Here is a 144,179-nt window from a genome sequence, read left to right on the forward strand (position 1 = left end):
TAATACATCGAAATTAATAGATTTCAGATTTAGGGTAAATTTTTTTTTTTTGTCTTTTTCTTGCTTCCCCCAAGTTCTCTGCCTGTTACATGTCTGCTTTCTTAATTCAGGAAATGAATTTTCCTATTACGTTTTGCTCATACGACCCAGCAAAAGACTGGGCCAACGCCCACCAAGGACTGAATGGAACTCAGCGCTGCCCACGAGCAATCTCTGAAACTTGCGACGCCTGGGCCTTGCACGTGAGCTCTGGGTGCCCCTGACCTTGGCCACCGGGCTTCTGTGCGCATGCACAATGACGTCAGCCTCTGACCCGTGCACCGTTGCTTGGTTACAGCCATTCTGGGCTGAGAGATTCCAAACTGCCTACCTCGCTGCTGGGATATTGTGGCGACAGGGAGTTGGTTGCTCTAGAGTCTGCTGTTGGTTGGGCTCGGGAGAAAAAAAGCGTGAGAAGTGCCGAGGAGGTTCTGAAGCCCTTAGGCTTGGCCATGAAGAAGCTTTTTGGCTTCGGGCCTCCGAAGGTCAGGTCCCGCTCGGTTTTCAGAAAGAGACCACAGAGCGGTGATGTTGGCCGGCAGCCTGAGACTGGAGATGGCATCTCCTTGGAGTCCAGGTGCCGCATCCGAGGCAGAGACCTCCAAGAAATCCACAAAGCTGCCTACAGGGGCGACGTATCAGAAGTGCAGAGGCTTCTCTCGCTCCATCCAGAGACATTGAATGACAGAGACAGGAAGAAGAGGTGAGAAGGACTGCGAGGCCAGTGGCCACGGGCGGGCCCGGAGGAGGCTGGGGGGACCTGGGAGAGGGGCTCACCCGCCCGGCTCATCCAGGTGGAGCTCAGCCCTCCTGTCACCCAGGGCTGTGCTGGGTTCCCTCGCGGGTGGGACCTTACCTGGGGGCCACTGCCCAGGCCGACTTTGTGAGCACCAGGAACAAAATCTCAAGGACCCGTCACTCATAATTCCCCTTATAAAGCACTTTACTGACAATTTTAAAGAAATTTAACTAAATATCAATAATAGAGATGAAAAGAAGTATATACAGCATTTTAGTTTTGATGTGCACAGTTTGAGACCATATTGTTAAATACTATAGAAAAGTGCATAATGAGAAAACGAATACCCATAATAGAGCAACTTGTGGGCTAAAAGTTCAGCTAAAACCCAGTGTCCGTTTTACATCAGTGCACACCCAGGTATGTGTGGTGTCTATTGAGGGGCCTTAGAAGGGAAGCTTCCAGTGGCAGATGCTGTGGTCAGTCTAGGAACACTTGTTTTCTCACCGTCTGTGCTCTGCCTCTAGTTATGTTTTACATAAGCCGACTAAACTCGCAGGGTTTTAAAAGTTTTGGGCTGCACATGTAGTCTCTTTGATTGGAGTGATAAAATTAAGGATCATTTTGTATTTGGTACAGTAGACAAAGAATTGCCCTTCTAGGTGTCAACAGGCGCTCTATTGCCACAATTTCCTTACTAAGAGCTGAAAAGAGAGATAAATGATTGGAATATAGCAGAAAATGCCCAAACACCCTAATATATGTCAGATGCTAGAGCTGGATAGTGGTGACATTTCACGTTAGTAGAAAAGATGAATTCCTCGTGAATGATGGAGAAATACCTGTTAATTATTTGGGGGAAATTCGTTAGATTTTCATACCACAAAAATAAGTTCCAGATGTACTATAGATTAAAAATTATAAATATATGAAATGGGGAAAGTACCAGAAGAAAACAGAAATGCCTATTTATAGACTTTTTATGTTGGCAAAGACTTCAAAAGCAAGAGTTCAGAAGGTTGGTTGAGCAATATAAGAAATGAAAAGTCTCTGTATATCAGAAAATAATAAATTAAAAGAAAATGTACTTCCAAATTATGTACGGCATACGTATATCAGAGAAAAAGTGTATCTTTGTTTTATAGCGAAGTCTCTGAAAACAACAAAAAAAAAGCACTCGAATTTTGAATTGGACCAAGTTCTTTCTGTGTATCTTTCAGTGACCAATATTTAGTGTCCCAGGTAAAATAAAGGAATTAAAGTTGAAAGAAAAATGAAAAACCTTTTCCATCCTCAAAGGGTGAGAAAACGAAGAGCCATGGTATTTGTACTGCTGCTTCAAATTTAAGTTGCTTCTGACTTTTCAAACAGGCAGTTTGGTGATAAGTACCACATTTAAAAATGTATATTCCCTTTACCCATCAATTCCAAGTACTAAAATATCTTTATGAAATAATTAGATAAATCACATACAATTTGTTTTTCTCAGCACTGCTTACAATATCAATGTATTGTGAAGAACTCACATCAACGGATTTCGTAAATAAATTGCAGTGCATCCGTAGGATGGAATTACCTGAGACAGTTGAAGGTGGTATGGAAAATACGTACATGTGTACGTGCAAAGATGTACTTTGGTAGATCGGAAAAGGAGAAAAGCATTCCTTTGATTATACACACACACAGACTGTGATGTTATTTTAGCCAAAAATATGTGCAAACTTGATATCTGAGTATTTGTACTGTGACATTTTCCTTTTTAAAAAATCTGATGTCTACACTGAACATATACAGAAATTCTAGTAACAGTTTATTATTAATAAAGTAATCCCAGGTAATATTTCATTATTCCCAGAAATAAGAATCTTGTAAACAACTAAAATAGATTAAAACAATGTCTGTTTTCTACATTTTATTTTTGTTTTTTTAACGATTGGTATTTTCTGGCAACTTTTAGCCTCTTCAGAAGTAAAGGCAGTCTTTTTATCTGTGCCTGTAGAAGTTCATATATGTATAGTTGTAAATACACTTACTTTTTTTTTTATTATATAGAGCTTCATTACCTATAATATTAAATAATTTTTGATTAATCATTTTGGTTCTGTCTTTATGGAAATCAACAATAGCACATATAAGTGATCATTACTATTGCAGAAGTACCGCTTTACTATAAAAATTGTGTTTAAAAATATTGAACTCTCCAGCTCTAGTTATCCATTCTTCCAATCCATTCATTCATCAAATATACCCTGAATAACTGTGACGCAGCAGACACAGTCTACTCAGGACTCTCAGAATCTGTCTCTCAGGCCCTTTTCATCCTTAAAAACTTTATCTTGCCTAGAAGGAGCAAAATAAAAAATTGTAAATGAAAGTATTAGTACCTAATCTCAATTGAAGCTTTTCCTCCCTCATTTCAAACAAAAGGATTTCTACAGTTAGGACATTGTGAACAGTGACTAAACTTGCTGTTTAGCTAGTGTACAATAGTATTAAATATGAATATTGATCATTGGAAATCATCCGATTTTCATATAATCTATGAATCTAAACAGTCAATGAAATGAGCCATCCCTAGTCACTTGAATCCTGAGTCTCCTTTGGCTTCAAGTTTCTTGAAAATCAAAACAAGAATTACTTTGTGATTTTAGTCCTCTTTCCCCATGAGGTTCTTAAGAATGAACATTTACTTAGATGCCAACTTATGACGAGAACTGTGGAAGGTCTGGTGTGTTTCCATTATTTCACTTCACGTCGGGCACCACGGGAGGTAGGATGCCCGTTCTCGTAAGTACCAGTAAGAAATTATTTAAATGCTGCCAACTATACTTTCAAGGCGTTCTGAACTATACATTACCTTCCAGGGTGAGAGGTGTTAAAATATGAAAAAAGAAGCATCTTAGAACCAGTGCAGTGCAGTGTTCTTTCTTACTCCTTAAAATATGGCTGCAAAGTGGGTAGAATGATATCATTTTACTTAATTGAAATGTTGTCTTGTAAAGTAGTAGTGATGGTAATAGTTCTGATAATATTACCAAACAGTTATTGAGCTGTGTGTTTTGTGCTAGGAAGCTAAGTAAACACTTTGCATAGATTCCCATTTAAGCCAACAACAGTGTCCTGTGATGTTAACTACTGTTTTTATGCCCCTTTTGTTGATGAGGAAAGGGAGGCACACAAAGGCTAAGGGACAGCTAATAAGTGGTAGTTCAATTAGGAGCAAACCCGAGTTGAGCTGATTCCCCACGTCATGCTCTCTGTAGTCACACAGGCTGCTCTTTCATTAGTGTGGCGAGTAACAAGAGCTCGTGAATATTGTCCTTTGTGCAGAAGAAAACTCCATGTTGGGTTTGAAGGCATTGGAGTAGTGCGTCATGTTTACAATTGCGTGCAGAACTGCATGTTTGAGACAGTGCCCTGTAATGTCCTAAATGTCCTCTCACCCTTACAGGACTGCTCTCCATTTGGCCTGCGCCTTTGGCCATCCGGAAGTGGTGACTCTTCTAGCAGAGAAAAAATGCCAGATGAATTTCGGTGACAACAAAAACAGGACGGCTCTAATGAAGGTATGTGGTAGCCTGCTCTGTCAACAGGAGATGGATTTGATTTCAGTATTTAGAATAAGAATGAATGTATCTTAATTAACTATAACAAATGGTGGAAACTTGTGGAATGCTTACTTTGAATTCCCCAAATTTACCGTTTATTTAATGACGTAATCCTGACAGGCCGTGGAGTGCCAGGAAGAGCAGTGTGCAACAATCCTACTAAAACATGGAGCGGACCCAAATATGAAGGACTTCCGTAGCAACACGGCTCTCCACTACGCGGCCATGGGGCACAACACTGCGATAGCTGAACAGCTGCTGCAATACCAGGCAGATATGGAAGCAACCAATGAGGTATAGATCCACAGACTGTATTTACACAATACTTGTAATACATGTGTTTCAGCCACAAGCATTTTATTTCTAGTCGATATATACTGCATGCTGTACATCGGGCCCTGTCGCCATAGAATCAAGTCCAAAGCCAAGTCAGGCAGGGGAAATGGGGTGCCCACAGAAAGGGCCCAGCTCTGTCCTGTAACAGTCCTGTTACTGCATAGGAGTGGGTGCCAGGCTCAGAGCCCACCAAGGACTGAAGGCCTGGGGGAAGGGAAGTATGTGGGGGTGGCTGCTGCAGGGCAGGGCCTAGGAGATGGGTGCTCCTGGGGGTGGGTGGGTGGAGGAGTGGAACCTGGGTCCCGCTGGGGAGCTGGGGGTGTGCAGGTGGGGAGGGGAAGCAGCAGGACACAGGCCCTGAGCAGCCCAGGCCTCGGGGGTTCTGAAGATTGGGGCAAGAGGGCCAGTCACGTCTGGACATCCAGCAAGGGCATGCGCCTGTGCTCGTAGCCACTCTGCCAGCCACGGCCCCCTTGGGGTCTCCACCTCGGAGTGGGGCTCTTGCTCAGCCTCGTGGAGACGCTGGGCGGGTTGTAGGTGTACAGAGGGAGCAGGTGATGGGGACGCGTTCACCCCTTTTTGTTCCTGGACATACATCACGTCTGGCCACTGCCACCCAGCAGGAACGCCCTTGGTTGACACAGGAAAAGTCAATTTTACATCTTTGGAAGCTCAAGCGTTCCCTGAATGCAAACAGTTGGAACTTAATTTTCTGAAATTTCACTTTACATGATGATACCTCTAAAGTAGCAGTAGAGGGTACAGCTCTCCTTTATGCACTTACGACAAATTAGTTGTGAAAACACAACTGGTTACAGGCAACACTTCCTTTTTTAAGTGTTTTTTTCACGTTCGAGTTGTTTTCCAATTAAGGCAAAACAATGCAGGAAAGCAAAATTTGTCTTTGAAATCGGCATTACCTTAAAACTCCAACAAGCAAAGGCATTTTACAATGTCATAGAAATCTTCCTGCTGTTGACAAGTTGCTATTTATAAACAAGTGATTTATATAAAGCGATTTAGCTCTCATTGGCCAAAGCCTAAGAGGGAAAAAGGAAATGGAAAGGAAATAACAATCCGAAATATGCAGGGCAATTTGGAAATTTGACTTTTGAGGGGAAATAACAAGAAGAGGTTTTTCAAAAACTCATGGACATAGACAACTGTACAATATTTACCGGAGGGTAAAGGGGGGAGGGGTCGGAAGAAGAGAGAAAAGGGGGTCAAATATATGGTGATGGAAGGAGAACTGACTCTGATAGTGAACACACAATACAATACACAGATGATGTATTATAGAAATGACACTTGCAACCAACATAATTTTACTAACCAATGTCACCCCAATTAATTTAATTAATAAAATGAGGTTGTTGTTTTTTTATTTTAGTTTTCCTTCAGTTTATATGCTCAGTCAAGGTCCTCTTAAGTGTTGGGGGATAACAATCCTTACTTTGGGAGAGAGAGTCAGTGAGTTGTAAACTTCCCTGAGACCACAACGAGGAAGGCTCCGAATCCACCAGATTGCAGTGAACAGGTGGCAATTAAGTGGGAAACGAGGGAAGGACAGATAATTAAGTGACGTATCATCCTGTTCTGGCAGGAAGAGCCTCCTCGGTAAGAGTCTAAACTCTGCTGTGAAGTCTAGACGTCCCATGAGAAGTAAGGAGTTTAGCAATAAGGAAATCAAGTTGCATTTTGAGTTTATTAATCCCGTTGCCACTCCTACCCAGGAAATTAAGTGTGGTTTTCATAAGTGACATGCCTCTTCCACTTTTATTTGGCCTAATCCTCAATGTCAGAGGAAATTGGCGACATAGGCGAGAGAAGAGACCGAAGTGATCGTCTACTGGACGAGTTCTCGGCTAGACTTGTGCTGGCGAACCACACCCACCCTAGGAACTTTCAAAACATTTACAGCCACTTACAAGCTAGGCTCTTCCCTGAAGGTTTTGACTGAGTAAAGCTAATAAGGCCTGGACATGTGTCATTTAGAAAGACTTCCCTGAGATTCTGATACAACTCTTGGTTAAGAACTACTAGTGCAGCATATCAAATCGCAGATCTCAAATACTTAAGAAATCTCTGGAAGAGGTGGCGTATGAGAGGTGATTTTCCTTCGGCTCTCTCCTTCCCAACACTCTTCGCCTGACTTTTGAACTGTCTGTACCTCTGGGCTCGAGAAGTGGAAGGAAATATCAATGGCAGTATCTACTGGCTTAAAGAAGAACACGTTTTCCCTTTCAGCCATCAGTCATTCACTGGTGCTCAGGGATTCTTGAGAAATTTGCTGATGGGTGGTCCCCTGATGCGTTGAATCGGGCCCTTTAAGAATTTTGCATGTTTGTTTGTGCTCAGGTTGTGAGATCAACAAATGCTTACTGCAAGCAGGGTTTTCCTGCAGTAATAGGAAATTGTGAACCTACTTTTTTGCCTGTTGTTCTGTAAATCTCCAGTTTTCTTTGTTTTTTAATTAAATTTGTTGGGATGACAATGGTTATTGTATTTAAATAGGTTTCAAGTGTACATTTTTATAATGCGTCATCTATATGTCATATTATGTGTTCACCACCCAGAGTCAGTTCTCCTGCCTTCACCATATATTTGACTCTACTACTATCCCCGAACCCTCCTCTACTATCCACTGTCCCACCTCACCCTCTGGTAACCACGAAACTGTTGTCTGTGTCTATGAGTTTTGGTTCTTTGTCTTGTTCATCTGTTGCTTTCAGTTTCATATCTCACAAATGAGTGAAATCATATGGTCCCGACTTTTTTTTGTCTCATTTATGTCACATAGCATAATAATCTCATGATCTATCTGATCTGTGTTGCCCCAAATGGCAGCATTTCATTTTTCCATGGTAGAGTAATATTCCATTGTGTATACATACTACATCTTCTTTATCCAGTCATCTGTTGAAGGACAGTTCGGTTGTTTCCATTCCTTGGCCACCGTAAATGATGCTGCAATGATCCAAAGTGTGTGATAAACTCTCTCAGTATGTCTGTGACATTCATACAACCGTGGCATAATCACGATGGTAGGTTTAAAGATCAAATCCCATGAAGTTAGTACTAATACAGATGGGAAGTGTTACTAATGTAGTGTCAGGAGTCCTATAGTGTAATTATCCATTGGATTAACAATCTATAAAAAGTAAATAAAAATAGATAGTGCTTTGAATAAGAGTTGGAAAAATTCTTGAAGTGGGTATGAGTCTCAGTGACACTTGTATTGCATGTTGGGGCCCCATTTTTTAATGAAGCATATGATACTAAAAACCGGAAAGATTTTACGTGCAAATATTCGCATTAGACACAAGCATTTGGAAACAGCAAATATGAAATGCCAAATGGCTATAGACTAATTGTGGCTCCTAGATATTTACTTTCCCTACGTATGTTGAGTCAACATGGAAAGTTTTGGAGACTCATGAAGAAATAAGGATGTCAAGCTTCTCTTAAAGAATCCAGCCTGGTCCCCTTGACTCCCGACTACAGTTGGGTGTCCTGTGGCGAGGCTGTGCCTCTTTATGAGACATGTGTTCTCTAGTGTGCTGCTGTCCCCACCGGGGTTCTTCACTTATTTGGGTCACCTTCTTTGCCTCCGGAAGCACTGGAGTGTGCGATTCCTCTTTTACAGAATATTTTGATAAACATTTCAAGATTTTCAAGACATTCTATATTGGTTTATTATATGTATTTTATATTAATCTCCTTAGAATGATAGTGAGTTTTTCAAGCTGGAATTCCTAAGTTGTTTTTCTTTAAAAAAATAAAAATAAATTAAAAAGACCGTCTTTTTCATTATACGTCCTATAAATAATCATACCCATTGAAATGTCTTTAAGTCTTATGGGTATAATTGTAGATGTTACGCATATTCCAGACAGTATTCCACCTTCCTCCTCAACATAGTTCCTTAAACATGCAAGTGGTTTAGTCGCTTTCGTTATGCTAAAAATAATCCATGTAGATCAGTATTAAAACGTTAACTGAGAAGCCATGATATTTTATTTCTGATTTATATTTTGCGTGAGTTATACAATAATTTTAAATAGAAATTAAACTAGAACCAAAATAAAAACAGATTTTTTCAAAAAGTAGGTAGGCATTGGGGTCCCAAGATTATCATTGTAACTGAAATGCAATTTCATATTGAGTTTATCAACAGCTAAGATAAAAACTTATTGTCTCACAATTGGAGAAAACCCATGGACCATTTAGTGATAAGCAATCAAAGATCATTTGAAGCCTAACTCTTTTTAATTTAGAATCCATTTCCTTAGTGACCCTTTTGGAGCAGGAGAGCCTGAAGTTGACATTTGGGATACTGAGAACACTGATAGAAGAGAAGCAAGCAAGTTTGTATAAGCTGCAGAAAACCTTCACCTCTGTTGGAAAACTCTCCAAATTGTATCCCTAATATTCTATGATGTTTCAGACGTTAACGTTTGCCACAGAAAAGTATTGTCAGATCGGGATTAAGCAGCCTGAAACACTTCTTTAGTAATGGGCATATAGAGCACAGTTTTATAATACTTCTCAAACACAGGTGATCTTTCTGGAATCTTCCTACTGGGGCACAGTAAATGATTTCTGGTAAAGTACATATTCTTTGGAATACAATGTAACAAACACTACCCCAGAAATAGTTATTTAGGTTATCAATTCAATAAAACGACTTAAAGCATTTGTGTCTATGTTTTCGAGCTTGGAGATACAGGGGTGAAGAATAGCCCCTGCCCTCAGAAAGCTCCGGGTTCAGACGGGGAACGATAAAATAACTGCAGTCTAGTGTGATAGAGACTGTGATAGGAGCACAGATTCTTGGAACCAGGACTGTCAGTGTTTGAAGGGAGCTCTGGAGAGTGAGGTGAAGTTCATCTGTTGGAGAGGAAGGAGGAGGGTATTTTAAAGGGAAGAGCCGCAGATGACAGCACAGAGGGCTACTTTGTATTTACTTTCTCTAGTGTATGTTCAAGTTTAGAGGATCTTTTATGAGTTTTCAAATTCAATTTAGAACTATGTAGTTTTTTAAACTATAAATTGTTTTCTCTGTTTTACAGTTTGATTTTACACCACTTTTAGTTGCTGTGCATAAGAACAGCCAGAAAATGGTGGAATTTTTACTCGAGAGACATGCAAACATACATGCAGTTGATAAGTGGAAAAGGTACAGTTGTTTGTTCTTTTTTAAAAAAAACTTAGTATTGTTTTAGAGTGGTAACAGTCACTCAAGTCACAAAGATTAAATTAATAAGAAGACAATTATTCTATAATTACAAAGTTATCAATATCAGCACGTCATCATTTAGGAAGAAAAGCAATTATTCTGACTGGTGAACAGAAGAAGCATATCCTGCAGGATTCATATTCATTTATGATATCGACTGATGTCATTTGTCATTGTAGTTTTTGGTCACGTGGTATTATATTAGCTAAAGGGTTTTCACAGTAATGTTACTAGTTTTGTATAGTATGGACTCTAACTTAGTTTCTGATGCAATATTAGATTTAGTCTCTCTGACATTTTTTTTAACCTCTACTGTGTATTCAGTTTTCATTAAAAGATACACATTAAATGTAAATAGGAGTTGATTTGTTGTTCGGATGACTCTGCTTTACATTGTTTTCTTCAAGGAATGGTGATGTTGTAGGGTTTTCCCTAAGCGACTGTGAATTACTACTACCAGACAGTCCTCAGTTTTTATCCTTCTTCATTTCTAGTCTATTTTGATGTTGTTTGTTTTCTATTTTTAATTGGTATTTAACCGAATAAACTTTTTCTTTAATGAAGACAAGCCATGGATGGGTGATAAGAAAAGAGATGGGCTTTCAGTTCATTCAGGACTGGGTTCAATGCTCAGCTTTCCTACGTGTCACGTGTGTGACCATAGGAACGTTACTGTCATCACCACACATGTTTCCCGATGTGGAAACGAGGGAAATAATATCTCCTTCAAGGATGGTCGTGGGTCATGACCTGGCATGTGATTCAGTGCCCGGCACATGCTATGAGCACCATTAACTGAACGATGACAAAATTACTAGAATTATTACTAATATTATTGTTTTGAGCCTGCCAAGTAGCTTTAACTTACGTGACTTCTGGCTGACTTTGGATGCACCATATATAAGACTAGGAAGAAACAGGAATTCTTGATTGAAATCTTCACCTCCTTCAGATAAGTGACCTCAGCAGAGTTACTTGTCTATTAAAGAACTTTAAATTAGCAACTTCTAGGTGGTACCTAAGTGGGGCAAGAGGCTTTTTTGTTTGTGTGTTCTTTTGTTCCTTGATTGTAGCCTTGGACATAATTTAAAAGATGAACTCTTAAGCGTGTAAATGGTCGATTCTATACAGACAAGCAATATATTGAACTCAGTAAAGACTATCACTGGTGCTGTTTACATAACTTAAAGTTCCTAAGGGTGAAGTGATCTCTCTGTTATTTCAGAACGGCCCTCATACTTGCTGTAAAGTATGCATCCTCAAATACAGTCGTGCTTCTGCTTCAGGCAGGTGTTGATGTCTTTGCTCGAGATTGCATTGGATGGACTGCAGAAGACCATGGGATTATTAGAGGTTTTGAGGCGTAAGTGTTTACATTGAAATGCTAGTTATCACCAAACTGAGCTTCAAAACACTTTAACTGTTACTTCTTAGGTAACAGGTGAGACTTCATAACTGGGCTCAGGCAGTGGGGGAATGGCAGTGAGTTAGTAGACATCCTCAGCCAGAAACCAAACAACCGGTCAGACGTGTAAGACGTAGCAAAGGGACAGATTCCTTATCACACAACTTTGAAGACCTTTATCTTTAGGGATCCCAACGTTCTCCATTTCATCCCAAGCATAACCCCTGTGTGTCAGGTACCAATAATGTTTCTTCTCTGACTTTTCCAACTAGTTATTTGGGGGTGTAAAATGTACAGTTTAGCAGGAAATTCTCTACTTTATGGAGGCTATCGGCTGTGCTCCCCCCTTGAATTTTTCAAGAAGCCAAAGTGTTCCCTAAGGCCAAGGGGGACCATCCTCTTTCACAAGTCAGATGGAGAGGGAAGGAAGGTCATTCTGGTCATTCATTGGCTTCCATTGATTGTGTTGCTGCACGGTTGCTATAGAAACGGGTCCTGTGGTCATGACTACCTGTGCTCCCAGGTGCCCTTGCTGATCCCGAGTCCTCGGTGTTCATGGTTTCCCACACTTGGAATTCCAAGTGATGATATTTTTTACTCGACACACATGGGCTTGCTTACATTCTCAGCCCCTATTCCAGAGCACCAGCACCCTGTCGCGGGAGCTTGGACTTCTAGCTTTAGCCACACACACCCTTCCCCAACACTGAAAACCTATGCGGGGCCCACATCTCAGCCCAGACCTCGTGATGACTTACCCTTTTGAGTGTCTTGTTGTGTCCTCTGCTAGCACATGTTAGTTGCAACGTTCTGAGCTGTCAGAGAGGTGCCAGTAATGCTGCAGGAAAAGATCAGACTTTCCTTTCTCCTTTGTTACCAGATCTGTACCCCAAGGCCACTTGCTGTCCCATGGAGTATCTTTCCTTAGGTCCTGGAAGGTCCCATAACGCCTTTCCCAGAGTAGTAGGCACTAACTTGCCTGCGATTCCTTAGTTGAGATGAGGCTCAGTGATCTGTTTTCCAAAATAATGAAAATCTCTCAAGTGACTTGACTCTGCCTCAGGTTTCAGAATATTTAAAGTTGTGCCTGACATGGAAGCCAGTACACAGAAAGCTCTGGATCTAAAGGAGGTTACTTGGTGTTAGAATAGCTGCACCCCTTCCATGCCTCATGAGTGTGCATGTGTTATATCTTCCAAGTCAACTGCGGATGCCTAGGAAGGTTGGAAAGTTCTGATAGTTCAGAGTTTCAGGAGGTAAACATGAGACAGAAGTAGTCCAAGCCAGATCTAGGCTTCTATAAGTTTTCTGCCACTGGTGTGATTAGCTACGATAATAGGGGGCAATTATGTTATCTGACTTATTGAGGGAAAATATTTCTAAATGCATTTAATTACAAATTATATAATAGCTGAGATGTACTGAATTACAAACCACAAAGAAAGAGTAGCTAATAACCAAAATTGAAAACATTTTCTGTAAACTGCAACATTTGAATATTAGCTAGAACGTATGAAAAGCACACATTAGGTTTATTTGGAATTGCAAAATAATGTCAAATCTAAAGCTCAAAAAAACTTATTCCATTGGCTTACCATTTTGCTGTATTATCTGTTTGATCCTCTGACAACCTGTACAATAAGGCAGTGAGATGCTTGGTTTGTAGAGAGAACTCTGAGCCAAACAGCAGTGACGTCTCCGAAAATGGATCTTGTGGACTATGGAACTAGGATTTCTGAGTTCACGACACTTGCCCCTGCTAACTCTAACTAACTGACTGAGCTATACTGCCCTCAACATGACTGGTTCACCTTGCTTTTTTGTCTTCTTTAATCACATGCTTAAGAAAAATTTTGTACAACTTACCATGTTTTTTTTTGGTTTTTTTTAACTTAAATTTGTAGGGGTCACAATGATTAGCAAAATTACATAGGTTTCAAATGTACAATTCTTTAATATATTTTCTATACATCACATTGTGTTTTGACCACCCAGAGTCAGTTCTCCTTCTGTCACCATGTATTTGACCCCCTTTACCCTTTTCTACTATCCTCTCTTCCCCTTACTCTCATAACCACTGAACTGTTGTCTATGTCTATGAGTTTTTGTTTATTTGTTTGCCTTTAGAACTTACAAAAGTGAAGCGTATGGGATAATTCAAGTTTTATATTAACTCAGACATTACCTGAAATACTCTGAGAAATCCATGTTTTGATAAATGTTTTCGTGTCAGTATTAAGACAGTAATATTATCACCTCTTTTATACATAGCAACGCCAAACTAATTTCTGATTTTAAAAGAGAAACATGCAAAAAATCTTCTGACAAGAACAGTCGAGGTAAGACTCCTAATGGTGAAGTATTCTTTGTGGTCCTACCAGACATACAGTAAGACTCAGAAAGTTTTGCTATTGAAAGAGCTGTTAAAAAATGTGTATATTGCATGTATATTTTTTCTTTCTTAGTTAATGTTTTTCTTAATAGTCTAGCATTCAGAATTATTATAAAAGTTAATTGTAGGTAATTTAAAATCTGAGAGAGTATTGTGTGAAAAGAAACTCATTGATCTAGTCATGTCCTCTACAATTCCATATGATATTTTTGTCAATAAGAAAAACGATTTTTAAGTTACTATGTTGTATGTTTCTTGTATCATCACCTTGCAACAAGTTGGACTTGTTGTAAACATGAAAATTTGTTTAAATTTTCCAGCAAATGGATTACATGTAGTGAATGAATTCTTGTTACTACATAGTGGTTTGTCTCACCGTAATGTAACTCACACTGGGAGCTCCACAATACCTTCCTAGTCCCATAAACAAATGGCAAACAATAAGAACTGCAAAACTTAGCCAGTGTGAAGGAAGGGCAGTGAGACTGTTTTTGAAAGGTATCTCCTATTACAAGTCAGTAAAGCTGTGCCTTGTTGAGAAGCATGGTTATTTTCCATGTGGATATGCCACCAAGGTCTCACTATTATCACCTTTTTTCCTCATAAGTCAAAACAGAGTGAGACGTGTTGACCTCATTAGAAGAAGATGTTTTCTTCTGTTAGTTGGATAGTTGCCATGACAGTGTAATTTCTCTAGAACAAGATGCTCCGTAGCCATTAGTCAAAAGATAATCATAATAAATGTTCCCATAGCCTAACTTAGGACTCTAACAATTATAATAAAAGTACAGAAAAGTTTCACAATGACAAAAACGCTATTTACTCACTGGATGTGGCACCTTGTGCATTGTGCAATCTGAAATGTCCGAGGACCCCTTTAACTTAGTGGACCTCTATCAAAGCGCTTGTGTCGGTGGTTTTGCAAGTTATAGGAAACACACAGATGAAACGGAATTTGTCCTTATTGTGCCCCTAATACTTTAGAGCTGTCCCTGGTTTATTTCTTAGTTTCTTCAAACAGAATTTTCAAGGGCAATGTTTTCATTCATTTATTTATTTGCCTCTGCAGCCGTTTGCTATGTAACCTTCAGGTGTCTTTTAGGTACTAAGTGTCATTTTGATGTTGCAGAAGACAAGCGTTTTAAAACCACGTCCCTACCCTCCAAGAGCTTGTTCTTATCATTGTCATTTCTATTATTTACTGTACTTTACACAGTGCTTACTAGGTGCCAGGGCCCACTGAGAGCTCATCATTATCATTACTGTTTTTCATTGGGTGTGTAGTATGAGATCTGACATTTAAGTTCGAGAACTTGCCACCGTGCACTTACATTGGCAGCACTGTACAAACAGCTCAGTAAGGTTTCATAACCTTGGTATACCGGTGTCTCATAGTTGCGTTCGTGTAGATGTGTGGCAGTGTCTCGCTGAGTGGCACTCATTATTGTTGTTGCATGTTTTTGTGTGCATTGCGAGGCTGTCTGAGCTTGAATTAGAGCTATGACCAAACATTAAATTTCGTGCTACACTTGGCAAGAGTGGAAGTGAAATCAGGGATAGTATGTTAGTCCAGGTTCATGGAGATAATGTCATGAAGAAAACGGCCGTGTACAAATGGATTAAACATTTTTCTGAGGGGAAAGATTGTGTCACTGATGAAGAGACGTCACGGTGGCCAGTAACGACCAGAACTGAGGAAAGCATTGCAAAAATTCATCGAATTGTGAGTCAACATCATTGGCTGCCTGTGAGAAGCAGAGCAAACCCATTAAATGTTAGAAGAAAACAACCTCAACATTTGGCCCTCTATTCATGGCTGTTGCATGATGGCATTGCATCAGCTCACATGGCACCATCTGTGAGAGAGGTTTTAGCCAGTAAACAAATAACTGTATTGACACAACCACCCTACTCACCTGATCTGGCCCCCAATGACTTCCTTCTTTACCTGAAGATAAAGGAAATACTAAAAGGAACACATTTTGATGACATTCAGGATATCAAGGGTAATACGACAACAGCTCTGATGGCCATTCTAGGTAAAGAGTTCCAAAATTGCTTCACAGAGTAGACTAGGTGCTAGCGTTGGTGCAGAGCTTCCCAAGGGGTGTACTTCAAAGGTGACCATAGTGATCTTCAGCAGTGAGGTATGCAGCACTTTTTCTAGGATGAGTTCGTGAACCTAATTGTTCAGACCTCGTGGGCCAGACACTTGATGTCCATGATGACGATTTCGGTTATAAAAATCTGGGTAGGATTTAAGGGAAGTATGCAGCGTGAGTGGGAGTTGTCCAGATAAAGAGGCAGAAGGACCATGTTGGGCAGGGGAACCAATAACCAAGAGTACAGGTTTGGCAGAAGGAACTGCAGACATAGGCTAAGATACACAGTGAACTCTGCAGGATTTACGAGCAGTTCAGTTTTGATGCTATAAAAAGCGTGCTGTGGGAATGGTTGAGAAGGTGGTGAATACCTAGGTAAGGGAAGCTTAGGAAAGTCTTTAGTTCTAGAGAAAGGAGTAGCTCTTATCCTGCAGGCCTTGGGAAATATATCAGTTAGAATGTTTTAGCTGCAGGTAATAGGTGACCTAATTAGCAGTGGTTGCAACAGGAGGAACCAGGATGGTTTTGGTGGGTCTGTGATGCCATCAGGATCCCTGATGTTATCCCTGTTTCAGTTGTGAGGTCGTCAGTGTTTTGTTTAAGTCTCATTTGCCTGCTGGTTAATTAGCAATGGCTCCAAGCATCATATTCTCACATTACCATATCCAAAGTCTGAAGTACTGCGTTTCTGTAGGTGTTTCTATTGTCTTTTTATGTTTTATTAATATATAGTTGGCATACAACATTATACCAGTTCAGGTGTACAACATAGTGATTTGACATTGATATACCTTGCGAGGTGATCACCACAATATGTCTGTAAGCATCTATCACCCTTCAAAGTGACTGCAATATTATTGATATTTTCCCTGTGCTGTTAACTACATCCCTGTGGCTTAGATGTTTCATCACTGGCAGTTTGTACTTCTCTTTCACTTTCTTTTTCATTCATCGCTTCAACTCCCTCTCACCTGGGAACAATCAAGTTGCTTCATAGTAGCTATGGGTCTGTTTCTGGTTTGTTTGTTCTGCTTTTTTAGGTTCCACATATAAATGAGATGATAAGGTATTTGTCTTTCTCTGTCTTCTTTCACTTCACATAATACCTCTAAGAACTTCCATATTGTTACAAAGGGCAAGATTTCATCTTTTGTGGATGAGTTATTATTATATCAGTTATATTATGGATGAGTTAATTATTCTAATATCAGTTATAGTATTACTGTCCACACACACCCCACAGACACACATATCAAATCCTTTTCATCCATTCATCTCTCGAAGGTCACCTACGTTGCTTCCGTATCCTGGCTATTATATAGACTGCTGCAGCGAACATAGAGGTGCAGATATCTTTTCAAATTAGTGCTTTGGTTTTCTTTGGACAAATACCCAGAAGTAGAATTACAGGGTCTCATGGCAGTTCTAGTTTTAATTTTTTGAGGAATCTCCATACTGTTTCCCACAGTGAATATAACAATTTACAAATCCCAAAACAGTGCCGGCTCTGTTTTCCCTTTCCTCCACTTCCTTGCCGACATTTGTCATATGGGGCCATGTTGATGATAGCCACCTGACAGTTATGAGGTGGTGCTGCACTGTGGTTTTGATTTGCGTTTCCCTGATAATCAGTGATGTTCAGCTATGTGATTCTTTTAAATAGGAAGAAAACTGAGAGGCTGCCCGTAGATCCCTTAACATTTACAGGCTGGGGTACGGCACAGGCTGGTTCCCACACCAGTTAGTGGTAAAGCAGTCACTGATTAGCTCAGTATAATCATTTTTCTTTGTGGAGCTGGAGAGAGGCCATGTTCTTTGTGTATTGGCACAGGAAATATCCACACAGAGTTGTGGTTCTCCAGGGAGAATGAAGACGAAGAAATGGCAAGTGGGCAGGGACTCAGCAGTGGTTACTGCAGGGATCATGGGAGAGTTTTGAGCAGACGAGGAACAAGATGAGGTGGCATTCGGACACTCTGGTTGTGGTATAAAGCGGGGACCAGCAAGCTTATTCTGTAAAGGGCCTGATTTGAGGCCATATGGTCTCCGTCATACCTACTCAAATCTGCCATTATGGTGTGAAAGCAGTCGTGGGCCACGTGAATGGGCAAGACTGTGCTGCAGTAAAGCTTTACTTACAGAAGCTGATGGCAGGTTGCAGTTTGCTGGCCCCTCGCATAGAGGATAGATTGAAGAAAAGCGCCTAAAAATAACTGGCAGACAAAGGAAGCTTTTACTTCCTTGGACTAGTATCAGTCCACTGTGATGTTTTCACCCATCCATTATGAATGGAAAAAAAAAGTCAGGAAGGTTAATTTATTCAATTTAATATGTTGGTCTTTGCTGGCTTATGTCTTTCTCATTTGTTTTGCTGAAAAGAAATCCTGTTCATTTAGGAAGTAACAATAACAGGCGGTGGTGTTTCATTTTTTTCCCCAGCGAAAGCCATCTGCTCAGAGCCCCTGTTTGACTAGGGCAGTGGCTGTGGCAAAAGAAAGTAGAGCCTGGAGAGTGTTATGGTTAATACGGATTAGTGATGATTGCATGTAAAAAGTTAGTGGGGAGTGAGAAACTCAGATGATTCCTAGGTTTCCAGATTGTGCACTAGCATTTCAATGGGACATGAGAAGAGTGACTAGGACATTATCAGATGGAGAGAGAAGAGCAGCAGGTCAACAGGGAAGACACTTTTTTCTCTGAACGTTGAGTTTCCTGGTACATCCATGGGTAACTCATCCTCCATGTTGGATATCACTTTTTGTTCCATTTTTCACTTATTCTGTTAACCACTGCCTTTTCATACGAGTGCTGTGTTTTTAGTTTTATAAGAAATAAAGAAGCTTAGACACCAAAGGAACTCTATAATCAGTGCACATTATTATACTACAAGTGATAGTTATATGTTTTTCTGTAATTATCCCAGTGACTTGACCGATTCATAACTATTATAAAAACAGTTTTCTGCCTAGTTGCAGAAAATTGACAATGAGATCTCTCCATTTTCTCTCTAGGAACTGATTCAAGATGTTGCCATTAGGATGTTCTATTTTTTATTCTGATTAAAATAGGATGGTTGCTTGTTTTACAGTATTTTCTGACATCATTCCGTTTATCCCCTTTACGCCTTTATTCAAATATGTCCAGCTCTACAGGAATCTGCAAAAGAAGAATCAAGGAAAACAAATTTATCGACAGGTAATCTGCAAAATCTCCTTCTGACCTTAGTCATGCAGAAAACATCCACCCAAAGAATGAAAAATTCATATAATGCAATTTATTAGAGGTTCTTAACACCACAGTTAGGTTTGGTTATTCACTAGAGCACTTTACAGGCCTCATCCTGTAGTAGTGCTCACACCTGTGATTTATTACAGTGAAAGCAAAATCAGCAGAGAGAAAATGTGTATGTGACAGAGTCTGGAGCGAACCAGGTGCAAGTTTCCAAGACTCATGTCCTGTGCAGTTAGCAGGATGTGCTTAATTCCTCCACTGTGAAATTCTGGCACCACCCGTGTAATGCTGTCTAGTGGTACCACAGTCTCATGAGACTCAGTGCCTAATGCTTTCATGGCACGCCAGTCACATAGGCAGCGTCCCCCTAGCAAGTACCAACATTCCTGATTCCCAGAAGGAAAGCGAGTGTTCAGCATTAACCACCTTGTTTGTACAAGCAGTTCAGGCACCGTGAGCCACACTTAGTTAGGGAATGGCGGGAACCCTCCCCATATGCAGGTTTCCAGACACCAGCCAAGGGCCAGCCGTCCAAGTAGGACTTTCAAAGGATAGCAGTCAGGCCTGCTGTGTGAAATCTTTTCTGCACAACAGTTATAGGCCTGACTTAATTTTGGGTGTTGCTTAAAATATTAACAGCAAGTAATATGGTGACGCGCCTTGGTAATGGTTTCAGTTGTATCATCCATTAAAAATTGAAATGCTGGTTACTTTTTTGCCTTTTGGTGAGTATTTCACAGATCTTTGTACATACATTACTCTGGCAATAACCATGGCAATTATAATCTTTTTGTGTGATTAATGTTTCAGTATAGATTTTCAATAAAATCAGCATAATGCTTTCTGATTTAAAATTAGAATAAAAGTTGTCCTTTAAGTGTAGGGATGATTCCATTTTGATTCACTTGGCACTACATCTATACACCATGATACAGCGAGATGTTCATTCACATTTATCAGTTACTTTCTTGTGTAAGTATTCCAAACATGATTTGCTTTTTTTATGGAGTTTCATATGCTTCATTCAGTTGGGTGAATAATCATATTCTGATACTGGATCTTTATGTTCATTTTCAAGGTGACTGTGTTTTGAAAATAGCATTAATGTGTTCATATCTGCTAATAGCAGGTTCAGTAGAAAACTTTTTCTTTTTCTTTAATTAGTAAGCCTTCGTTATTAGAGCAGGTTTAGGTTCAGGGCAAAATTGAGTGGAGAGTACAGAAAGTCCCCTCAAAGCCCGTGTCCCTGTACACACAGAGCCTCCCTCACTGTTGACACCCTGCACCCGAGTGGTACTTTTACGATGATCGATGAACTGCACTGACTCAACATTACCACTCACAGCCCACACTTTACATTAGAGTTCACTCTTGCTGTTGTACAATCTGTGGGGTTTGACAAAAGTATAAGGACGTCTCCATCCTTCCAGTATCACACAGAATAGATTCACTCCTAGATACCCTCTGTGGCGTTTCCTCAGCCCTCTCCTCTCCCCAACCTCTGGAAACCACTTGTCTTTTTACTGCCTCTCTAGTTTTGCTTTTTTCTGAATATCGTATAGTTGGAATCATACAGTGGCCAACTTTTCGAATGTTTAAAAAATTAAAACTCCAGGGTCATTGAATGTAGTTATTCAAGATAACTTCTCTGTCTTTCGGGGGGTTTTTGTTTGGTTGCTCTTATTCACTGGCTGAGAATCTGGTGACATATGACTTACAAGCTAAAAAAACACGCTATCTATACACATTTGCCACTATGGGGAGGGCTGAGAAAAATGGCATCACACGCTGCTTGCTGCACAGCAATAACTCTTTGGACCTTCCTGCTCTATAAGGTAGGACAAGATAGACTCTCTAGCAATGGAGGGAACAATCTCAGAGGTTACACTTGATAAAACTGGAATCACAACGTCTTTCATACTTACCCTGCAATTGGAGAGATGGCGAGAAAGCATCTGTTTCCTGTGTTTGCCGCTGCAAAGTAGACTGCCTCTTGACTAAGCTGCTAATGACGGGGTGTTTCATCCTAAACTGAACACCCTTGACTGAAGAGCGGCACAAGCGGTACTGTGTACGAGCAAAACAAGTCTTCTAACTGCTCTTCATGACAGAAGTCCAGAAAAATCATGCTATTTAAATTTGCCCTTGTTAGTTTATGACAATAATTTTACTACTGATACCGTTTTCGTTCACTCTGATGGGTTTGGTTAGGATTACAATCATTGCAAGTAGCACTTGACTTGTAGCTATCCCATTTTTGCACATCCCGTTCTTTTTTCTTTCATTTGATATAAATATATACTTTCATGCACACATATATGTACCTGTATATGTGTGTTTATGTGTACGTATATATGAATACACACACACACACACACACACACACACACACACATATAGGAGAAGAAGTAGAAGTTCTTCATGTATTAATTTCCTACCAATCATATCATTAATATTCACTTTACTATAGTCTTCAGGGGTTGTCCCAAAGAAATATTTTCCATAACTTCAGTCTGATAGTTTTAAAGTTCTGTGTTTTTCTATTGTGAATTTACAATGTATTTGAATTTTTTCTTTAATAGTGGATGAGTGTTCTGAAGGAGACCCTTCAAGCAGGTAGGTTTTTATGGATTTTTCAAACTCACATGTTAACTGAGAGTGCAGAGAGAAGCGAGTAACCTTTACTGAGTGTTCTGCTCTGGGCGAGACCCTATACTATGTGCCTAACGTTGGTTGTCTCAGGTCCTCGGCACAGTAGCTGTGCACAGTAGCTGTGCACAGTAGCTGTGCTGTTCAGCCTAGTTTTTATTCATTAGACGAGTGTGGTTCCGGGACGTGTATTAATTGACTCCTGGTTCCATAGTTACCAAGTGGCTGACCTGTGATGTGACCTTCAGTCTGCTTGGCTTCCAAGTCCGTTCTCTTGTCCCTCAGCCTGTACTGAGAAGTGCCTGGGCTGGCGTGGATTCAAGGTTCAGGTGCAAGTCAGGTGGACTCAGAGAGTCCCGTTTAGTGATGTGTTAACGCTGATTTAGAAGTTTCCTACCAAGCCCAGTTAGCCCAAGCTCTTGTCTTAATGTACTTGACAATTTCAGCAGTCACGAGAGCCTTCTTTTTACCATCAGTGTTTAGGCCAGGTCTCAGTTAGCTGTGGCCACAGAACCACAGGCTGTACATAAGCAAGACCTAATCAGGCAAGTGTTTTCAGGTATAATGCGATGTATCTTCTTGGGACGAATCTTTGTTCTGTAAGTGAAGAACATCTACGTATAGACCATGTTGTGTTAATTCAGCACAAATTGAGAGGGTATTTCTAATTGATTTCTCTACTTACAGAATCCCCAGCCTTTGTTTCCCTTCTGGCTGATACCTTTCCCTTGTTCTAGGAAGTTTTTTTTTCTTTTTTTTCCTAAAGTCTTTCTTCCTTCTTCCATGAGTCTTCTTCATTTTATACTTTTTCTCTGCTGTTCTCAGGGGTTTTTGTTGTTGTTGATCTGTTGTTTTATTCCACTTCTGCTAGCTAAGTATTCTCCATTTTTCTAGACGGAATCAAAAGTACATAGAATTCCAGGGTTTTAACGAATGTTAGCAATTAATTATTCAAAACACCCAGCAGTTCTTCATTCTGCCATGAATGTTTTGGTCAAGTGGTTATTCACATGGAAAGTTTGAAACTCCAAGCGATTCTGTGACTTATTTGAGTACAGTGAGTGATGAAATGAGATTCAGTGTAGGTTTCTAAGCCCAGTACACGTCCTTCTTTATCATCCTTTAGGTGAGTGTTTTAATAATGGAAAGGTCTAGTGAATGCAGTGGAAGAGGATAAGACTGGAATTAGCAAGGGAATCCAAGTTTTAAAAGGAACAATACTGGTTGGGATAGGAATAAGGCTTTTAGAATAGAGATCAGATAAGGGAAAAGAGATGAGAATAGTAGGCTATGACAATTTAAAGAGATATTACAAGAAGGAAGGACAAAGGATGTTGGTAGTTTTCTGAAAAAGCAGATTAATAGAAGGTTTTCAAGGACATTCTGTACAGGTTGCTGCTTTTCTGTTTCTTGAATTGGAGGAACCAGCCTAATTTAAGAATTTATGAAAACATATTAAAGTATCTGAGCCCCTGGAAACATTCTCTTTATAGCAAATAAGAATGTGGTATCATCCACCTGAACCCCAACTTAGGGAGGTGGGCTTATGTCCCCTCGAGTCCTGAGGCACTGGAGATTGCCGAACTACATAGATCTATGGCCCAAGGCAGGTGTCTCGTCACCTCCACCTCTTTTCCCAACGCGCTGATGTCCTTCCCATATATATGGAGTGTTGGGCAGAGGGAGGACTGATTGTGAAAACAGTAATGGACTTGGGTAGGTGGTAACATGCCTGTGTTGGGCGTGGATGACTGAGGCTCCATTTAGCTTATTTTCCAGGAACAGGGAAATAGAGAACTCCTACTGTGGGTCATTTGAGCCCATTCTTGTTTCAGGAGTCTATGCCTTCGTAGGCTAAAATTTTCAAGGTTGGAGATTGCCAGGACGCTGTGAGGACAAGTGATCTGGGAGTGGGAAGGCTAAAAACATACATATTTGTTCTTGAACTTTTGTACGTGTAACTTGCAAACATTATAAACACTTCAGGGAACTCACCGTAGTGTTTTTGAGTGAAAAGAAGGAATGGGGTAAGTTTAGTAACTGCTTTCTATGTTAAAGAACCAAGATTGCTATTTTAGACTGACACAGATTAGTCCTTGAACCAGGGACAGACAATGGAGAAGGGACAGTGTATCTTTCTACCTTGATTTAGGTCATCGGTTTTGTCCCAGTTCAGGTTCCAGTAATATCAGCTATTAATTGGGTTTTCAATTCAGCCTCAGGACTTGTGGTGAAAGCAAAGTAATCTCAGGCATTGACAATAAATTGGCTGTCATTCTTTGTTATGGAAACTTAGAGTGTATCTTCATTAAATATTGCATGAGTTGGGAGTGGTAGAGGCAGAAATAGATAACTAATAGCTTGTCTAAAACAGAGTCCATATTTTAATTAAATCAAGCAAGAAACTTCATTTAATATGCAAATAGCTGACCTTTTACTTTTTTTGTTGGTTTTGTAAAGAAATGAACTCACTTATTTTTTTGTGTATCTTCACCCTAAAGTCTTACCCGCAAACCTGGCACTAATGATTCAACGTCTATATCAACTGATGGACTCTTCAGTGTTGATACCGAGGTAAAATGCTCCTTTGTGGAATTAACTTTTTTGCTCTGAATTTAGTTTTGTGTAGCACTTACTTGTAAAATTTAGTAGTGGTCCACCTATCATTGTTTTATGTTTGTAATGGAAAATTGGTCAGCGTGAACCATTTTATAACATGTGAGCATTTGAGGCTTTTTTTTTTTTAACTTTAGGAAGTATTGAACATGGGAGCTGTAAAAAAGAAGGGGCTGGGAAATATATAGTGATAGGACAATTATATTGGGAGGTATCCCACAGTGATGGAGATATGCAATTTGGTTACGTATTAGGATTCTTAATATATCTTTTACATTATTCCAACATGACTTTCATAATACTCGTGCCTAAATGAAATCTTTGATGGATTCAATTACATATTGTCATAGTCATGTAATCTTCCTGGTACCTTTCAGTTTTAAAACTATATAGCATATAACATACACTTCTTTTTTTGTTACACTTTGTATTTTGGTATCATATAGTTGTTGGGAGCCAGTGTTTTCTCTATTTTGTTTTCTTGTGCTTTTTAGTTATATTCAGTTGAAATTGAATAATATTTTGTATAAGTTTCAGGTATACTGGGTTCATAATTTAGGCTAAAATAATAGTAGAAATTGTGACAATTTAGAATTCAAGTCCTCTTTCTTAAACCCCATATTGTAAAGGGATTCCACTATGTTCTAAATCATTGCATTATGACTATATTTAAATGTCTTCCTCTAATTGAGGAGTACATGTTTTGCATAAAATAATAACCAATTTTAGAAGCAGACATTCTTAAGAACCATATAGTAATATACCAAATTTCAGAAATTTTTTTGTTTTTTAAATGTAAAGTTTTTCATTTATGTTAGAGTTGACATTGAATATTATGTCAGCTTCAGGTGTACAGCATAGTGGTTAGGCATTCATATAATGTATAAACTGGTACCCCGATTAATCTGGTATCCCTGACAGCATACTTAGTTATTACAATCTTATTTACTATATTCCTTGTACTGTAACTGACATGTTCATAACTATTTTATATCTGTCAATTTATACTCCTTAATCCTTTTACCTTTTCAAGCATTCCCCCAACAATCCTCGAACTGGGCAACGATCAGTTAGTTCTCTGCACTTATGAGTTTGTTTCTCTTTTCTATGTCAACTTTTTTTTTTAGATATCACAAATAAGTGAAATAATGTGATATTTGTCTTTCTCTGTCTGACTTATTTCACTTTGAATGATACCGTCTAGGTCCACGCACGTTGTCACAGCTTGTAAGATTCTATTCTTTGTTACAGCCAAGTAGTATGTTGTTGTATCTATGTACCACTTCTTCTTTATCCAAGACGATGGACACTTCGGTTGCTTCTTTATCTGGACTATTGAAAATAATGTGCCAAGGACCATACAGATGCACAGATGTTTTCAAATCAGTGTTTTGGATTTCTGTGGAGAAAAACCCAGAAGTGGGGCTGCTGTGCCACGTGGTAGTTCTATTTTCAAATTTTTGAGGAACTTCCATATTGTTTTCCATTGCGGCTGGCCGGGTTTGCAGTCTCACCAACAGTGCGCGGGGCTTCCCTTCACATCCTCAGCAACAGTTGTTGTTTGTTGATTTATTGATGATGGCGATTCTGACAGTTGTGAGGTGATAACTCATTGTGTTTTTAATTTGCATTGCTCTAATGATGAGTGGCACTGAGCATGTTTTCGTATGTCTCTTGGCTGTCTGTGTGACCTCTTTGGAGAAAAGTCTATTCAGGTACTTTTCTGATTTTTTAATTGCATTGTTTGTCTATTAAAGGTGTTGCATTTTATGAGTTCCTTACATGTTTTGGATGTCGACCCTTTATCAAATATATCGTTGGCAAATCTCTTCTCCATTCATCTGGTCGTGTTTTCATTTTGTGATGGTTTCCCTTGCTGTGCAAAAAAATTTAAGTTTGATGTCATATTTATGGGTCTTGTAGTTCTATCCATTCAGCCACCTTATGTCTTCACTGGAACATTTAACCTATTTACATTTAAATAATTATTTATAGGCATGTGATTATTGCCATTTTATTATTCATATTTCCTCTCCTCCTCTTCGTCCTCATCCTCTTCCTTCTCCTCCTCTTTCTGTTCTTCTTCTTCTTCTTCTTCTTCTTCTTCTTCTTCTTCTTCTTCTTCTTCTTCTTCTCCTCCTTCTTCCCCTTCCCCTTCCCTTTTTCGTCTCCTTCTCCTTCTCTTTCTACTTCTTCATCCCTCCTCCTCCTCCTCCTCCTCCTCCTCCTCCTCTTCCTCCTCCTTTTCCTCCTCCTCCTTCTTCATGTCACATTTCTTGTAATACTGGTTTGTTAGTGTTGAACTCCATCATCTTTTTCTCTGGAAAGTCTTTACCTCTCCATTGATTGTAAATGAGAGCCTAGCTGGATACAGTACTCTTAGTCGAAGATCATTGCTTTTCATCACTTTCAATATTTGCCAATCCCTTCTGGCCTGCAAATTTTCTGCTGAGAGATCAGCTGACAGTCTTATGGGAGCTCCATTGTACATGACTAACTACTTTTCTCTTGAAGGTTTTAATATCTTCTCTGTGTCCTTACCCTTTGGCATTTTAATTATAATATGTTTTCGTGTGGGCCTGTTTGGGTTCATTTTGTTTGGAACTCTTTGTGTTTCCTGCGCTTGTGTGTCTATTTCCTTCTCCAGGTCAGGAAAGTTTTCCATCATTGTGTAATCCAAAAGGTTTTCAATTCCTCTCTCTCTCTCTCTCTCTCTCTCTCTCTCTCTCTCTCTCTCTCTCGCTCTCTCTCTCTCTCTCTCTTCTCCTTTTGATAGTCTTACGAATGTTGTTATACTTGATATTGTCCCAGAGGTCCCTTAAAGTATTCTCTGTCTTTATTTATCTTTTACTTATATTCATTTTTTTTCTGTTCTGATTGGGTGTTTTCTGCTACCTTGTCTACCGAATCACTATTTGAACCTCTGCTTCACCAAATGTGGTGCTGATTCCATCTATAAATTATTCATTTCAGATACTGTATTCTTCATTGCAGACATTTTTTAATGATTTCTATGTCCTTTTTATGTTTCCTGTCTCTTCGTTGAAATTGTACTGAGTTTATCTATTCTTCTAATTTCATCGAGCATCCTTATAACTAGTATTTTGAACTCTGTTTCTGGTAGATTGCTTGTCTCCATTTGGTTTACTTCTTTTTCTAGTTTTATCCCATTCTTTCATTAGAGAAATGTTTCTTTCTCTCTTCTTTTTTCACTGCCTCTCTGTGTTTGTTTCTATGTATTATGTAGATCTGCTAATTCGCCTCCTCTTGGCAGCATTGGCTCATATAACAGGTGTTGTGTGGGGACCAGTGGTACAGTCTGGTCACCTTAGCCAGGTGCTCCAGAAGCTTGTGTGGGTGGTGTGTGCCCCCCTGTTGAACTTGAGCCTTGATTGCTCTTGGCACATCAGTGTGTGGAATCGACCCTCAGGACGACTGGCTGTGACTACAGTACATGAGCTGATGTATGTGGGCTGACCTCGCAGAGTGAGATCGGCTATAGCAGGGCTCTGGTGTCTGCTCAGTCCATTGCTTGGGCGTGTCATTTATGGAGCTAATTGGGTGTTGTTCTGGGGTTGCTGAAGCTGATCACCAGGTGTGTTGGATTTGGGGCCTCTTGGGAGGGGCTGTGGGGCAGGCCAAGTTCAGCTGCTGCTAGTGCCCAACTCAGAGCCACCTAATAGAAGCCACAAAGTGACCTACTCTTGGTAGCTGCCTTTGTGGGTTTGGAGGCACCGAGAAGCGCCTACGCTGTGACACAAGACAGGATGATGGATAGGATACCAGAAAGAAACGGAGGTCCTCAATATCATAAAGTGCAGCCTGAGTGACTGTCTTAAAACAGAATTGTGACGATGCAACACCTCTGCTTACTGAGTGACTCCCCACTACGTGAGGGTGAAATTCATAGGCTAGCATGACACGTGCCTTCTTTGATTTGGTTCTGAAACTGCAGTGGTATCTCCATCCAACTCTCAGTGTTCCAGGCTTACCCCATTCCTTTGCGGCCTCACTTGCAATATGTTCTTTCATCCTCAGGCTTTTGCTCGCGCTGCCCTTCTGGAATCCCCGTCACGCCTTCCCTCAGCACCTTGCATAACTGTCAAGATGCAGCCCTATCTTTGCCGCATCTGCTGAGCTTCCCTGGTGCAACTGACTGTTGTCTCTTGTGCCCTTACGATACCTGACTCATGTGGGCTGTTGAAGTGGAGAGCGGTACTTTTCTGCTCTTATTTTTTCATGTGTTATGTCATCTCTACTCGTACTAGCGTGTAGGACAGAAAGTCTCATTTATATTTCCAGCTTCCCCTGGGGCTGTGCCTATGATTTGATGGCTACAGTAGAGTCTTTTGTCTTGTCGATGGATGGACTGAGTGAGTGAGTGAACGAGTAAACGAATATGGTGTTTTCTGAAGTTGGGTTGTTTTTTCTTTTTCCTTCTTTTTTTTTTAATAGAAAGAAGCAACCAAACCGGCAACTGGAAAAGGAGAAAATGGTGTGGATCTTATTGAAAGTGCTCCACAAGAGCAAACAAGCAATGGTAATTTGACTTGTGCTGATGGAGCACAGCAGAATAATATGAGTGGTAATTTAGTGACTGTCTATGAATTCTTTCTAGCGTAAGTGCTGCTATAAACAAATCTAACATGTGTAGGTCCAAATGTGATATTTATTTCTTTTAAGCATTTTTTTTCTATCTTTTTTTCAAAAGTGTCCCCACTACTAACAACTGCTTCTTCTTGCAAATGCTTCAACCCCCTGAAATTCTTTTCTGCTATTACTTTTATGGAAATATTCATGACTGAATGTGTATTCAAAATGCATAGTAATATATGTTCACATTAATGTACCTGTGACTACATTTTATAGTTAGAAAGTCATCATTAGGATTAGGACAAGAGGAAGATGAAGAATCACCTTGGCATTCTGAGGTACTGTCTTTCACTATTCTTATTATTATCGTTATTATTTGAAATATCACCATTCTGTGATGTGAAAACGAAAAAGGTATGCTTTGACTTTACTTTCTCACCCCTACATTTCCCCATACACACCAATTTGTATGGTTTCGCCTGTAATTATTAAACTGGCTATGTGTAATATAATGAGACAGCGTAGTACAATTCTGCTAACTTGCAAGTTTCTCTTCAGGCAGTCAGTGTAGTATAGTATAAAACACAAAGGTTTCCAAGTCATAAGGAATCAGTTTGGGTTCTGAAGTTAAGTTTCCCTAAAAGCTAAAGAATTATTCCAGCTCGAACTGTGCCCAAATGCATGATCTTGTGGGTTTTGTGGATGTGTAAATGTCCTAATGAATTTCAGAAAGAAAGAATTTGGATCGCAGGGTTTGTTTATAACTTGGAACTTGAAAAGATAATGCCTGGGACATCAAAGTATTATTAATTAGTATTGTCAAAGAGATCTGCAAGGAACTTTTGCTGGGAAGGAAGAGCATGGTGAATACTAATAATACGTTGGATTATACTAACAACAATTCGGCTGAGCGCTGCTTTAATACTAACAACTGTCTTGTTCACTTAAAGTATCATGCATTGAGTAACTTGATGGCAACCGTCCTTGTAGTAATAGAAGTACAATGTAATGATGAGCTAATGTGAGGTGACAGCTGTGGAAAGATATAAGAAAAGTGTGATCTTCTGATATAGGCAACTGCTGCCTACTGGTACACTGTGTTTGATGATCAGAACAGACTAGAATTCTGGATGGGTCCCTTACTAGCTATGGGATCTTGGGGAAACTTCTTTTGAACCTGTCGGATGTCAGTGACCTCATTCGTCATAATGGTACTAATGACTACCTTTCAGGTATGTGGAATGCACAAATGTGGTAACGAATGTGAAAACACTTTTAAAACTGTAAAGGGAGCTATAGAATGTAAAACACAATGATCACAGTGGGATGTACTGACTTACTAGATATCGGGGACACTTTTTGTAAACATGTAGGACAATCAAATGGCGGTAGTGTCAAGAGCAGAGTGGAAAAGTTAGAAGGGGCATGTGGATTTCTAATCTGGGGGATGTTAAGTTTCAGGAGACTGTGATTGGCGGTACCCTGTAGATGTGTAGTGTTTCGGTTCTTGAGGCTTTGTTGGTGCGAGCTCAACGTTTTCACCTTGAGTTAATTTCTAGTTGGACACCAGCTGTGTGCTGGGCAGTTAGACTCTGAATGGAGAAGTTCAGGGGTTCAGCTGTAGTTGTAGGTGCAGAAAAACAAGTGAACAACAGTCCATCATAAGGCACTATAAGTGCTTCATTTAAAGAGAATGGAGAATGCTGGGTTAGAGAATATTGTCGTGGGGGGGCATGGTTGTAGTTGGAATGGGAGTGGGAGTGGAATTTCGGGGGTCAGGAAAGATCTTTCTGAGTGTGACAAAAACTGCCAAGTGAAGCATGAGAAGGAGCCAGTCGTGTGAAGATCTAGAAGCAAAACCTGCTGGACAGAGATAACAATGGATCACATCTGTTCATATTTTATTCTAATGTCTTGGAATGGCCAGGAAGCAGGAAGTGGGGTAACCATCATCAAACCATTTTTGTATTTGTTGTTTTGTGTGGGAAAGAAATAAAATGTGCATAGTAAGTGTCTGGTACATTTTAGATGGTTATAATAAATAAATGTTCTTATTTTTCCCCGATTAGAAATTATTATACTTTTTTGAAAAGTTGCATAACTATATATAACATTTTCCCTATTATTTATTGAAACATAATCTAATCAAAAGTTTTTCTTATCACTTTGCCACTTTGTTCAATCATTTTTTCTATCAAAATTTTTGTCAAACAAGAGTTCGGTTTTTCCAAGCTCTTCTTGATTTAGATGAAGTAGGTTCTAAAATGTTCTGTTTAGACTCAACTGGACATACACCAAGGTTTCTTACCATTTCAAGCAAGTATCTTGTTTTAACACTAAAAATCAAATCTGTCATTAGAAATATTTAGCAGTTATATCAAGTACACTTATCAAAGTATTAGGTCACTACAAACGTAATTGCAGTTTAAAAGCTTACAAAAATTGCAAAACTGCAATTACATTTGCACGAACCTAATGTTTGCTTAAATACATATTTTTCAAAAAGTCCTTTTCTTGGTGGTGATAACACTAATATTTTTATCCTGAATTATTAACTAGAAATTGTATGAAGTGTCCATTAGTTACTAATCGTCCTGTTTCCTAACCCTTTCAGACGAGAATTGAAGTGGAAAATCCTGGTCCTCACGAAGGTGTAGGAATGGACGATGTGCAACCCTTCAGACCAGGTGCACTTTGCAATACCAGTTTAATTTTGGGAAGGAGTACGCAAGGACATTTGGCATGCTCGCAGTCTTCTATTCAGAATTCCTTTCTTTTGTTACAATTTAATGGAAGGATTTCACATAAGCAACATGATGTCACTGTTGGTATTAATGTTTGAAAAAAAAGACATCGACAGGAATAAGAAAACAAGATTTTAAAAATGTGACTTTTTTCAGATGTTTCTCCTCTTGGTTCGATATCCTAAATGTCCCAGTTTGGAACCCCTGTACTTAATAGGGGTTCTCAGAGGTTAATTATCACACTGGAAGATATTTCCAGGGTTTGAAAATGGTTCTTTGAATTTTGACCTTTACCTAGAGTAAGCCTCAGTTGCTACCATGTCAATTGTGTTTTAAATTTATTCCTCTTAGTGTTGTAACACTGATGGTCTTAAGACAACCAGATGTTCTGCTGAGCAGACACCAGGTGTGTGTGTACGCGCGCTTATGGTGTCTTTGATTATTAAAAATGGGAGAAGTAATTAATCGTAATGAATATTTGGTAGACACAATCTTTGAAAACAGGAATTCTGAAGCTTTTGTGCCTTGGGATGCTTTTATGCTATTAAAAATTATTGAGAATTCCAAAGAATATTTTTAAGTCGGTAGTCTCCGTAGATAGTTACAGTATTAGAAATAAAAACTGAACAATGTAAAATACGAGCTCACACAGGCATGCATTCCATGAACCATTAGAGCTAAGACCCAGTCACCATCAGACCTATGATGTTACCATCAGAGCTGTGATATCACGGCCGTGGAGAACTCTACTGCACACTTAGAAGAGAATGAGAGTGACAATGGCAAATGACATTTAGTCTTTCTGTGAAAATAGTTGTGACCTTTTCGGGCCCCACGACTTACAGATCTTGGGACTTCAGGGATTCTTACATGACATTGGAAACCACCGTTTGAAATGATGTACGGGCTTCCTGGACGTGAAATGATAAAACAGGCTTTAAAGCTTCACTTCTACAATTGTGTTTTTCTTTCACTTGTCTTAAAAAGTTTTAAGCTGAGAATATTGTTTAAAAAACAAAAGGAAAATAGTTTTGTCATATATTCGTTTTCTGTCTCATGGTGCCCTGTACTCCTTGGAGCTCATGTGGACCTAGTTTGATCCTATTTTTCCTTGGAAACAATAAGGTCACCCAAGACTGTAATTTGTCACATGAATATCTGTTTATCTAAGGCTTAAAAAAATGAATTCTGAAGATATTGGAGCATTTAGAAAATACCATTTTCTTATAATAAGTAGTTTCTTATTTGAAGTCGTACCATTCATTAAAAGTTTTTGTAAACCCACGTTTGTCATGCATATTTAAACTAAAGATAAGTGGTTACACGTAACTTTGGATCATAACAAAAAAAAATCATACCCTGCACCATCTATTAAGTAGGTAATTTTTAATTGGAAACACATTATATAATAGAAATTGCTGCCTGATGATAGTTAATTAAACTTACCTGTGTCAATGGCAAGTATAGGACACCTAAAATAAAATGTACTCTGAAGGAATAGTGTATTGGGGGAAAAGGAGGACGTGTGACTGTTTCTCTGAAAAAAGAAGTTTTACAACATAGTCAACTTTGTGTTATTTTTACATCCTAATAAATGAAAAGTTAATCCCAGAATTCAGACGGGGATTCTGCTTCTTTGACCTCTAATCATGGAACTTGTCAAAGATCCGGGGATTAGAAAGTTGGTGATAAAAGGCCATTTGCCACACACTCAATGAGCAAACCTATGTCAGCATCCACAGAGTTTGGACAGATGACCGTAATAGACAAACTAGACTCAGATTGTAGGTGTGTTTCTGTTAGGTAATAATAGGCTCCATGACTTGTGTGAATCACCGCTACCAGAAAACAGAGAAAGCAAAGAAGGAAATAAAGGAACAGAAAGTGTTCAACCCCAGCCCACCTCTATGTAGCTTCATCATAGTTCTGACTTTCCAACAGTCACTTTGTGGCAAAACCTACTTTATGTTTACTCTGTTTATGCAACTTACAACAAAGCAAAATGACTTTTAGCAAGACATTGGCGTTCTTCCTGAACCACAGCAACATATGGGAATAAGAAAAAGAATGAGGTGAAAGCGTGGTTTCCTTTAGACTAGTATTTAGCGTACACTGGGGAGTGGGCAGCAGGATTATATGTACCACATTGGGACCAGATGGGAAAACTTCATAAAGATCTAAAGATTGCCTAGTGAAACAAAACATAGTTTCTTAGCTTTAGTTTTATATTCTGAATTCACAGGTATCAGTTAAAACTATTTATTGTAAATGAAAAAGCACCTTCCGAAACCAACAATCAAATATTTCTTGGATTTTCTATGGCTTTATATATTTTAGAATTGACTTTCCCAGCAGTGATGGGAATCGTCGAGAATTAAATCTATAGCACTTCCTTCTCAGCTGTGTCCGCAGTCTGTCTCCTCTTCTCTCTCTTCTTCCTTAAACCCCAGTGCTGAATCCTCAAAGGTGAAAAGAAATTTTCAGAATAGGAGAGGAAAACATTTCAGCTATAAGGAAGGGTGTACACTGATAAATGCATCAGAAGGAACAGTCATTTTGGAAACAATGAATGACGTTGCAGTTGAATCTTAGGGTGTTGTTCAAAAGATACCATTACCAGGTAGAGAGCAGAGTATAGAGTGCAACTCGATATGTTTGTCCTGCATTTCTAAACTGTCTTTTGTTTCTGATTGTTCTTCCATCGATGTTCAATGAATGAATTTGTGGATGAATTTTTGACATGTTTGTATGCCTTTCAGTTTGTGACATCTCATATTTCCCAAATGGTTTGTTGAAGTGTTAGCTAATTAGAAGTATTTCTTAAGTAAATATTCAGGAAAAGATTACGCTTAATTTGAACTCTCAATTGATAAGATGTTATTTTCTGTATTTATAAAGATTATAGCTTTTATCAAACTGTTCTAAGTAGTTCGTTTTAACTAATACGTAGATTTGTCAGCAGGACAACACCTAGGAATGACATCGGAGGAAGGGCAAGCGAGGCTTGATGGAAATGAAAAGACCTACACGCATGTATGTGAAATTTACTTTGAAATTTCTAGTATAGTATGGTTTTCTGTGCTTTAATAATATAATACAGTCCAGTTGAAATTACCTTACATGCTAGCCTTTTAGAGTCAAAAGGTCATAACTGAATGATATTTATAACATTTGAACTAGTTACAAAACTTAAAATATTGTTAGAATCTATAGATATTCATAGCTCAAGTTTATCTTTGGATTGAGGCAAAAAAAATAATAAAGTCCTGAATATTGTCTGCGCCTTTAATTTTTATAACTCCCTTACGTAATAAAGAAAGTAACATCAAATATTGAGTCACATGATGAGACAGTTGAAATTATGAACCATGTAAAAATGATGGCCACTGATTCGGGCTCACGCGAAAGGAGTCAGGATTCTCAGGGGTTCAAAATGTGCAGTTCCATATGGCTGGTCACTAAGGTCAAGGTTAGAGATGGATTCTTCCTTGTGACCTCTGTGTAACGGACTCTGAGTCTACATTCAGGGAGAGAATGGGGTCATGCACTCAACTCAACTGCTTTTTAAGAAAATCACACCTTCCAGGATGGGACCTTTGGTTGTTAGGGCACAAACAATAACTTTCTAATTTCTTTCAGTTCAGTGTAGGAAATCAGTAAATATGATTTAATTTTTTATCTGCTCTTATTAGTGGGTAGTGAGTCAGTTATAATTGGATGCAACAGATAACTATGTCAATGTGTAACACTGTCATAGTGTATAATTGGAATTAATATTTAGGAATTTGCTTCTCTTACTGATTGATGTTAATCATATGGGCTCCTAATTAAAGTTTGCCTATTCTCCAGTTATTAATCTTGAAAAAATAATCTTAAATTCACTATGGGGTCTCACGATTTAAGATATGGTGGGGTGAACTATTTTAAGTGAGGAAGCCTCTGTGACATTAAAAATCATCTACTATCTCATTTTTTGGGTGGATTTAACATATAAGCGATTGTTCAGTGCAAACGGTGACAAAATTAGTTTTGCGGGTTCATGTTTTTCTTCTAATTTAGACTAAGGCAACTTATTTTTCACTTTCTAGTTACAGTCCAATAATTTGGGAGTAAGTAAATGTAGATTAAGAATCTTAACAGTTAAATTTAGTTATATTCTAATTTTTCTCCGTTCATATTCTATTCTCCAGGTTATACAAGAGGAAAACGACACTCAGAGGCCACTTTCCCGAGAACAGGACAAGAGAATATTACATGATGCAGTTCTGACCAATTGCCTTCAACAACAAAAGGAGACAGAAATAAACCTTCAGAAAATGAATTCTGAGGTATTTTCTTTAGTCCTTTTCAAACATGTGTGTGTGTATTCGTGTATGTACATATTTTAAAAACCAATGTTGTACGTATGGGAATTGTAGAGGATTTTAAAAAAAGAGAGAGAGAGAGAGAGAGAGAGAGAGAGAGAGAGAGAGAGAGAGAGAGAGAGAGAGAGTATTTTAGGGGGAGTGACATTTTTGGTCCATTGCAATAAATGATATTCTTGACTGAAGTCCTTTTATGTCCAACAGTCAAGTAGTGACGTTCCCAATGTCTCATCTAAAGGGGAGGCTTTCAATGCTTTTTACAGGGATCGATGAGCTTTCTACAATCTCAAAACTATTGCTACTGATAACGGAAGTTTCAGTGTGAGGCAGTGATTTCATCCCCTTGCTGTATTAGCAGAGAGGTTAGTTTTCACTTCCACTGATTGTAAGGAGTAGAGGCATAGCCAGGTCAGGGACCGTCTTTTAGATCCCGTTCTCCTACTTTTGAGAAAGTAACAACTTGCTCCCAGTAGAGTCCTACTTCAGACTAGGAACTTTTGAAGAAATTGGATGCCGTGATACATACTTAGTGATAATTTATTGGTGAGGATTTTATTCAAAGAAGTCAGTGTATTTGCCCCTGTTTCACATTTATTTCTCCTTTAAACATTATGAAAAGGAAATAACACTTATGCAGCAGCAAATGATCTCACTACTTTCTAAGAAGAGCTCTATAATTTTGAGCTTATTTTCCCTGAGTGTTTTGAAATCTAAGGCTTCGTTGGAATTTACATATTTCCACTAGAAGAGCAGCAAGCACACTATTGCGGAGCCCAAAGTCCTGCGGAAAATCCTGACCTTGCTCATCTTTTTAATCACTCTGTTCAAGATTGTGATAACGAAACGAGTTCATTGATGTATAAAGAAGTGCTTAGCGCAATGCCTAGATGTATCAGTGATTAGTAGACTTAATCTTATAAGTGACTCTGAAAGTATTAGAAATGTAGAATATCTTTTCAGTATTCTTGGGAATAAAGTTGTAGGAAATGTAATCAGTCCAAATGTATGCAGAGTGAATACTCTTACTGTGGGAGAGGTGTATATTCAGACGATAACCTCTATTTTAAAGTGTAGTCAGACTTCTTAATCTTTTATTTCATGCCTTCTGGGTTTGCTGCCTTTCCAGTTCTGAGACGCTTAAAGTTCTCTTATGATTTTAAAATTCTCTTTTTCCATTTCATGGATTCAGCATCTTATATTAATTTTGTTTTTAACTTTTTGGAATTTATTCTTGTATAAAGTTGGAGGTTTGGATTCATCGTTGTATTTTTCCAATGGGATATCCACTTACTGCAACCTTTTCATTATATAAACATTTAGGTTCTTCTTTAATTTCAGAGGATATCATGATATGTCATTTCATTGAATGCTAGCTACAAGTCTCCTTTGTTTTACTTAGGTTTCTGAGAGTTATGAAAAAGAAAAAGACCTGTTGCCTAAAAATCAGATGTTGGGGGATGAAATCGCCATAGGAAGACTGCAAAGGGACACACTGAAAACTCAGAATCAGGAAATGGAAAAAAAGTACTTTGAGGACACTGCAAACGTAAAAGAAAAGAATGACTGTCTTCAAAAGACGAGAAAACTGAATGACGAAACACTAACAAAAACAGTATTTGAATGTAACAGACAGCTTAATGTCCCAACAGCTGAGAATACAATGCTGAACTCTCAGCTGGAGAATGAAAGACAAAGCAAAGAAAGACTGAAAACAGAAGCAGAATCCACCCATCATTATAAGCTTAGTAAGCAATTAATAAGACACCTACAAAATGCTTTCCAGGGATTAAGAGATGAATGCTTGCCCTTATTGGACAAAAGCGGGTTTGCTATGTGTAACCGAAAAGAAAAGAAGGCGATTCTTTCTCAACAACTTGCTAAAGCTGGAAGTAAATTCAATAGCTTAGACACTGAGCTCCCTCACACAAGATATGCTGTCAGAGACAGGACATTGGTTTTTGAACCTGTACTGAAAGACCTAAACCAAACTCAGTGTCAAGAGGAGGAAATTGAACCCGTGTATCAGAGGGAACACGGAAACGTGAACACATATATTGGAAAGTCGGAATCCTTAAAGGAGAAAGGTTTTGACTTACAAAGTGGAAATATGCTTCTTCGACGGCAACTGGATGATGCGTTCAACAAAAGTGACAATAATGAAAACTCAGGAATGAGTGTTGAAGAGCAGCTTCAGGAGGGCAGAAAAGTGCTTCAAGCTGAATGTGAAAAACAAGATCCTATTGCGAAAGAGAGACATAAGGAGTTAGTCGACACATTGATTCACTTGGAAGGAAGAATATGCCAGTATGAAAACGATGAATCAGAAAGAGAAGTAAGTATCCAGAAAAATAGTTTTCAAATTTCCCGAAAGAAAATTCAATGTTCAAATATTTGATGATGGCTAAGTGTTGAATCTATCTGAATATTAAAAATATATAGATTACAAATGCATTTGTGCTAACAGCTTAAAAGCATACATTGTATCCAGCCAATAAAACTTAGACCTGTGAGGTGCTTTACTTTGAGTCAAGACATTGTGTTGACTATGAAATTTTAAGGTATAAATTGTTATTAGATACATATTGATATGAATGATTTAGTCCTATACTGCTGCAATAATAATTTTCATCTTTGTTACCACATTGTAATACCATTGTGAAGCAGATAAATGGAAATGCTCCTATGCAAACAGAATTTTTAGAGATAAAGGTTCAATTAAGTGGATTACGTAGAGTTAATTCTAGATTTCCCACATGAACTGAAGTGTAGATGGTGTCCCTTTCCCTCAGTAGTTTCTTCCACATTTTAGTTGGTATAATTTTGATTTTATTCATGTCAATTTGATATAAATTGGAACTATTTCAGTCCCAAATAATGTATTCTTATGACCTGTGACCTCTTTAAAGACAGCTAATTTTTCATTAAATCATGATTTTGGACAAATGTGAGGAGTTTTATCAAAACTCTACTTGATTTGATCTTCCCACTGCTATGTATAATTGTCCTTGAATATTTTTACAAATTCGTATTTCTCATCGCAAGGCCCATTTACTATCATTTGGACATAAGTTTGTCCATTTCAAAGAGAATTGTAGCGGTCTGTGATTTATTAATTTGGCATTGGGTCCCCATTTTCAGACGAGTGAGGGGAGGCAGGATTCATGTGTAGCAGGAAGGAGGTCCAGGCCACGTTACCTGGGGCCCTGAAGACCACTGGAATGAGTTCGCTTTTCTTCTAAGATACAGGCATCTGTTGGAAGGTTGTGAGCAGTGGACTGTGTACGTGAGGACCTGTGAAGTCAATTTAAGCCTGTGATAAAAAAAAGGGGGAAAACATTCCACAATGTAGAATTGACTACCACTAGTCCCACCGACATACCAGTTTCCCCTTGAGATGTCAGTAGATTGTTAAGCTTTGCAGCTTCATCAGGGGAAATGGGGAGTGGGGCTGAATCTGTTGTTCAAGTAACCTACGTAATAGTGAGTGGGCAGCGGGATAACACCTTCTGTGTCTTACCCAGATTCAGTAGACAGACTTGTGCCCAAAAGAGGAAAAGAAGGTGAAATGATGCCTGGGGTGATCTTTTTCAAGTTATATATTATATTAATGTGTTAGAGTTAGTGATTATTAACATAATTTAATAGATGTGATTATAAAATCACTAACAGCATCATCTTCCTAGGTGGTTGGGAGACAACTTCAACAAGAGCTACCTGACACCACAAGAAAACTGCCTCTGTCAGAGGCTTCACGGGAGGTTAGATCACGTTACCGTATGAATTCAGAAGCTGAGACACAGGATTTCAAGACGTTAGAGCAACTCAGACGTCAGGTATGTGTGAAATGTAACCTGTCAACAGTTCATCTATAGTTGATTAATATAAAGTGTTTTAGGATCCTGATTTTCAAGGGCAGCTTTCTTTTGTGTTTTTGTTGTAATTAATTTATTATAATATTATTATCTTTATAATGCACTTCTTCCTTAAACTCTGGCTTCCATCCTGCTATTCGCATTGCATGTTTTTTCTTAGAGTCTATACCCTTGGTAACGTTGAGAAATAGGCAGCGTTTCTCATAGAAATGGAGAGACTTTTTCCTACTAAACAGTATTTTGTAGTGATCGCTCCATGACCACGATGAGCAGCCATTTAAGATCAGAAGATGATGTTTACTAGAACAATTCAGGCATTTGTCTTATTTCTTGTCATCACTTTTGTCAATGGTTACAGCACTGGCATATATTTCATGGACTTCAGACTGACTCGTACAGAAAGTTCATTATACAAACCAATTGAAGTAGACATTTCCCTCATTTTGTTTTCATTTTAGAAATATTGTAAAAGTATAGAAATATGTAGATCATTATAGTATGCACACCCACAATAGAGAATTAAGAAAATAATCGAGATTCACTATTGTTCTTTTTAATCTTCATTGGGATGCAATTCCCATATCATATTTCACCCATTTAAAACATACAATTCAATATCTCTCGTTACATTCAGAGAGTTGTGGAACTATCACCACAATCATAGAACATTTCCGTCACCCCCAAAAGAAACCCCACATCACTTAGCTGTCACCCGTCTTCCTGTCTCTCCCAGCCTCAGGCAGCCACCAATCTACTTTCTGTCTCCATAGATTTGCCTATTTTGGATGTTTCATGTGAATGGAATCACAGGAAGTGAGGTCCTTTGTGACTCGCTTCTTTCCCGTAACGTCACGTTTCCAGGGTTCAACCGTGTTGTAGCACATATCAATTGTTAGCTATTTCTTCCTATGGCCCAACATTACTTCACTTTGTGGACAGAATACTTACCCATTCATCAGTTGATGGAACTTTGTGTTGTTTCCACTTTTTGGCTGATAATAATTCTGCTGTGAACACGAGTTTACAAGTTATGGTGGGAGCCAATGTTTTGATTTCCCTGCCCTCGGATTTCAGCTCCCAACCTCGCCTCTCCGTGACGCTTTCTCTGACTGTCATTGAACTCATGTTCCTCAGCACTTGTCAGATAGTCTGTGCAGAGCAATCAAGCCCTAAATTTGACATAGTTTTAATTTTTCATGAGCGAGAATTCTGTCTTTCTAAGTATAAGTTTGTCTAAGGGGAAATAGTATTTGATATGATGGCACCTATCCTGGCATAAATTAAAAATGTTTTCTTTAACAGTTGTTAGGATAAAATTAAATACTTTATACCAAACCAATACTTCCCCTTGGAGACATTGATATAACTAAATTTTTATTCTGAAGTATTTCTCACAATTATATATAAAATCGAAAGCACGAATCTAACAGAAAATTGTTCAATGAAATGCTCATTTTCCCCCTCTCCATGAAAACAAAAAAATAAAATTAAAGGGAACCAGCCCTTCCTCTCTGCAGCCAGACAGGGTGTACAGGTTGGTAGCACGTTCTAACTGTACAGTTCTGAGGACGGCTTTTCTGATCTGCCAGAGCGTGTTGCTTTCCTCTGCTCTTCTGAGTGCTTGCTAACACATCCCAACATAATCAGTTCCCGGGAATGAATTGGTTTGGGAAGTTGGGTTTAGCACTAGAGTCCGTTATTCCCACGTCAGTGGCTTTACCCTGCCTCTCATGGTCATAGAAATTGTATGGTCAATCGGGAGGTGGCATTTGCATTGTAGTCCAACTGCAAACCCTTTGATTTTACTGTGCGCCGTGTCCTTTTCTATTACATATGTTCCTTAATTTAATCTTCCCAATATCCCAGTGAGGTAGATGCCACTATTGTCTCATTTTATACATGAAGAAACTGAGACCCAAAAAGTTTAAGTATTTTGCTCAAGGTCGCCCAGCTAATAACTGGTGGACTTGGGATAAAAACCCAGGCATTTTGGCTCTTATTTAGTTACTGCCCCTCAAACTATTCCATGAACTATCTGACTGCCCCCAAGAGTAACATGTCAACTGGACTAGCCTGGTAATTCACATATGTCAATATTTAAAATTAGAGCTGATGGGATGCTTGGAATACAGTATGTTTGACTTCTCGGGTCATTTGTACTACAAGATATGATAATTAAGTGTGAGAACTCATTCTAGAAAAAGTGCTACATACCTCGTTTCTGAATATCACTTCGGTCACAAAGCTCCCTTTGGGAAGCTATGCACCAATGCCACCACCTAGTTCACAGTTCAAAGCAATTTTGGAACTCTTTTTCTGGAATGACCATCATTGCTGTCATCATATTACCTTTGATGTCCTGAATGTCATCAAAGAGTCTTCCTTTCCATATTTTCTTTATCTTTGGATAATGACATATTTAGTCATTGGGGGCCAGATCAGGTGAGTAGGGAGGGTGTTGCAATAAAGTTATTTGTTTACAGGCTAAAAACTCCCTCACAGACAGTGCCCTGTGAGCTGGTGCATTGTCGTGATACAAGAGCAATGAGTCGTTGGCTAAAAATTCAGGTCCTCTTAACTTTTTCACACAACCTTTTCAGCACTTCCAAAGAGTAAACTTGGTTAACTGTTTGTCCAGTTGGTAGAAATTCATAATGAACAATCCCTCATATAAATAAAAAAAGGGGAGCAACATCATTGCAACAAGTTTGCGAACTTAGTTGTCAGATGTCATAGATCATCAGTAGTTCAACATCACTTTTTCTTTATTTTAGCAGCAAGAAGCAAGAGCTCGACATACAGAGGATGCGAGATGTACTGAGAAGATTCAAGATCACATACAAAAGTATAAGTTAAAGCAGCACAGAAAATAACCTGAGTATCTATAAAGCAGATGTGTAGTGTAGTATGACAGTTAGATCAGTTATAACAATAAACACATGAGTGTGAAGCTGGGTCAAAGTGTCAGCTTTGCGCTACCTTGAAAAGAATAATTTGTGTACATTGTCTCTGATTTTGCACATTATCCACAATTCACAACTAGAAAAATGGCACAATTGCCAAATCATGTGCTTTTCAAATTGTAAGATTTTATGTAGTTGCTCCTTCAGATATTTGTTCAGAGATTATGTGGTATGCTTTAAAGTCAATGTGTGAGAATAATTATGTCAAAATATTCACTTTAGGCTTGACACTGAAAGCACTGACCTAACAACGACAACTAAAAAGCTAGTGGGCCTAATCGAACAGCTTCACAGGAACCTGTCAGGTACAAGCTTGGTGAGTCAATCTCTTCATTTGTGTCATACTGCAAAGGAATGTGTATGTCTGTCATAGTAGCTTATAATACTATTTTAGACAATAAGAACAGTCTCATTAATAAAAGTACTGTATTCATGTTGATACTACTTGCTGGGAGTAATGTAATTCCTCTCTACAGAGAAAGAAATCTCAGTTCATAAAATTAATGATTTTTGCAGTCAGATTTTTATACAAAAAGATTGTGATAGTCGAAAGGCAATATTTGATATATACCACATTTCATTTACCTTTCGTTTGTCCAACGAGTTATCTACCACCCACACACCCAACATTCTGCCGGACTGCTGAAGTTTCCCCTGCAGAAAAGGAAAGTGGAAGGCACGTTAGTCCATAGCGATTCTGAAATACAGCCTGACGTGTGCTGTCTGTTCTTGGATTAGGACTTAGTCCTACCCATGCCAGTGCTTCTCCATGGCCCTTTGCTGTCCCCTGTGAGTCTTTGTCCTGTCCTTTTCATAAGAAATGACCTGTGCTTCCAGCTCTTTCCTCAGCATCATTCCTCCACCCAAATGTCTAAGACCCACAGGCCTCCTCTTATTTTCCACTGTTTTGGTTTTTACTAGGAGACTCTCCCCAGCGGGCACGATGCCGAGGACACAGTAACCCAGAGAGAGGCGGGAGCTCAGGCAACGGGTGAGCCAGGGCCGGGGGGCCTTTCGGGGTTGGGCGAGGTGGTGACTTCTTCTCTATCTACCCTGGAAGCTGTTCCCGCAGACCCCTTCCCTGCCATCCTGAGCCAATCGGGGAGTGGGTGGCCAGGGGTTGGGGAGTCCCCTCTTGTGGGAGGGTTTCCAGTTCCCAGCGGATCCTGACCTGGTGGGAAAGGGCCACGAGGGCAGCCATCCCTAAGCGCCCTTCCCCCTTCACCGGCCTGGCCAGCCGCAGGTGACTTCCTGTGAAGGTCACGAAGGTGGCGTAAGGTGATACCATCCTGCGGGTTGGGAATCACTCTACAGCTAGTGCCTCATTATAAGGGAAGTGGTTAAGGGTACACCTTTGGTAGACGTAAAATACTGAAAACTACTCTAGGTTTAGGAAATGGCCCAGGAACACTAAAGAACAAATGACTTCTCTCAGGTGGTGGGATACTGAAGAACTGGCCCAAAGGAATCTTCATAAACTCTTGTGTCTAGAACATGTGTGGGTGTCTCTGTGTGGATATGTGTACATACATACTTATATACACGTATTTAGACAGAGAGAGAGACTATGAATATTTGATGAGGGTGAGGACTTGCTTTTACTGTTGGAGATGTGTAAGCTGGAGGCAGTAAACATCGAGGAGAGAAAATGAAACCAGGTTCCTCTGCCTCCTTCACCAGGAAAACTGTTGCACAGAAATGTGTGCCACAGAGTTATTTAAGGAAGACCAAAGCTGTAGGACCCTAAGGTGGTGGTAGGACATGCAAAGCCTGAGATCTGGTTCAGCAAGTGGCGCTGTGAACAGGAACCCCCCCTTGCTCTTTGTCGAGGGGCCAGGCTAACCCTCAGGCCCTGCCCAGTCTGTAGTCAGCTGGGAGGCCCTGACAGGAGGCCAGGGCCAGGGACCGCCCTGGAATGGACTACCCTGGAGACAGAAGACAATGATTAGAGTCTTTGGGATGAACGATCCATTTTTCTACTGGGACAGTTTCAGTAGTTCTTTAGATATTGTGAACAGCATTATAAAAGTAGTGTCTTTTTGTAATTGACCTCAGGTTGCATCTCATGCTATAGAATCCAAATAAACCCTCCAAAAACCAAAACAAACTTATTCTTGAAAGGAATTGGTCACTGTGTCTATTACCTTACCGTGGAAGCCCCCCTTTACGTAGATCTCCGAGCCCTGCTTCTTGTGAATTTTATAGATACTTGAACTGTGTGGTATGTTCTTTGGAATCTGTGGAACAGTTAATACAAAGCAAAACGAAACAAGTAAACTTTGTTGTTGGTTTTTAAAATAACATCTATTTCATGCAGAAAAAATATACGTATCACAAGTTCTCATTGTTTTCACTTTGATGTGCATGAGGATTGAATAACAGAATATATGTTATGAAATGATGTCCAGATATCTTTCCATTAAGTTTGTGCAAAAGTAATTGTGGTTTTTAAAGGTTAAAAATGAATGCAAAAACCTCAATTACTCTCTTTTTTTTTTTTCACCATGAACGAAAATATATTGCTCCTTTATTTCTACATTTTAAGAAAAAGCTTTCCAGAATTTTAGGCAATTATCAGAAACAAAAAAGCAAACAGCATAGTTTTTCAGACAAATTGAGGTTACGGATTTTGGGTTTTATAACTAACTAAATTTCTATCAGGTATAGAACATACTTGTATCACTCAACATGTTTAAAACCAAATGTATATTCACTCTGCTCGGTTCGCTTTAAAGTTAACATCTGCTACCTCAGGGAACATTTTAAGTCCTTACTCTTTACATGGGCCTTAATTCCTCCTACTTCTTTCTCTAACACGAAGTAGCTTTATGTGCTTTGTTCCCTTGTTCAGCCATTCACAATGTACTGTCCCTTCCTTGCTACACATTGACCTGGTTTGTTAGCATTTTGGCAATCGACGCATGTCTTATTATCAGTAATTTTAATTAGCGGGGTCATCTGTGGGATGACCCAGGATGAAGTTGTTGCAAACACCTGTCATTGTAATTTCCTCTGGTTGCTCACGTTACCACCGCTATGTCGGTGGGCGTAATCTTTTAACACTCACCCTGCTGTATTTGAAAGCATCCTCACTTACTGAAAACAACAGGTTGTCCCAGACCATCCTGATTTATCTTTGCTGAAAGTCACTTATCTGCTATTATGTGTGCTCCCAGATTGCCTTCTAAGTAGAATTTGATGTGAGACTATCCACTGGGCTTTAGGGGTGAAAATGTGTCGGTGGTGAGGGGCTGCCACCACTGGGGCCCTTGAGTGACTAAGGTGGAAAGGTTATTTCCGAAACTAAAACCTCAATTACTCTTGCAGCAACCTAATAGTAACATGAAAAACAGTACTGATTTTCAAGGTAAGTTTTAAATGTTGAATTTAAGAATCTGGAAGTGAATGCCATAGAACTGTAGAGAAACTCATGTGGATTTGTCACCTACGCAGCAGGAAGTGTTTTACTAGTGTTAGACTTTAAAATACCTTGGTAAACTACATTTTCTTTTCATTTCAACAAACATTTCCTGAGGGCCTGCTGTGTGACAACATCTAGGAAGAATGAAATACAGACCTGGGTCTAAGTTTGACAGGAAGATGGACGGGCATGGGGTGATTACTTTGCAGAAAAGGGCCAGGGAGGTGAAACACAGGAGGAACGCGCTATCGGGTACGCAGAGGAAAGAACGGGACATCTATTTGACCTGGACATTGAACTGTCCAGTGGCTGTTTGTCAGGGCAAAAGGCGGCCATTCATTTCAAGCACAGGGCAGAACACAGATGCAAGGGCATAGAAGCAAGAGTGCAGGGAACTGTGAGCTCTGTAGTGTCCTCTGGGTATGAGTGGCATGGCGACAGGAGATATTGGTGGTTAAGTGACAGCCAGATCCTGAAAGGCCCTATTTGTCTCACTCAGGAAGGAGCTGGACCTCTGTCTTGTATGGGAAGGGTTTTAAGCGGGCACATGAGCTCATGTTGGGGAAGAAACCATGGAGGTAGTGGGGCTGAGAGGGAGATCTGAGAGTCAGACTGTGTAGGAGGCTATGAAATTTCATTCAGCAAGTATTTGTTGGACCCCCAACTATGTCAGGTAATGTCCTAGGTGCTGTGGACAAAATAGGCCTGTACTCTGTGGAGTGCGACGTTGATATCTGTAGTCCAGACGAGACAAGAAGGGCCTGACCTAAGCTGGTGAGGATGGAGAGGGGGCGGAAGTGACACCCTTTGGTGACCCATTAGTGACCCATTAGACTTGGAGGAAGAGGAAATGGGAAGACTCAAACACAGCTCCCAGGTTTCTGCCCGGGGCGATGAGGTGAAGTCTATTTCCATTTTCCGTATATTAGCAAGTTACAAAATCAGGATAGCATTTCTGGCATAAAAGATGAGAGTTGTTTCTATCCCGCTAGAAGGATGCATACTTTGAGTTCTTTTCCCAGGATGGGGATGGGTTTAGTTGATGCAGTCTTGGAATCTTACTCAGCTTCCTTGTGAACCCAAACCAGACTTTGCCAATAGCCAGCTATTGTCTCCAATCACCAAATAGGTTTTCACTGTTTAAAATTTCTTCATCCACATGGGGATTGAACCTATGAAAACTTAATCAGCAGATTTGGAGAATCAACCACACCAGGGTAGGGTTAGACTTATTCTGTATTATTGTGTTTCCCCGAAAATAAGACCTAGCTGGACAATTAGCTCTAAAGGGTCTTGTGGAGCAAAAATTAATATAAGACCCGGTATCATTTTATGTTAGATAAGACCGGGTCTTATATTATACTAAAATAAGACCAGGACTTATATTAATTTTTGCCCCAAAAGATGCGTTAGAGCTGATTGTCCGGCCAGGTCTTATTTACGGGCAAACACGGTATTTACACTGGTCCAATGTCCAGTGGGGGGAAGTCAGTATAAGGCAGATTATGTTCAATACAAAATGACTTTCTGGCAATGAGAACCATCCTGTAATACAATGGGCAGTTGCCTGCTAAGGTCATTGCTCATATTTCCTGCCGTTGAAGACATTTACGCCTGGTCTATATGACCATCTGCCACAAAGCCAGACGAGACATTTTGGTTGTTGTTGTTCAAGACCAGGGTTAAATTTCTAATCTGCCATCTTGGGCCGCCAGAGCCAGAATAGGGAGTTGGACTGGATCATTTTAAAGCCCAACTCAGGGATGAGATTTAAGTTCATGCCTACAAAGTCAAGTCATTGCTAGAACTACGTGACCTCTGGAATTAAGAATGATAAAAAAATATAATCAAGAATTCAAATAGTGGGTCTGGGAATAAGATCCTGGAGATTTTGCTTTTGATCGTTTTACTTTCTAGGCAGCTCTCCTTTTTCCTCTTCAGGGAAATCTTGACAAATCCTGTGTTAAATTAATTCAGCCTTCTGTAGTTAAATATCACCTTTGTAAATGACACGTTTCAGATCCACATTAGTTGGCCTTTTATGAAAAAAATCTGTTATGGGGTAGAACTTGGAATAAATGGCTTAGTTCCAATTTCCATAACCTTTGAAGATGCGTGCAAGGATATATAATACATCTCTGTGTTTGTTTCATTGAAAGCAGCTCAAGGTGTTGTTAAAAACAGAGGACTCAACTCCCTCTAACTGGCATTTTACCAACAGACCTTTCACATATGCACTGTACTGTGATAATTCATAATGAGGCCCCTTGAAATATTCTAAAATCATAAAGTTCTCTTTGAGTCACCACAAGTCAGTTAAATTGCTTTTAGTAAAATTTTGGTACTAATTTACATGCTTATAATTTTGGTATTTACATACTTATATTCAGCATGCAGGCTAACTTTATTTACTGTGACATCTGCATTACCAAATAATTTTCCCTAACAATGCTGAATACCGAAGGCTTTCCTATAGCTAGGATAGGCATGTGTATTATTAGTGTGAGACGGTGGCATGGCCCTGGGCTGTTAGGGTGCATGTGTTGAATGGTATGGGTTGGACTGTGACCTTATTAGAAGCTTAAGAACACTTTTTGAGCTGAAAACTACTGTAATGATCATTTGCTGGATAAGACACATTTGCTGACCATCACAAGAGGTCAGGTGACATCTGGAGGTCACACATCTGTTTGTGGCACCCAGTGTTTATTCTACCATCTCCCTTAGTATAACCCTGTTGTTGTTTTTTCCTGGTGTCCTTATAAAATCTGGGCAACCTGGAAAAGTGAGAAGCACCAATGTAATAACTAGAAGCTGTTTAACTCCTTTATGGTGTGTCTGAAGACTTGGTAGAGGTATAAAGGATAGTCAAAGAGGAAAAATATCCGGGTGGTTTTCTTTCCTCCCTCTCCCCTCTCCTCTCCTTTCCTCCTCTTTCCCCTCTCTTGGAAAAACTATTAAGGAGAAATGTGTGCGTATAATGAAATGGAACCAAACACATTTGTAGATACCTGCTTAGGTACTTTTTAAAAATCTGTTAAATATGTCCATTTACTTTTTCGAAGTGTCATGTACTCATCGAATACAATGAGGAAATTTAATGTGCACGAGTAAATGATACACGTTACAAGGATTTTATCTTTAGGTCTATCACCTAGAACTTTAGTATTCCCCTGCAAAATAGATGGGAACACTGATATAAAGTAAAAACCCATTTTTATGAAATGTTAGCACCAATATCATTCTGTACAAAACTGAATTTTATGGAAAGCCAGAAAATGGCTTTACCGAATTATTTTTATCCAGATTATTTTATTTGGAAAACAAAAGCAGCTCGTTCTCGTCCCCTGATACTATCAGAGAGCACACGTCAGCAGTATCCTCTTTGCTAAATGAATTGGGATATGGGACACATCGGTGCCTTCAACGGCTCACACTTGAATATCGTGCTTTATCAGTGTTTTTACTTCCTGACATTGCCATTTTCATTAAAGAATCTCATGAGAATGCCTTTCCTTGTGCTAGCTGCCTGGGGAGAAGTCACACAGGTGACACTGTTGGGGGCCTGCTGTCCCATCAGTAGTAGCTCCATCTCTGATTTCCTACAAGGACCTTTAGATCAAAGGCAGGTCGCCGGCCTCTTGATGCCAGGGGACCCCCAGAGAGCCCGGGTGCCGCCTCCTGTTGGATCAGGAGGAAGTACCGTCCTGCACTAGTGTGTTGGTTGCCTTTTCTTATATGGGCACTGGGAGAGCACTCAGTCGTGATGATACAGTGAGATATCAGAGTGTACTTCTCTCTCCTCGTCTTCACTGACCGCAGGGTTTCATGAAAAGGCTTATCATCTTCTTCATGAAGTGTGTAAAAGAAAATGTTTGCCTGTAGCATGCAGCCAGTCATGAGAGGAGAGTTCTGTTTGCCCAGGTGATAGGCCCTACAGAAGTGGAGTTGGGATGCACTTGTGTCTTATTGACGTCGGCTTTGCCCCTCTACAGGTTAAGTGGTATGCTTAAAACAGTCTCAGAACATGCAATAACTAGGCGAGATTTCTTAGTCTTTTTAGTGTGCTTTGCAAAATGATCCAATATTGAAGCCTAAATATTCAGTCATCACTTTATGGTCCTATATACCTGGGTTTGGAGTCATCCTTGATACTTGTTTGTGCCTCTTCTTAAGTGACTTTGGATGAGCTGTAAAACCTCAGTGAACTCAGCTCTGTCAGCTGTAAACTAAATATAATGGAGTTTCAATGAGGATTAGGAGCTGATGTGTCTGATGCAGTGATTCAGGACATAGTGAGCATCCAAAATATGTTAGTTCTCCCTTTCTTCTTAGCCAAGAATACAAGAAATAAAATATGGAGATTATTAACAGCTTACTGATATATACTTAACATACCACACAATTCTCCCACAGTATGGAGACTTGAATGGAATGATTTGCATGGGAAAATCAGCTCAATGATACTTTGCCCAAATCTACAAATATGTACATATGGAAATCCTCCTGAATGAGTCTTGCTGAGATTCCCGATCATCATGATGCCGTGCCCTTTATTTCCTCCTCCATTTCCCAGCTCCTCACTGTACCCCTCTGCACACCCATATGCACAGGCATACACATGCACACACATACACACTGAGCTAGGATATGCCTTTGTTTAAAAGAGTCAAAAATATTCAAAATATAATGGGAGGGAAAGTAGGCAACTTTTGGAATACATATTAGCAATTGCTAATGGATTTGGTGGGATTCAGGGGGAACCCTTGCAGAGGACGGACAGCTATATTTTCTGTTTGTAACTTTTCCATAGGATCTGTTGCCATGTCCCACCAACCACTTAACTGCCTAACTGAAAAGGGGGACAGCCCCGACGAAACCACAGGAAATGGACCCCCCAATCTGGCTCCCCCAAACCTGGACACATTCACCCCAGAGGAGCTGCTGCGGCAAATGAAGGAGCTCCTGATGGAGAACCATCTGCTGAAAGGCAAGCAGCACCTGGCCCCCGTGTTTCTCCATTCACCCTGGACCTTCCTGAGCATAATACCCTTTGTAATAAGGCTTGTTGTGAACTCCCTGCTCTCTGTCTGGTTCCCTGGGGACAGAAAGAGTACAGAATTAAGCTTTCAGTAAGGCTAAAGCTGCTTTCATTGTTTACTTTTGGTGAAGGTAAGTATAAAAAGTATTTTATGTGTCTCTGGGAAATAGCATATTGACATTTAGTCCATTTAAAAGGAAAAAGAAAGAAGGCTGCTACTATTGCAGTTAGTCCTACATATTATTACCTCGTTAAGAGGAAGCATTCTACTATCTCAAGCCATGGCTTTTGGCAGGACCTGTGTTTGAATCGGGTTAGTCTCTGTAGTTATACACAGGTACTTGTGCTATCTGGAGGTACCTGAACCAATTTTATTTTCTTGAGACTTATGAGGACTAGAAATGCCATTAGACCCGCTGGTCCTGTCTGAAAACAAAAGCCCCTCATCTTGCTACAGTCTTCTTCTGGCTGATCCTTGGGCCCAGGCCCAACGTGGCATCTTTAGATCCAGAGCCTCCCGGTGAAGGGGTCTGAGGGGCAGTGTGATTCATGAAATCAGGTTCAGTCCCCTGGTGTGTGACGCCCTCACTGTGAACCCCATACAGAAGCCATGAAGCTAAATGAACGAGGTCTGAAAGGACGATTTGAGGAGTTTTCAGCCTGGACAGAGAAACAGAAAGAAGAACGCCCTTTTTTTGGGATCCAGAGCAAAGAAGCCAAAGAACGCCTAATGGCTTTGAATCATGAATTTGAAAATTTGAAGGAGGAACTTGGAAAACTAAAAGGGAAATCAGAAAGGTCATTCCAGGTGAGCAGACTGATAAGCTGTGATTTTTCTTTTTCTTTTTATTTTTTTTTTTACTAATATTTGTAGTATCTTATTTGTAGAACCTTATTTGTGTTGACTTCTAGACCAAAACCTTTCATGGTTCAAGTTAGACAGGTGTTTTGCATTACCTTGAAAAAAGTGTTCTTGCTGAGAAGGTTGGTTGCAGGTTTAAGGGTCATGAAAAATTATTGTTGGGGGAAAGACATTTGTAAAGCTTTGACCATATTGATTATAGTCAAAAGAATGTTGCAGTTATAAACTAATGTTTTGTATTCATTATAGACAGTGCAGAAGGACCTCTGCCTAGAACCATCCAAGTGTTAGTTTTCAGTGTGTCTGTGATATAAGATTACATTTTAAGAAATCTGTTACTCAGAAGCTTTACTTACTGACCTTGTCCTTCCTCTCTGTCTAAGATAGATTCATCACTTTCCATTGTACATTTACTTCTGAAAGATGGTTTAACAAATGTATATTGTGATAGAAGATTATATAGGGTTGCCGTGCTTTCATTGACCCAAAGAACCTGGGAAATATGCTCACAACGCAGAGTGGGTATCAAAGATGTTAGTGAAAAACAAAGCAGAGCACATGTGCAGCCTCTGCCTGGTTGCTAACGCTCACTGGGTATTATTTGTTTACATGGACGCATCTGCTGTTCATTTTCTTCCAAACCTGGATCTTAACTCTTTGGAGGACAGAGCACTGGGTTGATTCAGGGAGGACGTAACTCCAGATATCAGTGATCTTTCTTGAGACTTCACCTTGAACTTTGATGATCGCTAATTTCTTGAATGGGTAAAGAATGCGAACAGAGGACTAACATGGAAAGAAAGTAATGCAAAGGGGATGATGTAGAATAATCCAAAGGATGAAAAGTTGTTTAGAAAAGTGTCAGTTTGTATCAGTGATCTATTCATCAACTGGTGCTCATGAGACAATGAAAACATTGAGCTTTAGTGCATTTATATTAGTGTTGGAAATGTTTCACTGTGGATAAGGCTTACCACATCTGATGCTTCAACGTGTCTTCCAGTTGGAAGAGGTTACGTCACTTTTGGGAGGAAATCGCTCATTGTCTGAATGTTTTTGAGGTATAATACTCTGAAGAAATGATTACACCTGGGATATATGAGTCATTTTGTATTCTCTGGAAGAAGACGTCTTGTATGGTTTTCCTCCCTTGGCTTTTGGGATGTGAGCTGACAGTTGGCTTCAGCCAAACACATTGAAGCCAAAAAGGAAGCTTCCAGAAGCAGTTTGAGATTGTCTGCCTGTAGGTTTTCTTACCGATCCCAGCATTGGAAGAAGCTGAGATCAGAAGTTGAAACTCTGGACCGCTTGTTTCAGGGCAGGTGATCTATCGAAGTGAGCTACAAGCAGGACTCAGAAACGAGTCCTTGGTACAAAGGACTTGGTGTTGGAACAATGAGATACTTGGGGCTCTTTAATACCCTTGGTCAACAGCCTTCTCCCCCCCAGACTGTGCCTCCCAGGCTGACCCTTCCCTCCCTTGAGGTGGTTTTTAGGTTTAGGCGGTCATCTTCCTCACTTAGTAAAGCTCTCAAGGCCTGGGACTTGTCTCACTCATGCTGGCCCATCTTTGCCGCTGTTTCCACAGGGGGGAATCCGCCCTCAGCATCAGGGCTTCTCAAGCGTATTTCTGGTGGTGGTGGCCATGCCCTCAAGAGTAGTGAAGGTTTCCTGAGGAGGAAATCAGAGAGGCCGAGAAGGTCAGAGCTGGAAGGGACCAGAGACCCTGTGTGCCATGTCTTTCTTTCTTACTCAAGTAAACTGAGGCCAAGACATTAAGTGAATCTGCTCAAGGCAGCACATACACTGATTAGCTGAGTGTGGAGTCGAGTCTCTTCTCCCTGCTCACAAGTAAAAGGCTGCATCTAAACAGGGTCTGTCTTGTGACTTTGTCATATGCAGTAATTGCATCTGGCTGAACACAACATGTACTTGATGTATTGCTGAACTATCCATGTTTACAGAGGCTGAAATTTAATTTTTTGAGCTTTCATACCAGCCTCTGAACTTTCAGTCAGCTTATTTCTCACCAGACTTAAGCTTAGCATCTTAAAGCACCAACCCAGAGTATTATAGTATCCAGACTATATACCTGGGAGAATTTTGGACCTTTCATTGTGTTTTGCTGTCACTGTGCCAAGTGATGTCCTTGATGCTTGGGCTTCTAAGTGGACATGACAGGTATGGGGAGCGAGGGGGTGGGTATGCATTTGTAGAGGAAAATAAAATGCAAGAGGTTGAATTGTGGCAGCATTTGTCCTTATTTTCTGATATTCTGGACTAAAACTTGCAAGTCTACCATTGCCAAGGTCTGGTTGGTTATTTTCATAATATCAGATTATTCCAGCATGCTGAGGAAGCCTTTCTTTCATGAGGTTATTTTAATTTGCTATTATTTCAATACGATAAAATGATATGAAAATGTTCGTTTTCAATGTTATGTCAAAAAAAAATTGCCAAGGACAAGCTAGAATATTCTATTGTAAAGCACAGGGGACAAAGATGTTGAGAAACTGCCTTCCCAGTGGGTGTGGAGCACTGGAGTTTGACGGCCAGATTCTTGGATTGATTAGTTAATTTGCTTTGTTCCTTGTCATTTCCAGGACCCACCTGGGGACCCCAAAGCAGTAGCAGAACAGGAAATGGAACAGCTAAAGACCCAGGCGGCGTGCCTTCAAGCTAAAATGGCAGATCTGATGGGCATGGTGTCTGAATTACAGCTCAAGCTGAACTCAAGCGGCCACTCAGAAGACTCCTTTGTTGAAGTTAGGATGGCCGTAAGTGTTCTGGCTTTGGTTTTGTGTTAAGCAAATTACAAAACCTCACCCGGACAGTTGATACAAATACCACTATTTCTTTTCAACACAGAGGAGCCAAGTAGTGGGAAAATTTCAGTGTAGCAAAGATAAATTGGCTCTTATTTCTTAAGTATAACATAATGCTTGTAAGGGTTATCATTGCTGAAATGGAAAAATATTGATTACCTTTTATGACAAAAGAGATCGTCCTTCTTTTTTCCAGCCTGTCCTGACTAACCACCTTCTCAGTCTTTAACAACCCGCAAGTCGGTGATTAGTTGCCAAGACTAATGTTTTCTATGTGGGTATCAGGTTGATGAGCTCCTCCTAACTAAGGCAGGGCTGGAACCTAGAAATAAAATCCCTGACACCTGAACATCCTGGCTTGATGTACACGCTGTATAAAATATGATGAAAACACATCCCAAGTTCAGCATGTGCTTTTCTCAAATAAATAAGTTAATCTTCATTTTCATTAATCACAAGAAATAGGGGTTTAGAGAGTGTGAAATTTATTCTGAAACATTTTAGGTGGTTTGTCTTTCTTTCGTTGTTTGTCAAGTTTAATATGTCACGTAATTTGTGTTTTCTTAACAAACTTAAACTGACAGCCAGTAAGGAGAGGGGAAGTGTGTAAGAAGTGTGACCCAGGAAAATTGAGAAGTAGCAAGGAAATTCAACCCAGATTGGAAAATTCGCCCTAGAAAATGAAAACAAGCTGTAATTCAAATGTAGGTCAAAACACTGTGGATGTGTGAGTGGTATGATAAAGGCTCTCCTTCAACCCTGCACCAAATGGCTCCTAACCCACTTACTTGCTGAGCCAGGAACTGAGCCTGTGCAACAGTTAGGTTTGGCAATTTGCAAGATAGCAATATTGCTTGTTTTACTTTTTATCACCACTAAGTTCTTTTTTAAAAATCAGTTTTGCATTCACACGGTTTAAGAATCGGTTGTTCCACAAGCTTTGTATAGAAAAACAGCAGGTCCTTGGCTACACCCCCACCTGCTTTTCCTGCTTCCCCAGATAACCACTTTCAACATACTTAGCTGGTCCTTTCCATATTTACCTCCACATAACAGGCTTACATAGCTACTTAAAATTTCCCCCCCTATTGTAAACGTAGTTTATTGATCTCCCACTATGAAGGATGACTGTTTAACTGTCTTTCATCCCCATCGTCGTCATCACACACACATGCTAGGCTCACTAAGATAAAAAGAGAGAAGACACTGATTAACAAAATCAGAATGAAAAAGGGGAATTTATCACGATGCAAATACAAAGGATCATCCAAGAATACTATGAAGGACTATATGCCACCAAATTCAATAACCTAGAAGAAATGGACAAGTTCTTAGAAACATACAGCCTTCCTAGGCTGAACCATGAAGAACTGGAAAATCTAAACAGACCGATCACCAGTAAGGAAATTGAATCAGTCATCCAAAACCTTCCCAAAAGCAAAAGTCTGGGACCAGATGGCTTCACTAGTGAATTCTACCAAACCTTCAAAGAGGATCTAATACCAATCCTGCTCAAACTCTTCCAAAAAATTGAAGAAGAGACAGTACTCCCCAACTCATTTTATGTGTCCAACTTTACCCTGATACCAAAACCTGGTAAGGACAACACAAAAAAAACCTGTAGACCAATATCTCTGATGAATACAGATGCAAAAATCCTAATCAAAATTCTAGCAAATCGAATACAACAATGCATTAAAAAGATTATTCATCACAACCAAGCGGAGTTCATCCCAGGAGCACAATGATGGTTCAACATCTGCAAATCCATCAATGTGATACATCACATAAACAAAATAAAGGACAAAAATCATACGATTATATCAATTGATGCAGAAAAGCATTTGACAAGATACAACATCCATTTATGATTAAAACACTTAATAAAATAGGTATAGAAGGGAAATACCTTAACATAATAAAGGCCATATATGACAAGCCCTCAGCTAATCTCATAAATTAATGGTGAAAAATTTGCTGTACATTCAGAAACACGACAGGGCTCTCCCCTATCACCTCTGCTTTTCAACATAGTGTTGGAAGTCCTTGCCAGAGCAATCAGGAAAGAGAAAGAAATAAAGGGCATCCAAATTGCGAATGAAGAAGTTAAATTATCACTCTTTGCAGATGACATGATGATATATATAAAAAACCCTAAAGACTCCACCAAAAAGCTATTAGAAATAATCAACGAATACAGTAAAGTTGCTGGCTACAAAATCAATGTACCAAAGTCCATTGCCTTCCTATATACTAACAATGAAATCTCAGAAAAAGAAATACAAAAAACAATTCCTTTTGCAATTGCAGCAAAAAGAATAAAATACCTAGGAATGAACTTAACCAAGAATGTGAAAGATCTATATGCTGGAAACTATAAGACATTTTTGAAAAAAATTGAAGAAGACACAAAGAAATGGAAAGACATTCCGTGCTCATGGATTGGAAGAATCAACATAGTTAAAATGGCCATATTACCCAAAGCAATACACAGATTCAATGCAATCCCCATCAAATCCAAATGGCATATTTTAAAGAAATAGAACAAAAAAACCATCAGATTTGTTTGGAACCACAAAAGATCCTGAATAGCCAAAGCAGTCTTAAGAACAAACAACAATACTGGAGGTATCACACTCCCTGACTCTAGCTTGTACTGTTAAGTCCGGGAATCTTTCACCCCTCAGAAAGACAGAGACACACACGACAATGCAAGTCACACAGCGAGGTTTATTTCCAGCTAGCTGGGGTCCCGGTCTCTCCCCGACGCAGCGGGTTTTAACAAAGGACCCCTAGCCTACTAAGCTAAGGGTTTTTTATAGCAGTTCTAGGAGCTTAGTAATGACTAAAGTCTTAGGGAGTACAGTATAGACTTACAATTCTCACATAACTAAGACATTCTGTGATTTCTAAAGTCTTAGGGAGTGCAGATGGCTATGCTTCAAAGAGTTTACAATAGATACGCTTCAAAAAAAAGCTTCTATATCAGGAGATAAAACACCTGGTCTCTATGTCCACATCTTGGAACTAACAATTAGGCCATTAGGATGTTTTAAGCTCAAGGCTGTTAGGCTGTTAATCTTACTCTGATTTTAGAGTAACATTCCTTGAGCCTAGTGCCGCCAGGGCTGTTAGCCAGGGCTGTTAACCCTATCGTAACCGTGAAGCGGCAGGCCTTACTGTTAACAGTCTCTTACAGTACTACAGGCCTATAATCATCAAAACAGCATGGTATTGGCAGAAAAACAGACACATAGACCAATGGAATAGAATTGAGAACCCAGAAATAAAACCACATAAATATGGACAGATAATTTTTGACAAAGAAGCAAAAAACATACAATGGATAAAATGTGGCCTCTTCAATAAATGGTGCTGGCAGAATTGGAAAGCCACAGGCAAAAGAGTGAAACTGGACTGCTATCTGTCACCATGTACCAAAATTAATTCAAAATGGATCAAAGACTTAAGCATAAGACCTAACACAATAAACTGCATAGAAGAAAACATAGGTACTAAACTTATGGACCTTGGGTTCAAAGAGCATTTTATGAATTTGACTCCAAAGGCAATGGGAGTAAAAGCTAAAACAAATGAATGGGAATATATGAAACTTAAAAGCTTCTGCACAGCAAAAGAAACCATCGACAAAATAAAGAGGCAACCAACTGAATGGGAGATTTTTGCAAACAGTGCCTCCGATAAGGGGCTAATATCCAAAATATACAAGGAAGTCATGCAACTCAACAACAAAAAAATAAAAAAACAAAAAGAGAGGATTACAATGCAGCATTATCAAATTAAGACTTTTTTTGTTGTTGAAAAAAAATGTAGCAATCATCTCGCTAAACATTCATAGTGTGAGATGTGATTTCTCCTTAACCTTGGGAATCATTTCTTCTTGGAAAGCAATTCAAATTACCATGAAACATTTGTAGCTGACAGAGGCCGAAGTAATTCAAGATGAGTTACTTGTAACTCCCTACAACTTCTTAAGAAATAATGGGGAACAGGTGAGAGACTATCAACTCAGAGGTGACTTATAGTCATTTTATAGAAGAAAGACATGAAACAATCATTCAAGAAATAGTAGAAAATTAAGTGCAGATGTTGTGTGGCAAAGTCGATGACAATAAAGGATGCATTTTTGAGATTCCTGGTGCTTATGTCTTTGTTCCTCATTCTGAGTAATTCAAGGTTCCACATTCTAAGACTCTGCTGCAGTATCGATGACGTTTTATTGCAATTGAATTTATTTCAAAAGTTGATCCTGGTTTGTGGTTAGACTATTCTCAGTCAACTTCCTTCGTAACAAAATTATACTATCTTACTCATTCAGAACGAGGATCTCACAGCAAAACTGGAAACTGCATTTTCAGAATGTCTACATCTGTGGGGTGGCCACTTTGTTCAATGGTTAGAGCATTGTGCTCATAACACCAAGGTGGCTGGTTCGATTCCCACATGGACCAGTTAGCTACACCCCCCCACAGCTGGATTGAAAACAATGGCTAGTTCTTGGAGCTGAGCCCCCAGTGGGCGGCCAGCCCATTGGCTCAGTGGTTAGAGTGCAGTGCTCATAACACCAAGGTTGGCGGTTCGATTCCCGCATGGGTCTGTGAGCTGTACCCTCCATAACTAGTAGATTGAAGAGAACGATTTGACTTGGAGCCGAGCTGTGCATCCCACAATTAGATTGCAAACAATTACTTGACATGGAGCTGATGGGTCCTGGAAAAAACACTGGTCCCCAATTTAAAAAATAAATTTTGTTTTAAAAAGTTTTTTTAAAAAAGATGTGTACATCTTGTGGAAGAAAATCAATCTTAAACAGGAGGTATTATCTATGAAAGGAGTACAAAAGTCATGTGAAAAACTAGAGAATAAAAAGTGGAGACAAGAATTATTAAACCTCAAAATTTATATAGTGACGAATGTGGTAGAAAAGAGTGAAGCAGAACACTATAAATTCTGGGATATTGAAGACTGAGCAAGACGGGATGTAGTAGAAAAAAATTTTTAAATCTATTTTTACAGATTAATTCATTGATTTTTAACATGCCTTATGCATTTCACTGCAAATTACGTTTTAGATATACATATTGTATGTGATTCCTCTACTCCCCTTAACAGCAGTTATTATTATTATTATTTTTTTAGATTTCTAGAACTAAGGTGGGATTTGCTTTTCCTTTTTAATATTTCAGTTCCCATCATTGTTATCACTCAGTTGATCTTTGAGAATCATTCTTTCTGGAAAATCATTTTATTTTTAAGACCACTTGATAGAAAACGAGACTATTAGGAAATAAAGAAAAAGGGTGATTTAAAAATTGCACCATACTCTTAGATTATTAGGTCATATTCAATTTTTAAAATTTAAAATTGATTCCCTTATTGGAATAGTCAGATGAGGTGATTCAAAATATTTTCATGATTCAGATTTATTTCATTCCATATTGATGATCAATATGTTAGACTTCAGCTTTTTTTACATTTAAATTTCCCTCCAAATCATTACTTAAAACTAAAGAATACAAATAGACTGTAATTATTCAGTTTATAATTATTTTTAAAATGTATCCTTTCCGTTGGCTTTAGGAACAAGCAACATCTCAAGAAAACGTAGACCCGCTAAATGACTATGATGGTGCTTCCATAAGTGACCTGGAACTCAGAGTGAAACGTCTGGAATCTGAACTCTGCAAAGTGCAAACTTCTTCTAAAATAGAATTGGAAGAATGTAAGCACCTCTACCTAGAGGAATTAAAACTTAGAACATCATTGGAAAAAGAACTAAACAAGTAAGTCCAAACAAAGTCAGAGAAAACCAATCGAGCTCATTAATTTGCCTCTAAAGTATAATTTTTATCCAGGCAGATTCCCGAGATTAACAGGAAGTGAAAGCTTACTAAATAGTATAATTTTGGAAAATGATGTTAGTGAATAAATTACTTTTAAAATGTTAGTTCAGGATGCATCTCTCCCCATTTTTGGTTTTACGTGACTGTATTTTTCCTTCTCGCGGTTTTCATAGAGTTAATCTGATCTACCAGTCTTTAAGCAAAGTGTTTTTGAAGCTTTATGATTTAGACAGCGCTGTTTATTATATAATTTCTTGTCAGAATTCCCTAAATAGTTTTTAATGAGGTAACTATTTATTATAAGATAACCACTTAAACCCAAAGGCTTAAGTACTCTGCATATTCTGGCACTTGGTAAATGTACCCTCTCTTATTGTGCTCTGTGTTATTATCTCTAGAGGTCGCTTTCAGACAAGCTGCTTTTTCTAGTTCTTCTGATGTACACAAAGGCATACACGTGACATATAGGAGAAGGTTAACATAGGGGTGAAGGGTAGTGTAACCTACGAAGTGGCTAAAAAAATGAGGTGGTCAGCCTAAGGGGGTGTGTGGAAGACAGAAAGGGCAGATCGCACCTCCAGTGCCTTGGTAACAGTGTTATAAGCTACACGCCTCCGGAGCTGTTTCAGTTCAGTATGATCACCAACCAGGCTCTCTTGTTCTCCCCCAGAGGCCATTGTTCTAAATGACGCCTCAGTGCCAAACGGTTAATTTCTTCAGGGTGATGAGGGGATTAGCCTAGGGAAGTGAAAGCAAATGCTTGAAAATATCTTGGTGGGATTTAAAAAAAAATTTCTAAACTCGTTTACTATGTATGTCTCATGGCAATCCTCAAGAATCTTATTGGTTCAGCCATTCCAGAAGGCAGCAAGTATTATCTGTGAAGCCGTGGACATCAGTGATAGCCCTTTTCCTCCCCCTCCCTACTTTGAATTACTTCTTAGTCTGGCTTCCCCATAGAAAGATATGTGCTTACTTAGAACGATTTGAAACCTATCCCTGCACATGGTAGGTCTGCCCTGACATATGTTCAGTGTTCGTTTCATGGGCAATTCCACTTACTATTATGGCAACATTAAAAAATGCAAATCATTAAGGAAAAATAAAGTACTAAGTCTTTGCTCTTACAATCTTCACAGGACTGATGACACACTGGCAGAGATGAGAACCCTCCTTCTCACGAAGGCACCACAGAACCCTTCACTCAGCACCACTCCTAGGAGGCCAGACCTGCTGCCACCTTGTATTGGAAGGCTACATGATCGGTTCTTACCTCCAGGAAACCCTGCTCCAAGAGGACAGTTGGTGATTCTTACGTCAACCCCACAGACTTCTAATGATGGCACGTTGAGCAACTTGAGGAAGGTGAGTTATATTATCTTCTTTCCTTTGGGTTTCAGATTTCCGAGATAATTCTTGTTCTTAACTTAGTGAGATTCTTAGTTGTTTCATTGACTAATGCACACAACGGAAAAGGCATAATTATGTGTGCTAATGTCGAAAGGAGACAGAAATTTTACAATCTTTTGTAAGTCCCTGCATCTCCCATGTTTTAAGAGCGACCTCTCATTAACTGTGTTCAATAAATGTAATTAACTGACACAGTTTAAATTTCTGGAAAAGCTGCTTTTCAATTAGATTTTACAAATGAAATATTATTGCCTAACAACGAACGGTATGCTTTGAGATGCTTTGGCTTACTTCTGCATTGTCTTTAATTTGGTGATGGTTTATAACAAATTTAGTTTTCCTACAGCCCAGTTTTGCCACCCCTAAGTGTAAGTGAATGATTGACATTCACTAACTATACGTGGATATTTCTTATTTCAGTGAAACCAAGGTAGATCCTTTTTATGAATTCAGCAAACTTGTAACACTGAACAGATTAATTTGTCTCTTTAAGTTAAAAGTTGTCATCTTTTTACATGACAGTACATCCTTAATTTCTATTTTACTTATAGCATTTTTTATTTCGATGATTTAAAATGTCTTGCTTAAAGGCAATAATAAAATAAAATATCTTGCTAAGCAATAGTACGTTTTCTAAAGAGGTAAATTGAGCAAATATATTCGAATTTTTAAAATGAAGTTACTTATATCTGTACATCTTGGCATCACTTGAATTATTGATGACTGAGGTGGCAATGATATGGCGTCTTTAATACCAGCTTGTTTTCTTTGTGTCATACTGTTATTAAAATGTCCATTTTTTATCTCATTTCTTGAGTTCTTCATTCAGCTCCAGGATTTCTGTTTGGACCTTTTTTATAGTTTTCATATCATTGATAAAGTACTCCTTCTGTTCAATAATTTTACTCCTGAACTCATTGAACTGCCTTGTGAGTTTTCTTGTATCTCATTGAGATTCTTCATGGCTGCTATTTTGAAATCTCTATCACATAAATCACAATTTTCCGTGACTTTGACTTGGTTTCTGGGGAAGTGTCATTGTCTCAGTGTTACCGTGTCACCTTGGGTGTTCATGCTGCTGGATGGCTTGTTCCTCTGCAGGCTCATTTGAAGTAGTGAACACTTTCTTATTTATGTAAAATTTGATTCAAGCAATTCAACAGGCAGATAACTAGACGTCTTTGTTTTGTTTTTCAGTAGCTGATGCAATAGCACAGTTTCTGTTTTCTCTCACTGGTGCTACTTGAGCCTGGGGTGTCCACGTGTGGGGGCTTAGCTGTGAGTGTGGTTATGCTGGCCTGGGTGACCAGGGTGATGGGTGTTGCCGCTTTATCCAGACCACCAGAGTCTCTGGGCACCAGCCCCGTGGGAGGGAACAGGGGAAGGGGCTGGTTGAGGCGAGTCTGTCTTGAGCCCACTGAGCCCACCTGGCTCCCTGTGGCCCTGGTAGCACTGTGCTGTGGGTGGAGGCTGGAGAAGTATTTCTGCTGCTGCTACTGGTCCCTGGTGGTGCCAGCACTGCTGCATCTGGAGAGGGGTGGGGATTCTTGGGGAGGTGGGGGGATGCTGCTGCTGCCCTGCTTAGCCTCCCCTGGGCTGTGATGTGGGAGCTGACCCGTCCCCTCCACCGCTACTGCCTTTGCTGGGGCTTCAGGCTCAGCCTTGTCCACCTGGAACTGCGGCTGTGGGCCTGTCCCTGTCCTTTCCTCCATCCTGCCTCCCTTTCACATCCAGTGCACCCTCCTTCCCTTATACAGATGTGTGGTCTTTTAAGGAATTGTAGTGTGTTGAGCAGAAGAACCTTTCTTGGGCGATAGATGCCCGATGAGTTGTAGATATCGGTGGAGATAGAAAGGGGTTGTCTCTCTTGACATGATGTTTACATCATTCCAAAGAATATTCATTTCAATCAATGCAAGGTGGTTTGTGTGTTTGATGGTGTTTTGTGGCCTTCTTAACGCAGAGAAAAATAGCACAGGCCTGTGCTAAACGGGGCTCCAACCTGTGTTTTCATTCAGCTTCCCCTTAAAACATCATAGGAGAGCAAAGCCAAGGGCTTTCGGACAGCCCTTCGGCTAAATGGAGTCCACGTCCTTCAGAGTGGTGAACCTGGAGGAAGGACTGGGTACCAAAAGAAAGTGAATGTCCCATGCTTCTGTAAATTGTTAAGCGTGATGCACAATTAAAATGTTCTCAGTAGTTTCACCACAGAAATCAGAAGATGAAAGAGTGTAAAGGCATAAGCAATGCAAGAGAATATGCTTGTGGACATTTTTCCTTTAATTATTTTTTGGTAGGAAAGAGGTGTTTAGTTTTCAGTATTTCCTCATAAATTGAAAAACCGTTTTTGTTAAAGTCAATGTCCTCATTCCAAGGCCAACGCTGTTCCCTTGTGAGGCGCTGGGTTGCCCAATGATGCAAGGCTGAATAAGAGATGAAAAAGCACCAACTCTGTCAGGATCCAGAGATAAGTGTCCCAACTCACTACAGAACCCTGGAAAGACTTATGATATGGTTGTGACGATGTGAGATTGGACAGAAGTGCACTAGATGGTGAAGAGAAATCTGTTTTGTGTTTCCAATTTTGCTATAGTTAACCCCCAACATGAATAATACCTGTGCTGGTTTATATAGGTCAGTCAAGTTTGATTCTGAGGAAAAGAAAAGTCATTTTAAGGAAGAATTTCCTCAACTTGAGTTTGCTTTCTTTAACTCATGATTTTCTCCTTCAAGTTCCGTGTTCTGTGTTTAGAAGTGTTTATGCTTTATAAACTGAGTATGTTGACTTCTGTTAATAGGAGTTGTGATATTAATCTGTGTCTTTGTTTTTATTCCTGACTTTAAAGCTTATACTTGAGTTAGAAAGCTACTGTTTTGTTTCTCATGCATCAACATTATTGAGCTCCATGACAAAGGTTTACGTATTCATTTTCTTTGAGTTGTACTTAGAAATCGATGGAATTTTCCTTAATACGAGGTAGCAGCTGGCATAGCACTCTAGCCTCAAAAGGAAGACTTATCCCATTCCTGGCCCGCAGCTCATTGGTTTGGTGACCTCAGGTGACCTATAATCTCTGTGAGCCTTGGTTGCCTCTCATGTAAAATTAGGGACTTTCACTAAATCAGTGACTTTCAGACTTGAAAAATATGCTTTTTCTCAAAGAATAGTACTGTTCTTTGAGAAAATTGTTTTGTTTAAAATTCTATTACTGTGTTTCCCCAAAAATAAGACCTAGCCGGACAATCAGCTCTAATATGTCTTTTGGAACAAAAATTAATATAAGATCCGATATTATATTGTATCATGTCATGTCAGGTCACGTCATGCCATGTCATAACATATCATATCTCGTATCATGCGCTGTCTTATATTACAGTAAAATAAGACCAGGTCTTAATTTGTTTTTGCTCCAAAATGCATTAGGGCTGATTGTCCAGTTACGTCTTATTTTCAGGGAAACACGGTATGTAAAAACAGAGACCACGGGCGGCCTGATGCCTCAGTTGGGTAGACTGCAAGCTCTTAACGACAAGGTTGCCGGTTCGATTCCCACATGAGCCAGTGAACTGCGCCCTCCACCGCTAGATTGAAAACAACGGCTTGAGCTTGTAGGTGAACCATGGTGGGCAGCCGGTTGTCTCAATGGTTGGAGCACGGTGCTCATAACGCCAAGGTTGCCAGTTTGATTCCCACATAGACCCGTGAGAAGCAACGGCTTGAGCTTGGAATTGGGCTGCTGGTGGGCAGCTGGTTGGCTCAGTGGTTGGAGCGAGGTGCTCATAACACCAAGGTAACCGGTTCGAGTCCCACATTGGCCAGTGAGATGCACCATCCACAACTAGATTGAAAAAAAACGGCTTGACATCCTGGAAAAGCAAACTGTTCCTCGATAGTCCCCAATTAAAACAAAACAAAACAAAGCAGAGACCGTAGCACTACCTGGCTAAGGAGGGATGCAGGCTCCTAAGCTGTGCTAATCCGTGGGTGTCCCCATGGGACCTGAGCTTTCTCCGAGACGTAGTGTAGTGAGAACTGCCAGTTGTGAGAAAATCCTTCTAGCTACAATCCTTTGGATTAAAGTTTGCTGGTACATTCTTTTGTGTATAGTTTTCTCACCTTTCTATATATTTGATGAATGGAAAAGTATAAATGAGACTGCAGACGTGTTCTCCTTATTAATGTTGGACTTCAAGCTACTTCCACCATCTGAACACACTCCTCACCTAGAAATAAACATGCCGTGTTTCCCCGAAAATAAGACATAGCTGGACCATCAGCTCTAAAGTGTCTTTTGGAGCAAACATTAGTATAAGACCCGGTCTGATATTATTTTATATTATATAAGACCCCGTCTCATATTATATTAAAATAAGACTGGGTCTTATATTAATTTTTGCTCCAAAAGTCGCATTACAACTGATGGTCCAGCTACATCTTACTTTTGGGGAAACATGGTAGAAGGTGCTGAAGTAAATATTTAGGAAAAGAGCTGTTTTGGGGGAAAATAATAATAATGCTACATTGGTAGTTCCTCAATTCAAGTCGTGTAAAAATGTGATTTACATTTTATATTGTTGATTAACAGTAACTTAAAACTGTTTCATGAAAGTCCTCTCCCTTCATAGGGTATTTAGTTATTGATTTTACACGGCCTGTCTAGTGATGTTGTTGTCACATTATTCATGTTATAAGTCCTGTCTATCAAGCCATTCAGAAAAAAGTGTTATGCAAATATTGGAAAACATGATGGCCAACAAATTTGTCTTCACCCCTAATTTGTACAGGGATTGGGTGTCACATTGCTGTCACCACAATATCTATTAGATTCTGGATATTATTTTAAGCACTCCTTTGGACACTTAGTGAGAGGATAGCTTTCAGAAGAAAGGTTTAAGTAAGAACACTCTAGAGTGGGACACTTGTAATGTGAAATATTCCCACACATTTTATTATTAAATAGACTATAGCTACAGCTACTTGAGTGTTTTGAAAATTGGACCTGATTTCTAAAGAATAAAGTTACATTTAAAGAATTATATATTGTTTTTTGTTTCTAACTCTACAAAGTCATGAATAAGAAAGTAAATTTGAAAACTGGCTCTCGGTCATACTTTATTCAAGCAGCTTTTCGGAAATCTTTCTGTCCATACGAATACAGTAATGTTTCAGTCATAGATGGCAAAATCGTTTTGGGTATTGTTTCTGTCAGTAGAATTTTCACATGACATCACAGTACCACTTTCATGATTTTATGTCTTTAAGGTTCTATGCTGAAAAATGAATAGCCTAGAATACACCTTAAGATTACTTTTCTAGAAGTGCAAGAATGGAAAGCTCATTTTGAGGAAAAGTCCATTAAAGTAAAAACAGAAAACAAGAAACATTTATAAAGGACAGTTTTTCTAAGAATTGCAAAGTACTGCATTCAGTGTAAAATATGACTTGACCTGTTTAAACTTCTTTGTACCAATCAAATCAAACGGCACCCTTTGGAAATTATGTATCTTCGGTAGACCAGTATCAATTGCACTGTTGGTCAGATTAATCTAAATAGCATCTCATATAGATGGTCTCTATTGTGTAAAATCAAAATAGGCAGTAATTTATTTTACTCATTTTTTAACTTTTTTGTATTTATACAATCTGTACGTTAAGTCTAGTCTCTAAAGGTATCATTTAAAGAGCACATTTCATAAGATATATGTCATTTCTACAATAAAGTCTATTGTTTACCTTAAATGCTATAATAAGATTTGATTTATTTCAGTTGTTGCAGGAGTTGGAGAAAGAACTAAGTATAAGTTGACAGAAAGGTATGTTGCCAAAATGTATTAATTCAAGTTAGATATCATTGATTTCTGGAATAAAATGTAAATAGTAAATGGCATCCCTTTCCATGTTCTGATAATAGATACTACATTACATATTTTCTTCATAGCAAATAAAAAAGGTGAAAGCATAAACATTTATAGTGAGACAAGGTCGTATGAGTATTTACGACATTGTATATCTTTCTAAATATCTCAAGAGTCTATGTATCGCTTTTTATTTCTGGTCTGTCCCCTTCCTTTCTTCTGCCATCCCTATGGAACTGTCTGCCTGCACATTGAAAACTGGGCGTCATCAACTTCTCATGTTTCTGCCAGTGATATAAGGCCCAATACCCAGACTTATCTAGTGATATTTAGGCAATTACTGTTCACATATGGCATTTCCCCGAAAATAAGACCTAACCGGAAAATAAGCCCTAATGTGTCTTTTGGAGCAAAAATTAATGAGTCCCGGTCTTATTTTCGGGGAAATACGGTACCTCCTGGGAGGGCCAAGCTACCATATTTCCCCGAAAATAAGACCAGGTCTTACATTAATTATAGCTCCAAAAGACGCATTAGGGCTCAATTTCCGGTTAGTCTTATTTTGGGGGAAACACTGTAGCTGTCACCTCATGGGTGACATTTAAATCTGCAGTCGTTGACTGTGTCATTAGTTTGCCATGTACCCTCAGGAGAAACTCCGAATTCCTTTGCATGGAATGAAAACACCCACATCAATTTAGTTCTCACCAAATATTTCAGCCTTGTGTCTTGCTACCAAGCCTCGTTTGTTTGCGCCTTTGCTCTAGCATCTACCTAAACTAGACCACTTCTCATTCCGTAAGTGTTCTCCCCCACTCTAGTTTGCATCTGCTTCTTCCCTCTAGCTGGCCTCCTCTGTCCTTGTCCTTCAGGCATCAACTTCCGTATGACCTCCACCAGAGAACAGACAATCAATACTGGGGTGTCCCTTCCGTGTGCCCCACTCGCGTCCTGTTGTGCATTTGTGTGGTATAGGGGACTCTGCATGGAAATCGCCTGTTCATCTGTTCCTTCAGTTTATAGTAGATGATGGGTCAGGGGTGGACCGTGTCTTCTTCACCTTGTAACTTCAGTGCTTGTCGTACGACCTTGTCAATAAAGGGATGAAGAACGACACAACCAGAAGCTCTGGTACTTAACAATAGCAGTTAAGTCAGTGTGCAGCCGTGGGCAAATTATATTGAATATGATCTCCTATTGTGCACTGTTGCCTCATATATAGGTTTTTCATTCTTCTTAACGCTTATACTTAGTTGTATTTTAAAGAACATAATTCTTTCTTTTTCTTTCCAGATGCTGCTGAATTTGAATCTGAATCCAATCGAACATTTCCTCCATTATCTATTGATGATGAACTTAAGAATGCAAAACAATAATATGTCCAAATTTTGAACGAAAAGTATATGATCTAAAATATAAGTCATACAAGTGTATTTACTGGGCTGTTTAAATAACATTTTAATTGCATCCCAAAGCATATGACATGCGAAGTCCTTATTAAAGGAAAATACTTTTGTATCACATGTGTATAGGAAAATTTATTTTGCATCATATGTGTATAGGTGCAAAATTAATTGAGGTGTTTTCAGTTGTTTTTATCCCTTTAAATCACAATTATGTTTGCACAAACCTAATAGTATTTTAAACTATTTTCTTGGCATCTAACTAACTTTGCAATGAAATGAAAACAAGATGTATTGCATTTTATGTACTCAAACTATCCAAATACCAGTGTTTAACAACACCGAAACAACAAAGTTGTCATTAATACTTCGATGGTGTTAACTGATAGCTTTATTTTTCTATTTTTCATTTTTTATCACCATATATGAACCTCAAGCTTTAGACAGGCATCATTTTGATATCTGCTGCTATTGTTATGAGCAATATTTGGATTTATTACAATGGTTATAGTGCCATAACACTTGGATATAATTTTAAACACTGATTCATAGATCTGCCCTCAGAGAGAAAACCTGGAAATGACACAGATAGAAGAAGAAAGAGACTTGAGACTTAAAAGAAACGAAAGAACTCTACAAGAACTTTCTGACTCCATCAGAAAGAGCAATATAAGAATAATGGGCATATCAGAAGGAGAAGAAAGAGAGAAGGGAACAGAGAATATATTCAAACAAATTGTCGATGAGAACTTCCCAAATTTGTGGACAGAACTGGACCCTCGAATCCAAGAAGCAAATAGAACACCTAGTTACCTCAATCCCAACAGGCCTTCTCCAGGCACATTGTATTGAAACTGTCTAAAATCAACGACAAAGAAAGAATCCTCAAGGCAGCCAGGGAAAAGAAGACGGTAACTTACAAAGGAAAGCCCATTAGATTATCATCAGATTTTTCAGCAGAAACTCTACAAGCCAGGAGGGAGTGGAACCAAATATTCAAACTATTGAAAGAGAGAAATCATGAGCCAAGAATAATATATCCAGCAAAGATATCCTTTAAATATGAAGGAGGAATAAAGACCTTTCCAGACATACAGAAGCTGAGGGAATTTTCTAATACACGACCTGCACTACAAGAAATACTAAAGGAGGTTATTTGACCACCATCAACAGGGACAATTTGTGGCAACCAAAACTCAAAAAGGGGGAGAGTAAAGGCCTGAACCGGAATATGGGAATGGAGAAAGTAAGCGTGCTGAAGAAAATGGAATATTCTAAGTATCAAACTTTCTTTTGCATAAACTTAAGGGTAACCACTCAAAATAAATCCAGAATTGAAATATATACTGAAATAAAAGAAGAAACAGAGGGAAACATCATAGAATACCACCACACAGAAATAACAGACAACAACAAAAAGGCAAAGAAACAATGGAGACACAGCCTTACCAGAAAACTAAAGATAGAATGACAGGAAATCCTCACATATCAATAATCACCCTAAATGTAAATGGACTGAACTCACCAATAAAAAGGCACAGAGTAGCAGATTGGATCAAAAAACTAAACCCAACCATATGCTGTCTCCAAGAGACACATCTCAGCTACAAGGACAAGCATAGACTCAAAGTGAAAGGGTGGAAATTGACACTCCAAGCAAATGGTACCCAGAGAAAATCAGGTGTAGCCATAATGATATCAGATGAAACAGACTTCAAGGTGAAAAAGATAACAAGAGATAAAGATGGACATTTCATAATGGTGAAGGGGACTGTACAACAAGAAGACATAACAGTCATCAATATTTATGCCCCCAATCAGGGAGCACTGAAATACACCAAGCAACTACTAACAGAACTAAAGGGAGAAATTGACCAAAACACAATTATACTAGGGGACTTAAATACATCATTGACATCTATGGATAGATCATCCAAACAGAAAATAAATAACGAAATAGTAGCCCTAAATGACACATTAGATGAAACGGACATAATTGACATTTACAGAGCACTTCATCCTAAAACATCAGACTATACATTCTTTTCTAGTGTACACGGAACATTCTCAAGGATAGACCATATATTGGGACATAAAATCAGTCTCAACAAATTTAAGAAGATTGAAATCATACCATGCATATTCTCTGATCACAAGGCTTAGAAATTGGATATCAACTGTAAAAAGAAAGCTGGAAAAAACACAAATACATGGAGATTAAACAACATACTTTAAAGAAGGACTGGGTCAAAGAAGAAATTAGAGGAGAGATCAAAAGATACATAGAAACAAATAACAATGAAAATACATCCTACCAAAATTTTTGGGATGCAGCGAAAGCAGTTTTAAGAGGGAAATTTATCTCATTACAGGCCTATCTCAAGAAACAAGAAAACTCCCAAATAAATAACCTCATGTTACACCTTAAAGAACTAGAAAAAGAAGAACAAGTAAAACCCAAGGTCAGCAGAAGAAAGGAAATAAAAAAAAATTAGAGCAGAACTAAATGAAATAGAGAACAAAAAGACAATAGAAAAAATTAATGTGACAAAGAGCTGGTTCTTTGAGAAGATTATCAAAATTGACAAACCTTTGGCTAGACTTACTAGGATAAAAAGAGAGAAGACACTGATTACCAAAGTCAGAAACGTAAAAGGGGAAGTTATCACAGACACCACAGAAATACAAAGGATCATCCAAGAATACTATGAAGGACTATATGCCACCAAATTCAACAACCTAGAAGAAATGGACAAGTTCTTAGAAACATATAGCCTTCCAAGGCTGAACCATGAAGAACTGGAAAATCTAAACAGATCGATCACCAGTAAGGAAATGGAATCAGTCATCCAAAACCTTCCCAAAAGCAAAAGTCTGGGACCAGATGGCTTCACTAGTGAATTCTACCAAACCTTCAAAGAGGATCTAAGACCAATCCTGCTCAAACTCTAACAAAAAATTGAAGAAGAGACAGTACTCCCCAACTCATTTTATGTGTCCAACTTTACCCTGATACCAAAACCTGGTAAGGACAGCACAAAAAAAGAAAACTACAGACCAATATCTCTAATAAATACCGATGCAAAAATCCTAAATAAAATTCTAGCAAATCGAATACAACAATGCATTAAAAAGATTATTCATCACGACCAAGTGGGGTTCATCCCCGGGGCACAAGGATGGTTCAACATACGAAAATCCATCAATGTGATACATCACATAAACAAAATAAAGGACAAAAATCATATGATTATATCAATTGATGCAGAAAAAGCATTTGACAAGATACAACATCCATTTATGATTAAAACACTTAATAAAATGGGTATAGAAGGAAAATACCTTAACATAATAAAGGCCATATATGACAAGCCCTCTGCTAATCTCATAATTAATGGAGAAAAACTGAAGCCCTTTGCTCTACGTTCAGGAACACGACAGGGATGTCCCCTATCACCTCTGCTTTTCAACAGAGTGTTGGAAGTCCTTGCCAGAGCAATCAGGCAAGAGAAAGAAATAAAAGGCACACGTGTCTTTATCTCTAAATGTTTTCAGATTTTTTGAATAGATACCCAGGAGAGGGATTGCTGGGTCATATGGCAATTCTATTCGTAATTCCTTGAGGAACCTCCACACTGCCTTCCATAACGGCTGCACCAGTCTGCATTCCCACCAACAGTGTATGAGGGTTCCTTTTTCTCCACAGCCTCTCCAACATTTGTTATTATTTCATTGCATCTTTGTTTATGGTGGCCAAGACATGGAAACAACCAAAATGTCCTTCGATAGATGAACGGATAAAGAAGTTGTGGTATATATACACAATGGAATACTATTCGGCAGTAAGAAAAGATGATATAGGAACATTTGTGACAACATGGATGGATCTTGAGAGAGTAATGCTGAGCGAAACAAGTCAGACAGAAAAAGCAGAGAACCATGTGATTTCACTGATATGTGGTATATAAACCAAAAACAACAAAAGAACAAGACAAACAAATGAGAAACAGAAACTCATAGACACAGACAATAGTTTAGTGGTTGCCAGAGGGTAAGGGGGGTGGGGGGTGGGGGGTGGGAGATGAGGGTAAGGGGGATCGAATATATGGTGATGGAAGGAGAACTGATTCTGGGTGATGAACACACAATGGGATTTACAGATGATGTAATACAGAATTGTACACCTGAAATCTATGTAATTTTACTAACAATTGTCACCCCAATAAATTTAATTAAAAAAAAAAAAAAGAAATAAAAGGCATCCAAATTGGGAATGAAGAAGTTAAATTATCACTCTTTGCAGATGACATGATGCTATATATAGAAAACCCTAAAGACTCCACCAAAAAGCTATTAGAAACAATCAACAAATACAGTAAAATTGCCGGCTACAAAATCAATGCACAAAAGTCCATTGCCTTCCTATATACTAACAATGAAATCTCAGAAAAAGAAATACAAAAAACAATTCCTTTTGCAATTGCAGCAAAAAGAATAAAATACCTAGGAATAAACTTAACCAAGGATGTGAAAGACCTATATGCTGAAAACTATAAGACATTTTTGAAGGAAATTGAAGAAGGCACAAAGAAATGGAAAGACATTCCGTGCTCATGGATTGGAAGAATCAACATAGTTAAAATGGCCATATTACCCAAAGCAATATACAGATTCCATGCAATCCCCATCAAAATCCCAATGGCATATTTTAAAGAAATAGAACAAAAAATCATCAGATTTGTTTGGAACCACAAAAGACCCCGAATAGCCAAAGCAATCTTAAGAAAAAAGAACAATAATGGAGGTATCACACTTCCTGACTTTGGCTTGTACTATAGGGCTACAATAATCAAAACAGCATGGTATTGGCAGAAAAACAGACACATAGACCAATGGAATAGAATTGAGAACCCAGAAATAAAACCACATAAATATGGACAGGTAATTTTTGACAAACAAGCTAAAAACATACAATGGAGCAAAGACAGCCTCTTCAATAAATGGTGCTGGGAGAATTGGATAGCCACGTGCAAAAGAATGAAACTGGACTGCTATTTGTCACCATGTACCAAAGTTAATTCAAAATGGATCAAAGACTTAAGCATAAGACCTGACACAATAAACTGCATAGAAGAAAACATAGGTACTAAACTTATGGACCTTGGGTTCAAAGAGCATTTTATGAACTTGACTCCAAAGGCAATGGAAGTAAAAGCTAAAAGAAACAAATGGGACTATATGAAACTTAAAAGCTCTGCACAGCAAAAGAAACCATTGACAAAATAAAGAGGCCACCAACTGAATGGGAGAAGATTTTTGCAAACAGTGCCTCTGATAAGGGGCTAGTATCCAGAATATACAAGGAACTCATGCAACTCAACAACAAAAAAACAACCCAATTGAAAAATGGGCAGAGGACTTGAAGAGACATTTCTCCAAAGAGGACATACAAATGGCAAATAGACATATGAAAAAATGCTCAACATCACTAATCATCAGAGAAATGCAAATCAAAACCACAATGAGATATCAGCTCACCCCAGTCAGAATGGCTATCATCAACAAGACAAATAATAACAAGTGTTGGAGAGGCTGTGGAGAAAAAGGAACCCTCATACACTGTTGGTGGGAATGCAGACTGGTGCAGCCGTTATGGAAGGCAGTGTGGAGGTTCCTCAAAGAATTACGAATAGAATTGCCATATCACCCAGCAATCCCTCTCCTTGGTATCTACCAAAAAAATCTGAAAACATTTAGAGATAAAGACACGTGTGCTCCAATGTTCATTGCAGCTTTGTTTACGGTGGCCAAGACATGGAAACAACCAAAATGTCCTTCGATAGATGAATGGATAAAGAAGTTGTGGTATATATACACAATGGAATACTGTTCATTGGTAAGAAAAGATGATATAGGAACATTTGTGACAACATGGATGGATCTTGAGAGAGTAATGCTGAGCGAAACAAGTCAGACAGAAAAAGCAGAGAACCATGTGATTTCACTGATATGTGGTATATAAACCAAAAACAACAAAAGAACAAGACAAACAAATGAGAAACAGAAACTCATAGACACAGACAATAGTTTAGTGGTTGCCAGAGGGTAAGGGGGGGCGGGGGGTGGGGGGTGGGAGATGAGGGTAAGGGGGATCGAATATATGGTGATGGAAGGAGAACTGACTCTGGGTGATGAACACACAATGGGATTTATAGATGATGTAATACAGAATTGTACACCTGAAATCTATGTAATTTTACTAACAATTGTCACCCCAATAAATTTAATAAAATAAAATTGAAAAAAAAAAATCTGATGATAATCTAATGGGCTTTCCTTTGTAAGTTACCGTCCTCTTTTCCCTGGCTGCTTAAGGATTCTTTCTTTGTTGTTGATTTTAGACAGCTTCAGTACAATGTGCCTTGGAGAAGGCCTGTTGGGGGTGAGGTAATTAGGTGTTCTATTTGCTTCTTGGATTTGAGGGTCCAGTTCTGTCCACAAGTTTGGGAAGTTCTCATCGACAATTTGTTTGAGTATATTCTCTGTTCCCTTCTCTCTTTCTTCTCCTTCTGGTATGCCCATTATTCTTATATTGCTCTTTCTGATGGAGTCAGAAAGTTCTTGCAGAGTTCTTTCATTTCTTTTAATTCTCAAGTCTCTCTTCTTCCATCTGTGTCATTTCCAGGTTTCTATCTTCAATGTCACTGATTCTTCCTTCCATCTGGTCAACTCTACTACCTAAGCTGGTTATTTCATTCTTAATTTCTTCTATTGAGTTCTTAATCTCCAGAAATTCTATTTGATTCTTTTTTAAAATTTCAATCTCTTTCATAAAATGCTCATGCTGTTAATTGATTGAGTTTCTGAGTTCATTTAACTGCCTATCTGTGTTTTCTTGTATCTCGTTGAGTTTTTTCAGAACTGCAATCTTGAATTCTCTCTCATTTAAGTCACATATTTCTGTATCTTTAAGTGCCTTTTCTGGAGATTTTTCACTTTCTTGCTGAGCTATCTTGTTGCCTTGGTTATTCATGGCGATTACTGGTTTACTATTTCTCTTCCTAGACATCTACAGGAGTGACTTCTGCAACAGGTTGATAGGAAGCGGTCTTTCTTTTGTTTTCCAGTACTTGTTGGTAGAATGTTTTCTTTTTTCTCCAACTGCAGCTTACTTTTCTTCTCCCACACGGTAGTGCTATGTTTTCTCTGCACTATTCCAACTTCTCACACAATGGGGGGATTCCCCGAGATACGGGCTTCTCCTCTGTTAATAGTTCGTCTAGGTCACAGGGCGCAGTGTCCCGGTGGGTATGCGGAGAGCTTTTGATGTTCCAAAGCTCTTCCAGCTCCTGATTCAGAGCCCGTATGTTTCAGCAGTTCTGTTTACTCCTGCAGGGATCCGCCCAGATAGGTGGGGCCAGGGGCGGGGTGAGCTGTGAGAGGTGGCCCAGAGCAATGGCGGCGACCACCACCACAGCCGGTCCTGCTTCCACAGCTCCCTCCCCTTTGCGGGAACTAGTTGGGCTGTGAATTTGTGTCTGCGGTCCACAGTTCTCAAAATAGCAAATATTCTGTTGTTTTGATCTGACACTGCTACTGTTTCGCTTCCAGCACCGGGCAGGTGGGGGCGGTGTGAGCTCTGTGAGGGGGGGAGGGGGTGGCTAGTCTCAGTGCCTAAGGCTCCGTTCTCTGCTCAGCAGTGAGGGCTTAAACCACCGTTTTCAGCCTTCTTCCCTCAGTCTTTTCTCCGAGGTCTCTGCCGTGAGCGTTGGGTTCAGCCGTGGTATATGCTGTCCCCTCAGCCCTGTGGAGCCCTGGCGGAGCCCTAGCAGTCCGAGTTCTTCCCTCTCCCGCAGCTGCAGTAGTTTCGGGAAGCAGCGAGCTCGGAGCACTGAGCTGGGTCTGCGTCCTGCGCCCGCGCGGCTCCGTCTCCGCGCACTTCTCACTTTCCTCCTCCCTCCACTCGCGCGAATCTCCCACCTGTAGGTGATTTCAGTCAGTAGTGGGCCTCTTCGTCTTGCCTGTCTGCTGTGCAGGGAGTCCTTTGTGGAGTTTTTGTTGTTCGATTCTTTGTAAATTCCAGGGGAGCTTTACAGAGGCTCACCTCACGCTGCCATTTTTCTTGAAGTCCTAACTTTATTTTTTAAAGTCATTTTTCTTTTAAAAATATTTTGTATTGGTAATTTCAGCCTTACAGAAAGGTTGCAAGAATCGTACAAAGAATTCCAGGGTACTTTACCCCAAATGTTAACATTTTACTATATTTGCTTTATGCTCTCTCCCTTCTCCTCTCTTTTTAGATAAATATCAATGTAAGTATATAATATAACAACCATTTGTAAGTTGTCTCTTTACTCCTAAATACTTAAGTGTGTATTTCCTAAAGAAAAGGGATTATCTTACATAACTGTAGCATAATTATCAAAATCAGGAAGTGAAAATTGGTTCAGGATTAATATTTAACCCATGGACTTTGTTCCTATTTTTCCAATTGTCTCAACAATACCCCTTAGAGGCAAAGAAAATCCCAGATGCAACATGGTGTCCAACTGTCATGTTTCTTCAGTCTGCTTTCCTCTGGGACAGTTTTTGAGTCTCCCTCTGCTCTTCATGACATTTACATTTTGGAGAGTATAGGTCAGTCATGTTGCAGACACTCTCTCAGTTTAGAATTGTATGCTGCTTCCTCATTAGTAGCTTCAGGTTATGCCATCTGGGCAGAAATGTCACCCAAATGATGCTGACTTCTTCCCAGTGCAGCACATCTGGAGGCACGTGCTTGGTTCCGTTACTGGCAACGTTGACTTTGATTATGAGGTTAAGAAGAGTCTGCCGGGTTTGTCCACAGGAAAATTTCTATTTACCCTTTGAAATTCCCAAATATCTTGTGTGGAGATACTCTGAGCCTCTGTAAATAGGCTCAAAACCTCACCGACTAGATGGAGCATCCATTGATGACTCTTGCTTGGATCAATTATTACAGTGGTTGCCAAATGGTGATATTCTTATTCTATCATCCCTCCTGCATTGATCAATACATCAAACCTAAGGAAACAAGCAAACCGTGAGGGAGAAGAGAAAGCTTATTATTTTGGTGCTTAAATCGCCCCAGATTTGGCCCGTGGTAGCCATTCCAAGCTCCCTTCATGTCTTTTGACCTGTCCCCATTAGTCTTTGAGCACTTCCTTACTCTCTGGACAAGCTCACCTTGTGGTTTTCTGCCCCAGCCCTGGAAGTAGCCATTTTTCATAGTAGCCCTGAATCCTCTTAGGGTAGAGTGATTTTGGGAAACCAAGGTCTGGGCATTAGTTATGCTCGGTGTGCATATTGCCATGGGGTTGTCACTGCTCACGGGCTTCTCGGGGAGGAGCCGGGATTATGTGTGTGGTCATGTCATGAGTCTGTGGTTCTAGAGACTCTAGGACTACAGCCTGTGGATCTATAGAACTATTGGTCAATGGTTCTCTACCAAGTGTATTGAAAACCATGAATTCTCAGCAATTCTTCCGATTCCAATCAAACTGCACATGGATCATTCTAGGTTTCCCTTCTATTTGTGACCTCCCTGTCTGTCAGGACACTGGCTCCCATCATCAGTATCTTCGTTACCTGTCCAGTCTCCTTCTATGGATCCAGGCTCTGATGTACCTGTCCCCACATACACGTCCTCCTCACTGTCCCTTGGATTCCAACGCCCCACATTGGGTCGTCTCTGCTGTTGACCCCGCTGCTGTCCCTCCCTGTATGTGCCCTCTTCACCACATCCTCTCAGATCCCCTGGGCCGGGCCCCCCTTCTGTAGGTGGCCCCCGTCAGACCCTGAGATCCCGTCTGGGCTGTCCCTGTACTCCTGTGTGAGGCCTCCTGACCCAGCCCCATCTCTGCTCCCATCCTGCCCCTCGCCTCAGGGACACTGGGCCTTGAGCTCCAGCCCTGTGCAGGGGGCCCTCCCCCACCTATGCCTTCCTCTTCCATCCAGGTTCCCACACCTCAGTCTGGGCCCCACAACTCCCTGTTTTTGTCCCCATACTTGTGAACTGTTGGGGAACAGAAAGAAGAAAGGGGGAAGGGCTCCATGTACCTTTTATAATCCACTTCTCAAGCTCTGCAAATAGAAAGCAAGGATTTGATTCAAAATGCATTGATTGACTCTATGAACAAACTATGGAGGAAAGACATTCATATTATGGAGTTTTCCAAACTATTAATGTTTTAATAATCTGATTGACTCTCAAGTTTTAAAATATTTCCAGTAGTGATCTAGCATATGTATTTTACATTTATTCCCAGTGTATTGATACATTTAATTATAAATATTTTAAAACTCAAGTTTATACCCTGTTTATTGCTAACTTATACAAATAAAATGGACATTTTGCATATTGGCCTTCGGTCCAGCTATGATGCTGAATTCTCATATATGGGGACAGAGCCAGGAGTGCAGTTTCCAGGCTCTCGGCCTCACATGGAAAGGTGCTGGCTCAGGTAGTAAATGGCCATCAACTGTGATTGGATGGCCATCGGCTGTGGCTAGTTGGCCATCAGCTGTAACCAGTGAGTCATTGGCCACTAATATAGCTGCCGTGACTACGATAGCAGAAAATGGGGGCTAGCAAGAGATGGTGGCTGAGCTAGCAAGAGCAGCTTGCAGTTAGCATGGCGGATTGTAGCTAGCAAGTGAGGTTGGTTGGCAGAGAAAAGTGGACGGCAGGTTGCGGATAGTGTGGCTCCTGCTTCCTGTGTCTCCAACCCAGCCATCAGCGAGAATATAGTGGTACGACTCCCCTATCTGTGGCTCCGTGGGTGTTCCTTTTTGGCCTCACATTCTTATGCGGGGGGCGGGACCGGAGACCCCGCATGACACCCGGCATGATGTCATAGTTTTCTTGATTGTTTTATTTGCAGATCCTTTTGGATTTCTACATGTACAGACATATAATCTATAAATCCTGAGAAATTTATTTCCAATTCCTAGAGATTTCATTTATTTCTCTTTCTTATTGCAAGCATGTTGTTGACTAGAAGTGGGGATACTGGGTATATAGGTCTTGTTGAAACAGTAAAGGAGAAACAGGCTATCTTTCAGTAATTATGTCAATAGTGGCATTTTACAAAAGAGTTATCCTTTATTAATGCATTATTTTTCCACTGCTGTATAACAGATCACCACCAATGTAGCACCTTAAAACCAGCCACACTTATTATTTCAAAGTTTGATGGGTCAGGAGTATGGGCATGGTTCAGCTGGGTGCTTTATTAATGCATTAGTTTCACACTGCTGTATAACAGATCACCACCATCATAGCACCTTAAAACCACCCTGTGGAGATAGAGCCCCAGAGAGCAGTTTCCAGGCACTTGGCCTCACATGGAAAGTTGCTGGCTCGGGTAGTAGATGGCTGTCGGCTATGGCTAGTTGGCCATCAGCTGTAGCCGGTTAACCAATTGGCCACTGATATAACTGCCGCGGCTGTGGTGGAGAGAGTCGTCGGTCGGTTGGCAGAAAAGCAGGCAGCAGGTCACATGTCGTGTGAATCCAACCTCCAGTGAGACTATAGTGGTATGAGTCCTCTACATATGGCTCTGTGGGTGGTCCTTTTTGGCCTCACCATATCCTGTGTTCTTGTGTGGGGTGTGGGAGCTGAAACCCCGCATGACACCCCGCATGACAAATGGCACAGTGAGCAGGTTATGGTGACAGCCAAAACTCACCGAAAGATGGTGGAGCAGTTTATGCGTACAAAAGTTCAGCTTCGGGAGGCCCATGAGGAGCAACGCCGAGAGTGGGAGGCACGGTCTGCCTGGAAAACTCGAGCCTCCAGATGGCACACCTCCCTCTTGGCCATGGAAGGCGTTGTCCTCCTTTTGTTGATCTGCTTCTGCTATAGGCTCTGAGGATTGTGGACATTATACACCGAGGCCACCACCCACTCAGACACCTGGCACGGCAAGCAGGATTCCGACCAGCTAGGAATGGAGTCTGACTCTGGGCAGGAGGACGTGTGGCCCCCACACAGTGTATGGTGTCGGGTGGCCACTGTTCTCAAGAGTTGGACCCCCAAGGAGGGGTGGGAGGACAAGGACGGCTCTCTGGCCAGCGTGGAGAGGGCCCTGCAGGCTCAGGCTGAGCGGTTGCCAGAGGAGGAGAAGGCTACGGCCGGCTGTGTGGGCTGGATGTTCCTCATGGCCTTGAGTCTCAACACAGAAAATGCGCTGAATGAAATGGCCCAGGTGCCGGACCACGTGTCCCGATGGAGGCGCTGGAAGCCTGGGGCCGCCTGTTAGAAGAGGGGCCCCACACTGGAGACTCTGAGGCAGAGGCGGAGGAAGCGAGTGCAGACAATGTAGCTCCCAATCCCCAAGTCCAGCCAATCTTGAAGCAAACGGAAAAATGTGAGCAACCTGTGGGCCCCAGGGGCGTTGCTGCCGGCAACCCAGCTGTGACTGAGTTCATGACCTACACTCCTTACACTCCCACTGAGTTGCAGGAGCTGGGGAGGCAGTACAGACAGCGCCCTGGAGAATCAGTGTCGGCTTGGCTGTTACGTTTATGGGATGAGGGAGCAGACAACATTCTCTGCTCCCCAGGCGAGTTGGAAAAGCTAGCCTTCGTGACAGTGTAACCGTTCCTGCGAGAAAGGTTACAGAACTGCCATAGGTTGGCCCAAGACAAGGGCAACCACTCTCTAATGGAGTGGCTCACTGCTGCGGTACGCACAGTATGGGGACAGGCCAAGCTGCCAGACACTGTGAGTCAATGGCAGTCACATACGGAATTTACTCAAGTCATCCGTGAAATGGGTATGAGACATGCTATTTTCAACCCTAATATGCGGGAGCCGGATGACGAGCTTTTTACAGCCAGCATGAGAGATGTGGTTTTGTATACTGCACCTGTGAGTGCTTTTGGATCCTTGGATGCCATTCTTACACCCTATGTGGGATGACACATCCATGAAGTTACAACTGCCATGGCCATCCTAGGGGATGTTGAACGCCGGAGGAGAAGGAAGTTAGGAGGTCTGCACAGTTGAGACCTGGAAGCCCAAATCAAAAGTAAAGGGGCGAGGTCGCGGGCCTCAGAGAGTAACACGCGCACAGATGTGGCGTGATCTCGTGGCAGCAGGGGTTGATCGGAAGAAAATAGACCGACAACCCAATGCACTCCTGCTGGAACTTTGGAAACAGTTGCATCCGGAACAGTATTTCTGGAGAAGCATAAAGGAGGAGTCTGGGAACGTGCGACCCGTGTCCCTCCAGGACTTCATGCAGCCGCTTGAGGCCGACTCCTTGCAGCTTGATTAGGGGTGGGGCCAAGGTACCCGGTCAGAGGAGATGAGCAGGGACCGGAGGCCACACGTGGAACTGTCCATACATTGGTCCCTTTCTAATGTGCAGAAGGTTTTGGCCCTAGTTGACACTGGCGCCGACTGCAGTCTCGTTTATAGGAACCCAGAACTGTTCCCCGGACCAGCAATCTGCATTGATGGCTACGGGGGAAACACTGTGACTGTGAAAGCCGTTTCCTTACCACAAGTTATAGGAAGGCTTCCCCCTCGTACCTACAAGGTTTATGTCTCCCCCGTCCCGGAGTATATTCTAGGGGTGGACGTGCTACATGGCCTCAGCTTACAGACGTCGGTAGGAGAGTTCCGTCTCCGGATCCGGGTGGTGAAAGCAGTGACACGCGGGCATGCTCACCACCCTCCTCAAGCGTTGCCACAGCCCTGGCGCGTGGTTACAGTACGACAGTACCGCCTGCCAGGAGGGCAGGAGGAGATTGGTCGTACAATATTGGAATTGGGGAAGGCACATATTGTGAGGCCAACGCACAGTCCCTTTAACTCCCCAGTATGGCCTGTCAAGAAGCCAGAGGGTAAGGGGGGCGGGGGGTGGGGGGTGGGAGATGAGGGTAAGGGGGATCGAATATATGGTGATGGAAGGAGAACTGACTCTGGGTGATGAACACACAATGGGATTTATAGATGATGTAATACAGAATTGTACACCTGAAATCTATGTAATTTTACTAACAATTGTCACCCCAATAAATTTAATAAAATTAAGAAAAAAAAATAAGAACCCAGATGGGACCTGGCGAATGACTGTGGACTATAGGGAGTTAAATAAAGTGCCAATAGGCTAAGATGGCACAGGGACCCTCGCGGAAGACGCTTGCCACGTAGATGTTGAGGCGAGACCCTGTAGGGGTAGAGTGTGGGGACAGAGCCCAAAAGAGCAGTTTCCAGGCTCTCGGCCTCACGTGGAAAGGTGCTGGCTCGGGTAGTAGATGGCCGTCAGCTGTAACCCTTGAACCATTGGCCACTAATATAACTACCCCGGCTGCGCTGGGGAGTGGAGTCGAGGAGAGTCGTCGGTCGGTTGGCAGAAAAAGCGGACAGCAGGTCGCACGTCGTGTGAATCCAGCCTCCAGTGAGACCATAGTGGTATGACTCCCCTGCCTATGGCTCTGTGGGTGTTCCTTTTAGGCCTGGCCACATCCTGCATTATTATGTGGGGAGCGGGAGCAGAGATCCCGCAGGCTGCCCCCTGTGACAATGATGGTCACCCTGACATAAGTGACTATAGTGCCCCCAAATTTGAGAGATAATTAGTAGGAGGAAAAGAGAGATTTTGACCTCTTTTTCCCTAAAGCTGCATGGGAACCTGGTACAGAAATGTCAGTGAATTTGAGGGGATGGTCGGTCTCTGTCACATTAACTTTGTGATATCCCAAAACATACCACAGCAATTAAAAAAAATAAATCATTGTAGATGCACTTACCATGCACCTCAGATGACTCTGAGCTTATGAAACATCGATTTTCTAGGATCACTGGGTGGTGTATAAATTACGCGTATCAAGTTCTTCTGTTTCTCTAGTTCAAGGACCCACGTCTTGCCTCCCAGGCATCGGCCACAGTTTGTTGGGCTGGAATCTGCCCTAACTCGCTGTGCAGACATAGATCATGGCTCTAGTGGACTCATCAATTCTCTGCTGGGAAGGAAATGAAAAGCTAGTGAAAACTTATCATTTTCAATCTTTTACATGGTATTTAGGTTTATGCTAATACATCTTGCATCCAAAGTTCATAATTTTTGATTCAAGCACATAATTCTTATTTTGTTTACAATCTCAAGAGTCTTAGAATAAAATGCTACTGTCTTCATTATAGACTCAAAAGAAAAATACCTGCCAGTTTGAATTAAAGGTTGTTTCTGTTTTTCAATATTTCAAGAAAAATCTTGTTGCTTGGAAGCACTGGAGAAGCCCTAGACCTGTTGTTCAGGTATTTAAAATATGTACACAGGAGGGTAAAAACAAACTATAGAATTATATGTTTAAACTATTTCCTACTCTAATTCTATGTTAGTGTGTGAATAACATGTTTGTTATAAATTACACTACAGATACACATCATAGAAAACGTACAGGAAGGTAGAGGGTGCAGTGACTAGTACAACACACAACATTCAGATAATTCTAGACTCATTTCGGTTCCTTTTTGGCTGTGTGACCTTCACTGAGTCATTCAGTCTCTGAGTTTTACATTTTTTCTCTGTGAGTGTGGATACTAATATTTGTCTCCCACACCCTACTGACTGATTTATACCCTGCATGTTTCTAAAAGTAGTATGCAGGAACCCCCTGGCATTACTTACATCAATACCTCATTTGGATCAGGAAATGATTTATAGTGACCAGTGAAAGGTATTTTAGTTATAGTTGAAAATATCACCAGTTGAATATCCATGATGAGAGAAGGGATACATCATCTATGTATCCCATTGTGTGCTCACCACCCAGAGTCAGTTCTCCTTCCATCACCATATATTCGATCCCCCTTACCCTCATCTCCCACCCCCCACCCCTCACCCCCCGTACCCTCTGGCAACCACTAAACTATTGTCTGTGTCTATGAGTTTCTGTTTCTCATTTGTCTGTCTCGTTCTTTTGTTGTTTTTATTTTATATACCACATATCAGTGAAATCACATGGTTCTCTGTTTTTTCTGTCTGACTTATTTCGCTTAGCATTACACTGTCAAGATCCATCCATTTGTAACAAATATTCCTATATCATCTTTTCTTACCGCCAAATAGTATTCCATTGTGTACATATACCACAACTTCTTTATCCATTCATCTATCGAAGGACATTTCGGTTGTTTCCATGTCTTCGCCACCGTAAACAAAGCTGCAGTGAACATTGGAGCACATGTGTCTTTATGTATAAATGTTTTTAGATTTTTTGGGTAGCTACCCAGGAGAGGGATTGCTGGGTCATATGGTAACTCTATTCATAAGTTTTTGAGGAACCTCCACACCACCTTCCATAATGGCTGCACCAGTCTGCATTCCCACCAACAATGTATGAGGGCTCCTTTTTCTCCACAGCCTCTCCAACACTTGTTACTATTTGTCTTGTTGATGATAGCCATTCTGACTGGGATGAGGTGATATCTTTTTTCACATTAGGGATTAAAATGTTGAACGGGAAAAGGCTGAAGACAGAGCCGTGTGGCATTGACTACAGAACTCAAGACAGATGCAGAACAGCACATTGTTCTCTACCCTTTTGGAGTGAACAATTAACTACGTATTTGGCCTCTTGATTGAACCTTCATGCAACTTATGTTCTTGTTGTTTGTGTGTGTGTGTGTGTGTGTGTGTGTGTGTGTGTGTGTTTCGGGGTGGGGAGTGGATATCAGAAAAGAGTTTGCTAAATGCCTTGCTGAAGACTTGTTAGTCAAGTTTTGAAATAAATTCACGTGAGTCACGATGTTCTGTGCTTGTCTCCGCTCAGAGCAGATGGGTCAAGAGGATAAAGGACATGAGGAAGCTCTTCTGTTCCTCGTCTCTAGGCTAAACATAAGCTAATCTAACTACAGTTGCTGACTCCTGAAAGGAGCAAGACAGGACAGCCTATCGTAAGGGACTAAGCAGCTCAGCTTTAATGCAGCTACAGCATCTAACATTAAACCAGGTCGGTGAAGCACCGGGAGTGAGATGACACCCAAGCAGAGGTCAGTTCTCGGGAGTCAGGGCCGTGGACTGAGGCCACTTTGGTTCTCTATAGAGTTCTGTAACCTGGAAGGAGGGATGGTATGAGTGACAATGTAAGTGGACTTGTTTCCTATGTTCATGTTTAGGGCAGGGATATGGTCTTATAGGGGTGCACAGAAGGTCACCAGTCCAAAGTAAGAAGCTATGCCATAGGGAGAAGCACTATAGTGTAGCCTGGCTCAGCTCAGAACCAAAGAGGGAAGAAAGATGAAGTGGAGCGTTGCTCCTCAGTGAGGTGGAAAGGGCTGGAAAAAGGACACTTGGGACACAATGTGACTTTGGTTTTAGGATCCAAAGTCTTAGCGTTTCGGTCTAAGGATTTCAGTTTGATATAGTAATTATTACGATCAAGAAAAATGTGCCCTAGCTCCATCCTAGGTGCAGTAGGGAAGACTTAAAGGTAAGCACATTATTATAGCATGATAAAAGTGTCACAAATATCATGTAGGGAGCACCTAATACTGTCACAATGAGATGAGATCAGGAAAGAGGTGACACTGGGATTGGAAGGTGATGATCATAATTGTTGTTTTTGGTAGATGGGGACAATATTTGGACGGATCAAGATGGAGTATTTTTGGGGAAGCAAACAGAATTTATTGAGGACCAGCCATACATCAGGCACTGTATTGGGCATGAAAATTACAGTAAGGAATGACACTATGTACCTTTACTCAGGGAATTTATAATCAAGCAAAAAAGTAACCTGGGACTGTTCTCCTTCGGGTGAATGACGCATGGGGAAAGGTCTAGAGTCAGGGAAAACTGGACCTGGCACGGAGTCTGAGTTTTAACCTGCAGACAACAGAGAGCTATGAAAAGATTATTTAGTAGGAGTGGAATAGGGCAAAACTTCTACTGTAAAAACATAATTTCTGATACTGTGGAAGGTAAGCTAAAGGAAAAAAGGGTCTGAAGGAATTTTTTCTTATGTCTTAAATGCTCATGCTGAAGCGGGGCCTGCCATCCACAAGCCCCTTCTCCACAGATCGAGCTTGCAAGAAATATTTTCATTTCTTTATTCTTAAATGTGTACAATCAGATATTTAAATATAAGTGAAAGAATATGAGTGAGTCTGAAAATAATGAGAAGAGACATCAGAACGAGGGAACAAACCACAGGGAAATGAAATCTGCATCCTTTCACATGGTTTTTTCTCCATGAACCCTGGGAGGCACTCACAGAAGAGCTAGAGAATCCTAAGAAATGCCTCTCCTGGAAAAAGACAAAACAAAACAAAACACTGATGAGAAAGAGTGCCGCTTTGGAAGGAGCATTGAACTCCACTGGAACACTTTCCCTCTATCTCCTCTTTGGAACAGGAGCCTTGATCTGTGGGGCAGGGGAACCAAACACTTGCTCTTAGAACACTAGTGAGAAGAGATCGCAGCTGGAGAAGAGAACACGGCAATCTATCCTTAGTTGAGGGGCAGGGAAGTGCTTGAATTACTAAGAGGATCAGCATCCTGCCTTGACGGATATGATACCTGGATAAGATTTAACAAAAAAATCAGCAGGCCAAAAATTGAAGGAAAAATAATATCTTTCAGTCTTAAATTATCTCCATTAAATATTATTTATCAAGGGAGATAAAGGAACTTCTCAATGAAAACACATGGTGGACATTACGTTAACAAAATGACCAAGTTTAACATAACCAGTAATAATACATATTTACATCGTGTACTCCCTGAAATTGTGCAGTGAGAAGGGCATGTCACCTCTGATATTCATCTCAGAAACCCATGACTTTATTGTACTTATGAGGATATATCAGACAAAATCAACATTGAGGAGCTTCCTATAAAATAGCTGAGAATTACACTTAACGTGTCAAAGTCATGAAAGTCAAGGAAAATCTGAGGAACTATTACAGATTAGAGGAGAACTATGGCAATCAAAGATTGGATTGGACTGGCTCTTGGAACAGAAAGACAACACTGTAGGGAAAACTGGTGAAATCCAAATAAAGTCTTGAGTTTAGACCATAGTATTGTACCAATGTTTAGTTCTTTTTAATTGAAGTTTGTTTGGGTGACAATTGTTAGTCAAGTTACATAGATTTCAGGTGTACAATTCTGTATTACATCATCTATAAATCCCATTGTGTGTTCACCTTCCATCACCACATATTTGATCCCTTTTACCCTAATCTACCACTCCCCTCGCCCCTTAACCTCTGGTAAAATGTTTATTTCTTAATTTTGATCATGCCAACATTAGGAGATTCTAGCTAATGGAAATAAGGGCACTGGGTACTATTTTTCTAGTTCTTCTCTAAATCTAAAATATTAAAATATTAGAAGCTAATTACACGTATAAATGTATGTCAAATGTAAGAATTTGAGAAGGACACTATGGAATCCAGGAAATCCTGAAATGAGTTAGTATAAGTACCAAGAAAACCAGTAGAATATCAGATTTTTGGAAAATGTGGTCCAGAGATAAAAATCACATTCTTTAGAATATATAATTATAGAGCTTAGAAAAATATTCCAGATGTGCTAAAGTCATAAAAAACAGACAATTGATTTAAATTTCATGAGAAAACTTCCTTTTTCTGGGGCACAGGGGTCACAGCAATGGACCTACAGAGTAGGGAATGGAATTTTAGCACCCTTCTTGGGTAGGGAGAGAACTCATGTACTTACTGACCATCAGCCTCCTCCTGAGCCGTACAGGTGTCCTCATGTTAACGAAATGTGAAGTCAAGAGACAATGGCTCTGGTATGTGGGATAAGAAGTGCAAGTGTACATATCTTGTTTGAATTTGCATAGTTGACAAATCAGAGTAGTGACTAAATAAATTAGCAAAAGGAGTAGATCACAGATGTAAGGGAGATCATCCTATCTATCATATTAGGAAGGCAATAGTTAAAATATAACATCAATTGCACAATAACATTTAGATACAGAAGCAGTATTTGGAGAGTAAACATTACCCACCCAAGGAACTAAAAAAGAAAAACTGATGGAGGGCATGGGTTGGACTTGTACAGGAAGGGCAAGATTGAGACAGACACATATAGTTAGTGCTTCATTGTAAACCTATGATCTTTTACCACATATTTGGAGGCATTTTATATATATTTATATATAGCAAGTAATCTGTTAGAACCATAAAACTATGGCCAAGACAAATAAGTGTGGTTATGGTTTTATTTACATTCTTTTGCGTGTTTCTGAGTATATACACGTGTATGTGTGGATATCTATTTATATGTCCGATACACACACATAGATACATACATACATACATACACACATACATACATACATACATATAGACATGAAAGAGAATCATATACATTCCATATTATAGGTTATCAAATGTAATGCTAAATCCAAGAATGATTTTTGGCAATAGAGTCAGACAGTGAAATAGCCAATTGCATAAGCTATTATATAGGCAAAGACATATTTTCTAAACTGAAGGCAAAAATTGGGTGGCATATTCCTTTACATTGAAAAAAAACTCAGCTCTTAAGTCTAGTGCTTATTTCAACCAAACTTTCCAAACCAATGTTATTACAACATTATTTATATAGAAGTCACTTGAGAATCACTTGTATTGTTTGATAGGTTGGCCGGAAATGGAATGCACATGGTCAGGCAAGTTAAGAAAGCTTTATTGCAAGAGAGCAACAGTATATGGGCTCTGCAAAAGATGGCTACAACCCGGACTGCATGTCTAAAGGAGACTTCCAGTCCTGAGGAGGGGGTGAGGAGGTTTTTATAGGGGCTGTGCAGACAGGATAGCATTGTTTGAACATGAAATGTTGAACGACAGCAAGCCAGTAGCTCTTTTGTGGTGTTTTTTGTTGTCACAAGCTTGGCTCTGCTGCAGGTGTAGGCCAGTCGACATGGCTCTGTCTGTAAGTCGAGGTCTCTGAGACCTAACATTCAGGGACCTAACATTAAATCAAGGTCTCTGACATTCAGAGACCTACCCTTCCAGCCTTGTTTGTTATTAAAAAGTAGAGGGGCCGTCGTGTCTCTATTCTGTAGTTTCTTCAGGCTGAATGAAGGTGGCGAGAGGAGGGAGACATTGTGGAAGGGGCTGGTAATGTTGTTGTAGGTGAAGCATTTTATGGACAGCTCCGTTTGTGCACACCTGGAGTCGGCTCTGCAGAAATAGGGTGAAAAGATGGAAGAGGCAAAAACCAAAGGCTAGGACCAGGAAAGCTAATAGTTAAAGGCCCTATGAGGGGGACAAATCAAGAGCCACTCTTAGCTATAAACTCGGATCGCCACTCGTTCCTGAGGCGGCCTCTGATTCTGGGCCTGGGTGGGATCTTGAGATTTTGGGTGGGCCATGGATGGATCTTGAGAGTTTCATGCTGAGCGAAATAAGTCAGACAGAAAAAGCAGAGAACCATGTGATCTCACTGATATGTGGTATATAAACCAAAAACAACAAAAGAACAAGACAAATAAATGAGAAACAAAAACTCGTAGACACAGACAATAGTTTAGTGGTTACCAGAGGGTAAGGGGGGTAGGGGGTGGGAGCTGAGGGTAAGGGGGATCGAATATATGGTGATGGAAGGAGAACTGACTCTGGGTGGTGAACACACAGTGGGATTTATAGATGATGTAATACAGAATTGTACACCTGAAATCTCTGTAATTTTACTAACAATTGTCACCCCAATAAATTTAAAAAATAAATTAAAAAAAAGAAAAGAAAAAAAAACTGGTAACACCCTCCACAGATACAAAACATCTTACCACACACCAACACAAACTGGTTTCACCCAGAGATCACAAATTGACAGAATTAGTAGTAACTATAGAGAACACACAAGACATTTTACCAAAAAACAGCTGGTTGTCACAAGAGCTGTATAACACAATGTAAATTTATAAGTTTTCCCCATTCCAAGGACCCATCGTCTGCACATGGACACTGAGGTCTAAATAGTGAGACACCAACCAGCCTCTTTACAGCTCAGGCCAGGAAGCCAGAGGCCCCTCCACACCGAGTGCAGAGGAAGCAGCCCTCCCACAGCCGAAGGGTCACCCCCAAGGACAGTCAGAGAAAGCACAGACCTTCGTCACACAGGCAGTAGGGATGGTGGGGTGGACAGGGTGTCTCAGGTCTCCCACAAAATGGGAGGCACCTCCAGCCCCAAACCCACTGATCTGTGGCCCCAGCAAATGTTACTGGACCGGGACCTGTCCAGCACTGAAGGGTAAGGAAGGCTGGGGGGACAGACGCCCCTTATGGGCAGAGGCCCCTCAGGACACACTCCCCTGGGAGCTGGCACAGCCAGGCAGAGGCGCACTGGGAACCCCAGCTTCTCCCAATGGCCACCAGGCCCAATGGAGTAAGTGTACCTGGCCAATGGTGGGGACCAGAGAGGATTAGCTTCCTCGGTCACAAAGACAAGCTCCTGGGACACAGATGAGAAGGAAAGAAAAACCTAAAGAGATTTTTACAGAGGGACCCACAGCAAAGTTTGTCTCCTCAGACGCCAGTCTGGAGAGAACCGCTTAAATCCCAGCCTGTGGGGCTGGCTCCAAAGACAGGCTTACGGGAGCCTGTGCCTGTGTTCTGTCCCCGTGGGAGTTCCTTCTGAGGGCAAAGGACACACAAAATACACACACAGGAAAAAAGGATCATCTCTGGGAGGAAAGAATAAAGAAGACTCTAGATTCTCTAGGTGCAAGAAGTTAGCGTCACTAATATTTTTCTGTATGTAAATGCAGAAAGGTGACAAGGCCTCACACCTGTTCTAACTTCTACCCAACTGCAGACAGAGACCAGGAATTGTAATACACGTGCACGTAGGATTCACATAAGCATGACGTTTCCAAAGACAGTGAGAAGCAATCAGGTAAATATGCCATTTTAGACAAGGGTGGGAGGGGGCTCTTAGATTTTAGATGAAGAATGGGAGATATACAGGTAATTCAGGAAAAGCTAAACACACATGGCAGGTAAAGTTTTGTGAGGCTCCTGCATGGAGTCTTCCTGTCTACAGCTAAGGGGATTGTACTCGGGGTTTTATTTGTGCTTCACAGCCTTTAAGGAGGCAGGAAAAGGGGAGCCGGGCAGGACGAGGGAGGCTTGTATGGTTAAAAGTGCCCTGTGGGGACAGAGCCCCAGAAAGTAGTTTACAGGCTCTCGGCCTCACGTGGAGGGGTGCTGGCTCGGGTAGTGGATGGCCCTCGGCTGGGGCTGGTTGGCCGTCGGCTGTGGCCTGTTGGCCAATTGGCCGCTAGTATAACAGCTGCGGCTACGGAGGAGAGCCGAGGACTGCCGAGGAGAGCCGAGGAGAGTCCAGGAAGGAGTGGAGGAGAGTCGTCGGTCGGTTGGCGGAAAGGCTGACGGCAGGTTGCACGTCCGGTGGGCTCATTGAGACCATAGTGGTATGACTCCCCTCCGATGGCTCCGTGGGTGTTCCTTTTTGGCCTCACCATATCCTGCGTTCTTATGTGGGGAGCGGGACCAGAGACCCCTCAGGCCGCCCCACACGACAAATGGCGCAGCAAGCAGGGTCTCCCGCACGATATGCCCCTTTTGAAAGTTTTATGTTGTTTAGCTCAGCGGGCCTGGGGGAGTTGTGGGCTGTGTTTACATTTCAGATCTACTGGCAGAGGGCCCGGGGGTGATGGTGAGACTTTCTCACTCCTATCAGACTGAAAAATCAGCTTCCATTTTTCTCAAGTTTCTGATAGGTTATTAAATCCTTTAAAGCTGGTTTCAACATACCAATTCTCATAATCTTAGATATCCAAATTTTTTAATATTGCACTTCTCTTGATTTTCCCTTCTGCCTTTTTCAAACCTAATATTGATATTAGCTTCTGTAAGACCCAGGAAGCTGAATAACTAAATCAAAAGCTTAAGAATAGTTGAATTTCCTTGTATCCCTTTGCATTAAACATGTGGTCTTTCTCTAGGGTCCAATAAAACAGCTGTTTCTCATGAACATTCTCCAACACACTTTCAGGTTTTGAAGTTTTTCGAATTCTATGGATCCATAGTCTGGCCACTGACGGTAAGATTTTAATAGCTACTCAAACCAAAAAGCCTTTTTACAGCTTAACCAAGGAAGCCAAAGGCTTTCTTTCTGTCTCTGTGGTATTTCCTTGTCAGGACAAATGATACAAGAGACATAGACACCAAAAAAATGACCGCCTCTGGGAGGAAAGATTAAATAAAGAAAACCTGTGAGTCGCTACTCCCGAGAAGCTAGCTTCACAAACATTTTTTCCTGACAGTCCACACGTACAAGAGAGGAAAAGGACAGGTCCAGCTACCACAGCTGTGCTGGGGGGAGGCTCTTCCAGCAAAGCTGCCCCAGGAGCCTGGTGTTCAGCTCCCGCTGCCAATGCTGCACCTGGAGTGGAGGCCCCAAAGCCCCTTCAGCCCCAGCGCCCAGGCCAGAGCCTGGGATCCCACCACAGCCTGCGTCCCCAGCTCTCCCTGGGGGCTACAGTCTTGTCCCTGCAGGCTTCCCTGTGGCCTTTCCATACCCAGGCTTTCGGGTCTCAGACCTGGGTTCCTTCTGAGTGGTCCTCCTGGGCTGCCTCTCTTACATGAAAATAAATCTTTGGTTTGCACCCCACTACCCCCACTTGTGGTGACTTACAGAGGCCTCTAAGCACACTGGGAGTTAAAAAACGGCTCTGGGGAAGGTCAGGAGCCAGAGAGGAGGGTGGCATAAGGCAACATAGGTAAGAGCCAGGTAAGGGAAGGCAGTTAATTCAGGTATGCAAAGCCCAGTGCCAGGTTTCACCTCTAGGACTCTACATTCCTGCAGGCAGCTGCCAGGGCACAGATGACTGCACCTGGGGCACAGCCCCGGGTCTGACACCTTGGCTCAGAAGACTGAAATGAAGAGCCTTTCCTGACCTCCACTCCGGTGTTATTCCCTAGATGGACACAAGATGGCAGCAGACAATACATTTTCCAGGTGACAGGCAAACAGGTATTATTCTTAAAACTCACACAACATGGCAGCAGAAAAGAGCGTTTCCTTGCTCATTGTGAGAATCCGGGCCCCTGGGACGAAGCTCACTGAGAAATATTTCCAGGCCCTTCACAGGCCTCATCTCACCCACTGCTCCCGTTTTCCAGAGGTGGCAGAGACCATTACTAACTCCATTTCACAGATAGTTAAAATGAAGACTGATTCTAACTAACACAGTTCTGAGCCCAGAACCGAGGGCCAACATGGGCCAGTAAGGTGGTGTGTGGTTCTGGACAAACAGAGTGATCCAAACAGTCCTTGCAGCGTTGGGTAGAATCTTGGTCATTTTATTGAGGAAAATTCCTTCTACCTCACTTTCTCTACCCACTACTCACTCTCACTCTTTCTTTCTTTAGTTTGTTTACTTTTTATCCTTTTACACTTACTTTTTTTAATGTGGAGAACATACACAACATGAAATCCAACCGCTGAACGTTTTTAAGTGTATAGTACAGTAGAATTCACTATATGTACAGCATTGTACAGGCCATCTCTGCGTGTTCTTCATCTCTCATTGCTGAAACTGTACACCCATTCACAGTGACTCCATGTACCCACCCCACTCTTGGCACCAACACTTGTACTTTCTGTTTCTATGAATTGGCCTATTTTACACACTCATTTCAATGGAATCATAAAGTATGTGTTTTTGCTTTTTTCTGAGAATGGCTTATCTCACATAGAACAGGTTCATTCGCGATGCTTCAAATGGCAGGATTCCCTTCTTGTTCACAGTGCATAATATGTATTAAATGTATTTTCTTTATGCTTTCCCCTGATGTGGGTTGTTGTGAGCAGAGCAGCAGTGATGAGGGCCATGCGTTTACCTCTGGAGATGCTGATTTCAACTGCTTGGAATGGATAAATTGAAGTGGGATTAGTGCATCTATTTGCAATATTGTGAGGAAGTTCAATACTGTTTCCACAATGGGTGCACATTTTATATTCCCACTGGGTTTTCATGGTGGGATTGCGTGGGTTGAAGTCCATGGAGTCCCTGGGTCTCCGGGGGCTTCCTGGCCGGGAGAGTGGTAGCCGTGACCCAGTCAATGAGCGGGTGGCATGAACATGGATGACAGATTAGGAGGGCCTGGGGTGAGTTCACAAGCTGTGACTAATGAAGTGTCCCTCTCAGAGGACATGGGGATCTGTTTCATGCCTCTGCAGTATCGGGAGGGATGAAGGGGCAGTTGGATCCTGGGTTGAGGTGAGGGAAGCCATAGGCAGCGATGTGGACACTCAGAACCCGTGAGTCACTGCCCGCTTTCAGCCAGGCCCGAGACCAGCCTGTGCAGAAGGATGCTCACATCGGTCGTCAGCAGACAGTGGAGGTTTGAGCCTGAGTTCACTGAATTATGAATTACCAGGGTACCATGCAGAAGGCCGCTTTCCCGGGTCACGTGCATGAATTGCTCATCAGAGTAGGTCAATTAAACGGAAGCTACTTTGGCAGAGCTGTCATGTGGGAGTTGGTCCAGAATGTTCTGAGGTGGCGTGGGAGGCCCACAGACTGCTGGTCACTCAGGGTGGTTTTCTGTTGAGGGGACAGTTGGTGAGAAAACGCTGAGAGTGTGAAGCCCTTGGGGGCCGTTAACCACCAGTGTGGACTCCCCTGCTCTTTCAGAGGATCTTGGTTTGCAGGAAACTGTGGCATTTGTGTCAGGGACGGATACGTGGGATGTAGGCTGTGTTGTGGGTTTGGATCCTCATGGCTCCACTACCTGGTCGAGGTCATCATCTCTCCCTGGCAGAAACCTTGGGGCCTGGAGATTGGAGGGTTGATGGGGTTCAGGGGTCCCGGGCATGATCTCAGTTGTCTCAGGGCCTCTGATCTCTATGCCTAGGACATCAACCAAATAGTGGTCCCAGATCTATCACATAGCAGTGTTGTGAGTCAGGGCCAGTTGCTTAATCACACAAAGTTTCTACGCCCACTATTGTAAAAAGTGGGTCACGACCCTGGCTTGCCTTCCTTGAGGTGGCACTGCTGTGGGCGTCACTAGAGATGATAACACATACTCTCCCTGAGCTGTAAGCATCACACCCATATAGAGGATGAAAAGTCACCTCCCTCGTGCCCTTTAGGTGGAACCATCCAGGTGTTATCTGCATTTAACCTCCACAAGTGTCTAGCTCATTCTGCAGCCACTCAATGATTGGAAAGTCAGAGCAATTACACAACACCTGTCTTTGATTTGCCTGGAGGCTTTACGGTATTTAATTTTGTTTAGCCTCATCACATAATACTAACAAGGAGGTCCTCTTCGCATTGTCTCACTTTGAAACGGAGTACTGAGTCCAAGAGCGGTCTCCATATCTTTCGGGTACGTGCAGCTTCTGTAGAGGATTGGAACTCAGGTGTAGTCACTGTGTTTTGCTGCGTTTCTATAATGCCTCAGCTAATTAAAGATTTTTTTCTACAAAACCTGTCTGTTGGGGGATTTAGTTGCACAGCAAACTACAAGATATTCCTAGGTCCATCTTTATGTCCCGTGGGTCATCTACTCAGCTAGCTGGTGAATTTAGGGAACAATAGTTGGAAGTGTGAATAAACTATTCCTAAAGTCCCTATGGTCTCCTGCCAGTAAGATGTCAAAGATTCTCTCTATTGTCGTGTATTTCCCAGGAAGTAGCAGCCAGGATGAGGGAAGTTGTCTTCCCATAAACAGATCGATCCCACTCATCAGTTTCCAGCAAGAGATGGGAAAGAAGAGTGCGTGAGCGGCCACGCCTCAAGTGCTACCCTGACAGGGACCCAGCAGAAGGTACTGTGGATATATGCTCATTAAGTTAATGCAGGAAGAATTTTGTGTGTCCTAGTTTTAACAGAAAACTACAAAAATGCTAAGCCACGTTCTTCTTTTATGCCTGCAAATTTAAGTATCTTCACAAAATTAGTACTCCTGTAACTATGAAGTCAAGATGCATTGACAACTCAAAATATGGTTCACGTTGAACAGCAGACAATGTCCTCAGCTAATGCTCACGTTAGCTGAGTGTTTAACTTTTGCTGAATAGGTCCCTCCGGAATACAATGTCTCCAAATTTGTACACATTGAGAGACCTTGTTGACAACAGGTTGGGATTAACAAAGGAGTTGACAAGATGATATACAACATTCCCGCAGCCCACCACTCCAATGCTCCCTGTTAGTAACACCTGACGTTCCTGTGATACGTGTGTTACAGTCATTGCAATGATATCAATGTTTTATTGATTAAAATGTGCACAGTTCATGCTAAGGTTTACGCCTGCTGCTGTGACATTCTATAAGTTTGGCGAAGATCATAACATTATGTGTCAAAGTTAGAGGATCCCAGGATATCAGTGCACGGATGTCATAGCAACATTCTTCACAATAGCCAACAGTTGGAAAATTTTCCAAAGTCCATCAAGTGATGAGTGGATGAATATAGTCTGATATGTACCCAAAGTGGAATGTCATTCAGTCACGAATGGGAATTGAATTTTGAAATATGCTGCAACATGAAAGGACATTGAGAAATTGTCATGCTTAGTAACACCAGGCAGCCACAGAAAGAAAATAATTTGTGAATCACTTATATGAGGTCCCTGCCACAGGCAGATTCACAGGGGAGAGACAAAGTAGAGATAACAAGGTTTGGAAGGAGGGTGAAATTAGAGTCATTTGTTAATGGGAACTGAGGTGGAGATGATGAAAAAGACGGGATCTGGGTAGTAGTGATGAATCCGTAGCGTTGTGCATAGAACCCAGGTTCCTGACCTGCATAGTCACTAATTATTAAAAGCAGCGTAAATAGCATTTCTACCTCCTCACTGTCAAAAAGTTAAGAAAATCCAATAATAGAGATGATAAAGGGAGGACAGCACATATCAATTCACGGAAAACCGGAATGGTCTTTTAACATTTCAGGAAAAAGTGCAACTGTGTTGTTTTAAAATGGGCAGAAAAATTCATGAAAATCTCTCACTGAAACACAACATGCATTTAACTGTTTACCCGGTTTCAGAGTATTTCCAATTAATTACATTCCATTTAGCTAGACACCAAAGACCCCATGTCTCACTTCTTTCCTCTCCTCTCCTTGGCCTTGCGCCTTCCACCAAGGAGTGCGGCCTGGAACATGTTCAGCTCATAGATGTGAAAATCCCATAGCCACACAGTCTCTCTCACGTCCGCATCAAGCTAATCTCCCTGAGTGTGTTTGACTAGTATCACCAATGGCGCATTTACTCTGTGTTCTTGTAGCTCTCCCTGACATCCCAGAGGAAGACCTTGTCCCTGAGAATTGCAATGAGGACATCAAACCTTTCACGGTAAGCTTGCCTTCCACCCTCTGAGAAAGAAATGCTCCTTTAGTACACTCAGTCAAACTAAGATTGAAAAGGTTAGCATGTCCATTCCAGATGAGACAGACAATCTTCTGGCTGAGGAGACTGTTGAGTGTGAATTTGTTACCAACTGATACTTGTTTTGAATGTGCATTCAACGATGGCAGCATTAGCAACAGAATATATGGGAGTGATCTTTTTCCTATGCAGTGTTTTTTTTGTTTGTTTGTTTTTTCCTTTTGGAATACAACTGTGTAACTGACAACCCAAAATGCCTGTGTGAGATACTTCCTGCAGCAAAAGGTATGGCTTTTGACATGCGTAGTTTTGCTTGATTTCTTGTTTTGGGTTTCTTGACCCACCAGTGTTCCCATTGGTTTTCTATTGTCATTATGGAAACCAAAGACCTGTGCAAACACAAACCACATGATCTGATCCTTGTCATATTTTCTATCATTTCAGGACGCTCCAGTGGACACCGTCGATGGTACGTATTCTAGAATTCCTCACTTGGTGACAAAAAGTGGAGAACATGACAAAATAGGGGCTTTCTTGCTGGCTTTAAAATGCAGAGTCACCGTGATGTCAGCTTCCTGTTGGCGATGAGAACTGGGGATGTGATGATAGAACCTGGCTTTCTAAGTACAGAATTGTTTACATGTTCTCCAGTTCCAATTTGGTCATTCAATGTGCATGTGTGGGAGTAACTGTCTCTGTGTGCATCCCTGAGTGTTATAGTTTGTGTGTGTGTGTGTGTGTATAAATTTTTGTGTGAGGAGTGTTTCCCTAGATTTATGTCCCTGAAGTTGCAGCTGTCATGTTTCACAATAAACATTCCCATCTCATGGCATCTTTGTGGCTAGGTATGTGGTGTGTACATACTAATCACATTGTACTCTAAATGTGTGCACCACTTGTGTGCCAAGTGTATGGCAGTTAACCTGGAAGCAAATCCATCACGTCCCAACGCAATGTTCGCTGGGTTCTAAATGGACAACGTGTGTTTTAGAACCTCTGTTCTGCATCTGTGGCAACTTCACTTACTGACGGCCATCACCTCTTAGGACGTCTCGTGGCATTTTGAGTGGTCATGATGTGTCACGTCTGCCACGCCCCTCATTCACGTCGTTTTTCTATTAAAGGCCTCAGAATGGCTCCTCCCGCCCAATATAGCTGAGTGCAGTGCAGGGCTCGTCTTGCAGGCGGCCCCTGCTGTAGCCCCATGCCACCCCTTTTTCTAGAGGAATCGGAGCCCAGAGGAGCCACCAGGAACAGTTGGGTGCTATTCACTGTGACTTTCTCCATGGAGGTCTCACATATCCCCTCACACACTCTTACTAAGAATACACAGTGTGTGTCTCATGTGGAAAATAGGCCTCCCATCACTCATCGTAGCTCTGGCTTTGTGTGCGAGCCAGAATAACTGTGTTGAAAGGAGCTAAGAGGTCATTGACAGCTCCTCAGCATCAGGGAGGCACTGGGCTTTGTTCGTATGGGACAAAGGGGAGGTTGTGCGTTGCAACACAGGGAAGGAAAGTTCAGCCGTGAGGCAGGAGCATCACCACTCACAGTCGTTCTGAACCTTTGGCTGGAAATAGGGTCACGGTGTCTTCCGCAGCGCTCTGTAAGAAATCAAGTGAAGGGAGTATTTTAAGTCAAGATAAATATAAAATGGGCCCAATTATAGTGGGAGTTTCCATTGGACCAGGACTCCTGTGAATTACATGCATTTTAGTAGAACTTCTTTGTCCTGTAGTCTTCAAACTTGCCCCACTAAGCAGATCTTTAAGACTTCTAGAGTGCAAAATATCACTTGTTTACCCCAGAAACTGTCTTCTTGAGACAAGTTTGTCTTAGGAGTCCTTAATTTCTAGATGATTTCCCTGTGGTGCTGAAGGGAACCCTGACGTGTGGTACGAAATGCAACCAACAGCTGTGTTCCAAGAATTCAGAGACAGTGGCCCAGTAGACTCGATTTGTGAGAACAGCTCTGAGAACCTTGGGCCGCACTTGATGATGAAAACAATTTAGAGCAGCATACGAAGACACAGGGAGGGTTCCCAGGACAGGTGGTGGTTTCAAGGTCGGGAGAAGCTGTGTGACATCAAGCTGTGAGCCCAGTCTTGCCCAGACCTCAGATGCCATGTGGCTGTTTCTTGAATGGGGATAGGAAACAGCCATGTTTCTGGAGCAAACGCTGTGCACGTCTTCTTGACAACCCGGAGACAGAAGCTTTCCTCCTGCCCTGTGGGCTCCTTTATCGGCCTGTGTGACAACCAGACCCTTTCTTCTCTACTCCCTTTCTACCTTCTCTGCTTTTTGTTGTCATTGCTTCCGATATTCCTCCTTCATCTCGCCCTCTCACTCCCTCGTTCCCTCTCCATGTCTTTCTTTCTTTCTTTTCTTTTTTTTTTTTTTTTTTTAAATTTATTGGGGTGACAATTGTTAGTAAAGTAGCATAGATTTCAGGTGTACGACTATGTGATACATCATTTATATCTCACATCATGTGTTTGACCACCCAGGGTCAGTTCTCCTTAGTTTCTATTTCATTTCACTTATTTCTTCTTGTGGTCAAAACACATAACATGAAATCTGACCTCTGTACATATTTAAATATCTACTACAGTAGCGTGCATGGTATGTACATTGTGGTACAGCCAATCTCTAAAAGTTTTTCATGTCACATGGCTGAAACTGTACACCCTTTCAGCGTAACTTTATATTTCTTTGTCCCCTCAATTCTTGCCAACCACCCTTGTACTCTCTCGTCTATGAATTTGACTATTTTAGAAACTCATTTAAATGGAATCAGAAACTATTTGTGTGTGTTTTCCTTTGTTGTTAAGACTGGCTTATATCTCGTGGAATAATGTCCTCTGGGTTTATTCACGTTGCTGCCAATGGCAGGATTCCCTTCGTTTTTCAAGGGGAATGCAAGTCCACTGAATGCACGTACCACCTTTTCTTTATGCACTCACCTGTCCCTGGACACAGGGGCTGTTTCTCCAGGTCTGTGTTATTATGAGCAATGCAGCAATGATCAGGGCCGTGCACTGATCTCCTGCAGATCCTGATTTCATTCCCTTGGGGTGTAGACCCAAAAGTGCAATGGGTGTGTCGTAGGGTTGTTCTATTTGTAATACTGGGAGGAACCTCAATGCTGTTTTCCACGATGACTGCACCATTTTGCATGCCCACTAACAGTGTAGAAAGGATCCAATGTTTTCACATCCTCGCCAACACATTATCTTTTCTACTTTTGAATAATACAGTCTAACGGGTGTTGGGTAGTATTCCACTGTACTTTTGATTGTTATTTCCTTGGTGATTTCTGCTGTTGAGCATCTTTTCAAAGGTCTGTTGGTCATTTGTATGTCTTCTTTGTATAAATTTCTTTTTTTTCAGTCGTTTTCCCTTCTTTAATTGGGTCCTTTCCTTTTTCTTTCTTTTTATAATCAAGTTTTGGTATGTCATATATATATATTGGATAGTAGGCTTCCAAGTGTTTTCTCCTGTTCTGTGGGTGCTTTGCCATTGGGTTGATTGTTGAAGAGACTCCCCTTCTTCCATGGTGTGTTCTTGGCACCGTTCTTAAAAATCATTTGGTCATATATGCGTGTCTGGGAATTTTGTCTTCTGTTCCACCGAACAATGTGTCTGTCTTTACACCAGCGGCATACTGTTTTCTGTAGATTCCTGTAGCATTGTCATGTGTGTTGAAGCCAAAAAGTATGGAGCTTCTGTCTTTGTTCTTCCTTCTCAAGATGCTTTTGGCTACAGGGGTCCTTTGTGGTTCCATAAGCATTTTATGATTTGTTTTTTTCTATCTCTGTAGAAATGACATTGAGCTTTTCATAGGAGTTGTGCTGAATCGGCAGACCCCTTTGAGTTGTATTTGAATGGTAACGATATTAAGCCTTCCAAGCCAGGATCACCGCACATCATTCAGAGTCTGTGTCCTTTTTAATTGTTGCAGCAGTGCTGTGTAGTTTTCATCGTACAAGTCGTTCACCCTCTTAGGGGTCTTTGCCACTGCCTTCCTCCTGCTCTAATCCAGTGTTCAGGTGGATGAAGAGGGGATTCCTGAGGACAGCAAAGTGGCCCCGACCACCACTCTGATTCCGTCTAGCAGAGGTGTGCCAGCCCTGCTGGTCTCCTCCGCTTGTAGTTGGGCCCCCTGCTAGGAATCCTTTAATAGCTGGTGTTGACCTTACTGTTTGACTGTCCCCAGAGTCTGAAGAAGCACCTGGCACGTGTACAGGAGTCCTTGAAGTTCCTACGAGTGAATGATCAGTTCAGGCCTGCGAGTGACTCTGCAGGAACAATCTGGGGAGGGGAGGATACGCCTTCCACATCTTTCAGTTCTAGCTTTGGCCGATCCGTTGGGGGAGCCAGTGGCCAGCTGTGACTCTTTTTAGTTTGTTTCACTTGATCATTTATTAACTCGATGAATTAAAAGAAAATACATATCCAGTTGCACAGTCACAGGAGCCACACTCAAGTTTGTATATAACAGTTCCAATTTCAGGTTGAAAGTTTGGAGGGGAGAGCAATTGTGGGCCAGTGGGAACAAGAAGGTGATTCCTTCAGCTATCACTGACTGGAAGGTTGGCATCTGTGACCAATGCCTCGTTGAAGGGCTCTGACCTCACAGAGTCCATGGATGACCTGAGAACCTACAGAAAAGATCAGGGTGATGCTCTGTGTCTTCCCATAGTCTCAATTGGAGGAGGCCGAATGGGGGAGACAGACACTCTTTCTAATAAATGTATTGCTCATCTTTCTGTTTGCAAAGATTGGCCGGTGGAGAACTTCTCTGACGCTGGCAGTGAGGAAGAAGATTCTACGCTTTACTACAAAGACTCAGGTCGGATCTAATGGGAGAGGGTACCTGCGACCGGTTGGGTGTCACCTGATGCTTTGAAGACTGACGAAGGCACATATGGAATCAGAGACGAAAAGGAAATGTGTGGAAGTCTGATTTGTTCCTTTGCTATATGAATGAGGTCTTAGAAAAAGGAATTGTGTCCATGGGCTCTGAGTGTGCTGCGGCTGACATCAACATTTTGTGCTTTGCTATTTAAAAATTATTTTTCCCACAGAACCAGCCAAATCTCAGAGCATGTCTGTTTTTTTTGTGTGTGTGTTTGTTTGTTTTTTCATGTTTCATTTACAGCTGACATTCAGCATTATTTTACATTAGTTTCAGGTGAACTACATAGCGTGAGACCTTTATATAATTTATGAAGTGATCACCCTGGTTTCGCTAGTACCTGCCTGGCACCATACGTAATTATTAGAGCATTATTGACTAGATTCCCTACGCTGTACTTCACATCCTCGTGACTGTTTTGTAATCAGCATTTTGTACGTCTTAAAGCCTTTACCTGTTTCACCCAGCTCCCAGCCCCCTCCCTTCTGGCAACCATCACTTTGTTCTCTGTCCCTATCAGTCTGTGTCCGTTTTATTATTTTTTCTTGAGATTCCACATACAAGTGAGATCATGCGGTATTTGCCTTTCTCTGTTTGACCCATATTCCTTAGAATAATACCGTCTAAGTCTGTCCATGTTGTCACAAATGGTAACATTTTTTTCTGGCCAAGTTGTGTTCCATTTTATATATGTGTCACCTGTGGTTGTTTGTGGTTGTTTTTGTTGTTGTTGATGATGTTTTTCTGGTTTTGATCCAGTTGTCTACTGAATGGCAACTAGGCTGCTACCCTATTGGGGCTGTTGAACATAGAGCTGAGGTAGACACATGGGTGCATATGTCTTTTGAAATTCGTGTTTTGGATTTCGTCAGATAAATACCCAGAAGGGGAATTGCTGGGTAATAAGCCAGTTCTATTTTTAATGTTTTCAGGAACCTCAGAATTGTTTTCCATAGCGCCTGCACCAGTTTTCAATCTCAGCTACAGCACGGGAGGATTCCCGTTTCTTCACATCCTGGCCAACATTTCCTGTTTGTTGAATCATTCTGTGCTGTAGCCATTCTGACAGGTGTGAGTTGATTTCTCATTGTGATTTTGATTTGCAGGTTTTCTCATGATTAGTGACTTTGAGCATCTTTCATATGCCCATTGTCCACGTGTATGTCTTCTTTTGAGAAATATCTTAAGTTTTTCTGCCCATTTCTTAATTGGATTCTTGGTTGTTTGGGTATTGAGTTCTAGGAGCTCTTTATTTATTTGAATGATAACCTCTTATCGGATATTATGGTGACTATCTTTGCAATTCAGTTGTTTGTCTTTTCATTTTGTGGGTGGTTTCCTTTGGCATGCAAAAGCTTTTTAGTTTGATGGTGTCCCGTGTGTGTGTGTGTGTGTGTGTGTGTGTGTGTGTGTGTGTGTTCCTTACCCCAGGAGATATATGTCACTAAGAGCAATGTCAGAGTCTTTACTGCCTATATTTTGTTCTAGGACTTGATGGTTTCAGTGTCTTACATTTACATCTTTAATTCACTTTTAGTTTATTCTTGTATAGGGAGTAATAAGGTGCTGCAGGTCCATGGTTTGGCACTTATCTGTCCAATTTTCCAAACACTATTTATTAAATACACTGTCTTTGCCTCATTGTTGCTTCCCTGCTCGTACATTACATGACCATGTGGACGTGGCTGTATGTCTCGGCCCTCTCTTTACTTTCACAGATCGATGTGACTGTTTTTACGTCAGTACCATTCTGTGTGGATCACTGTTCCTTTGTCATGTGTTTTGAAGCCAGGAAGTTTGGACTCTGTCTCTTTGTTCTTCACTCTGGACACCGTTTTGACTAACCACGTGCTTTGTGGCTCCACATGTATTGTAGTATGTTTTTCTCTTTCTATTCTGTACAAATCACATAGGGCTTTTGATAGGTCTTGCACTGAATCTGTAGATCGCTTTGGGTCATACTGAAAAAGTAACATTATTAAGTCTTCCAACCCATGAACACAGTGTGTCATTTCAAGTATTTGTGTCTTTCTGAAATTCTTTCAGCAATGTTTTCCAGTTATCATTGAACAAGTCGTTCACCCACTTAGAGGTCTTTGCCACTGCCTCCCTCAGCTCCACTTCAGAGTTAGGGGTGAGAAGTGTGGGCTTCAGAAGACAGGGAAGTGCCCTCACCCAACACGCTGACTGTGTCTCACACAGGTGTGCCAGCCATGCTCTCAGCTTTGTCTGCAGGGGGGCCCCCTCCTGGGGATCCTTTAGGATCTGGTTTTGACCTTACACTTTGAGTATCCCCAGAGCCTGAAGTAGCACTTGACACATGCACACAAGTCCTTGAACTTCCTGAAAGGAAATGATCAGATCAGACCCAAAAACCTCTCTGATGGAACAAGCTGGGGAGGGGAGGGCACACCTTCCACACCTTTCAGTTCTAGAGATGGGCTATCCATCGCAACAGCCAGTGGCCCAGTGTGACTCTTTTTAATTTGTTTCCACTTGATCATTAATTAATGATGTGAGTTCAAATAAATTAAAACGCCCAACTGCTCAGTCATGCATCCCACACTCAAGTTTATACATAAGAGCTGCAGTTTCCGGTTGATGAGTTTGGAGAGGGAGCAACTTTGGGCCAGTGGCAGTGAGTAGTTGAAAGGTAATTCCTGCAGCATCTGCCTGGTTGTAGAAATGGCATCTGTGACCAACGTCTTGTTGAAGGGCTCTGACCCCACAGAGCCCACGGAAGGTCTGAGAACCTGGAGGAAATATCGTGGTAATGCTCTATGACTCTCAACAGCCTCCAGTGGAGGAGGGGGAGGTGAAGGAAGTCTTTCTAATAACTTTATTGCTTATGTTTCTGTTTGTAAAGACTGGCTGGTGGAAAGCTTCTCAGACCCCGACAGTGATGACGAAGACTTTACACGTAGGTACCAACACTCAGGTTGAGCGAATGGGAGAGGGAGTGTCCTTGGGACCAGTTGTGATAGGTTAGGTACAGAGATAGCAATGAGCAGGGGAAGGAGCGAGCTAGAACAGGTTAGAAAGCCCCTGGCTGTATTTCCTACTTAGGTCAAGGCCCCTTGCAGCTGCACTCACTTAGGTCTCCAGTGTCTTACTGGCTCAGCAGGATTCCAGGCTCTCACATGCAACTGAAGCAAAGGATGTGTTGTTAGAAGCGAGAGAGAGAGAGAGAGAGAGAGAGAGAGAGAGAGAGAGAGAGAGAGACCATCCTGCTTATCAGAATGTACACCATGCTTCTCCGTGTATTGTAATGAGCTCAGACAATCTTGGGAGCAAGAAGGGAGTACGAGGCACTCCAGCCAAGAAAATGAGAGGTACCGGAGAGGGCAGGGGGGAGACAGTTCAACACACAGAAATAGAAGCTCTCACACAAAGTAAGGAGGGTTTGTTTCCCTCTCTTGGGTCGGCCTGCTCCATGCCGGACCATGCTTGCTTTCACTAATAAACTTCTTGTTGTTCTATGCTGCACAAACTCTCTCTCTTGACTGAATTCTTTCCTTCTAGAAGACCAAAGGAGTGAGGAGCAACGTCATTCCCCATAACAGCTTTCTGGTGTTGTGACTCAGATCCACTGGATTCAAGGTACTTTTCTTTCTTTCTTGTTTCTCTAACTCCTTTCTGTGGCTGAGACACCATCTGCCACACAATTTGGTGGGCCCGGGATGGACCTTTAAAAGGCTCTAAGGCATCTTCTACCTTAAAGAAGTCTCCAGTGGGAAAATGACTCAGTTGAGGTCTGGGACATGAGGCTTAAGTCCCACTGGGCACAAGACAAAATCCGCGAGCTGACCACGAACTCGGTTCACAAACACACCACCCCCTCCCGGCAGCAATACCTGAAGTGTGGCCACAAGATGGCTCAGCCCTCTGTCTTTGACTTTCTCACTTGGCTCTTGGCTTTCCCTCCTCCTTTAGGGAAGTCTCAAATTGCTTTCACTGTCTGCTTTCTCTCAGACACTGCTCCCTTCACCCACTCTCTCCACCTTCTTCCATTGCCGTGACGAAACCACTCCGGGAAGGCCTTTGCCACATCATGTGCATGGGTCAGGCTCCTAAACACTGCCAGAGCCCCTGCTGCTTAAAGACTCCCAAGATAGGATGAATGAGTCACGGATTGGGGAAGACAGGTAACAGGCACCCTGCCAGTCTAAAGAAAATACCCTTGCAGTAAGGCACACCGTCCACAAGCACACAGTTCTCCCTCCCCACGGCAATTCCCATGATGGGAATAGTACAGCCTCCCAGGAGTGGGTATCTTCCACCTTGTCTCCACCCCACATCAGACACCCTATTTACTTCCAGCCTTCCTTCTGCCACAGAAATGAAAGCTCTCTCTCTCTCCCTCTCTCTCTCTCTCTCTCTCTCTCTCTCTCTCTCTCTCTCTCTCTCTCTCTCTCTCTCTCTCTCTCTTCCCCTTACAGTCTACGTGGAATGGCTCAAAATGAGTGAGAGTGATGGCTTTGAGGAGCTCTGTGCTTACTTAGCTTCCCTTAAGCTCGTACCAAGGACCCCAGGATGTACCTTTCTTCTTTTGGGCTCACAAAACAGTGTTCTCTACTTCCGTGAACTCCTCCGGCACCTCTGGGGACTGGGGACTTTAGACTTATGTCTCCAAGTAGCCCACTCTTTCTGGACCACTTCTCCTGTTGTGTCTGTGCTATCCCTAATGTTGGGAGCCCACCGCCCTTTGACTGGCACTGGCAGAAACACCTCTGCCCAGAGTCCAGCCCACTCATCTGGGATTCAGCTTCCTGTGCCACTGTCTGTCTTCTTTTCCCTGGGCTCAGTCAGATTCCTCAGATTGTGGACCAGTGTGGTCCAGAACTGGACAAATACTGACATTGATGGCAAGGACAGATCTCTCTTTTACCTCCTGAATGATCAGGTTGACCAATTTTAATAGCCTGTTCAGGGATAGGCTCTTAGGGTCATTATAGATAGGATAATCTCTGAGATCTGGACAGATAACCAAAGGTGGGATGGCTACAAAGTAGCCAAAAGATCTAGGGTCCATCTAAGAGTTCAGAGCAACAGTTGCTTTGAGGGCCGTTGCGTCAACCCGCTCAGAGGAACATGAAAGGGGAAAGGGACAAAGATGATACCCACCGTTTCACCTCTCCTCAATACAAGGGCGGGGGGAAGATGGAGGGGAGGCTTTCTCGCAAGCGTGAGGTGTGGTTTGCGTTAAGTCCATAGCCTAGGGGCACACAAGGGCAAACACGGGGTCAGGATATGCATAATTTCATAGCTTCAGGGACGGCAACAGGCCCGTCCCACGGTCTGAGAGGGGTATACTTTGCTTAGGAAGTGTTTCGGAGATGGGGTATAGAGAGGGGATGCCCTAACGCCTGCCTCTGAGTGTGTCTTTTCTTATAGATGGGTGACAAGGACGCTGTCCCTCAGGAATCCCCAACAGTGGTATTCTGCTAAATTGGAACAAATTTGACCCTGAGACGTTAAAGAAGAGGAGGCTCATCTTTCTCTACAATATGACTTGGCCTCAATATAAATTAGCGGATGGAGAAAGCAGACCTGAAAATGAAAGTCTACAGCATAACGCCATCTTACAATCGGACCTCTTCTGACACAAACTAGAAAAGTGGACAAAAGTACCACATGTCCAGGTCTTTATGGACCTCAGTGATCACTCAGACCTCTGTAGCTCCTGTAAGACAGACCCTTCAGTAGTTCGAGCCCCATTAACTCGTCCACAGAGAGGTCCTGATATCAGGGACGGCCCAGCAGACATCCCCCTGCCTCCTCATCTTAAAGGACTAGGAGACATGGCCCCTGCTAACTGCCCCTCCTCAGACCCAAAGGGCCTTCACCTCCATGCCTGGGGTACCCTGGTGCCCCCAAATTTTGTCTTCCCCAGGAGGTAAGTGGAGGCCTAACAGGCAGCTCTAGAAGAGTGTGGGTCCCCTTCTCACACAGGACTTCCTCCAGATAAAGACAGACCTAGGGGGCTAATCCAATGACCCTGAAACATAAATCAATGGGTTTCAGAGGCCCACTCTTACTTTGGACGTCACCTAGAGAGATGTACATGTCATCACGTGACAAAGTCTCTCCAAGGCAGAAAATGACGCAATTATAGAGACTGCCATTTGTTACACAGTCAGTGTCTGACTAACTCTAAATCTAGTATGACTAAGCCTAATAATTATCCAACAGGGCAACTGGCTAAACCCAGCACTGACCCCAACAGGGACTATAATTTCCCAGAAGGAGCTTGGCACTGAAATCCTCTAGGTCTTTGTTTAACTGAGGGCGTAGGACAAAGAATGATTAAGAAACTAATTACCAGAAGCTAGCTAACGTTAGCAAAAGCCCCTATGAGAATGCCCCCCGCCCCCCGTTTTTCTGACTTACTCAGAGAGAGGCTCTCACAATTTTCAAATGTAGATCCTGACTCTCCTGAAGGAGAGTTAATACTCAAAGACGGGTTCATTACTCATTCTGACCCAGACATCAGGAGGAAGTTATAGAGTGTAGCAGTAGGTGCCAGCACTCTTCTGGGGGAGCTGCTTAACATAGCCTCCTTGGTCCTTTGCAGTCAGGACCAAGAGAAGGAGGAAAAGGTCAGGGAGAGAGAACAGGAGAAAGAAAAGCAAAGGAATAAGAGCTAGGCTCAATTATTGTCTGCTTTACAAGTCCAAAAGCCAACTCCAGGTCACCCAGGGAAGATCTCTCCAAGAAAGTGTTACAACTGAAGAAAGACCAGACTCGGGCAATGCGGATGCCCTGAGGAGAAAAAGCCACGGACACCATGTCCCAACTGCAAGAAGTTCAGCCACCATTGAAAAGACTGCCTGGAGGGCCGAAGGTCCACCCCGTCAGACTCCCAACTCATCGTGGTCTTGAACTGAAAGGGCCCAAAGCTCCCTCCAGCTCCGGACTCACCACTGAGGGGACAGACCCTAGGGTGACCTTCGACATGGCGGGTAGGACCATCAATTTGCTATTTGATACGAAAGCCGCCTATTCCACTGTGAACCCTTTGTCCGGTGCACTCTCTCTCAAATCCTGCTAAGTAATTGGGGTCGAGGGAATGTCCATAACCCAGAGATTTACTCCTCCTCTATGTTGTTCGTGGGGGGAAGCTCTATTTTGTCACTCATTCTTAGTTATGCCACAATGCCCCAGACCTGATCTTGTCAGGGATGTAATCCAGAAAGTGGGAGCATATCTGGCTGTCGAAAATCCTCTCCTCATATACTTGTAGTCCTCACTGACAAAGAGCCCTCTGTCTCGATGAAATCTGAATAGTTCAGCTCAGTGAACCCAGAAGTTTGGCCACAGAAATCCCAGGATGAGCTAAACACGCTACTCAAGTTAAGATTCAACTTAAAGATCCCTCCCATCACCTCCACCAGTGACAATAGTCACTGAAACCTGAAGCCAAGAGGGCCTGGGGCCCTTTATTAACAACTTCCTCAAGTATGGTCTGCGAAAACCATGCTCATCTCCCTGCAACACCCCAGGCTCCCCGTAAAGAAAGTTTCAGGGAATATAGAATAATCCAAGATCTAAGGGTCACTAATGAGGCTTTGGTGTCCCTCCAACCTGTGGTTCCAAACCCATTGATGATTCTTGGAGAGACACCCCCAGAGAAAGAATGGTTCTCACACCTAGATTTAAAAGACGCCTTCTTCTGTATACCCCTGGGTCCTTCCTCTCAATTTCTCTTTGCCTCTGAATGGGACGGGGGTGGGAATCATCAATAGCTCACTTGCATTGCCCTCTCACAAAGGACGAGACAGCGCACACCTCTTTGGTCAGGCTTTAGCTAGGGACCCAGGCTGCCTGTCCCTTGAGCAGGGAGTGCTTATTTAATATGTAGATTATTTACTCATTTGCTCCCGCACCCATGAATTAGCACAACTGCATGCTATGCAGATTTTAAGTTTCCTAGCCAAACAAGACTATGAGGTCTCTAGACCAAAGCTCAACTGGTCAGTCAACAGGTCCAATATGTAGCACCAATCCTTACCCCGGGAGAACGAAAGTTATCTCCTGACAAGGTCAGGGCAATTACTCTGCTGCCCTCTCCCATGACCAAGAGGCAGCTCAGACTATCCCATGGACCCTCGGGGTGCTGTAGACTCTGGCCCCTTGGATATAGGCTCAGGGTGCAGCCTGCATAGGAAGTCCTCAAGGAGAGAGAGGAACAAGGCTCCCTTGTCCGGGGCTCGGAGCAATTGTGAGTCTTTGACAATTAAAGAGAGATATTCCTTGGGCTCCGGCCTGAGGACTGCCTCAGCCGACAAGCCCTCATTGGCTATACGTCACTGAAAACAAGGTCTAGCCCTAGGGGTGTTAGCCCAGGGATTAGGCCCCACTCGGCACTCTCTCCATTCTGTCTACCTAAGAGCTCTCTACCTAAGAGATGAGACTCAGCGGCACAGGGCTGGCCAGGGTGCCTCTGGGCAGTGGAGGCAGCTGCCATTGTAGCAGAAGAGGCTTCTTAAGTGACTGTAGGTCAGGCCGCACAGGTTTTCACCTCCCACCAGGTGGCTACTTTCCTAGTCCTTAAGGGCCCCATTAGATGATGGACAGCAGGATATTCAACTCTCAGCTGTTGCAAGTGGAAAATCCTGATATGACTATCTAAAGGTACCACCCTTAACCCTGTCACTCCACTACATTGCCCAGACGAGGGCACCCCAATACACTCCCGCGAAGAAACCCTCAACCTAACTTATGCTAGCAGGAGAGACTTAAAGGACCAGCCACTAGAAAATGCAGAGACTTGGTTTACTGATGGTAGCAGCTTTGTAAGGCAAGGATTCTTGCATTCAGGATATGCCATAGTCACCGCATTGGGAACCATGGAAGCCAAAGCATTACCACCCGGATTTGAGCTGAATTAGCTGAGTTCATCCCCCTAACTTGCGCTTTACAGCTAGAAAGAAACAGAAGGCTCAGTACCTACACGGACTCTAAATATACTTTCTTAGTGCTGCGTACCCATGCTTATTATCTGGAAAGCAAGAGGATTCCTCACTGCCAAAGGCACTCCTATAAAATATGGACCTCAGATATTATCCCCCTGAGAGGCCGAGGCCGTACACTTACCTATGGAGGTGGCAGTAATCCACCTTCGGGGATGTCAAAAGGGACAAGATGAAACAGCTCACGGAATTCATCAGGCGGATCTGGCAGCCAAAGCCACCACTCTCTCTCACTGGAAATGTATAGAGACTCTCAATCCTTCTTTACCGGGCCCTACTCTTCCCCCATCATGTACATCAGGAGAGCAGAAAACCGGACCATTCAGAAGGGATGGTAGGAGCTGAGTCAAAGGCGACACCTTCCACAGTCCCTCCAGGGCAAAGTCATTAAAGGACTTCGTGATGCCTGTGATTTTCGATGGGATGCTATGCACAGAGTCTGCAGGAAAATGTTTAGTGGAAAAGTTATATGTAAGACAATTACCCAGGTGTGTCCTGCCTCTGTGCTTTGCACTTACAACAGTCCCCAGGAGAATAAGCCTCCACTGCTTATATAGTCTATTCAGCTTTGGGGAAGCCATGCAAGAGAGGGATGCCAATTGGATCTCACTCAGTTGCCTCCATGCGAAGGATTTCAATATGTCTTGGTATTTACTGACACCGTCGTCGGGTGGGTGGAGTCATTCCCCACCTGGAAAGAGTGCCCAAGACTTTTCTAAGAGTTGCTAAAAGAAATCCTTCCTGGGTTTGGCCTGCCCTGGTCCTTACAAAGTGACAATGGGCCTCTGTTCCCTCACATATTACACAACAGGGAGCTAAGGCCCTAGCGATATCTCATACATTCCTCACAGAGATCTCTTAGCTCCGGTAAGCAGAAAGGGCAAAGCAACCCTTAAGAACTTCCTAAGGAAGCTCTGTCAAGAAACCTGTCAACTGTGGCTTAACCTCCTACCAGTAGCTCTATTGCAAGTTCCAATACACCCCCCGGCTTCCGTACAGTTCACCCTCATTTGGCTCGATATAGGAGGGCCTTCCTCTCATCTGACATACTCTTAGATTCAGAGGCTACAATCCTCCTTCAATATATCACCTCTCTAGGGCAGTTCCAGGAGGCCCGAAGGCCCTATGGACAAAAGGCTCTGCCCTCACCTGTAGGGCAGAACCCACTGTCTCCTACCCAGGACCTGCCTGGCAGTCAGATAATCATAAACTCTTGGAAAGATAGCACCCGTACATCCAACTAAGGCCCACTTGGAAGGGCCCCTGCACTCTTACTTTCTAGCCCTACAGCTGTCAAGGTACCGGGAGATTCTAGCTGGATACATCACTCCCGGATAAAACCATGGAAGGGTGATGGAGAAGACACGCCAACCGGATCTCAGTACTCCTGCGATCCTCGAGAGGACTTCAAGTTACAGTATTATTCAAGAAATTGCCGCAGAGTACTGATAACTGACACCTGAGTTCTATTTACTATTTGGTTTTCCTCTCAGTTCTTATTCTTCTGGTACCCCACTAAATAATTATTTCTTAAACAGTTAGGTGAAATCGTCATCGTGGCATTAGTTCTCCTGGATTTCTATTATATTCTCTGCCCCTTCAGGGGGAATAGGAGAATCACACCCTGGTAAACTTTTCAAACATAACTGCAAAGGGAAATAGCCTCTCTGACTGCTGGATATGCCACGAGCAGCCCTGAAACACCCCTCCTCTTCCCCAGTTTCAACCTGCCCGTTTTAATCTCAGCCTTACCTTTCTTCCAGGTGTCCCCTAGGAATTGCCCAAGACCACTCCCTTCCTTGTGGGGTTTGACCCCTCAGCTACACATCTGGGCTGCATTTACCTCACCCCACTCGTTAATCGGTCTGATACAATTAGGGTCAAAACCCTCAAATCTGTATCCACATCTCACTCTTGTCACTTCTGTACGTATCAAGAGGGAGGTTACCTTTAATCTGCTGACCCCCTTATTACCCTACCACACTGGGCATTTCTAGAAAGTGCACAGCAAATACTACCTTCTGGAGTCCAACTAGTCATAGAGCTCATGACGGGAAACAAACTACAAGCCACAGGATATGGTGCACATACTGGGAGGGACAGGCAAATTCCTGGAAACTTTACTATCTGCATCCAAGAGCAGAGAGGGCACCGCCAGGGCCCAGGGACGCTGGTCTGAGGGGAGGCCTGCATCTCGCCAGTGCAGTAGAGCCCCTATTTGGGGATCAGACCTAACCACGCTTTAACTCCTCCTCTCCACATGATGCTGATGCTTCCCCCTGGGCATTTATGTCTCTGTAGTCCTGCTCAAAATGAACTACCCAGTGAAGAGTCACCAAAACGCGGTCTACTGCCAACCACCTGTAGCCCTGGCCTACTATGTGTTGACAATTCTCAGTTGGAAGGACAATACACGCAGGGTTTATAGGCCCTCGGGACGTATCAATCACTGTCCGTAACATGACTCACTCCCAAACCAAACAGGCCTTAAGACCTATTCTGGTTGGTCCTGGGGCTGTCGTCGGTCTAGTAGGTCCTTGGGGAGGGTTTGCCTATCAGGGGCTGCTGTAACCACCCTAACAAACCCCACAGCCACCCTGGCTCGAGACACTGGAGACACCTTCGAGAATCTCTAGTGGCTCTTGATTCGCTTACAAGTGTTACCAGCGACAACCCCCTGCCCTTGAGTGCTTACTAGCTGAATCAAGGGGGGGATGTGCGCTCATTGATAAGACTTGCCGGACTTGTACACACGCCACCGGTCAGATAGAAGATATTAGCAAGATGTACAGTCAGGCTGAACAGCTTCGTAATTTTGCTATGTAACGTCAAGCAAGTCATTCCGTCTTGCGTGTGGTAAAAGACACTCTACCTCCTATGACTTGGTAGCTTTATGTGTGTATATTGCCTCTACTACTATTCCACCTTGTCTTTTCAATCAACATGTCAACTTTGTCTCCTCCAGACTCGTACAGTTGCACTTAAAAATGATAGTCGTCCAGCGATTCCCACCTGTTCGACGAAAATCGAAGACTCAGATTTATACCCATCTCCTCTCGACGCTGTTGCCAGCAGCTTTCACCTCCCGCCTGCCAACAGTACGGGGACAACACCTCCGTCCTTCTGACAGAGAGCAAGAGGATGAGACCCTGACTATGACATCGCCCCCTTTCAGCAGGAAGTAGCTAAGGAAGAGACACGTCGCCCCCGTTCCTGAAAGACTTAAGGGTCTCAAACTCTTGAGGGATGAATGATAGGATAGGTAGATGAATAGAAATGCGCAGAAGGAGAGACCTAGCCCCGGTTAGAAAGTCTTGCTGCAACTCCTACTCAGTTTGTCACCCCTTCCAGGTGCTCTCACTTAGGGCACCGATGCCCTTAGGGCACCAGCCCAGCAGGATTCCAGGCTCACAGATGCCCCTAAATCAAAGGGATGCATCGTTACAGTTGAGAGACACAAACCATCCTGCTTATCCGAATGTACATGATACTTCTCAGGGCCATTTTAATGAGCTCCGACAACTTGGGGAGCACGAAGGGAGTATGACGCATACCAGCTGGGAGAACAGTACGTACTGGAGAGAGGGGGAGTACAATTTTATGCACACAAATAAACACACACACAGTGTAAGGAGAGGCTGCTTCCCTCTCTTGGGTCAGCCCACTCAACGTCTGGGAGAACACTTGCTTGTAGTAATAAACATCTTGTGATTCTGTGCTATACAAACTCTGTCTCAGGACTGAATACTTCTTTCAAGGAGACCAAGAGCTGAGATAATAAAACACCATTCCTGGTAACAAGATGCACTGCAGAAAGATCTGTTGGGTTCCTGAGTACGGTAGAGAAAACCTGCAGCCTGGAAGCCAGACTTGGGCCGGAATTCTGTTTCCACTCTGGGCAGCTCCACTTCTCTGGGTGAGTTGCTTCACCTGCTGAGCATCCACTTTCCAAACTAAGGTCACGTATCCAGCTGGTAGGTCCCCCATTATGGATCAGAACCCAGGTCTGCCATATCCCAGGGCTGATTTTTCACCTGCCACCCTCTTGCTTCGTTTATGTACTTCTTTCACTCATTGGTTCATCCGTTCATCCTTTCACTTCAAAAATATTTATTGAGCACCTACCACACACCGGGCACTGTTCTAGGCTCCAGGGATACAGCGGTGACCAAGGCATGTTAGCTGACGCTCTCTGGGAAGGCATATTCTAGAAAAAGGAGACAGACAGTAAACACATCAGCCAGGAATTCTGTAAGCCCTTTATAACAGGGGAGCTATAACAGAGAATGGAAGGTGGGGTGGGGAGGGCTGCTTAGCTAATGTGGTCAGCGAAGGGCTTGACATTCTTTGCGATACCTGAGAAGAAGCCTGCCATGCATAGAGCCGAAAAAAACTAATGCAGTAAAATGTGAGTGTGGAGCTGTCATAGGCACAGGCCTTGAAAGTACAGAAGATACAGCGAGGAGGCTGTGCAAGAAAAGTGGTAACCAAACTGTCCCCTGGGATGCACTGGGTTCTCCCCTCCAGCTGCCTCCTCTTCCGTGTGCAGAAGATGATGGAGGAGGCTGTCACAGGAAGTTTGTGCACGAAGACACATTGTCTCCTACTGTGGTGAGTCTGTGGCCCGTAGCCTTGAAAAATGACTTTGTTCTCTGTGGGCTGCCTCAGGGAGATAGGGCATTTGAGCCAGGGTTCTCACGTCTTTGTTTGTTTGTTTGTTTTGCATTGTAACTGTGGCGTTATTTTCTGATTCCATTAGAAGTCTAGAGAAGAAACTAAGCATGACCTCGCTAACCCATGACAAGGTGATCATGGCTTCGTGTCCCTGGGCTCAGTTCCCACTAACCCTCCCCCAGACGGCTAGTTTTGCCTCTGAAGAATGAGTTCCACATCCATTCCTCACTCTGCCTATGGTGTTGTAAAGTATAGGAAGAGAAGGAATGAGGACTTGAAAAAGTAGAGAATTGGGCCGGCCCCGGAGCTCAGGTGGTTGGAGCGCTGTGCTCCTAATGCGGAGGTCGCTGGTTTGATTCCCTCATGGGCCAGTGAGCTGCACCCTCTACAGCTAAGATGTGAACGTGGTCTCTCCTTGGAGCTGGGCTACTGTGAGCAGCTAGAGGTTGGCGTAAGCTGCTGTGAGCAGCCGCAAGCTGCTATGTGCTGCCGTGGGCTACCTACCACATGCTGCCAGGAGCAGCCAGTGACCAGCATGAGGGTCCGGCAGCCAGTGTGAGTCACCGGCAGCCATCGTGAGTGGCCCGCAGCCGGCCAGAGCTGCCGTGAGCTGCTGTGAGCGGCCAACCCTACAACGGCGACTACCTGCCTCAGCCGGGGGGCGGGGAGCGCAAGGGTCATAATACCACCAGCATGGGCCTGGAGGCTGTGTCCTACACAAATAGACTGAGAAGCAACAACTTGAATGAAGTGGGGGGAGGGGAGGCAGAAGCAAGGGGGAAAGAGTAGAGAATTAAGATCCATGGACGTACCCTGAGGGATCGTGTCCAACTGACTCAGCAAAAGAGGCGGGAGCGGGGCTCAGAGAGTGACTCAGATTTCTCTCTTTGAACCAGCTATGCTCCGAAAGTTCCAGAAGTAAGTGTGCTGCCAGGTTTTTACTGTAGTTTCACAGTGGCTAGAGATAGGTGTGTTGCATGTTCCTCAAGTCAGGGGGTAGCTCATAGTCAGTGTGCACATGTAAGTGGGAGTGTTTCTGTCTTTCTCCCACAAAAGTCTTTTATTTCATGATTGGAGTGTCTCTTAATGAAGGACGTGCTTTAATTCCCCTCTCATAATCTTGAGAAGCCCATCAGCTTCCACCAAGATGGCTGGGGACACGACTCAGGCACACAACATGCTGAGCACAGGCCCCGACCATGACCTGGGATCCTACCGATGTCAGTTCAACCCCTTTGCAGCCAGGCCTCCCTGGGTTCAAATCCTAGCACTGCCACCTTTCAGTTCCATGGACTTGGCAAGATCTTATCTTTTTAAGTAAAATATGTTTTGTTTTGTTTTTAAAATATATGTGAATATGGGAATACACACACATATACACAGACACACAGACACAAAGTCTGCAATGAAGTTCGTGAACTCATCCTAGAAAAAGTGCTTCATACCTCATTGCTGAATATCACTATGGTCACCTTTGAAGTACTCCCCTTGGGAAGCTATGAACCAATGCGAGCACCCTGTCCACCTGTCAAAGCAATTTTGAAACTTTTCCTGGAATGGCCACACACACACACACACACACACACACACACACACACTAAGCCCCCCCGCACACACACAAGCACACCCATTTACATGCCCCCCAACCTTTCCCTTGTGAATATTTTCATTTGCAAAGAAAATAATGAGCATGTGTAGTGCAGCACTTGCTCACATACCTCACAATTAAAGATTCTGAGTAAGTGATAAAAATCTCAGTGATTCCCCAAGGTTTTTGGGAGAGGGAAGTTCTATGACACTAAATGGGGCCTAAATGTCCGTCGAGAGGTTTCCTTTATCTATTATTCCTGTTTGCTATCGATAGAATGAAACAATATCTACAAATCCTGAATAGATGAACACATGTTTTCAACACAGACAAAAGAATAGTGCTGTATACGTAAGCAAAAAAAAAAAAAAAAAAAAATGCTGTTTAAGATCCTCCTCCAGAATAATTTAAATCCATGGGCAGATCGGGCAACATGTGGCTATTCTTTGAAAACCACGCCATTGCAAGTAAAACAGGAAGACACACAATTAAACCAGAACTTCTCAGTATCTCTTCTTGCACATAACACAACCTTAGCTGAGCTCCTGACCCGGGGAGAGTTGGCGTACTCCTCTGTGAGATGACAGAAACTACAACACTTACTTCTGGGTTCGGTGACAAGGACCAGCTGAGGCAAACCTTTAACACTGGTCTGACACAGCCCCTGTGCTCAAGAAGCAGTAGCTCTTACTACATACTCGTCAACATTGCCTACGCTCCTATTACACACCAGAGGAGCTGCCCGTTCTCTATGTGAGACAGAAGGTAAGACGATGCTTAATAGGGAGCTGGTGAAAGTACCAGCACTAAAATCGGGGCCATCGGAACGGCTTGTGTGACGGGCCAGCCGCCACGAGTCGATCAGTACCTGAATGGGGGAGTGGGAATGAAATAAAAGACACACACAAATGCTAATGCGGCCGGTCTTCAGTCATGCTGAGGCCCTGAGTTTATTATCTCTAACCAATATATACAGTTTGAGTACGTGCAGTTAAACGAAGAAGATATGCATTATCTCAGCGAAAGTGAATCTTTCCAGCCTCAACCTTACTTTGACATAGAAGATACAAGGTCACTGAAACTCACAAAAGTAAATATCTCAAGGAGACAGAACCTACCAATTGTCCAGAAAGCCCTTAGTCTTCTGTGTCCGGGAACTGGCCGTTTCCACCACATTCCTCAGCAGCCGTTAGGCGCCTCTCAGATAAGGCAGAGACAATGTTATGGGGGCAGAAACCGAGCCAGTCTGCAAGGTTCAGGGTTGCAAGAAACCATGGCTCTCCACACCCCCTTTGGAAACTGAATCTCAGAATACCAATTTTAGCAAGAATCCTACTAAATCTGGTTACCCAGAACACTCACCCTGGGTGTCTGATCAGCATGTAGCAGGGTGATGCTACCATTCCCCAGGTGATGTCTCCCCCCCCCCCGCCGTCCCCCCACCTGCCTTCAGCAGACTCCTGTTAGGTGGGGTTCGTCTGAATCCCTCCCAGTCTCTGATGTCTCTTCTTAGTAATTTTCCATCCACTGATCCCCACCCTGCTCCTTGGCCATAAATCCCCACTTTTCTTTGTTGTATTTGGAGTTGAGTCTAGGGCCTCCCTACTGCAAGACCCCATTGCAGTGGTCCCTGCATCTATCACTGTGGCCCTGAATAAAGTCTGCCTTATGATTCTTTAACAAGTGTCATGAGTATTTTAACAAGTATTGAGATGCATATTGGCTACTTTTACTGTAATATTATCAAAAATAACTCACGAAGATGGTCCTGTGGGGGTCTAGAATGAGCCACTCCAAAGTCTGCCTCAGTATGCAGATTACTTTGAGCTAAAGGCAATTTTAGCTTCTGGCTCGAGAAACTTCTGCCCCCCACCACGGCTTTAGCTACCTAGAAAAATTTGAGCTAAAGGCCTTGCCTAAAAGAGATTATCAGAGATAACTTCTTTTGACCTATCTATAGGGCAGGACAAACCTCTATTTACTAAACATCTGCTCTTCGTGTCATTTTGCAATGACCCTTTGAAGCCCCCAAGCACCTCACCTTATCCCTAGTTCAGGATGTCTTACATACCTTCTGAACCCCTCATGCATGTGGGGTCTCTGACTCTCTCGTGTATATGGGGTTCCTGTACGTATGAGATTAAATTTGATTTTCTCTTGTCAACATGCCTCTTGTTGCTTTGATTATTAGGCCAGCCCAAAAGAACCAGAGGAGAGAAAGGGGAATTTTTTTCTTTCCCCTCACAGTCCTAACTTTATTTTGCCTTTAATTGGATTGTTACACTTGTATGTCCAGGCCATTCCCATATTGGAAATACAATATGGAGCTGATCAGAAATAAATTTCTGTGGAGACCATTACTGAGAGGACCAAAAGAGATAGCAGTATTACAAATAACATGTTCACGTCTAGTAAATTCTGAGTCTTAAATTGAGATAATCATTACTGTGAATAGGGCAACAGGGCTGTTTATGATGATAATAATCATTTCCTACAAAAGCTCTTTTCAGTTGAGTTCAGTACCAATATCAGCGATTCTAGAAAATTCAAGTCTCAAGTGCTTGTGGGAACCTCAGTTCATTCCTTCTGAGATGCTGGCTTCACCGGGGAAGCATGACTCCAACTGGAATTTTTGCCCACTTTGGTAGCCCTTGAAAGGGTCCCTCCCCATGTGATGACAGCTGTCTTTCTTCTAGAACAACTTCATGTACATTAAATCTCCCGGCAGATAGGGGTGACGTGGCAGACCTCTTCTCGTGGGTCCTCTCAGGTCCTTATGACTTTATGTCATAATTTCTAGGGAGAGAAGCCCTTTTAAATATTGAACGTGGTCATGAGATGATTCAGCTAAATTGGGCCCAGGGTATGGGCTCAGACTGAAATTCCTAGGCCTGCCAAATATAAGTTCCTAAGTTCAAGGGCGCGATACTGTGCTTTCTGGGAGGTTGCCCTCATTTTTGACAAGGCTGATGGTGGAGCTCTAGGCCATTCTCACCTGGTAGCCTGCTGCATGAAGTGTTTAGAGCCAGAGTCATTGCTCTACTTCCCCAAAGGGCTGAGGGGACAGAGCATCTGATAGCATGGTTTGCAGGAAGCTTAAGTAACAGTAGACTTCAGGCAGGCCATTTGGACGGTATGCAAATCGTAATGAGTCAAATCTCTTACCTTCCACAGGCCTTGTTTCTACAGAATCCAACTGCCACCAGATGCTTGGCAAAGCTGGTCAAGGAAACTCCTGTATTTTGACTGTGACCTGTAAAGGATTCTGCTGATAAACTATGCATCTCTTGTACATTTAGGATAATGTCACCTCTTTGGTAGCCATGCTAAGAGTCTAGTGCTTTTAAAATCCCTCTTAGATGATTCACACAGATGATTTTGTCAATGACACATGACAATCAATCAGATGGGAAGTGTGGTACAGGAATTATTTTGTTAGCCGATTCCTAGAGTCCAGTTGAATTTCTTTTAGCCCCTTTCTCCCATTTGTCCATTTCCTTTTGTGAAGCACATTTTTGAAAATGAACAGAAGTTACTTGTGTTAAAAGTGAGACATCTAAGTTTGGGGTTCTCTATGTTTTAACAGGGGCTTCTGCAGCTCTGCCAGCAAAATCATTTCATATGGGGCATCACCATGTCCCACATGAATGCTATAACGGATTGCTGACATATGAGTTGCAAAGCCTCTGACCACTCAATTTTCTGTGAGATATTTTAGTTCCCATCAAAGTCAATAATTCCTTATATTCCCAAATTTGTCCTATTGCATGGCAGACCTTAAACAGTTACTTATTATCAGTATATAGATTCACTTTAAGTCCTGAACTGAGAATCGTGGTCCTAGTATCCTAGTTATCCTATGCCAGTTAACTCATCTTGTACTGATTTAATTCCAGGCAAAACCTAAGCTGAAGTTTCACAAGCAGCCACCACAGCACAGAAAGTCTTAACTTGGTCACTTTCATCCCTGTACGTGACCCAGCAGAAACCATGGTCAAATCTGAGTTTTGAACAGGAATGTCACACAAATCAGATGAGGACCTAAAGTCTTCCTCTGTTGCCATTGTAGTCACCACCACCTATTTGATCAGGATTTGATAAGAGAGTAGCAGGGTGTAGGAGATCACATCTCCTAAGCACAATATCGGGTTGCATAATAACGCTTGTTCATAGCTGCTCTAATGGTACACTTACAATGCTGGGTCTTATGCACTGGAAAGATAGCTGTCAGGGCACATGGGATATGCAAATAAGTCAAGTAACCCAAAGTAGGGCTTGAGCCCTTTCAATAAGTTTGGCTGCGGCAGCCACAGTTCGGAGGCATCCAGAAGGACTCAGAAACATGCTATGGATCTGGAGTCCAACTTTTGAGTTAAATTCTGCTAGCAGTGCCTTTGTTTTCATGGCATATCATGTGGAAAGCTTTTTCAAAAATTGAAATCCTCACACCTTGGGGAGGGACTACAGCCAATTTCAGTTGTTCAAAAGCTTCCTTTAGAATCTAGGGATCAAATCCAAGGGTCTAGAGTATTATTAATTAATTGGTCCATCAGAGGATTTGTCCACTCTGCAAAAGCTGAAATGCACTGTGGAAAATGTCTTACTGGTCCTTCAAATTGTTAAGTTACTTTGTTATTGTGGGTTATTTCATCTACAGAATCAGTTTCCTCCTAGATTCTAACACTTTGTGGCCTTCCACAACCGATTTCCTAAATACTCGACCTCAGTTTGACAATACTGCAGTTTGTCTAATGAACCTGTCCCTGCAAGATGAGGAATTGTAACAAAGCCAAAGTATCAGTTTTGCTTTACTCTTTAGTTTCTGAGGCTCCCAGGAAATCATCTACGTACTCAATAATGATAGATCATCCCACAAGACAGATTTCCCTAAGATGGCTAGAAAAAATAGTAGGAGTCCCGAAACTCTAGAGGAATTCTTTGCTATAAACACTGGACTCTTTCACAGGTGAAAGCAAATGAGAATTTGGACTCATTAGCTAGAGGGACAGAAAGAAAAAAAAAAGCAGAACATAGAGAAAAACTTGGCAGACAACAAAATCAAAGTCAGGAAAGTTTAAGGGTATACAAACAAACAAAAACACACAAACTTATACATACAGACAACAGAATGGTGGCTGTCAGAGGAGAAGAGAGGTGGGGAAGGACAAAGAGGGTGACGGGGGTCAAATACAAGGTGACAGAAGGAGACTAGATTTTGGGTGGTGAGCACACAATGGAGTACACAGATGATGTATTATATACACCTGAAATTTATATAGTGTTATTAACCAATGTTACCCAATAAATTTAGTAAAAAATTTTTTAAAAAGAAAAGTTTCAGGGTTAGGGACTACAGTGGTTCATGGAACAACAAATTCATTTACCCTCTAAGATCTGGTACAAATCTTTAGTGGCCAACCATCTTTCTCAAATATATCTTCTTTGCTTGCTGAAAGTATGGGAGTATGACAGGGTGTGTCCCTTTTTAAAAATTATGCCTTGTTTTTCTAATTTATTTCTTTTTTTTTTTTAAATCAGGACACAAGTTCTTTTAATTATACTCTTGAAAACCATCACAAGTCATAACATTGACAAATGCAGCAAAGCTTCCACCTCCCCTTGCCCGTGAGGAGCCCGTGTCCATTTCAGGCTTCATGTTTCATGGTATTTGGTCAGAGCCTTAAAACCGGCCCACACACTAGGCCGAGATGTCAAGACAATAACTGATTCAGTTAAATAACAGTCCCAAGGTAGGCGTCTAATAGGCGACTGCCCACTTCAATCCAGAGCCTGCTCTTCTGTCCGAAGCCACTGGAACCTGACATCTCCCTCATACCTCCCTGAGCTCCCAATAAGCCTGCCATCTTCTGACAGGTGGCTGCAGGTTGGCATGAACCGAACCCCTGCGAAAAACGTCTTCAACCAACACCTGCCCACAAGGCCAGTCGGCGAGCATCTGTCAGGGCCCTGAACTGGTCAGCAGGTTATGGACTCCTTTCTAGGTCTAAACAATACTCGCTTACTGTGCTCACCGTAACCTTGAGAGGGAAGGCAAGGGCACACAAATAAGATGTCCCACCTGCAGAAAACGAGGGGCGTTTGCACACATTTTACGAACCAGGACTTGACCCTTAATGTCTGGGTCTAGCTCGTCGCACCTCAGAACTGAATCAGAGCTATGCGGTCCCACCTGGCCAGGTACGACCAGAGCCGTCACCCAGAACTGCCCTTCTCCGAAGGCAAAGTGCACACGAACCCCTATCTGCAGTGCGGCGATGTTCCTGGTTGACTCTATGAGCAGGCCAGAGGGGAAACGTTTCTTACACCAGGACAACGGGAGCCTGAAACGCCGGAAGAGGCAGGGTCTGCACACCTGGACGGCTGCCTGCGCCTGCGCAGAAACCACGTGTCCTCCCGCCCGCGGGAAGCGCTGTGGGGTCTGAAGTGGTCTGGTCCTTCTCAGGCATTAAATGGCTGCCTGAGCCGCCGGAAGGTGACAGGAGACAAAGGGAGCAAGCGCTGAAGGTAATGAGCACGTGTAGGTGTTGGAGACCCCGGCACAGGGGCCGGCAGGCAGGGCTCGGGGCTGTTACAGTCACGGGCTCAAACACGAAAGCAAACAAAGTGTTGCGGGGAAAAGGCTGCCCTGTAGTCTGTCGGAACAACGCTCGCTCTCTCACAGCCTTCCTTGACCATTTAAACCCACGCCATGTGACTAGAGGCCTACTCTGTCCAGTGAATTCTATGCAAATGTTTCATGATTCTGCTACAACAGAACAAGGTGTAGCTGGTACAGATTTCACATCCCGGGACCGGAGGAGAGGGAAGGCAGGAAGCACGGGAGATGCCTCCTTCCCTGCTGAGCTCCTCAGATCCCAGAGGAGCCCAGCCCCCAGCAGGTGGACCCTCCCCAGGGACAGGGCTAGGGTCCTCCAGCCCCTCTGCAGCCTCCAGAAACATTCCTCCTCCCACAGCAGGCACTCCCGTTATTATGCCTCTAGACACGCGGATATATCCAAGGACGCCCCACCGAAGCCAAGCTCCGGGGCTGGCTCCTCCCACAGTCAAGGCCAAGTTCAGCTCAGGAAGCAGTACAGTAGCCCCTCCCTACTCAGCTACGAAGTTCGGGGCTGGGCTCGGAAAGAAGCCCTCCCCAAGGGGCAGTGAGGTCGCCTGCTCCTCCCCTGCTCTCTCGGGCCTTCCCCGAAGCCGCCTCGTCTACTCCTTGGGGATCTCGAACATGCAGAGGCTCTTGTACTTTTGCAGAAGCTCATTCTTGGTCCTGACTTGCTCGCGGAGGCTGTGCAGCTGTTGCTGCTGCTGCTGCTCTGGGCTCAGGTGGATGCCAGGCATGGTGCTGATGACCTTTTACATCTCCTGGAACTTGGCCTTGAGGGCGTGCAGGTCCTGGTGGGTGTCCGGGCTGTCCTTGTCCATGCATTTGATGATATTGTGAACCAAAGGTAAAAAGGAGTAGTTCTCCTTTGTTGCAAGCACCTGTAAGGGCAGTACCACACTTCAGTCTCTTCCTGAAAGTCAAGGGGACATTAACCCCTCGGCAGGCCCTACGTCCCTGTGTGGCACTCATGACGCAAGTGGGGAACAAAGTCCCGGCACACAGGTTCAGATAGAGTGAGTGTGGGGACAGAGTCCCAGAGACCAGTTTCCAGGCTCTTGGCCTCACGTGGAAATGTGCTGACTTGGGTAGTAGATGGCCGTCAGCGGTGGCTGATTGACTGGCAGCTGTAACCAGTTAGCCAATTAACCACTGATATAACTGCCATGGCTGCTTTGGGTGGTCAGTCGGTCGGTTGGCAGGCAGAGAAGGGGACAGCAGGTTGCAGGTCGTGTGGCTCCAGCCTCCAGGGAGACTATAGTGGTATGACTCCCCTACCTATGGCTCCGTGGGTGTTCCTTTTTGGCCTAGCCATATCCTGCGTTCTTATGTGGGGAGCGGGACCAGAGACCCCACAGGCCGCCCTGCACGACACAAGGCGCAGCAAGCAGGGTCTCCCACACGACAGTGAGTAACACAACTTCATTTGGGAGCCAATATCCCTCCAGAGGCCAATGCTCTGGTAAGCTCAGAAGGCTATACAGAACAGAATAGAATTTAATAACGAACCAAGTCCCAGAGTCAAATTGAAGTGGAGAAAATCCCTGGTCCGGGAGAGACGGCAGCGCCCACGACGGGTCTGAGGCGAGCTGGTCTTGCAAGGAAGAACTTCAGGGAGTCCCGGAATAGCTCAGCTTGCACCTCGCAGAGAACTCTGTGGGATCGTCCAGAAGAACATCCTGGAGGATCGTCCTGGAGTGTCTGGCTCAGAGCCTCACAGAGGGGCTTAGCCGGAGCGCCCAGTCAGACCACCCACGGCATTGCTCTGCAGTTCTGCTTTTATCCTCTTTTACTTGAACTTGTTTACTTCTTAGCTGATAACCAGAAGTGGTTTGCCAGGAGTTGTTTACTTCTTAGGTGATAATCAGAAGTTGTTTTGGTGAAAGTGTTTATCACTCAATTTTGTCATGCTCAGTTTCACACAAAAACATGTTTTTTACTTCACTCTTATCAGTCTCACACATGCGCGACCATAGTCCTGGCCCTACCAGTAAACAACTTGTTTTGCAAACCTCAATCCAACATATATAACACATTTTATATGCTCTATATATCCTCTTTCACACCCACAGAGGACACCCGGGCAGAGGCCATGCGCTCCAGACTCCATCAATCAGTCAGCGGACCAGAGAGGCCTGCCCAACAAAGGCATCGCCGACCTTCAACGTCACTTCCGCCTTGTTTTTCCTAATTTTTTATAACTGGTTTGATTTCCTCTAATTGAGCCTTTGACAAAACATAGTGTTTTACACATGACCATGGCTTGTTCTTTGGAAAGTTATTTTTATTGGTTTTATATCGCCAATTAAACCAGTATGATTATTCCCTAGGTCCCAAAGTGGTGCATGGATCTCTCAGCCTGGGTGCTTTTCCAGCATGATGTGAGATTGCCACTCTGTCATTCCCCTTTTCTAGGGAAGGCACAGAGTAACCAAGTTGTGGGGACAGTGTCCCAGGGAGCAGTTTCCAGGCTCTCAGCCTCACATGGAAATGTGCTGGCTCAGGTAGTAGATGGCCATCAGCTGTGACTAGTTGGCCATCAGCTGTTACCGGTTAGCCATTAGCCACTAATATAGCTGCCATGGCTATGCTAGCAAACTCAGATTGCAGTTAGCAAGGGGTTGGTTGACAGAGAAGTGGATGGCAGTCTTCAGATCGTGTGGCTCCTGCTTCCTGTGTCTTCAAACCAACCACCAGCAAGAATATAGTGGTATGAATCCCCTAGCTATGGCTCCATGGATGTTCCTTTTTGGCCTCCCCATATCCTTCATTCTTGTGCGGGGAGCGGCACCAGAGACCCCGCATGAGACCCTGCATGACACAACTCAAGGGTGTTTTTTCCAGGGAGCTCCACAAACACTCCAGGAGAATCAGGAGAAAGTAAGAATGACTGTTCCTGGGACAACCTGTCTGCATGGGAACTGCAGAGAAAGAGGAACAGCTGAAAAGAATTCTATTGTTGTCGGGTAGAGTCTTTTAAAATGTTAATTAGGTCAACATGGTTTACAGTGTTGTCAAATCTTGTGTATCTATACTGATTTTATGTCTAGGTGGTTATCAATTACTGACAGAGGAATGTTGAACTCTCTAACTATAATTGTGGCACCATCTTCTCTTCCTTGCTGTTCTATCAGTTTGGGTCCATGTATTTTAAAGTTCTGTTATTCAGGTGTATGCACATTTTGGACTGTCATACCCTCCTTTGAATGCAGCGCTATGAAGCGTTTCTCCATTATCCTAGTAGTAGGACTTTTAAAGTCCACTTTGATATTAATGTGACTACTCCAGGTGTGTCTCACTTAGTGGTTGCATGGTATACAATTTTTCTTTCTTTCACTTTTAACTAGCTGTGTCTTTATATTTAAAGTGGGTTTCTTAGAGAGAGCATATTTGAGTCTCGCCTTTTTACTCCGTCTGATAACATCTGCCTTTTTCTTTTTGCAGTATTTAAACCATTTACATTTAAAGTAATTATTAATAGGCTGCACCTTGATGTGGTTTTCTGTGTCTCCTGTACTTAGGGTCCATTGACCTTCTTGGATCTGCTGTGTTCCATTATATTTGAAAAATTTCAGGACATTATTCTTCAAATTATTTTTTCCACCCCCTTTTATTCTAGGACTTCAATGACATGTATGCTGGACTATTTGACATTGTCCCATGAGTCCCTGATATTCTTCCCCCCCGTTTTCATTCTTTCTTTAGCTTTTCTTCTCTGATCTTTTCTTTATAATATCTACTCTGCTATAAAATCCATGTAGTCTTTATTTTTAAAGTATCTTCTATTTCTCTCCTGATATTTTCTGCATTCTTGAGCATATTTATGATAGCTGTTTCTGTCTTTGTCTATTAATTCTATACATATACATACATCTCCGTTACTTATGGATCTGATTCTACTGATATATTTTCCCCCTGATTATGAATAATATTTTCCTGCTTCTATTCATGCCTATTGATTTTTTTTTAATTTTAAATTCTGGTAATATGCATATAACACAAAATTTACCTTTGTAACCATTTTATAAGTGTACAGTTCAGGGGCATTAAGTCCATTCGCATTATTGTACAGCTATCACCACCATCCATCTCCAAATGTTTTTGCAAAACTGAAACCCTGTCCCCATTAAACATTTATTCCCCATTATTGCCCTCACCCCACATTAGCCCTTGTCAACAACCATCCTACTTTCTATTTCTATGAATTTGACTACTCTAGGTACCTCGTATGAGTGGAATCATACAATATATGTCCTTTTGTGATTGGCTAGCATGTCACTGGGCATGTCTTCAAGGTTCCTCCACGTTGTAGCATGTGACAGGGTTTCCTTCCTTTTTAAGTCATGCCTATTGATTGGATGCTAAACATTGTGACTTTTACACTGTTGGGTCAAGATTTTGTTCAACTCGTATAAAAAGAGTGGGATTTTCTGCTAACAAACACTTTTAAATCCCTAGTAGTTTAACTGTACTCCAGAACAAAGTGCAACAGTTTTTCAAGGAAGAAAATATCCAGTCCCATGTATTTCAAGTTTTTTCCATGCTGAATTTCTTCCCACCCCTAAGTGAGCACCACTAATTTTATAGTGGATAAGTCCCAAATCAGATTGCTGGGTAAAAGAAAACTCAGGGGCACTAAGCAAAAGGCCAATTTGAAACCCCATGTTGGTATCAGTGAAGCATCAAAGCACCATAAATCTAAAAACACATGTCCAATTGACTCATTTCTATTCCAATAAATTATATTTATATTCCCAATATATTCTAGACTCCATTAGGATAGCACTTGTCATGGACATCAGACTTATACTCTATCATACTCTAACTTATCCTGTGTATTCTGAGTAATTGTGGGAGGTATCCAGATATTTAAAACTCCTAGCCCTCCAATCAATCATATGTTCTAAAAAAGATATCCACAACGTTCTAAACCGAAAGAAACACACATTATTCTCAAAATTTCTCGAAGGGTTAATTTATTACCTTTCCATGCATACCCCACAAGAAACAGTTCCCACAAGGGGGATAAGACAACTAGAAAAGGTGGTTCGAAATTGTCTCTAACCTTCACAAAAGTCATAAATGATGGTGCTTCAGTTCCAAAGACCCAACAAACTAACCTAAATGCATTAACTAAAGCAATTGTGAACAATTGTATAGCCTTTGATGGGCTTTTAGTCAGTGAAGAGGGAGTAATGCTATAGCACATACTCCTTGTTACACAAACATAAGTACCACAGGGCAAGTAGAAGAGTCTGTTACACGCTGAAAAAAAATGACCTAACTCTCTAAAACAGACATAACTAGATTCTGGGACCTATTGGCTTTGAAACCCGCAGCAAACATTAATAGTCATTTTGTTTGTGTCACTTGTCTATTTTAGTTGGTTTATATGTCCTGCCCAGAGTTTTAAATGCTACTGCATAGCCATTGTCACATCAGATGGTTCAACAACTCATCCTACAACAGAAAGAAAAAAAAAGAGAGAGATTAACCTTGGATCAACTGCAGAGTATATTTAATAGATGTTTCTGATCTTAACCAACAAAATCTTGACAAGGGTAAAAATCTGTACATTGTGAATTAATGTCCTGTGGCCTGATGTCATTTGTCCTTGGCCAAAAGAAGAACTGAGAGAGAGAAAAAGCAGCCCTTGCCATCTGGAGCTGATCTGACTTTTGCGGCTGGATCTCAATATGATCATGAACCTGTGTGAGGCTCACAGCCAGGCCACTTTGTTCTGTTGGACACTAAATTCTCACAGACTATCAACCTCAGAGGTTACTCTGAGACCAGGATAAAATGAAACAAAACAAGGCTGCTTCATAAGTTTATCTAAGAACAGACACAAATAAGGTCACTGTGGTACCCACAAAGTATCCAGTTGTAGAGCTGTCCCCTGCTTTCTAATAGCAATCAATCTGGCACAAATCCCTGGTTTCCTTGGACCCTCCACCAAGTCACCCACATGACACCCAAATCCTGTCAGAGGTTCCTTCTGACATCCTCTCACTGACACAGCCCACAGGTCCCATGGTGCCCAGTCTCCTTCCCTGCAGCTAGTTAACAGCCCAGTGTGGTCAGTTACACATGTTCCTGGTACGCTGGCTGCAGGGCACTGAGAAGTCAAGTGCACATCAGTGCAGGGGCTGCTGTGGAGTGGGCTTGGCCGGGGTTCTGACACTTCCTGCTGTGCTCCCTTGATCCTCTCACACTACTGCTCTCTGTACCTTTCTTTACCCAAATGCATAAAACAGGAGCCTTCTGTCTCGAACGGGGCTGGTGTGAAGAATGAAAAGAGGCTAAAAACCCAAAAAACCAAAACCAAAAAAAAACGAAAACACTCCAAAAGATGGAAAAAAGTGTCTGTTACTATTCTTACTTCTTATAATTATAAATTATTCTAACCACAACTCAAGATTTGGGCTCCAGAAACACAGCTCTTGCCAGGGGACCAAACTACAGGCTGCATGAGAGGACTGTGTCTAGCCTGGAGCAGCAGTGTCTGCATTTAGCCCTGCCCACCACCTGGTTCTCACTACCTCTTCCCTGGTGTGAGCTGGTCAGCTGGCAGCTTGGTCCGAGCAGTGGGCTAGGGCAGGCTGCACTGGCCATAGCTCTCAATGGTTCAGGCACAGTTCCTTGCAGCGTGGTGCTCCAACTGCCATAGCCATTGCTGTGACTCCACAGACCACCCAGGAGGGACAGGCTAGCTCAGAGTGGGCTCACCCTGCAGGGGCAGCAGAGGGGCCCACAGACGTGTGTCCCCTCCATCTTACTGAGGGAACTCATCCAGCCTCCCCTGAATGAAAGTATTACCATTAGCTTTAATGTCTATAAGATCAACCCCTTCTGGGATCTATAGATTATCTCCTAATTCTACAAGGGTAACTTTTTTAAAGGAACAGGTGGTCAGACCCCCACCTTCTACCTGGGACAAGATCCTGTCTCGTCCATTCTCCCCTTTGCAGAAGAGAGGGAATTGCAACAGATGTCTCCTCCCATCCCAACCCCATATCTTTTACCTGTGACCCAGTGATGGATTGCAAGTTTTAATTCACCCAGCACTCTTACGCTTTTTTTTTTTTTTTTGTAGTTAAAATTAACTTATTTATTTTTGTTGTGCTAAAATATACATAACATAAATGTTAGGCCATATTGAAGCCAGGAACAGGAACTTCCATATCTTAAAAGTCATCTTGTCTTGCTTTGTACCTTGTACGTGCTGGCTTGTGTTTGCCTTAGGCCCGGAGAAGCCGTCTGGAATGTAGAAACCATCTTATCCTGTCTTGCTTTGTACTTTGTTTGTCTCCTAGGGGCTTGTGATCAGTGGGCCTGAGCAGGCCTGGGTGGTCCGGTCCGTTGGAGGCTTAGGGGCCAGGGTGTGGAGCTGGAGGGCTTGGTCATGCCCGAAAACCCTTTGTTGCTAGAGTCAATGCAATGAAAACCCCCTGAAGCATTGAAGGGATATCAGCCTCCTTTACCCCTGCTATAAAACCCCATACCCTGTTTTGCTTGGGGAGGTCATAGTCTCTTTTAGTTTGACCTTCCACAGCTCAAACACACCAAATAAATTCTGATCTCCCACGACTCATTCCTCCAGCCATGCCTAACAATAAAATTTATCATTTTAACTATTTTTCAGTGTACGTTTCTTTGGCATAAAGTACATTCACATTGAAGTTCAAGTGGTGGCAGCATCATGAGGAGGAGTGAGACACTTCTTTGTCTCTCCCCTTCAATCTACAACTGGTGGGACATCTATAATGCAACAAAGATTCCTCTGCTCAACACATGAGAATGCCTGAGATGTCTACAAAGCTGTACATCTGAAGGGAGGTGGAGTAAGATGCATAGGGAAGGTGGAACTGGGGAAATAGCAGGGATGGTGCCCACAACCCCAGTTCTGGGCCATGGTAGCCGAGCCTATGACCCCAGTGAGTGCAGTAGCAGTGGCAGAGATAAGGCCTGTGACTCTACCCACCTCCCCATCAAGGCCCTTATGAAGGAAAAGAAGGGCAGCAGTCACATCGGTACCCACTACTCTGGCTCCCTCCCCTGGCTGTGGCAGTGCTTGGTAGCAGAAGTGGAAACAGCACACGTGACCCAGGGCTTCCAGCTGCTATGGCACCAGAGACCACAGGGAACGGGGCAGCAGTAACAGCGAGCTTGAGATGCTGCTAACCCCCAGCCCCCTCCATGCCATGGGTGCGTGGGACCCAGACAACCCCGCTAGCAACGGGGGCACATGCTATCCCAGTGACCCCAGTGGTGATGCCTGCAACTGCAGTGAAATCCATGCCTGTAGTGATACTGGCAGCAACAAGTAACCAGTGACTCTGGAGGCACAAGCAGTTACAAAGAGGGCACATGTGACACCTCTGGCAGAGGAAGAGGAGGGTGGATAGTCTTGACTCTCAAATATAACAAAAGTCAGCACAGGTAAGAGAAACCAAAATTTGCGCTATAGAGGCCACGTACTGAAAAACAAGAGAAAAGCCTCTAATTCCAACCTGCAGAATTGTTAAAATTAAACAAAACTGTACCTAAATAAGAAAAGTGTTCACTATTTCAGATGTGCTGACAGAGGAACAACTCATTCAGTACCACGAATAATCACAGTGACATAGCTTCACAAAAAGGAAATGACAATTCTCCAGAAACCAAACTCAAAGTCATGGAATACTGCGATGTAAATGATAGAGAATTCAAAATGGCTATCATGAAGTAACTCAACGAGATACAAGGAAGCCGAGAAAGGCAGTTCAATGAGCCGAGGAATAAAATTAATGAACAGAAGGAGTGCTCTACCAAAAAGATTTAAACTCTAAAAAAGAACCAAACAGAAATTCTGGAGCTGATGAACTCAATAAATGAGATTTAAAAATGCATTAAAAAGCAATAGACATAGAGCAGATTACATGGAAGAGAGAGTTAGTAAGCTTGAAGACAGAAATATAGAGATGACTCCGGTGGAAAAGAAGAGAGAACTAGAATTTTAAAAAAATAAAAGACTCTGTGAGAACAAGCTGTAATAGAAAGGGCAATATGCAGATAATGGGTCTTCTAGAAGGAGAAGAAAGGGAGAAGGGAACAAAGAGCCTACTTAAAGAAATAATAGATAAGAACTCCTAAAACTGGGGAAGGAGCTGAACATACAAGTATAAGAAGCTAATATTAGAACACCTAATTATCTCAACACAAAAAGACTTTCTCTAAGACACATTCTATTAACACAGTCAAAAGTCAATGATAAAGAAAGAATTCTAAAGGCAGCCAAGAGGTGGGGGGAGACAAAGGAACCCAATCAGGTGATCATCAGATTTCTCAGCCGAAACTCTACAGACCAGGAGAGAGTGGAATGACATATTCAAAATATTGAAAGATAAAAATTGCCAACCAAGAACAATCTATTCAGCAAAGTTATACTTCAGTTATGAAGGAACAATAACAGCCTTACCAGACAAATAGAAAATGAGTTCACCAGAACAAAATCTGCTTTACAAAAAATGTATAAGTAAGATTATTTTTAGTTTTTAGTTTTTTTGTTTTTTTGTTTTTACCAGAAATAAAAAGACAAAATTACAGAAAACTTTGAGTAAGGTGATAAACAGACACACAGAACCAGAAAATTGTGACTCTTTTACAGAACAGGGTGTAAACAATTATAGCATAAAGCTTAAAGGCGAAAAAAGCATTAAAAATAACTATAGCAAATTCAGTTTGGTAATGAACACACAACATAAAAAGAGATAATTTGTGACAACAAGACCATAAAAGGGAAAGAGGAAAAGGACAGAACTTGTATAGGCAAAGGAAGAGAATACACTATCAGAAGAAAAGGGACTATTTTATCTATGAGACATTTTATATAAACCTCATGGTAATCACAAAACAAAAATCTAGAGCAGAGACATGAAACAGAAGAAGAAGAAGAAGAAGAAGAAGAAGAAGAAGAAGAAGAAGAAGAAGAAGGAGGAGGAGGAGGAGGAGGAGGAGGAGGAGGAGGAGGAGGAGGAGGAGGAGGAGGAGGAGGAGGAGATAGAGGAGGAAGAGGAGGAGGAGGAAGAGGAGGAGGAGATAGAGGAGGAGGAGGAGGAGGAAGAGGAGGAGGAGGAGGAGGAAGAGGAGAAGGAGGAGGAGGAGGAGGAGGAGGAAGAGGAGGAGGAGGAGGAAGAGGAGGAGGAGGAGGAGGAAGAGGAGGAGGAGGAGGAGGAAGAGGAGGAGGAGGAAGAGGAGGAGGAGGAAGAGGAGGAAGAGGAGGAGGAGGAGGAAGTGGAGGAGGAGGAGGAAGAGAAGGAGGAAGAGAGGAGAAGAGAGAAAGAAAGAGAAGAAAAAAAAAAGAAAACCACCAAACTAAAATGGCAGAGAAAAACACAGGGTAAAGAAACAATGTAGATATAGAGCAATCTGAAAACAAAAGATAAAATGGCAGTAGTAAGTCGTCATATACCAATAATCACCCTAAACATAAATGGACTGAACTCACCAATCAAAAGGCACACAGTAGCTGGATGGGTCAAACAAGAAGACCCAATTATATGCTGCCTCCAGGACACTCACCTCAGTTCCAAAGACAAACATTGGCTCAAAGTGAAGGGCTGGATGATGATACTCCAAGCAAATGGAGGCATAAAGAAAGTGGGTGTAGCCATACTTATGTAAGAAAAATAGAAGTCAAGCCTAAAAAGGTGGCAAGAGACAAAGGTGGACATTATATAATGATAAAGGGGACAACCCAACAAGAAAACATAACATTTATTAGTGTATATCTAGCCAACTTAGGAGCACCAAAATATATAAAGCAATTATTAACAGCACTAAGGGAGAAGCTGACTGCTACACAATAATAGTAGGAGACTTTAGCACCACAGTTACACCAATGAATAGAGCTTCCAGAAAGAAAGTCAAGGAGTCGCTGTCATTAAGTGACACATTAGATCACATAGCCTTAATTGATACATACAGAACATTCCATCCGAAAGCAACAGAATATGCATTCTTCTCAAATGCATGAAACGTTTTCCAGGATAGACAATATGTTGCAACACAAAACAAGTCTTAATAAATTTAAGAAGATTGAAACCATATCAAGCATCTTTTCTGACAACAACAATATGAAACTAGAAATCAACTACAATAAAGCTGGAGATGAGAAACAAAAAATAAAAATAAATAAAAATAATAGGAAAAAATCAAAATAGAAGAAAAGAAATCTGGAAAAATCACAAATACATGGAGATTAAACAACATGCTACTGAACAACTATTGGATGAATGAGAAATAAAAGGATAAATTTAAAAAATACATGGAGAGAAATGAAAATGAAAATATGAACTACCAAAATCTATGAGACACAGTAAATGGTACTAAGAAGGAAGTCGATAGCAATATAGGGCTCCCTGAAGAAACAAGAAAAGCTTAATTTAACCTTACACCTTAAGGAAGTAGAAAAAGAACAAACAAATCCCAAAGTCTGTAGAAGAAAGGAAATAATAAAAATCAGAAAGGAAATAAATGAATAGCAACTAAAAAGACAACTAAAAAATCAAGGAAACTAAGAGCTAGTTCTTTGAAAAGATAAAAAATGGACAATGTTTAGACTCTCTGAGAAAAAATACAGAGCACTCACATAAATAACAGAAACAAAAAAGAAGTTAAATAGATATCACAGAAATACAAAGTATCATAAGGGATTAGTTTGAAAGTATATACACCACCAAATTGGACAACCTAGAAGAAATGGATAAATTCTTAGAACCATGCAAACTTCCTAGATTGAATCATGAAGAAATAGAACATCTGAATAGATTGATCAGTAGTGAGGAAATTGAAACAGTAATCAAAAACCTTCCAAAAAACGTAAGTCCAGGACCAGATGGCTTCACTGATTAATTCTATTGAACATTCAAAGAAGATTCAATACCTATTTTTCTCACACTCTTCCAAAAAATTGAAGAGAGGGAACATTTAACTCATTTATCCTGATATCAAAACTGACAAGGACAACACACAAAAAGAAAATTACAGGCCAATATCTCTGATTAACATAGATGCAGAAATCCTCACCAAAATATGTGAATTATAAAACACAAGTAAAGAAATAAAAACAAACAAAACCAAAACAAACTCATAGATATAGACAACAGATTGATGGCTACCATGGGAGAAGGTGGGGAAGGGGGTGTGAAATAGGTAAAGAGGGTCAAGTGTTTGGTGATGATTGGAAACTAAACTTTAGGTGGTGAGCATGCTATTGTGTATACAGATATTGAATTATAATGTTGTACACCTGAACTTCTAAATGTTTTATGGCTTCAGCTCTTATTTTTGTTCATTGATTTAAAACTTACTCTGTAAATCAGTTAAGAGAAGAAAGAAGATGAAATATGCATTTACATCAATTTTTATAATTACAAATTGCCTTTACCAATTCTCTCTCTCTCTCTCTCTCTCTCTCTCTCTCTCTCTCTCTCTCTCTCTCTCTCTCTCACTGTCTCTCTCTGAATTTTCATCTGGATTTAGTTTCTTTCAGCCTGAAGAATATTCTTTAGTGTGTCTTACTGTGGGTCTGCTAGCAATGATTCTCTCACTTCTTATTTTTCTGGGAATGTACAGAGAGTGCCAAAAAAATGTATACACAGTTTAAAAAATAAAAAAAACTCCAACCACCTGAGCCACTGGGCCGGCCCAAGACCAGGTCTTATATTAATTTTTGCTCTAAAAGACGCATTAGAGATGATTGTCCAGTTGGGTCTTATTTTCGGGGAAACACGGTATGTTGGTGCATTTAATGTTCTAAAGTTCTTTGACGTTTTGTTCAGTTTTTCTTCATTATTTTTTCTCTTTTGTTCTTTATCTTGCATAATTTTTCACAATCTATATTCAAGGTCATCCATTCTTTCCTCTACCAGTTCAACTATACTGTTAAACCCCTCTAGTAAATTTTAAATTTCAATTATTGTACTTTTCAGCTCTAGAATCTCCATTTGGTTATTTTAAAATAATTTTCAACTTAATCATTTCACAATATATATGTCAAGCCATTATGCTGTACAACTTAAACTTATACAGTGCTACATATCAATTATATCTCAATAAAACTGGAAAAATCAGTCAAAAAATTATTGACAGCAATAATTTTTTAGATTTATATCACTTTATTGATATTTTTTTCCTCTTTAATGCAACATTGTCATTATGCCTTCCTTTACTTCTTTAATCATGGTTTCCTTTAGTTTTGTGAACATATTTATAATGACTACTCAGCATCTTGTCACTCTTACAGTTTTTCTTGCCTGCTTTCTGCTGTATGGATCATACTTTCTTGGTTTGTTTTGGCTCTCTCTCTCTGGAAACTATAAATGAAAATGAAACTATATTATAGTTCCAATAATATATTTGAGCAGCCCTAGGTACTATTCCCTCCTCCTCCAGGGCTTCTTATTGTCATTTGCTAGTTTATTTTTGAGTAACCGGTTAGATCATTTTACTGAAGTCTATGATGGCTCCTCCAACCCCAACACCCCCACACAGTGTTAAGCCTCTTCTGTTCGATATGTAGTTAGTAAAATTTTATTATTCATAATTTTGATTTTTTTTTTCCATCTTAAAGAAATCCCTCTAACATTCCTTGTAATACTGGCTTGGTGATGACGAACTTTAGCTTTTTCTTCTCTGGGAAGCTCTTTATCTGCTCTTTGATTCTACATGATAGCTTTACTGGGTAGAGTAATCTTGGTTGTATGTCCTTGCTTTTCATCATGTTGAATATTTTGTGTCAATCTCTTCTGGCCTGCAAATTTTCTGTTGAGAAATCAGCTGACAATCTTATGGGAGTTCCCTTACAAGTTACAAATTCCCTTTCTCTTGTTGCTTTTAAGATTCTCTCTTTGTCTTTAACCTTTGCCAATCTAATTATAATGTGTCTTGGTGTGGGCTTGGTTGGATTCATTTTTTTTTTTTTTTTTGGGGGGGGGACTCTGTGTTTCTTGGGCTTGTATGTCTATTTTCTTTGCAGGTTAGGGAAATTTTCTGTCATTATTTCTTCAGATAGGTTCTCAATCCCTTGCTTTCTCTTCTCCTTCTGGTACCCATATGATATGAATATTGTTACGCCTGATGTTGTCCCAGAAGTCTCTCAAACTATCCTCATTTTTTTGAATTCTTTGTGCTGTTCTGATTGGGTGTTTTATGCTACCCTGTCTTTTAAATCACGGATTCTATCCTCTGCTTCATCTAGTCTGTTGGTGATTCCTTCTAATGCATTCTTCATTTCAGTTATTGTACGCTTCACTTCTGACTGATTCTTTTGTATGGTTTCTATGTCCTTTTTTCATGCTTGCCATCTCTTTGTTGAAATTCTCACTAAGTTCCTTGAGCATCCTTGTAACCATCATTTGAACTCTGTATTTGGCAGGTTGCTTGCCTCTATTTTGTTTAGTTCTCTTTCTGGAGTTTTCTTCTGTTCTTTCATTTGGGATGCATTTCTTTGTTTCCTCATTTTTGGCTGCCTCTCTGTTTCTATGTACTAGGTAGATCTACTATATCCTCAAGCCTTGGCCAAGTGGCCTTATGTAGTAGGTGCCCTGTGGGGCTCAGTGGCACAGTCTCCCTGGTCACCTGCACCAGGTGCTCCAGGTGTGTCCCTTATGTGGGTTGTGTGTGCCCTCCTGTTATAATTGAGCCTTTGTTGCTATTGGCACATCAGTGGGTGGGTTTGACGCAGGCTGATTGGCTGTGGGGTTTTGCCACATCCACAGCTTACAGGCTGCTGTGTAAGGGGCTTACCCCACTGGGTGGGATTTGCCCCAGTGGGCTCTGGTGTCTGTTGAGATTGCCCTTTGTGTGTGCCACTTGTGGGGCTAATTGGGCAGTGCTCTGCTGTGGTCTGAAGCCAACCTCCAAGTATGTTCATTCTGGGGTCTCTTGAGAGGGGCTCTGGTGCAGGCCAAGGCCACCCACTGCCTATGACCAACTGGGGGCTACCTGGTAAGAGCTGCAAAGTGAAATGTGGCTGTTTGCTGTCTGTGTTAACCCTGGAGGCATGTGGAAGAGACCACTCTGTGAACCAAGGACATCTGCCACTAGTACTGGGCCTGGGGCAGCTCTACAAAATGCCAGGACACCCTGAGGCCTGCTACCACCTGCCAACTCCCTTAAGGTGCAGCAACTGATAAAGTCTCATGTGGTATGTAAGTTGGGTGAGGCAAGATGTCAGGGAGTCACTTGAGTGAGAAGAGTTGTGGTCACAAAGTTAATGTAAATTCTGGTTTGGTGCCAACGTTGAGTCTGAAGCTACTCAGCAAAAACCTGAGAACACGTCAAGGCCAATCACCATGTGCCTGGGGTCTGCTGGACTCTGATAGTTTTTCAAAAAAGAGTGCAAGGCTAGGTGCTCTGGGAGGAAGTGCCTCCAGCATTTAGGTAGTTGGGTTGGGTGGGGTCTCAGTAAGTCAGCAGGGCAGAGGTGCAGAGCTCACCAGACCAATCAGATTCAGATTTGGTTGTAAGCATAGGTGGAGTGCTCAACACAGGACAGATGGCACCTGCCTGCTGGCTGCAGCAGAGGTGGATCCCCACACAGGGAAAATGCTGACTGTCCTCCAGCCCTCTTTCGAAAGCCACACAACTCAGTCTGCCCCTCATATGTCTCCAATACCACCCAAGTTACTATCCCTCTGCTGGAACCCAAGGTGAGTGCTGGGGAATGAGAGCTGCCTCAATAACTAGAACATTAGCAATTAAAGAATCAGCAACAGCATTGCCACGCGTCAGTGGTCCCAGTAGGGAGGTGTGGGCACGTATATGGGTAATGAAAAATGGATGTTGTCGGGTTCTAACAACCTGTTGAAGCTGATTAAAAAGAAACTGGAGAGATGGGTTTGAGTTATTAGACAGTAAAGCCGTCTCGATATTTTTTACTGTGTGAACTACATAAGCTGAATCAGAGACAATATTTAAAGGTTCAGTATAATCTTGTAAGGCAGTTAGCACAGCAACTAACTCTGCTCTCTGTGCAGAGGTACAATTAGTTTGAATGACTTGTTGATTTATTTCACTTACAATTGCGGCCCTGCCATTACTAGACCCATCAGTAAAAACTGTTACAGCTTTTGAAATTGTCCTGGGGGTATCCAGAGTTCTGCTCCCCATTGAGAAAGCAGATCTCGACCCCACAAACTGATTGGAATATCAGCGATATAAGGCTGTAAAAATCCTTTTTGTCCTTCTGGCCCGAGGCAAGGAAGCATGCAGGTGCTCTGAAGCAGTCCTGCAGCCTCGCCTATCCCCACAACATTAGTGTTAGATGGTTGTACTTGCCAATTAGCCGGCCAATCGTGAGAACTTATTACAGAGATGTCCGCACCAGTGTCCATCAATCCTAAGAATTTTTTATTGTGAATCTTAACTTCACAGACTGGGCGGATGCCAGAAATCTTTTCTGCCAGAAAAGCACCTGCTGATCCGGTACTTCCAAATCCTCCAGTTCTTTTTTGGGTTCCCCTCTTTTTGGGGGGTACATAAGGGATTAAAAGAAGCTGTGCAACTCGCTCTCCCTTTTTAGCAGACCAAGGGACTGAGGAGGACATAACAATCTGAATTTCTCCCTTGAAATCTGGATCTATTATTCCAGTGTGGACTATAACTCCTTTTGATGTTAAGCTTGAGCGACCAACCAGAAGTCCAACTGTATTTTTAGGGATTGGTCCAATTATTCCTGTGGACACACGAAGGGGGGTTTCCCCTGGAAGCAGCAGTATATCTTGAGCTGTACAAACATCAACTGCAGCACTTCCCTCAGTGGCAGGGGTTAATTGTTGAACAGATAATTTTGAGGAAGAGGCACCGTCTGGTAATTTTGAGGTGCCGCCTGACTCAAAAACGCCCCGGTTATTGTCTGGGCCTGGGGCTGGCCCCGCTTCCTGTTTCCCTGAAGCGGGGTCCCATCGTTATGATATTTAGATTGGCATTCAGAGGCCCAATGGTTTCCTTTTTTACACCAAGGACAAACCCCAGGTTGTTTAGGACCCTGGGGAGCAGAAGGACTTTGTAGCTTTTTTTCTTAACTCTGCAATTCTTTTTAGTATGTCCTGGCTTGCCACAATTATGGCAGGTGCCAGAAAACTTGTCTCTTCTCTGAATTGCCCCTCTAATAGCACTAGCTAACATAGCAGCTTTATGGTCTTTTGTCCCCACTTCTTGACACTGCCTAAGATATCCCATAGCATCAGTTTTTCCTTTTTGTGTGCCAATGGCACGCTAACAATCTTTGTTTGTGTTTTCAAAAGCCATAATTTGTAAAATGATATCTGAGGCAGCAGAATAAGTGATTTGTTTATTAATGACTTCTTGCAAACGGGCAAGGAAATCTGAATAAGGTTCCTGTGGACCTTGCAAGATCTTTTGAAAAGAGGAGGGAGTTTTGCCCTCTATCTCAATCTTTTCCCATGCTGCTAGACAAATTTGTTTTAATTGTCCGACAGTCAATTCTTCCATATCTAGCTGATCACGGGTCTCAGTCCAAAGTCTCTTCCCTAATAGCTGGTCAGCAGAAATATCTATATTATGAGCCTGATTTTGTCTCTCCTGTGTTTCTGCACCATCAATCCACCAGGTTTTAAATTGAAGGAACTGAGGAGTCAGACAGGTCTTAGCTAAAGCTTGCCAATCAGCGGGAATCATCCGATTGCCATCAGCAATACCTTTAACAAGGCCGACGGTATACGGAGAAGTGACTCCAAACTGCAAAACTGCTTGTTTTAATTCTTTTAGCAATTTGAAGGGGAAAGGCTCATAAATGGCTTCATGGATCCCTTCAGGATGGTCTGCATTAGGGGCTTCAGCCTGTCCAAAGATCCCTGGAAAATTAAGGGCATCTATGTCTCCTTCGAGTTTAGCTTGATGTATGCCACGCTCTATAGCTGATAATGAAGAGCGCATACCCTTCTTAGTTGTCTGAGGGATACTTTTACTGAGAAAGGGATAATTGTTTTGTCTAGCAGGTTTGGAAAGCCTCCGCGTTTGTTTTAAACAGGAAGGTGGCGGAGGCAGCCAATGAGACGGAGGAGGGGGACAATCGTCCTCAAAACATTCCTCTGGGTCTGGATATAGAATTTTAGGAATGACAGTGGACGCCGTCTCGGACCCCTCATCATCATCTCGACCCTCTTTTGTCTTTTTAAACTGGTCTATGTCATCTTTTTCTCTCTCTTCCTCTGAGTCTGTTTGGAGCGGTTCCAAAACTGAGTGGATTAGCTGGAACGTTTCCCAGGTTGAACTGGGGAAAGACAGTCCGTTGGAATGTACTTCACTGAGACTTTGTCCTACCTCTTCCCACTTATCTATATCAAGTGTCCCAAGGTTTGGAAACCAGGAACAATGAGTCTCAATTACTTTGAGGAGTTCCTCTAATCTTTTTACTGAGGTTCTGTGCTTTCCCTTCTTAAGAAGCTG

At 41.9% G+C, this 144,179-nt stretch overlaps 2 protein-coding genes across 2 annotated transcripts; both read left to right on the forward strand.

Moving 5' to 3' along the window:
- The first annotated feature begins 376 nt into the window (after nucleotides 1-376).
- On the forward strand, nucleotides 377-39,929 carry LOC148756429 (ankyrin repeat domain-containing protein 26-like). The gene is made up of 11 exons (XM_088788974.1): nucleotides 377-742; nucleotides 4,230-4,344; nucleotides 4,507-4,680; nucleotides 9,795-9,901; nucleotides 11,187-11,324; nucleotides 24,242-24,314; nucleotides 31,564-31,636; nucleotides 34,656-34,726; nucleotides 35,884-36,021; nucleotides 37,457-38,389; nucleotides 39,741-39,929. The coding sequence occupies exons 1-11, from the start codon at nucleotides 492-494 to the stop codon at nucleotides 39,927-39,929; spliced, it is 2,262 nt and encodes a 753-aa protein (XP_088645100.1). The 5' UTR covers nucleotides 377-491.
- Nucleotides 39,930-43,118: 3,189 nt separating this feature from the next.
- LOC148756430 (optineurin-like) lies at nucleotides 43,119-58,152 on the forward strand. Its single transcript, XM_088788975.1, has 6 exons — nucleotides 43,119-43,208; nucleotides 43,814-43,883; nucleotides 51,127-51,303; nucleotides 51,960-52,162; nucleotides 54,820-54,993; nucleotides 58,138-58,152. Exons 3-6 carry the CDS (start codon nucleotides 51,138-51,140, stop codon nucleotides 58,150-58,152), a joined length of 558 nt encoding a protein of 185 aa, XP_088645101.1. The 5' UTR covers nucleotides 43,119-43,208; nucleotides 43,814-43,883; nucleotides 51,127-51,137.
- The last annotated feature ends 86,027 nt before the right edge of the window (nucleotides 58,153-144,179 follow it).

This window comes from Rhinolophus sinicus, chromosome 12, assembly GCF_057876585.1.
Source record: "Rhinolophus sinicus isolate RSI-liver-muscle chromosome 12, RSI-T2T, whole genome shotgun sequence".
Taxonomy (NCBI): domain Eukaryota; kingdom Metazoa; phylum Chordata; class Mammalia; order Chiroptera; family Rhinolophidae; genus Rhinolophus; species Rhinolophus sinicus.

Bases quoted from the DNA above. Each gene is read 5' to 3' on its own strand.
- LOC148756429 (XM_088788974.1), top strand. From the start codon at position 492: ATGAAGAAGCTTTTTGGCTTCGGGCCTCCGAAGGTCAGGTCCCGCTCG. The intron at 34,727-35,883 runs GTATGTGAAATT...TCTATTCTCCAG, and splicing joins ATGAAAAGACCTACACGCAT to GTTATACAAGAGGAAAACGA. The intron at 38,390-39,740 runs GTAAGTATCCAG...TCATCTTCCTAG, and splicing joins ACGATGAATCAGAAAGAGAA to GTGGTTGGGAGACAACTTCA.
- LOC148756430 (XM_088788975.1), top strand. From the start codon at position 51,138: ATGTCCCACCAACCACTTAACTGCCTAACTGAAAAGGGGGACAGCCCC. The intron at 51,304-51,959 runs GCAAGCAGCACC...AACCCCATACAG, and splicing joins GGAGAACCATCTGCTGAAAG to AAGCCATGAAGCTAAATGAA. The intron at 52,163-54,819 runs GTGAGCAGACTG...TGTCATTTCCAG, and splicing joins AATCAGAAAGGTCATTCCAG to GACCCACCTGGGGACCCCAA.